Source organism: Mesocricetus auratus, unplaced genomic scaffold (genome assembly GCF_017639785.1).
Source record: "Mesocricetus auratus isolate SY011 unplaced genomic scaffold, BCM_Maur_2.0 Super-Scaffold_100021, whole genome shotgun sequence".
Lineage (NCBI taxonomy): Eukaryota > Metazoa > Chordata > Mammalia > Rodentia > Cricetidae > Mesocricetus > Mesocricetus auratus.
The window spans coordinates 8,349,722-8,487,746 of record NW_024429202.1 but is presented as its reverse complement, the minus strand read 5'-3'; the positions used below and the strand labels follow the sequence as shown (position 1 = coordinate 8,487,746).

At 51.6% G+C, this 138,025-nt stretch overlaps 5 protein-coding genes, 3 long non-coding RNA genes and 1 other non-coding gene across 23 annotated transcripts; 3 read left to right on the top strand and 6 right to left on the bottom strand.

Annotated features, from left to right (window-relative positions):
* Positions 1-184: 184 nt before the first annotated feature.
* LOC121133344 lies at positions 185-3,579 on the bottom strand. Its single transcript, XR_005870180.1, has 2 exons — positions 3,301-3,579; positions 185-1,739 (listed from the first exon to the last, which is right to left on the bottom strand). It is a non-coding gene; the product is annotated as an uncharacterized LOC121133344 (long non-coding RNA).
* Positions 3,580-6,463: 2,884 nt separating this feature from the next.
* On the bottom strand, positions 6,464-20,670 carry Slc29a1 (solute carrier family 29 member 1 (Augustine blood group)). Of its 8 annotated transcripts, none has more exons than XM_013115076.3 (15): positions 20,548-20,670; positions 15,124-15,263; positions 14,722-14,816; positions 13,582-13,661; positions 11,773-11,854; positions 11,456-11,658; positions 11,244-11,383; positions 10,968-11,102; positions 10,774-10,871; positions 10,564-10,642; positions 9,867-9,964; positions 8,902-9,010; positions 8,612-8,700; positions 7,324-7,523; positions 6,464-7,005 (listed from the first exon to the last, which is right to left on the bottom strand). In XM_013115076.3, the coding sequence occupies exons 4-15, from the start codon at positions 13,608-13,610 to the stop codon at positions 6,894-6,896; spliced, it is 1,374 nt and encodes a 457-aa protein (XP_012970530.1). In that variant the 5' UTR covers positions 13,611-13,661; positions 14,722-14,816; positions 15,124-15,263; positions 20,548-20,670; the 3' UTR covers positions 6,464-6,893. The 8 variants fall into 8 exon arrangements, with proteins under 8 accessions (XP_012970530.1, XP_021084222.1, XP_012970535.1 ...); XM_021228563.2 differs by lacking the exon at positions 20,548-20,670 and adding an exon at positions 17,473-17,618; XM_013115081.3 differs by lacking the exon at positions 20,548-20,670 and adding an exon at positions 16,836-16,960 and having other exon boundaries at positions 10,570-10,642.
* A 1,387-nt stretch (positions 20,671-22,057) lies between these two features.
* Mymx (myomixer, myoblast fusion factor) lies at positions 22,058-26,797 on the bottom strand. Of its 3 annotated transcripts, XM_040729319.1 has the most exons (4): positions 26,572-26,797; positions 25,295-25,350; positions 23,164-23,632; positions 22,058-22,776 (listed from the first exon to the last, which is right to left on the bottom strand). In XM_040729319.1, the coding sequence occupies exon 4, from the start codon at positions 22,760-22,762 to the stop codon at positions 22,508-22,510; it is 255 nt and encodes an 84-aa protein (XP_040585253.1). In that variant the 5' UTR covers positions 22,763-22,776; positions 23,164-23,632; positions 25,295-25,350; positions 26,572-26,797; the 3' UTR covers positions 22,058-22,507. The 3 variants fall into 3 exon arrangements, with proteins under 3 accessions (XP_040585253.1, XP_040585252.1, XP_021084144.1); XM_040729318.1 differs by lacking the exon at positions 26,572-26,797 and having other exon boundaries at positions 25,295-25,789; XM_021228485.2 differs by lacking the exons at positions 25,295-25,350; positions 26,572-26,797 and having other exon boundaries at positions 23,164-23,861.
* Positions 26,798-42,615: 15,818 nt separating this feature from the next.
* On the bottom strand, positions 42,616-42,688 carry Trnar-ccu. Its single transcript has one exon. It is a non-coding gene; the product is annotated as a tRNA-Arg (tRNA).
* Positions 42,689-50,414: 7,726 nt separating this feature from the next.
* LOC121133337 lies at positions 50,415-55,845 on the top strand. Its single transcript, XR_005870169.1, has 4 exons — positions 50,415-50,541; positions 51,044-51,140; positions 53,879-54,697; positions 54,948-55,845. It is a non-coding gene; the product is annotated as an uncharacterized LOC121133337 (long non-coding RNA).
* Capn11 (calpain 11) lies at positions 51,161-71,996 on the bottom strand. 3 transcript variants are annotated; one of them, XM_040729569.1, is made up of 22 exons: positions 71,916-71,996; positions 67,250-67,500; positions 66,945-67,014; positions 62,866-62,984; positions 61,203-61,336; positions 60,883-61,051; positions 58,135-58,218; positions 57,961-58,046; positions 57,496-57,570; positions 57,192-57,355; positions 56,865-57,055; positions 54,940-54,951; positions 54,421-54,632; positions 54,106-54,145; positions 53,959-54,024; positions 53,817-53,874; positions 53,647-53,711; positions 53,336-53,404; positions 52,879-52,957; positions 52,666-52,782; positions 51,682-51,740; positions 51,161-51,597 (listed from the first exon to the last, which is right to left on the bottom strand). In XM_040729569.1, the coding sequence occupies exons 1-22, from the start codon at positions 71,959-71,961 to the stop codon at positions 51,541-51,543; spliced, it is 2,223 nt and encodes a 740-aa protein (XP_040585503.1). In that variant the 5' UTR covers positions 71,962-71,996; the 3' UTR covers positions 51,161-51,540. The 3 variants fall into 3 exon arrangements, with proteins under 3 accessions (XP_040585503.1, XP_040585504.1, XP_040585505.1); XM_040729570.1 differs by having other exon boundaries at positions 51,161-51,567; XM_040729571.1 differs by having other exon boundaries at positions 67,280-67,500.
* Positions 71,997-72,073: 77 nt separating this feature from the next.
* On the top strand, positions 72,074-74,769 carry LOC121133336. Its single transcript, XR_005870168.1, has 3 exons — positions 72,074-72,431; positions 74,141-74,475; positions 74,618-74,769. It is a non-coding gene; the product is annotated as an uncharacterized LOC121133336 (long non-coding RNA).
* Tmem63b (transmembrane protein 63B) lies at positions 74,710-101,554 on the bottom strand. Of its 4 annotated transcripts, none has more exons than XM_040729567.1 (24): positions 101,537-101,554; positions 94,443-94,625; positions 94,133-94,212; positions 93,892-93,930; positions 92,892-92,982; positions 90,709-90,746; positions 89,637-89,779; positions 89,503-89,554; positions 89,286-89,394; positions 88,750-88,820; positions 84,791-84,871; positions 82,294-82,417; positions 81,129-81,262; positions 80,852-80,989; positions 80,574-80,727; positions 79,794-79,900; positions 79,519-79,605; positions 79,309-79,374; positions 78,015-78,177; positions 77,368-77,473; positions 76,272-76,439; positions 75,927-76,042; positions 75,705-75,785; positions 74,710-75,455 (listed from the first exon to the last, which is right to left on the bottom strand). In XM_040729567.1, the coding sequence occupies exons 2-24, from the start codon at positions 94,599-94,601 to the stop codon at positions 75,264-75,266; spliced, it is 2,499 nt and encodes an 832-aa protein (XP_040585501.1). In that variant the 5' UTR covers positions 94,602-94,625; positions 101,537-101,554; the 3' UTR covers positions 74,710-75,263. The 4 variants fall into 4 exon arrangements, with proteins under 4 accessions (XP_040585501.1, XP_040585498.1, XP_040585500.1 ...); XM_040729564.1 differs by lacking the exon at positions 101,537-101,554 and adding an exon at positions 100,974-101,094; XM_040729566.1 differs by lacking the exon at positions 101,537-101,554 and adding an exon at positions 100,754-100,883.
* Positions 101,204-114,635, top strand: Mrpl14 (mitochondrial ribosomal protein L14). The gene is made up of 3 exons (XM_005072326.4): positions 101,204-101,284; positions 111,107-111,197; positions 114,186-114,635. The coding sequence occupies exons 2-3, from the start codon at positions 111,127-111,129 to the stop codon at positions 114,550-114,552; spliced, it is 438 nt and encodes a 145-aa protein (XP_005072383.1). The 5' UTR covers positions 101,204-101,284; positions 111,107-111,126; the 3' UTR covers positions 114,553-114,635.
* The last annotated feature ends 23,390 nt before the right edge of the window (positions 114,636-138,025 follow it).

Here is a 138,025-nt window from a genome sequence, read left to right as displayed (position 1 = left end):
ATTAAAAAGAAAAAACGGTTGTCAAGGGTGGTGGTGCACGCCTTTAATCCCTGCACTCAGGAGGCAGAGGCAGGCGAATCTCTGTGAGTTCGAGGCCAGCCTGATCTACAGAGCAAGTTCCAGGACAGACTCCAAGGCTACAGAAAGCCTGCCTGGGGGAAAAAAAGTGTCTTGAGCCCGGTAGTAGTGGTGCACACCTTTAATCCCAGCACTTGAGAGGTTGAGACAGGCAGATCTTGTGAGTGTGGGTTACAGAGTGAATTTCCAAGACTGCCAGAGCTACACAGAGAAACCCTGTCTCAAAAAACTCTTAAAAAAAAAAAAAAGGAAGAAAGTGTGTCTTGATTACTGGAATAGTGGCATAATCAAAAAAAGTAACACATTTAGAAGACTTTTAAAATTAGTGACTATGAATCCAGGTGTGCTGGCACAAACCTGTCATACCAGCACCCAGGAGGCAGAAGCAGGCTTGAGGCTAGCATGCGTACACCCCTAGTTCCAGGACAGCCAGGGCTACACAGTGAGACCTTGTCTCAAATAACAAACAAAAACTAGAGACTTTAGCTGGGTGTCCTATTCTGGAATTGAGGAAGTAGATGCAAGGATAAAAGCCTGCCTTCCCTACAAAGGAAGTTTGAGCTTCCCAAGACACTGTCTCAACTAGAGAAAACAAAAGGAGGAACCAGAGGGCAAAAGGGGAGAGAGGGAGTGAGCACACTAAACCCAGCCTGGAGGTTTCGCAGGGAGAAATCTTGGAGAAGGTCAAGGTTACAGGCAGGAAGGTCCGCCTGCAACAGGGAGAGGCTAAGACCTTTCTAAGAGACAAAAGAGTAGGGGCTGAAGGCTGGGGGTGGTACATGCTCTTAATCCTAGCAACCAGAAAGTGGAAGCTGGAAGATCAGAGTTCCAAACCAGCCTAGGCTACATAGTGAGTCGGAGGCCAGCCTAAGCTACAACGGGGAAGTCATACCCTAAGCTACAGTAGTGAGTTCAAAGCTAGACTAAACTACATAGTGAAACCTTGTGGGGTTGTGGAGCTCCTGGGTTGAAGGGAGGTGGATTCTGGTTTTAGGCAGCTGTGGGCACCAAGAACAGCTGTCTGGTAGGAAAAGGGATTTGTGGGAGAGGCCTCATCATGCTGGTAGTTATGGGCACGACCGGAATTGCTAAGGGACGAGATCTGTAGCCTAACCTGACATTTAATTACCACGCCATGACCGCCCATCTCCGTTCCAAGGATCCATGTCCCTGAGGTGTGTGACTAGCCCGCCCCAACAGCCATCACCCTGCCTGCTCTCCTACCTGGCAGTCCTCTCAGACCTGAGCTCCTTGGTGCTCCCAACCCCTCCAAGGGCCAGTGAAAGGAATTTACGCTGGAGCTGACCAGTCAGGGTAGGGGCCAGGTATGTAACCTACTTAAGGTCTGCCTGCCACCTGTCTTGCCCCAGGCACTTCACCCCTTTCAGTACACAGGTCACAGCTGGCTGGGTTCTGAGCCATTCGCTGTGCTCTGTGCCTGCCTCTGCCCAGACATGGAACTGGGAGGGCGGCCGCAGCCATCCGGGGTGGCAGAGGCACATATCAAGCACTTGAACTTTGGCCCGGCGTGCTGGCTGAGTTCAGCGTGCCAGGCCTGGGACCCCTGGGCGTGTGGATGGGTGATTCTAGTGTTCCAGAAGGCGGGCGATCAGCGGAGCCTTTTCTTGTCTCTTCTCCTGAGAACTGCCCCGTCTGTGTCCCTGGTGAGTAGATAGATGTTAGGGGATTAGAGGATTTAGTAAGCTGCAGGTTACAGAATCTTCTCATCCATTGACCTGTCTGCTTTCATTCCTATAGTAAAACAGGCAGAGCAGGAAACAGTCCCGATCTGGAGCTATCGGGAGGACTGTGAGTCTGTGAGTGTACCTACGTGTTGGGTAGAGGGACAAACCATTTCTGTCACTCAGCTCAGTGACTTTCCAGGTGTTACCCTCCGTGGTTTACAGACTCTGAGACACAGTACCTGGACACAGGCGCAGTGGAGATCCCACAGTCTGACTTTCCCAAATGCCTGAGTTCACAAGCAAGTGGGGACAGTGCTCCCACCAAGGGACCTGTGATGTCACCTACCTTTCTCAGCCAGCGTCAACAGCCCCTCCCCCAACCCCAGCATGCATCCTGCCCCCCACGGACTTGATTCCTAGCTGCTGACTGCAAGAGGTAATAATACTCGCTGCGTAGTAATACACACTCCAAGTTCAGTAACTAGGCAAGGCTTGTTCTCAGGTTTCCAGAGCCTGGAGGGGTGGGGGAGGGGGGCAAGTAGCCTAGGTAGACCACTCCAGGTTGGGTAGACTCATTCTGGTTACTAATGCTCTTATCTTCTTACCCTGCACCTTATCCCTGGACAGATGGCTGTCATTCTCTCGGCAAGTCCTTATTGATACCGGCATGCCCTGGTGAGGAACCAGGGCCGAGGAGCTAGCTCGTCCAGGGTCCAGGTTTGAGCAGCTGGGGCCCAAGACAGACACTCTATGGATCTGAATTCAAGCCGTGCCAGCCCCATCCCCAGAAAAAGCCAAGAAAGAGAGGTTGCTACTGTCTTGGGCAGAGAGACTTTCACCCACAGCCCCCTGCTGACCCACACTTAGCGTTTCCCCATAGCCTGGAGCCGGAAAGCAGCTGGTTGTTTGAACTGCCACAGCTGTGGAGGACTGAATGGTCACACCTTGAAAGCACAGGGACCCCAGTGGCCTGCTAGGCTCTTAGAGCCTGGCTAGCACTGAGCCTCTGACGGGTTAAGGGAACCAGGATTCTGCTCATTCCCACCCTAGGAACCAGATGGTCCCCAGGGACCTGCACACTCTGCCAGCCTGGACCGGGCACCGGATCTTCTGGCCAGCCTCCTGAAGTCACCGCTCCTGTGTCTGCACTGACCAGACACACAGCTCTCCAGTGACTCTGCACTTCCCGGGCTCACATCCATTTTGAATTGCTCTCAACTTAACTCTAAGAAGGATTTAGTTTTTGTGAGAATCGGGGTTCTCCTGCCACCCCACCTCTCCTGTACCCCTCTTTTCACATTTCCTCCTTCCTGTGCCTAAGTCGGCCTTTTGTTGTTGTTTTCCAGGCAGCGTTTCTCTGTGTAGCTCTGGCTATCTAAGAACTCTGTAGACCAGGCCGGCCTCGAACCCCGAGCTCCGCCTGCCTCTACCTCCCAAGTGCTGGGATTAAAGGCATGTGCTGACCACCACCACCACCACCACCACCCTGCCCACCAGGCTAATTAGTTTTTGAAGAAAAAAAAAAGGTAGAATTTACCTGTCTTATAAACAGCGGAAAACCCAAACAGATCCTTGCAGTCTCCAGGCTGCTCTACTGCAGTATGATCACAAGTGGGCGCACTGAAGTCAGCACCACCTTGGCCGTAGCCATAGCAGTAAAGAGAATCATTTGTGTGTTGTTAGTGGCAGCCACCCAGGAGAGGACAGAAGCTTGATAGACTTCTTTGAACAGAAATGTCAGGAAGTGGAGCCCAGCACCGTGGCAGGAAGGATACCTGGCAGTTCTTTGTTCAACCCTCCCTCCCTCCCTCATAGGAAGCAGAAGTGAGCAGCAGTGTTTCAGGATGATCTTAACCTCCCCTCCCCCTCCCCAGCCTGCATGTGGTCAGCAGCCATTACTGGAGTTCCTCAGGCAGAAGGCTGTCTCAGAAGACCAGGGGATGAGATTATATTCCAGCTATTTTCCTCAACACTGATTCAGGTACAGAAAATAATAAAGTGACTGAGTCACATATGTCTGCCCGTCCCCTTCAGGTCAGTACTGGGGCAAGGACACGGGCAATGAATGCTGCCACTTAGCCGGGTGGTGCGGGAGATGGTGCAGTCGCACGGTCAGGAGCTAATGAAGTGGCCATCTTCAGAGAACCCCTAGGAGCCAGGTGCAGCACGGTCAGCTCAAAAAGTCAAACCCCAACCTCAAAAAGAGCACAACAGGAGGTAAGAAGTCAGGTCACCACAGCCTAGGGAGCCGGGCAGTGGTGGCACATGCCTTTAGTCCCGGCACTCGGGAGGCAGAGGCAGCTGAATCTCTGTGAGCCTGGTCTACAAAGCCTTCAAAACAAAATGCTACAGAAAAATCCTGTCTCAAAAAGACAAACAACAACCACCGAAGCACACACACACACACACACACACACACACACACCCTGGAGAGCAGAAGTGGAAGAAACTTGCACAGACTGGTGGCTGCTTTGGAGAAGTAGGTGCGCATGTTCCAGGGAGAAGTTCATTGTAACTTCTGCACAGAAGTCCCCTGTGATGAGGCCATGCCTACAATCCTAGCCCTAGGGGAGGCCAGAGCAGGATTTCCACCAGTTCAAGACTAGCCACAGGAACATACCAGGCCAGCTAGGAATGCACAGCAAGAACCATCTTGGCGAACGCTATTCTGAGAACTGAGACCTCCACCCCTAGCCAGTTCCCTGCAGCCACACTGGAGTGGGGATGGATTGGAGGAAACTCAGGAGTTAGCCTGCAGGAGCAGGTGTGTGGGAAGAAACACAGGTTCCCTGGGCACGTCCAGTGCTGAGGAAGAAAGCGGACAGAGGCCTGGGGCAAGAGGAAGTAAGTGGAGCTCAGGGAAAGAAGAGGCTTCAGCTTGTATTTCCAGCTTCCCTCACAGCCAGGGAATAGGCAGTCTGAACTAGACAGCAAAGAGAAGCCGTTTCTACCAGCTCAGGCATACGATGTTTTGACAAACTAGTCATAGACTCCAGTGCCCAGTACAATGGCACATTTAACTCCCAACCCACTATCTACCTTGATCTTATTAAGAACTGAAAACAAGCTGGGTGGTAGTAGCGCACTCAGGAGGCAGAGGCAGGAGGATCTCTGTGAGTTTGAGGCCAGCCTGGTCTACAGAGTGAGTTCCAGGACAGCCAGGGCTACATAAAGCAACCCTGTCTTGGGAGCATGCCTTTAATGCCAGCAGAGGCAGGTGGGTATTTGTATTTGAGGCCAAAGTTCCAGGACAGCCAGGGTTATACAGAGAAACAGTTGTCTCAAAAACCAAACCAAAGGGCTGGAGAGATGGCTCAGAGGTTAAGAGCCCTGATTTGCTCTTCCAGAGGTCCTGAGTTCAATTCCCAGCAAACCACATGGTGGCTCATAGCCATCTATAATGAGATCTGGTGTCCTCTTCTGGTGTGCAGACAGACATGGACTCAGGATGTTATATTCATAATAAATAAATCTTTAAAAAATTCACTACCAATGAAGGCCTGAAGTCTTCACTTAAATCAACAGTTCTCAACCTGTGGGTCTCAACCCCTTTGGAGATCAAACGACCCTTTTAAGGCTGTTGGAAAACATACTCATTTACATTATGATTCATAACAGTAGTAAAATTAGTTATGAAACTGCAGTGAAAATAACTTTATGGTTGGGGGTCACCACACGATGAGGAATTGTATTAAAGAGTCATTAGGAAGGTTGAGAACCACTGGCTTCAATGAATTTTTCTGTGAAAAAGGAAGTCCAAAAAGTAAGGCCAGGCCTGCAGTCATCAGTAGTCAAGGACCAGCAAGCAAACAGCCTGGGCCAGGAGGCCAGAGCGGCATTTCTGGGAAAAGCCGAGACACCTCCCAGGGCTGGGGCTGAGGGTGCTCACGGCCAGCACTGTCGTCTCTCACCTCCACTCACACAGCCAATCCTGAGCTGGAGTCACAGTGGTAATGTCCCCTCCACTGAGACAATCTCACATCCCCTACCAAGCCACCCTTCCTCCAACCACACTGTGGTTGGAAAAAGGGAAGGCCAGGCACCAACATGAGGACACATAGGTCCCTTGTTCTCCAGGAAGTCTGGCAGCCTGGGCTTTGGTGTCAGGGCCTGGAGCCAAGGTAAGGGAGAACTCAGGCCTCAGCCTTTTCCTGCCCAGGGATGCGGGAGGGCGGCCAGAAGCTGGGGGTGGTGTTGGCCAGTTTGGCAGAGTTCATTCCAGGGGCTGAGGACAGCATTGCGGGGGAGGGGAGCAGTGAAGACAGAGACCTGAAGCTGATTCCTTTCCCAGTCCTTTGATAAGAAAGATGGCTGGCTTGTAGCTCAGTTACAGTGCTTGCCTAGTGTGCAGAGCCCTGGATTCAGTCCCTAGATGCAGGACACGGCGGTCACACCTGCAGTACCAGCTTTTGAGGTAAGACAGGAGGAACAGTTCAAGGGAACATAAGGGACATTCGGTCAGCTTGAGCTTCATCTTGTCAAAAAGGAAGTGAGAAGAAAAACTTAGTCTTTTTAGATCTGGGCCACAGTCTGGGGTCTTGGCACCTCTGAGGCTAAAGGGCTCCTCCCCTCCTCCCCTGATACCCAGGTTCAACCTTGGGTCATGTTCAAGTCCTAGACTCAGGCTGCCAGCCCTCCTCTCCAAGGGGTGAAGCCCTGTGACGACACAGGGAGTTGTGGAGGAAAAACAAAACAAAACAAAAAAACCAAACGTTTATTTAATCAGAGAGCCTGTGAAGGCACCTGGCTTCTGTCAGTACAAAAAGGCAGTAAAATGACAAGGGATGGGGACAAGGAGAAGGAACATCAACAGATCACATGACACCAGCCAGCCTTCCGCCTCCACCCACCCTAGTGAGGCAGACACAGTCTCTCAGCCTAGGAGCTGTGCTGGTTTCAGCAGGGACAGCCAGAGCTTTCCGTAAGAGAACGTGCCTCCCTGCCATTCTGACTCCTCAATCCCAAGTCCATCCGAGGAGGCTCCCTCCCTGGGGCTGGACATCTGGGCCCAGCACAGGCCAGAAGAAAGCCAAGGTCAGCTAGAAGAGCAAACCTCAGGACCAGACTCATCCCAGGCAGGGATGAAAACGCACAGGAAGCAGGCAGGCAGTGCAGTCTGTCCCCACATGGTCACACAAGTGCCCGTAACAAGAAGGACAACACAGCTCCCAGAGCCAGGCCCAGGCAAAGAAAGAAAGACATGATGTTTCCCGCTGTCTCCGCCTCAGCTGGTTTGACTTTCCTAAAAGGAAGGCAGGGTGATTTTAGGATAGCCCAGGCCAGCCCTGCCTGCACCCCCCCTCCCGCATTCCATTCTAAATTCCCAATTCCTTGTCTTGGGGACCTCCACCCTCTCCCACAACGCAGCATGAGCACACTTGGAAGCCCTTACGTCCATGCCCCTCACCACCCCCAGGCTGGGCATTTTGCCACAACCAGCTCCTTGCAGCTTTGGGATGAAGGACTCTCCTACTGCCATCTCTGGGGACATCCTTGGAACTCTTAATTAATTAAATTAATCCCTCCTGATGCCACCAAATTCCCGGCTGGCTCCACTCACTTGGGCCCGAAGCACATGCAGAGGCTGGCAAGGTAGCCATTGGAGAAGGCAAAGGCAGCCATGAAGATGATGAACCAGGCATCGTGCGTGAAGACGGAAGGCAGGTAGTAGTGCTGCCTCACATTGCACAGCAACAGCAGGGGAATGAACACGATCCTGGAGACCACCAAAACCGGCAACCAGCGGCTGTCCTTACCAGGCTGCAGGGAACAGGCAGTGGTCCAGCCCATATCAGCACCCACTGTCTACTCAGGGGCCCGAGGGACTTGGCTAAAACCTCAAGGCCTGGTTACCTTTGGGGAATGCTAATTGTCAGAGGCACAGGGGAGCTTGTGGGGTACTGATCCCCCCTTTCTTTCTTTCTTTTTTTTTAAAGACAAATTCTCACTTATCCCAGGCTGGCCTCACTGTGGAGCCAAGAATGACCTGGAGCTTCTGATCCTCCGTTTCTAGCCCCCAAGTGCTGGGATTTCAGGCATGTACTACCATACTTGACATATGAGCTGTTCTGGATCAAACCCAGGGCTTCATGAAGTATGCTAGGCAAGCAGTCTTATCAACTGAGCAATACTACCAGTCCTAAATACTGGAAAGATCTTTTGGTCTGGGTGGATACATGTGCACGCACATACATGACCCTGCCAGGTTACACACCTAAGAACTGTACATGTGGGCTGGAGAGATGGCTCAGCAGTTAAGAGTGAATACTGCTCTTGCAGAAGACCCAGGTTCAGTTCTCAGCACCCACACCAAGCAGCTCACAACCTCTTGCAACTCTAGCTCCAGGGACTCTGACGCCCTCTTCTAGCCTCTGTGGGCACTGCACTCACATGCACACACCGCCACACACACACACACACACACACACACACTCCCAGCCGGACTGTGGCAGCACATCATGCACTTGGGAAGCAGAGGCAGATGGGTGCTGGAGGACAACCTGATCTAGAATAGCAAGTTCAAGGACAGCTAGGGCTATCTAGTGAGAGCCTGCCTAAAATAAATAAGTAAATAAATAAATGAAAAAGATTGTAGTAAGACTAATTTAAAAATAAGAACAGGAATTATACACATAAGTTACGTGTAGATTTGAGACAATTTCCTTCCCACTGTATCTTTTCCCCTTCCTACAGGGTTACAGATGGAACCCAGGGGTCATGGATGGTAGGCAAGCCTTCTACCAGAGAGCCGAACTCTCAGCGCCATCTACCATTATACAACAGGGGCCCTTCTCGGCCTCTGTTGGATGCTCTGAGCCTACAGGTCCCATAGCCCACATTCTACTTACCCACATGCAAACAGCTGTGAGGCTCCGGCCTAGCCAGTCAAAGACATTGAAATTTAAGAAACAAGCCACCGGAAGGAAGTAGTAGCTCTCTGGAAGAGGGAAAGAGAGACTTAGACACAATACCGACCTTCTCTGGGCCTCGGCCTCCTCACTCTACAACAAAGGAGATGTTTCCAGCCGACGGAGGGCGAATAGGCCCATGAAGAGTCATCTGGGCAGAAGGGTCCCCAGGCTGCCCATGCTCCACGCCCTAGACACTGGCTGAACCTGCCCGGAAGCTGGGGCCTTACTCCAGGCACTGGTGCCGGCAAGGCTGGATTCGACCTCAGCAGTCACAGCAGGGAACAGCCCGATGGTGACAGTGAAGATGAAGCAGACAGAGAAAGCCAGGACTGCAATCTGGAGAGAGAAAGGAGAGTCCATCCAGGTTCTTGGTTGCCATGGTGACTGTGTACAAAAGACCACAGAGCCAGACAGTGGTGGCCTTTAATCCTAGCACTCGCAGGTGGATCTAAGTTCAAGGCCAGCCTAGTCTGCTACATGACAGCCAGGGCGATCAACGCATACACACAGTATTCACAGGAAGGAAGACAGAAGAAAGCCCAGTCTTAGGTCAGAAAGGGAGGTGGTGTAGGGATGGACACAGCGTAAGGAGACAAGGGGGTGGCAGTAACACCCCAGCCCCACAGGGGTGAGGAGGGGGGCAGTTCACCCCAGCCCCACAGGGGTGAGGAGGGGAGGGCAGTAACACCCCAGCCCCACAGGGGTGAGGAGGGGGGGCAGTTCACCCCAGCCCCACAGGGGTGAGGAGGGAGGGCAGTAACACCCCAGCCCCACAAGGGTGAGGAGGGGAGGGCAGTTCACCCCAGCCCCACAGGGGTGAGGAGGGGGGCAGTTCACCCCAGCCCCACAAGGGTGAGGAGGGGAGGGCAGTTCACCCCAGCCCCACAGGGGTGAGGAGGGGAGGGCAGTAACACCCCAGCCCCACAAGGGTGAGGAGGGGAGGGCAGTTCACCCCAGCCCCACAGGGGTGAGGAGGGGAGGGCAGTAACACCCCAGCCCCACAGGGGTGAGGAGGGGGGGCAGTTCACCCCAGCCCCACAGGGGTGAGGAGGGGAGGGCAGTAACACCCCAGCCCCACAAGGGTGAGGAGGGGAGGGCAGTTCACCCCAGCCCCACAGGGGTGAGGAGGGGAGGGCAGTACACCCCAGCCCCACAGGGGCGAGGGGGGGCAGTACACCCCAGCCCCACATACGCTCTTAAGTATGGCCTTGATAGAGTGATCTTTGCTGGTGGGCGGAGAGCTGGGAGCTGGTACCCCGGATTCCTCTCTTCCTCGTCTTGGTTCCTCTCCTGTTGGGTGAAAGGTCAGAGAAAGGTCTTTTAAGTTTTGGGGCGGACAGACGATTGGAAAATTGAGCTGGAGGTAGACACCTTCCTTAACTGGTTGGTCAACAGTTATACCCTAACACCCAAGGACCTAAATGCCCTGACTCAAGCCCCTGGGGCTCCCCTTCCCCCAGGAGCTCTTGTTACTCTGTTCCCTCTGAAACTGCTACCTCAGTACAAATGCCTGAGACATCCAGGGTAATCCAAGTTCTCCTATTTTCCTTATTGAGACAAAGGTTTTATGTAGCTCTGGCTAGCCTTGAACTCACTGCATAGGCAAGGATGACCTTGAATTTCTGATCCTCCTGCCTCGACTTCGCAAATGTGGGGATTACATGTGTTCCACCTTGCCCAGAGCAGGAAATCAACTCAGGGCTTTGTGCAAACACCAACTCGGCCAAACTCTTAAGTCCCCTAAGGTCCCCACGTGTCTTTGCCAGCTCTTAGTCCTATGTTAGCCCGCCTCACTCGTGACCACTCTGTCTTCCTTTGGCTCATAGCTGCCAGTTAGTACATCGTACCCAAGCCTGCTCCCCCCCCCCACTTCCTTTAGTAATTAAGACCTTTACTGATAAGATCCAACTTGGTCTCCTGGTCCGAGGGCCCCTCAAGGTTCAGCTGAAGGTAATACCGATAGAATTCCTGTTCACAAGGGAGATGGGGAAGGAAGTAGAGTCAGGGGTGTCTCCAGGACCCCAGTTTGCCATGTTCCAATTTCAGGACACCCCTGGCCCTGCTTCACTCCCCGAAGCCGGCGTCCTCCATCCGCTCACCAGTCGAGGCAGAGCCAGGTAGCACACTATGGCCAGGACGACAACTGCGCAGGCTGTGATGAAGTAGCCAAAGGCACTTTCTGACAGCTTGGAGCCACCTGGGACAGACAGTGGGCAAGATGAGACATACTCCATCACTACAAATCACCCCGCCCCGCTTCCCCACAGCCACCAAGTGGGACAGTAGGACTCACTGGCAATGGCACAGATCATGGCCACAGAGGTGAAGAAACCAGCCAGGCCCTGGCCACTCATGATGGGGGTTGTGTAGTTGGCCGGCAGGACGCCAGCCAGACCAAAAAGACTAGCTTGCAAAACGGCACCAAATGCTGAGGAGCAGAGTAGACAGCTTGTCAGCAAGGATAAGGGGCTGGCGTTGGGGCTCCCAGGGAGCCTTAACCCGAACTGCCCTTATCTTTGCCCCAGCTCCCAACCCAGCCCCAGAGCTGCCCACACTGTCCGTCAATTACAATTAATGAGCACGATCTTGACCATGGTGATGGTGAAAAATGTCAGGGCGTCCACCTCCACCTTCACCAAGATGGCCGTGATGAGGAACACCAGCAGGATGGCCACCAGGCTGCCCAGGATCCGAACAGTCTGAGGGATCCTGTAGGAGGGGGGGGTCAGGAGGGACTGGATGGAGGCGGGCAGCCTGGGGCGTCGGGACGGGGAGGCTCACCTCCGGTGCAGGAAAGAGTTGAGGCAGGTAAAAAGCAGCAGGGGCAACATGGCGCACAAGGTCATGACATTGTTGAAGACGGCACTGAGAGAACTCCGCTCTGGAGAGGGCATCGTGGGCGCAGGCAAGGCCTCGGCGTCCTTGCTTGATTTGTCGGTGACTGAGGACACATTCTGGGACAGGTCCAGGCGGTTTGTGAAATACTGTGGGGTTTTCAGAGGTTGAGTGCTGGAACGTGTTCCCCTGAGCCCAGAGGCACAGTCAGGCTCTGAAAGCCTAGGGGACATGTCCTCTGGAACCTAGGGCCCCCCCCTCACCTGAGTTGCTGTCATGAAAAAATTCCAGGGGAGCAATGTCCCCAGGCCCAGCACGAAGAAAATGAGCCATACTGCCTTATACCTGGGTAGAAAGGAAAAAGGCAAAGTAACCTACCAGCCCACCTTCCCTCCCTCCCAGTCTTCCCGCTGTCCTAGCTGTGTCCATGGGCACGTGTCCTTCTATGAAGGTGCGGATGATGTGTGGTCCTAGGAGGGTAGATGGGTCAAGGGAGAAGGGCCAATGGCACAGTTCTGAATGACATGGGTGACAGAAGGCCTTCAGGCTGGGAAGCAGCGGGACCCTCACATCCAGCAACAGTTTTGGGACTTGGCTAAAGGGCTGGTGGTAGACAAAAGATTGAACACAACCTTCTCCCACCCACCATACAGGCTGCAAGTAATTAAGCGGCTAGGCCGGAACTCAACAGTTCTCTCAAGGACTGAGGTCAAGAAACGCTCAGACCATTCTGGACCCAGTGGGCAGATGGGCTGGGAGCCTGAGGGGACTGGGAAGTAGGGAGCTATAGATCTCTGCCCCCTCAGCAGACAGAACCAGTTTTGTAGGCCCAACTTCCCAGGGCAGGGCAGGCAGACTAAGGCCTACGGATGCCATCTGGTCCTGAGCTTGAGGGCACAGAGTCAGTGACTCTGGATAGTCCTTGCTTAGAAGCTTAGCAACCCCGGTCCCTGCCCTTAGCCAACGCCCATGTGCTTCAGGGATGGTGGCGAGGGGGCCCAACACAGTGAGACAGGTCTGGCCAGGGAAACAGGAGCTTAGCTCTTTGCAAGCCTTAAACAGGAATGCCAGAGTGAGTAACCCAAGTGGGCAGGTCTGAGCCATGACCACCACAGCCTTCAAACTCTCCCCTTGAGGTCAAGATGCTCAAAGCTTGATCCAGAGGTTCAGAGGAAGGCAAAATTCCAAGGGAAGGCTATGCAGGGCAGGAGGGCAGGAGGGATGAGGGGTCCAGCAGCAGTGTAATAAATGGGCAGAATGTTAAGGGGCTGGCCTGGGGCACCAGGCAGCCTGGGAAGGAAAGGAGGCAGGAAGCTGGGACCTACACTTAAAATCCCCACCTGCCCCCTGGGAAAGTCACAGAAGGCTGACACTCGCCAGATTTTACAGAAAGATGAAGCTAACCAGTCAGAATGGGCCTAGGTACATAGTCTTTGGCACAGGAGGGAAATGGTGGGCAGAGGAGCTGGGAGAGGTCAGAGACCCGGAGGACAAAGTGGGCATCTGGAAGGAGTGGTGGCATGGTTTCATCAACTCTCACAAGCCTCACAGCCCCTCTGGAGAACAGCTCAAGAGCCTCTCCCCTCATAACACACATTCCCGACCTAACTAGCTTGAGGAAGCTCACAGGCTCCAGAGACAGGAGGCTAGATGGGTCAGGCCAAAGAGCAGGGTGGGCTGAGGTCACACAAGGCAGAGGCCCCAAGGCAACCCCCAGGGACAGGGCAGTCCTACCAAATGTGTTCTGGAATGAGGGAGGCAGCCAAGTGTCTCCCCACAGTGGCGGTGGGAGGAGCCAGCAGCTGCTGCCTAGCTGCGGAGCCACAGTGGAATCACCAGCACAATCCGGCAGGGAACTGCTGCCCACCTAGCCCTGCAGGCACACTAGCCAGCTCCTGGCCAAGGTATGCAAGCCCCCCCTCCCCACCCGGATGCAGGCCTGACTCAGAATCACCAGCCCAGGAGCAGTTAGCAGTGAGATAACTTCAAGTCCCAAATATTGCACCTACCAACCCCTACCCTAGAGACCCATTCCCTAGATTCCCAGACCAGCTCCCCCCACCTCCAAATACCTGTCCTGAGGCTGGTGACTGGTTGTCATGGTTCCAGGGTTCTCGGCTGTGCCTGGTTGGCAGCTCCCTCCCTCTTCTTGCTGGGGGTAAAGGAATATTGAGGCCCTGTCTGGTTCTGCTTCCACACTGCCCTGGGCCCTTCTCAGACTCTTGGGGGTAGGACCGGGCACACAGTGCAGACAAGGGAAGGCCCCTTATGAGCCTCTGGAGGCTCAGGACCACTCAACCCATCCCCACCTGGCCTTTGGCCCCAGTAAGCCAGCTCTATGGTCTCTGCCTGATTGGGCCGCACCTGGCTGCCGGCCTGGCCGCTGCCACCGCTATTTTTATCCAGCAGCAGAAGCAGTTTATAAGCTGAAACCGAAGGGTGGGGATCAGGGGAGGAGGAGGCATGATTGAGAGGCGGGGAAAGACAAAGTCAGGAGATGAAAGCGGTCAGGGGCAGTGATGACAGTGGACAGTGGACGGACAGAGGCAAAGGGGAGGACCCAGAGAGAGGGAAAGGAAGGAGAGAAAGTGTGAAACAGATCTGCAGGAACTCAGATCCCCAGGGACTGCTGTAAGACCCCCACCCCCACCAATCAAGGCTGGGGGGGAGACAGGGAACGGACATGACGGACGGATGGAACTTAGTTCCCTAGAGTAACCAGGACTCGGAGATTCTGCTGGTAGCATCCGAGCTTTTCTTTCCAACCACTGCCCAGGGGCTTCCCGAATTCTCCACCAGTTTTCCAAGAGTGCGTTTCATAATGATGGGAGGGGACACAGCCTTTTCTACAGCCTAGCATGTATGTTCCTTTCTTTGACCTCAAGTCCTGGCCCCAGGGCCACCCCACCCCCTCTCGGTTCCTCTCCCAGTCCAGGCCACTATGCTCTTCTCCCTGTGACAGTGGCCTGGAAGGGAAAAGTGGCACACCGTCCCTAGGAGGGTGTTCCCGAGCTCCTGGCCACCCCCTCAGCATCCCTTTCCGTGACCGCTCACACAGAGCAGGCTGACACCCAGCAGCAGCAGGCTAAGCAGTTCTGCGGCGGCCGGGGAAGCAGGACCAGAATGTACAGGCACACCCTCACATGGACCCAGCTCAGACTGCTATTTCTTGCCTAGGGCAGGCTGCTCCTGTCCCAGGTCTCATCACTCACCGGATTAGTAGACTCGACGTGGGCAGTAGGGCTGGAGCCAAAGAAACCTGGATAGTCCCCAGGAGGGGGTCCTAGCTCAGGCGGAAGGCTGGGTCCTGGGCGAGGGTCCAGAGTGAAAAAGTGTCAAAGGCTTGTCAGGGGAGAATCCCTCAGGTCTCCAGGGGCCCCATTCGGCAGTCTCACAAGCTAAGTAGCTGCAGAAGTTGGAAGCACAGAAAAAGCTGGGAGAGATAAAGGGCCACCCTGTAGCAGCGAGATAAGACAGCAGAATCGAGAGAGTCAGAGGGGGAAGCTAAGCTTGTGGCAGCTAGGTCTGTGCTCAGGTGCAGCCAGCCCTTCAGGCCCCGCCCACCCAGACAAAGAGTCACAGCTGATCACCGGAGGCCTCGCAATAGTGCTTACCCTTCTATTGGTAAATCCCAGGCTGTCCAAAGGTCTTCTCAGTCCTAGGCAGCAAACCCACACACCTCCTGATGGAGGCAGAAGGCTCCTTCTAGTGGTTTCAAGAAGTAGTTCCTGAAGGTCTCTGTGTCAGCCAGGCACTGGGGCAAGGGGGCAGAGTGGTAAGCAGCAGTATTGCTACTTTTTTCTAGGACAAGAAGGCTCTGCTGCGACTGGGGAAAGTCTGAGAACTCGGGTCTCTGTTAGATTGGAAAGGGACGCCATGACATACAGGCAGTCCTCAACACAGCACGCTACCTCTCCATACACCAGCAGAGTGAGTGCAGCCTCAAGCCAGACAGGACGGGGGGGGGTGGGGGGGTGGGGGGGGGCGGGACACGCTGCCTTCAGAAACCTGGCATAGGCTTGGAGAACACACACACACACACACACACACACACACACACACACACAGCCCAGGTCTGTCTGTCTGTCTCTCTCTCTCTGTCTCCTGTCTCTCCTGGGCACCTCGGGTCCTGCCCACATCCTAACACTCTATTCTCCGGCTTTGTTTTTGTCTGTCCAGTGATCTGATAGCAGTTCAGGGATTCTGCTGTCATTTCAACCATGCCTTGACCCGCACAGGTGGTGGCCTGAAAGCAACCGCCAATGTGAGTCCTTCCGTGTCCAGGGTCCCAACACCGCTCACATATCTGTTTCTCCACGAAACTAGTGCTACATCAGTCTTTGGTTGCAATATGCAGATACCCCCTCTTCCAGTTGCCCAGAGGCTAATTCTAGAGAGGTTCTACGAGACGAGGCCAACAACTGAGTTTCAGAGAGGCTGCATCCCTTGACAAAAGCTGCAGAGATGGTGGGTGGGGGAAACAGCATTAATACTCAGTGCATATATTAGTCTAGATTTCTTCTGGGGTGGGGAAGGAGAAATTAAAACGGCTCCCCAGCACTGTAGATGTCAAGAAGGGGTACTCTGCTCCAACTAAATGGCTAAAATAAGTTGGGCGATTCAGGTCATTCTCGACCAAGGCACCTCACAGCCATCCCATGACACATACATTATCGCATGCAAAGGTCACAGAGGCAGGACAAGACGAACAGAATTGGGGGGCTGACTATGCGCACCAGGTTGGAAAGAGGGCCCTAGTGGGGTGGGGTGCAGGGGTGGAATAAGCCTTCATCCACCGGGAGCCTGGGTGTGCGCGTCCTCGTGGTGACACTCATTCACTCTCCGCGTTGAGTAAACGAGGACGCGCCCAGGAAAGGGAGGCCAAGGACAGGAGTTTAGCCGGTGAAGGAGCAGCACCCCCGCCTACATATGAGTACTCGAACCCCATCCTCCTTGCCTCGGGGCAGCAGGCAAAGCGGCCCCTCTCCGGTTCAGACAGGAGAGGGGTCACATTGAAGCGCTCGCTCACTTGCCGACCCTCTAAGGAGGTCAGTATAGTGACAGTGGCTTTCAGGCTCAGAAGCAGGCTGCCCTGGGCCCCGCTTCACCGGGGTCCCCACAGAAGGACCACCCCCAAGCCCAGAGCCAGACCCATGCGCGCCACGTGCTGCGCTGCTCCGCACGCGCCGCGTGGGGGCCGCACCCCGAGTCCCCGTCGCGGCCGAGGAGCTGGCAGGCCAGGCTTCCCCTTCCCCTCGTGGCAGGCCGGACAAGCCACTCCCTGCCCCGGAGTCCCCGGCGCGTCCCACCCGGACCCTCTGAGCACCTGCTGGAGAAGGACACCTCCCGCGCCGAAATCTGCGCGCTCGGCCCGCGCTTCCCGCGCCCGCCCGAGCGCTTTCTAACCCGCCCTCTGCTGGGCCCGCCCCGGGCCGTGCGGGCCACCTCCCCCGGCGACAGCCGCCGCCCTGGCCCCGCCCCCGGGTTCCCCGCCACCCCCCCTCGGCAGTTACGGGCTCCCAGCCCCAGAGACCCCGCGCCTAGGCCCGCCTGGGCCGCTTGCTCTGGTGGTGAGCACATCTTCGGACCCTTCCCAACCGTCACCCATACGTGAGAGCCTGGGAGGGGGCCCGGGCACCCCTAGTACACGCGAGCCTGGGAGGGGGCTCGGTCCCACTCTGGGTACCCCTAATTTCGGCGCTGAGCCTGTGTTCCTAACTCCTACACATTCCACGGCGGGACGCTTGCACAGACAAGCCCTCTGTTCACACAGGCCCGGACGCCCCCACTCCACCTCAGGTGCTCCGTTATCCCTCACCGAACCCCGCCCACGCCATCACTCGCTCTCCACCGGTTTTTACTTTTAGCACCCCCTCGCAGACGCCCTTCTAATCCCTCCTTCTTCCTCTCCGCCCCTCCTTTCCCTGTAAGAAGACTTTCCGCCCCCTGCCCTGGTGGGATACCTCAGACTTAATTGTTCTGGAACCCGGACGCAGGGGTGTGTTTGGTTTTCTCTCCAGCCTTCACAGACAGGCCCACAGGCCCACAAACAACATTCCCCCCACCCCCACTAACTTCGCCTTGAAGGCTGTGGGCTTAGGGGACAGTCCTGAGGCCGCGAGGAAACTGAAACACAGCTGGAGTCCCGGGAAGGGGGAGCCTGGAAAAGTCTGACATCCTGCATGTCCCTTTGTCCTAGCTGGTATCTCACTGTCCCAACCCAAGACGATAACCGTTAGGACTGGAAGCTTGCTGAGTCTCAAGTCATCCCAACCCTCCGATGGCTTGGGGGTGGGGTGGGGTAGGCCATCACGTGCCTCTAGGGGCAGGCTAGGATGTCTTCCTTATTTTCTGTAGGCAGCCAGGAGGAAAGGATTTATTCACTGTCCCTACAATAGCACTCCCTACTGTAGGGTGACCCAGAGGCCGGGAGGGTCCCGAGGAGAGATTATTCCATCCAGGCTGCCTGCCTCACCCTGCCTTCCCAAGAAGCATGTCCCCCAGAGAGGCTATTGGAACTATTTAACAATTACCAGTACTAAACATCACAGGGAAAAGGTGCGGTCATTCCCCCTAGAGAAAGACCTCTCTGAGGAGGTGGCTGACTCTACTTAGGGCCGCTGGCTGTCCCAAGATACTCTGGTGGGGTGTATCCAGCCTTCCAGCGCCCAGAAATGACACATCTCCCCTGTAGCACTAAGCAAACAAGGCAGGAAGTCGGGCTTGGGTGGTATTTTTCTGGGCACTATCCCACGACTTAAGAGCGGCCTCAAGTCTGTCCACAACCCCAGATTCCCGCCCTGTGTTTGTCTGGTCTCTGCCTCTCCCCTGCCTTTGCCTCCCCTCTTCCTTGCCCCCCTCCTCCCTAGGCCCGCCGCCTCACACCCACCATCCTTTCCCAGCTCTGGCCCTGTAGCAGTAGCTGGCTCCGTCACAGACAGATCCACTAGGCATGGCCAGGCCGGGGGCCAGGGCCTGTCCTTGTGTACAAAGGGGGCTGGAAGGGACAGGAAAGGAGGGAAGTGGTGAGGGTCTTGGCCAGACTGAGGAAGGCTGGTTCTTTTCCTCACGCCCACTGGGACCCGGCCATCTCTGCAGATGGCCACAGCCAGGCCTGTTATTGTTGGAGGACAGCCCATCTGGCAAGCTCCTTGCCTGGGTTCCATCCAGCACCCACACCCCGGGCAGCCTCAGCCAGCCACTGGTGCCAGGGCCCTCTGCCGGACAGCCCTGAGAACCCCGCTCACACAGGCCTGGGCCTGGACAGGTTCGTGGGTCCACCAGGCCTGTTTCGCCTTCTCATTTCATTGTTCTCTGTCCCTAAGGTTGGGTCAGGAGAGCTGGCCCACCTGGCCTGGTGTTCACTTTTGAGTCCCGTTCTCCACCCCAGTTGGGACTGCGGCCTGTCTGCACTCCGCCCCCATGCGCTTTAGAAGGTCGGTTGGCTTCACACCACACTCGCAGCCCTCTCCCCAGGCCTATGTTCACACCACACTCGCAGCCCTCTCCCCAGGCCTATGTTCTCTCTGCTGTTAGCAACAGCCATCTGTGTTTGCTGCAACAGTGTTTGCACGGGCCTGGGGAGGAGGGGGGGGGGCGGTTGTCACAAGCTGTGTCTCAAGTTCTCTGCTGTTTGTGATTAAATCTCTGTGGCCTTGTGGCAGAAAACGAACTAGGGAAAGCCCAGTGAGACACTTGCCCAACATTCTAAATTTAGGGGGATACCAAAAAGATTCAGCAATGAAGAGGAATTTTTTGTTTGTTCGGTTTTGTTTTGTTTTTCAAGACAGGGTTTCTCTATGTAACAGCCCTGGCTGTCCTGGAACACACTCTGTAGACCAGACTGGCCTTGAACTCAGAGATCCCCCTGCCTCTGCCTCCTGAGTGCTGGGATTACAGGTGTGGGCCGCCACCACCCGGCTAATGAAGAGGAATTTTGAGGCAATGCAGTTTTTGTTGTTTTGTGATTCTGGGGGGGGGGGGAGTTGAGTTCAGGACCTGAACCGTGCTAGTGACACACTCAGCCACTGAGCTAGCTCCGCCCTAATGCCACTGTTAAAACAAACCCTGAAGTTACTGGGAAGACAGCATAGTGAATACAACAGCAAACTGCAGTGTGTGGAGGCAGAGGACACCCCACCTGTCCCTCAGGGACCGCAACATTGGTTTGTTTTTTCAAGGTTATCACTTGTGTGTGTATTGCACATGTGTGCAAGTGCGTGTAGAGACCAGAAGTCTTTGGATCTCTGGGAGCAGGAGTTGCAGGCAGTGTGAGTCACCTGATAGTGGTATGGGAACCCTCCATAGGAACAGTAATCTTTCTTTAATCCTGAGTCATTTCTCCAGCCACCTGGTTTTGTGCTTTAGGGTCTCACTAAGTAGCTCTGGCTGGCCCCAAACATACAGAGATCTGCCTGCCTCTGCCCTAGTAGTGCTGGGACTAAAGGCCTGAACTACCAGCAGGACCACCTTGTTTTTTGACATAGCATTTCTAACCATAGGTCCTCCCCCTTGCCTCCCCAGAGCTGGGGTTACAAGTGACATCACAGCTTTGGAAAAAAAAACATTAAAAAAATTAGGTTCTGAGGGTTGAAACCATTGAGCAAGTCTCCCCATGCCCAATATCCAGTTTTCAAATAAAGACAGAGGTGTACACAGGGTGGATGCTAGGTCAGGGTTCAAGAAGGGACTTTGTTCATTCGTTCTGAACCTGGGCTTCTGGCCAAATTTCTCAAATGTGTCTCCTAACTCTGGCTTGGCAGGGGACAACTTTAGGTGGTCCGGAGCTTAAATAATCATTCAGTTGTGGACCTACAAATTCCCAGAAAAAAGATATCCTTCCTCAAGGGGCGGCAGATTTGGATTCTGCTCAAAGGGCCTGCGGGACGCGACAGGGACAGAACCATGCAGTTCTGTGCAGTCCGGGTCAGTGCTCCTCCTCCGGCCCCACCCCCGTGCACCTGCTGAGACTAGGGCACCCGCTCCCGGAAAGGTGGGGGGACAGGGCAGGGACCCCAGCCTCCTCCCTACCGCTTCACCTCGGGGTGGGCTCCGCTGCCAAGGCTGGAACTGGCCGGTCTCTGGAAAGAGAGGAGCGGTCACCGATGCTAGGCCAACCGCTCTGCAATCGCTGCCCGCCCCGCCAGGCCCCGCCCCGAGCCACTCTAGGTGTGGACATCCGAGGACACCAGGTGGCCCGGAGGAGGCCCAGTGGGAGGGGCCGTGGGGCTGAGAAGGGACGGGTTAGGGAAGGTGGGACTGCCCTTAATCCGCTTGTCCCCACAGGTCGCACGTGCTCTGGTTTCTGAATACTCTGGGAAGCAGCAGGGCCCCGGAAGGAGGGAAAGGGAGGAGGGAAAAGTTCGATAGGGCCTGGGAGAAAAGTGGGAGCGGTAAGTCGGAGAGCGGTTTAGATGTCACTCCTTTCCCAGCCTCAAGTTCCCATAGGAACCTGTAGGGGGACCCCCAACTTGATGAGGGGTCACGACAGAGGCCTGTACTCCTCACTATAGCCCTCTTCACCTAAGGCTCAAGATTATTGTGTGGGAATCCTAAACTATGCAGAGGACCTTGCTATGCAATGCCGGCCCTTGTAAGCACACATTCACAAGCACGCACACGCACGCGCGCGCGCGCACACACACACGCACACACACACACACACACACACAGAGGCTCCCAGGGCCTCTACTGGGGAGTGGGAAATAAAGTAAGTTTTTAAACATTATTTTATTTTATGTGACTGGGTGCCGTCTGGGCACCAGGTCTGTGCCTGTTGCCCTTAGAGGCCAGAAGACATTGCGGAACCGGGGTTATAGAGGGCCATGAGCTGCCACGTGCCACGCTGGGAACTGAGCTCAGGTCCTCTTAACTGCTGAGTCATCTCTGCAGCCCTAGGAAGTGAAACTCTTAGGTGACTTCCTGTGCCTTGCAGGGTAGTATGACCTCCGTCACGGGCAAGCATGCCCCCACTTCCCTGCCCACCGTCCAGCTGGTCTGCCTTCCTTTACCCTCACCTCTAGCTGAGATGTCTCCAAAACTTGCCAGGGATTGATTTTCCACCCCATCTGAGAATCCTGGGCCACAGTGGGACATTTTGAATGAAGTTACACAACTACAACTTGTAGCTTGCGCAGACAGATGGAACAAGTTATCAAAGGAAGTCTTGCCAATGTCTTCTCCACCCTGCCTCCAGCTTCCCACAGATAGGCAAGAGCGAGCGGGGATGGTGAGACTTTCTGATCACCCCGGTCATCCAGCACAGAGTGCCTGCCCAGCATACAAAACTCTGGGTTTAATCCCGATGTCACACAAACTGGGCTTGATGTGGGTGTGTGCCCAGAATGCCAGCATCTCAGGAGGCAGAGGCTAGCGGGTCTCTGGGTTCGAGGTCAGCCTGATCTACAGAGTGAGTCCAGGACAGCCTCCAAAGCTACACAGAGAAACCCTGTGTTGAAAAAAACCAAACCAAGCCAAACAAAACAGAAAGATCATCCTCAACAGTTTGCGGCCAGCCTGGTCTACATAAAATCAGGTCTCACAAACAACAACGTAGTCACTGCTGTTTATTGACTACTGGCTGCATGCTGAGCTTTGGGAATACATCTGTCTCAAAAGGGAACCAAGGTCCTAGTATTTTAAGGTAGATTTTACATCTGGAAGACATCTGAAAGACTGGACATTTGGGATTTAAATACCAGCTCTTTTCTAAATTACCTCGAGTCTAAGTAACACTTTGTCTCTTAACTGACCTTGATGCCCTCATTTGTAAGTCTGCCCTGGAGGCCAGAGGTGACTGGCAGAGGGAGCTGCAGGGAGGCAGGAGGGAAGAGCTGTGGTCTGCAAGATGGGGGTGGTGGTGCTCAGGCCAGAATCCTCTTGCATTCAGCCCCCACTGTCTTCTCCCATGGGCATTCCTCAGTCAGCGCAAATGCCAGAACTAACCCACTCCAAAAGTAAGTACTTCGATGGACATTGCTGCTCGCATGACACGTGGCCTCACTTCTGGGGGCCCAGTCTCTCCTTCCTCTGGGAGTGGTCCACTCTGGAGGCCTCTCCAGCATCCGGTGGCTGTTGCTGGCTGAGGACAAACAGCAGACAGCCCAGCAAAGCCTCTCTCATGTCCTGGGAGCTCAGTCGGCGGGCCAGTCGACGCAGCAGGGGCAGGAGGTGCTGGCGGGCCAGGCGGGCAACTGGCAGTAGCAGGCGGGATAGCAGCGACCGAAGCAGCAACGGGAGAAGCGGAGCGGGCATGGCAGAGCCTGGACCTGCAAAGGGAACCCGGGTTCTGGGCTACACCCGCCGCACCTGGCAAAGGCCACGGGTGGACGGGTCCTTCTCGCTTCAGCTATCCCCGCTCTGCTCCCTAACCATCGGCCCATGAATTAGTTTTGCTTTGGCGCAGGCAGCCCTGTCTCCTACCAAGACAGCTGACTTAGGGGGTTCACTCCCTGTTAGCTCAGATGGGAACTGAGCCCGGGTGGGGGTGGGGAGCTGGAGCTACAGCTTGCTGCTCTGGCCTCCACTGGCACCGCTACTGTCCAGAACCCACTTCCTTTAATTTCACTCCCCACCACCCTTGCCTACTCTTACCCGAGGCCTGCACTCCCAGCCCTCCCATCCACCACCTCTAACCGGTCCGCGGCGGCTCTCACCGGTCAGAACTGCTGCTCGGAATCAATTTCAGGATGCATTTGCCTGCGTTGGGTACAGCATCGCCGGACAGCATAAGGTAGCCCCACCCCCTCAGCCTCCACCCGGCTCAGTTCATTTGGGTGTGGAGGGGTACAAAGAGGGAACAGCTGGGTTCCAGCACCTGGCATTTTGAGTCCAGCTGCTCCCTCTCCCAGTCTGAGGAGAAGAAAGAAGGGAACACATGCAGAAATGCCCCTTGGGAGGACACGCCTCAGCAGGTGGGCTCTTGTGGGCTCCACAGAAGAGGATGGCTCCTCGCTGATACCTCGGATGTAGTAAAGCTCTGTGCAGACACACTCCCTAACCCCCGGCCATGCTACTCTGGTGGCTAAGCCATCGAGGTCCAGCAGGGTCTCTGGTAGGCCATCTTCAGGGGCACAGCTTCTGTCATAGCTGAAAACAGTTCCGTACAGCTGGGTGGCAGGTCAGCTGAAGGACAGAAGGAAGGACAGGCAATTCAAGACCTTCTCCAGTCATCTCCCTGCCTTAGACCTAACGAGATTCCATATATATTTCCAACTACATCTGGTTGGGTATATGGCCTGAGTCTTATGTGGTTTTACATTTTCTGTTTTTAAGAATTTAATTCTCAGATGGGCGTCAGTGGCGCACTCATTTAATCCCAGCACTTGGGAGGCAGAGGCAAGCAGATCTCTGAGTTCCAGGTCACCCTGGTCTACAGAGGGAGTGCCTGGACAAGCTCCAAAGCTACATAGAGAACTCCCTCCCCGCCCCCTCCGAAAAGAATTTCATCCTCCAGGCTGGAGAGATGGCTCAGCAGTTAAAAGTATTTTGGTGCGGGCTGGAGAGATGGCTCAGAGGTTAAGAGTACTGACTGTTCTTCCAGAGGTCCTGAGTTCAATTCCCAGCAACCACATGGTGGCTCACAACCATCTACAATTCAAACTGGTACCCTATTCCAGTATGTAGGTCGAACACTGTATATGTAATAAAGAAATAAAATCTTTTAAAAAAAGTATTTGGGTGCACTTCCCGAGGTCCTGAGTTCAATTCCCAGCAACCACACGGTGGCTCACAACCATCCATAATGAGATCTGGTGCCCTCTTCTGGCGTGCAGACATACATGGAGGCAGGATGTTGTATTCATAATAAATAAATAAATCTTAAAAACAACAACAACAAAAACAGAATTTCATTCTCCTTCAGAAAAAGCCGTACTTAAGGCTGGATTCAGTGAAGATAGTGGCTATTATGGTTGGTTTTAATGTCAAGTCGGCACAGATTAAAATCACCGAAGTAGGGAGCCTCCCCTGAAGAATGTCCCGATTGCCTTAATTGATGCAGGAAGAGCCATCTTGGTGGTGGGCAGCAGCTTCTAGAAGCAGACCAAATCAAAAGAACGTGGCAGAAGGAAAATGATCTGGCTTTTGCTGGGTTGGCGTCCCTCTTGCCCCTAATTTAATTAAATTGTTTAATTTAGGGGTTAGAGAGATGTCTCCGGGCTTAAGATCATTGGCTGTTCTTCCAGAAGACCCAGGGTCAATTCCCAGCACCCACATGGCAGCTCACAACTGTCTATAACTCCAGTTCCAGGGGATCTGACACCCTCACACAGACACACATGCAGGCAAAACAGCAGTCAATGTTCATAAAAAATTAAAATAAAAAATCTTTAATTTTGATATATTCATCCCATTGGTTCAGTTCTTCAAGGGAATGCAGAATAAGACAATAGCCATGAAGTGTTTTACAAACTTCAAAGCTGTGGGAATATGGTCACTTATCATCTGTCATTATTAACTGTCCCTATGAGCATCCAAGACTCTGGAGGAAGAAAATGTTTTAGGATTAAGAAGGAAAACATGGAAAGAGGGATGAATGTGGATCTACAGGGATGCGGTTTCTCTCCTACTTGCTGTGATCTGGTTCAGTAGTCTCAAGCTTGTCCCACCTTCCCCGCCCCTCCCACCTTCCCCGCCCCTCCCACCTTCCCCGCCCCTCCCACCTTCCCCGCCCCTCCCACCTTCCCCGCCCCTCCCACCTTCCCCGCCCCTCCCACCTTCCCCGCCCCTCCCACCCCTCCCATATATCCCCACCCCTGTCAGCCTGGTGCTGTGTGGTGTGGTTACCTGGCAAAAGCAGGTGAGTCTTGAGTCCGTGACCCTGTTCAGTTTCTCACCTCCGACTGCAGGGAAGCAACAGCTACAGCTATTTCAAAAGTGAGCGTCCTGGGGTGGAGGATCAGAATGCCCCCCTCACAGTCACACAGGGAGGACAGGCCTGCCCTTTCCCCAGGTTCCCCATCTGCTGTGACTGGAATCTGCATTTTTTTTTCAGTGATTTTCGGTGTTTTGCTTGCTTCCTGATGCTGTTTCCACTCAATAGCAAATCTACATGGCTTTATGTTCAAAATGGAATTGGGAGCACATAGAGCTCCCCCAGAGGACCTGAGTTTGGTTCCCGGCACTCATGTCAGGTGTCTCACAACCAGCGTAACTCCAGCTTCAGTGGATCTGACACCTTCTGTCTGACCTCCACTGACATTGCACTCACAATCAGACACACACACACACACCATACACAGTTTGTGTTAAATAATAATAACAAAAATCTCTATGTAGCCCTAGCTGTCCTGGAACTTACTATATAGAGCAGACTGACTCACAGAGATCTGTGTGCCTCTGCCTCCCAAGCGCTGAGATTAAAAGCATGTGCCGGGCTGGAGAGATGGCTCAGAGGTTAACATCACTGGCTGTTCTTCCTGAGGTCCTGAGTTCAATTCCCAGCAACCACGTGATGGCTCACAACCATCCAAAATGAGATCTGGTGCCCTCTTCTGTCTTGTAGGGATACATGTGAGCAGAACACTGCATACAGAATAATAAATCTTAAAAAAAAAGAAAGAAAAAGAAAAACCAAACAAACAAACTCGTGTGCCACTACACATTCCAATTAAAAAACATCACTGGATAGTGGTGGTGCATGCCTTTATTCCCAGTAGAGGCAGGTGGATCTCTGTGAATTTGAGACCAGCTTGGTCTACAAGAGCTAGTTCCAGGACAGCCTCCAAAGTTACAGAGAAACCCTGTCTCAAAAAAAAAAAAAAAGTTAAACTAGCAATAAATCAAACTTAATGCCTCACTTCATATGATTTTGGTTAGGGCCTCACTCTTCTCCCAGATATTTTGTGAGAGTCTTATAAACAAAACTATTCACATGTGTTCACAGTGAGGCTACCCTAATCTCCCACATCCCCACGTTCTAGTGTGATTTTGTTTTGTTTTCCAGACAGGATCTTGCATAGCCCAGGTTGATCTTTGTCTTGGTTAAGGTTTCTATTGCTGTTTTGAGACACCATGACCATGGCAACTCTTATAAAGGAAAACATGTAATTGTGGTGGCTTACAGTTTCAGAAGTTCAGTCCATCACGGAGAGAAGCATGGTGTTGTGTAGGCAGACATGCACCGGAGAAGGAGTGGAGAGTTCTACATCTTGATCCACAGGCAACAGGAAATGAACTGTCATATTGGGCATGGATTGGGCACATATGAGCCCTCAAAGCCCACCCACACAGTGACATGATAGGGAATGTTCTTCTGTATATATGTTTCTCTTATTGGTTAATGAATAAAACTCTGATTGGCCAGACACGAAGTGACATAGCTGGGCAGAATCAGGATATAAGCAAGGACAAACAGGAAATCATTCTCTTCTCTGCAGAGACACCAAGCAGTCATCATGTAGCAGGTGAAGGAGTTGCAGGTCCAGCATTCCTCAGTAAAATAAGACCATATGGAAATACATGGATTAATAGAAATGGGTAAATAATTAAGACAGAGCTAGCCAATAAGAAACCCTAGTCACCAGTCAACAGATTTATAACTAATATAGCGTCTGTGTGTTCATTTGGGGCTGACGCTGCTCTGGGTCCAGCTGGTGGAAAGAATGCCTGTAATAGTGACATACTTCCTTCAGCAAAGCCACACCTACTCCAACGAGGCCACACCTCCTAATAGTGCTACTCCCTATGGGCCACACATTCAAACACATGAGTCTGTGGGGGGGGGGGAGTCTATTCAAACCTCCACAATCTCGAACTTACTTTTAGCAAGGATGACTTTGAACTTTATCCTGCTGTCTCTACCTCCAGTGTGCTGCTGGGATCACAGAGGAGCACCTGTGTCCCTGGTTTATGTGGTGCTAGGGATCAAACCCAGGGATTCACTCTACCAAGTGAGCTATAGACTCAATCCTGACCTAGTGTTATCTTATGTTATCTGATCTTCCCTGCATATTTCAGAAATTGTCCTGGGATCTCATTTAAATCCTTTTCTTTTCTTAAAGATTTATTTCTTTATTATGTATACAGTGTTCTACCTGCATACCAGAAGAGGGCACCCGATCTCATTACAGATGGTTGTGAGCCACCATGTGGTTGTTGGGAATTGAACTCAGGTCCTCAGGAAGAGCAGACAGTGCTCTTAACCTCTGAGTCATCTCTCTAGCCCTCATTTAAATTCTTAGTAAGGGCCAGGTGTTGGTGGTACACACCTTTAATCCCAGCACTCGGGAGGCAATTAGGAGAATCTCTGTGAGTTCGAGGCCAGCCTGGTCTATAACCCCCCAAAAAAATCTTAGTAAGGATTTAAATATAAAAGCTTTAAAACCCACCAAAAGTGTGTGTGTGTGTGTGTGTGTGTGTGTGTGTATAACCTCCTTTGGGAAAATCATGCCTGTACCTATGTCTCACTTTTTCCCTGAGTAGCTTTCTACTAATCCCTGTTTTTCAATCTGCTAAAAAATGTTCTTTAGTAAACTCCAACTCTGCTTCATACTGATTGGTCCTGAAACTCTTCTGTGTGAAAGGCTTTGGAAGTCTAGACTCTGAGGCCTAGAGGATTAAGGGAACTCCTTAATGCCTACAATGAACAGTGAGCAGTGCCTCCACCTCTCTACTGACTGCTTTATCTAGCCTCTGGCAGTCCCTGATGCTACTGTAACTACTCTCATGAGATCCCCTTGGCTCTCTCTAGGATTACTGCTGTAGCCATTAGACCGATGTTTCCTATTTATCTTTTGTGATCCAAACGGCCTTTATAAAGCATGAATTGAATTTGCCCTTTTTCTGTCCAACTGCCCACGGTCCCCACCTTAACAGTTAAGGCCGTGACTTCAGGGCACGCAGCTCAGTAACAAAGCCTCTCACAGGCAAGCTCTGAGGCTCCAGGTTTCACTCCCAGCTCTGAAACAGGCAAACCAAAACCAAAATAGAAACAGAAACAAATACCACAAAAATACCCAAAGTGAAGCTGGGTGGTGGTGTGTGTCTTTAATCCCAGCACTTGTGAGGCAGAGGCAAGTGGATCTCAGTGAGTTCAGGGCCAGCCTGGTCTACAAAGCAAGTTCCAGGACAGTTAGAACTGTTACACAGAGACACCCTGTCTCGAAAAACCAAAAAACAACAGGGTCTAGCTATCACCCCCAAGGGCCCTGGGTAATATGAATTCCTTGGCTTCCTGATTTAGTTTCAAATTCCTTTAAAAATATTTTACAGATTTGTAAGTATATTCATAATTTCTTTTCCTTTAAATATGTATCATGTTATGTATATTCTGTTTATGTCTGCAAGTATGTTTGTAAACCACAGGAATGTCCATGGAGACCCAAAAAAAGGCACCAGATTCCCTGGGATTGGAATTTTGCAGACAGTTCTCTGGAAGAGCAGCCAGTGCTCTTAACCTCTGAGCCATTGCTGCAGGCCCTATTTATTTAATTTATTTATATGAGTATTTTGCCTACATCTGTATTTATGAACCACGCACAGGCTCAGCATGTGGATGCTGGGAACTGAACCTGGTTCCTCTGCAAGTTCAGAGTTCCTCTGAACTCTTGTCGGTTGTTTACTACTTACTCTTTGTTCTTTTGGGGCTCTGCCACCCAGTTCCCAAAAGTCACACATGGAGGCTTATTCTTTCTTATGATGCCTGGCCTTAGCTTGGCTTGTTTCTCGATAGCTCTCCTTAACTTAAATTATCCCAAGCAAAGAGGCAGGCGGATCTCTGTGAGTTAAAGACCAGCCTGGTCTACAAGTGCTAGTTCCAGGGCAGGCTCCAAAGCCGCAGAGAAACCCTGTCTGGAAAAACCACCAAAAAAAAAAAAAATCCCAGCCGAGTGTTGGTGGTGCTTGCCTTTAATCCCAGCACTCAGGAGCACTCAGGAGGCAGAGGCAGGCGGATCTCTGTGAGTTCGAGGCCAGCCTGGTCTACAGAGCTAGTTCCAGGATAGCCTCCAAAACAATACAAAGATACCTTGTCTTGAAAAACCAAAAAAAACAAAAAACAAAAAACAAAAAAAACCCAACCAAACAAACAACAACAAAAAGCCCTTCAATTATCCCATCTACCAGTTGCCTCAGGACTTTTTCCTTTTCTTACTTCTATCTTACTTTCACTCTCAGTCTGTAGCTGCCTGACTGCCTGGCTGGTCCCTAGCATCCTTCTTTCCTTGCTCTCTCGTTCCTTGATCTCTCCTCCCAGGTTTTTCCTTCTATTTATTCTCTCTGCCCGACAGCCCTGCCTATCCTTTCTCCTGCCTAGCTATTGGTCATTCAGCTCTTTTTTTTTTTTTTTTTTCGAGACAGGGTTTCTCTGTGGCTTTAGAGGCTGTCCTGGAACTCACTCTGTAGGCCAGGCTGGCCTCGAACTCACAGAGATCCACCTGCCTCTGCCTCCCGAGTGCTGGGATTAAAGGCGTGCGCCACCAATGCCCGGCTTCATTCAGCTCTTTATAAGACCAATCAGATGTTTTAGACAGGCAAAGTAACACAGCTTCACAGAGTTAAACAAATGCAACATAAAAGAACACAATACATCTTTGTATCATTAAACAAGTATTCCACAGCATAAACATAATTGTGTATGGACTAATGAGAGTTCTAAATGGTGTGCGTAAGCAACCATGGAGGCATATGTACCATCCTGAGCTACAGAAAGTGATAGCAGCACGAGGCTTCCTGGGGTGACAAACTAGGGAGGCTGAGACTCAGAAAGGCATTCTTGTCTTGTTATGTAGATAAATGTCTCAGGCTGAGGATGCAGCTCAGAGAAGGCTGCTGACCTTGCAGAAGACTTCTCTCACTGCAAAAAACGGGAAGAAAGAAACCTTTGTGGTAGAAGTTATTTTAGAACAGCTGTCTTCCTGGTATGGAAGACATTTCCTTTGTGGAAATCTCCCTCACAAAACAGCAGCTTTTCAGAGAGACCTCTGTGTCTAGTTTCTCAGAATAGCCAGTTGAAATAGTCAACATGCCAAAGAGGCAAGTTTTGGGGTAGCGAAGTCAGGTCTCCTGAGCCCCAACTTCTTCCCTATGCGAACTGCTGAGGAGGGAGAGTCATCAGTGGTCTTATTCAGAGGAGGATGCTGCATCCTAACTAACCTAGGCAGGATGGACCCATTGGTGCATCAGTGGTGTGAGCCTTACAGGAACAACCACCCACTTTCTCATTCAATTTGAGGATTGCTTCACAAGAGGAAATTCATGCTTGGTACTTCAAGTTTGGTCAAAAGCCCATGGTTCTGGAGGTCATAGGCCCTAGTTGGAAACTCACTATTATATTTTTGGGGGGTTCGAGACAGGGTTTCTCTGTGGCTTTGGAGGCTGTTCTGAAACTAGCTTTTGTAGACCAGATTGGTCTCCAACTCACAGATATCTGTCTGCCTCTGCCTCCCGAGTGCTGGGATTAAAGGCAACTTACTCTTGTTATTTAACTAAGGGGACATGCTGTCAGACCACCTTATAAACACTTATCTTTCTACCCATAGATTAGTGATTAATCCAAGAAGCACCCCCCACAACAGTTAACACAGGGACCCATAACTCATCAACATATTGAGGATAAGTGACAGCTCAGTGCTCAGCCTTAAGTGGGACTTTTTTTTTTTTTTTTTGGTTTTTTGAGACAGGGTTTCTCTGTAGCTTTGGAGGCTGTCCTGGAACTCACTCTGTAGACCAGGCTGGCCTCGAACTCACAGAGATCCACCTGCCTCTGCCTCCCGAGTGCTGGGATTAAAGGCGTGCGCCACCAACGCCCGGCTTTAAGTGGGACTTTTATATTTACCCCCTTCAAAACTCAGGGACCGTCACAGAAGAGGAGGCAGAAAGAATGTTAGAGCGAGGATGAGGAGGAGAGCTGGGAGATGCTATCTTCTGGACATGATGTAGCATTGCACTCATGAGCTCACAAGTTACGAGAGACCTGCACCAATCCAAGCTGATGAGATCCATCAATATTGCAGCAGGCAGCGTGGCAGCGCTACTTATACTCCTCTCTAGGTTACCAAAAAAATGGGGTGACATGAAGGTGGATGTGTTGAGGGTGTCTGGGAGAGCGGGAAGGAGTTGTTGCAGATATATATGATCAAAACACACCATATACATGTATGTATGAAATTGTTTTGTTTTTTAATTTTACATTTATTTATTTATGATGTAGACACATATCTGCCTGCATATATCTCTCCAGGACAGAAAAGGGCACCAGATCTCATTACAAATGGTTGTGAGCCACCATGTGATTGCTGGGAATTGAACTCAGGATCTCTGGAAGACCAGCTAGTGCTCTTAACTTCTGAGCCATCTCTCCGGCCCACATGTATGAATTTGCGAAATAATAATTTTTTTAAATTTCACATCCTGAAACTGGATCTGTAGATTGTATCATAACCCACTCACAAAACATTTCTGTCTATGGGAAGAAAAGCTGGAATCAGGTATAGCAACGGAAGTCTGTCATTTCTGCATTCCAGAGGTGAAGGCAGGAGGATCTGGGCTTAAAGCCTTCTGAGGTTATGTAGTGAGTTCATGAGTTCAGGACCAGCCTGGGTAATAAAATAAAATGTAAATTAAAATTTTTAAAGGGCCAGACGGTGGTGGCGCATGCTTTTAATCCCAGCATTCTGGGAGGCAGAGGCAGGTAGATCTCTGAGTTCGAGATTAGCCTGGTCTACAAGAGCTAGCTCCAGGACAGCCTCCAAAGCCACAGAGAAACCCTGTCTTTGAAGAAAAAAAATGTTTAAAGGTTCCCCAGACAGTGACACCACTGCCACCCCCTAAACAAACTGGAGAACCCCATGAGCAAGTTTCTAAGTCCAGGAGGCACAATCGGTGGAGGAGATTCTGGTTTCTAGGCTCAGAGAGCATTTCCCAAACTGCCTCTGATGAGAGCTTCGTGAATCACGTGGTACCAGGCTCAACAATGTGTGCTGTTATTTCTCCAGGACTGCTCTCAAGTGCCCCAGCTTCGTCTTGCAAGACTTCAGGGAGAGAAGTTCCTTGTTTGGGTGATGCAAGTCAGAAAGACAGGAAAGTTAGAAAGCTCCAAGTCCCCCATGGGAGCTCACAGATCATGGGGAGATTCTCATTTCTTTAGTAGTCTGGTAGATTGAGAGACACACGAATTCCTTCATGTCTGCCTGGTCAGTTGATAACCACAGCAGCACAGAGGGAAGAAAAGCAGGCTTGGATGGCTCCCTCTGGCAGCCTCCAAACTGCAGAAGCGCCCTGAAGGTCCCACCAAAGTCTAGTTTAATCTATGATTGCTGTGATACCGCCCTACACCCACACCTACCGGCGACCACACGGTATGTCACACTGCATCTTTTCCAGCTGGCTTCAGATACATCCCTTCCCTATTTCCATCTCAAGCAGCCAGGGAGCAGCTCAAGTACCTGAGCTAGGGAGACCGGGAGAGGAAATAGGCTATTGTGTGGGTAACAGTGAGGAAAGGAAGCAGTGGGGAGGGAAAGGAACGCCTATAATCTTCATCCTCTGTCCCTCTCCACCCCGTCCTGGCATTAATCCGCTGTCCACCTCCTTCCCATGCTGTCCTGGAATAACCCACGGGACCCGCTTAGCCGGCCTCGAGCATTTTCCTTGCTGGCAGCAATGCTGCCAGAGAGCAGTTTCTTCCTGGCTGAGCCTCATGCAATGGTGTAATCTTCCTGGCAGGAGAGAAGATATTCTAAAGAGACCCACCCTTTAACTATCAGGGTCATGATAAAGCTTGAGGGGGGACCTTGCGTGGGGGACCATGGCGGATTCCACGGCAGGCGAGGGTGACCGAGTCGGGGGACAAACACGCCAGGCAGACAATTTAAGTAAGAAGTTTTATTAGAAAGGGGAGGGAGGGGGAAGGAAAGAGAAAGGAGGTAAAGAGACAGAGAAAGGACAGGAGAGAAGAGGGAGACGGGAAAAGTCCGGTTTGCCCCAGGGGGACCTAGGGGAAGAGAAAGGGAAGGAAAGAGAGCTGGAAAAGAGAGTGGGAAGGCCGGGCGGTGGTGGCGCACGCCTTTAATCCCAGCACTCGGGAGGCAGAGGCAGGCGGATTTCTGTGAGTTCGAGGCCGGGCTGGACCGACAGCCTCCAAAACAATACAGAGAAATCCTCTCTCGTAAAACCAAAAAAAAAAAAAAAAAAAAAAAAAAAGAGAGAGAGAGAGAGAGAGAGTGGGAAGACAGTGTAAGTGGGTGGGGTCCTTTGCACCGGCGTGCAGACTAGTACTCACGCATGGAACCCTGGGCTGACCAGGGTACTGCCTGACTGCAGGTGACAGGGGCAGGCCAGCATAATGCCTGAATCCTTACAATCAGACTATCAAGACAATGGATCCCAAACAATTGGAATTTCCCCAGGAATCACTGATGCTTTCCAAACCGGGGTGAGGGGTGGGGAGGGCTCTTGTCTCACAAGAAGTTTCACCCAGTTCTGACGGTTCCTTGGACCACCCAGAGCGAAAGAATGGCAAAGATAGGTCGATGGTGCACCTAACCAGGGTGGCTTACTTGTGCGTACCCCTTGCTCTTCTGTGCTAACTGGTTTGGGTTTTGTTTGTTTGGTTTTTATTGTTTGTTTTTGTTTTTTGTTTTTCGAGACAGGGTTAGCTATCCTGGAACTCTCTCTGTAGACCAGGCTGGCCTCAAACTCACAGAGATCCTCCTGCTTCTGCCTCGTGAGTTCTGGTATTAAAGGCATGCACCACCAGTGCCCAGTCTGACTGGTTTTTGTTAATAACACAGATGTAGACGTATCTGAGAAGAGGGAACCTGTTGAGAGAATGCCTCTGTCACATTGATCTGTAGGCAAATCTGTGGGGCGTTTCCTTGATTAATGATTGATGGGAGGGCCCAGCTCACCGTGGGTGATAGCACTCCCAGGCAAGAACAGTGGATGGTGTTGAGCCTGAAGTAAACAGTGTTCCTCTATGGCTTCAACTTCTGCCTCCAGGTCCTACCCTGACTTCCTTCCCTGATGGACTAGAAGCTGTGAGATGAAATGACCTCCTCTGCAAGTTCCTTTTGGTCCTAGTGTTTATCACAGCAATAGAAAGCAAACGAGGGCACTTTCTGTTTAAACCTAAATTCGTGCCAAGATCACAGACTTGGCAACTAACTGGGACTCTGCACTCCTCTCGTTCAATGTGTGTTGTAATCCAAGCAAAGCTGGTCCAACCTCTCCCCCACCTGCAGGTGTATGTACCCTGGCTCTTTAAAAGCAAAAGTCCCCCCACTTCAGCCCCTCCCCTTCCCCTGGGGTAGACAGGACTTTCCCCTCCCTTTTCTCTTTCCTTCCCCCCTGCCTTCCCCTTCCTAATAAAACATCTCACTTAAGCTCTGCCTGCCTGGTGGGTTTGTCCCTTGCCTGCCATGGAATCCGCCACTCGCTTTATTGTAACAATGTGACCACAATGAAGGAAACCCTTCTTCACCCACCTTTCATTGTTTATCATTCTTGTCTTGATCTCTTGGAGACTGGTGTCTGAGGCTAGCTTGTTGGGGCTCCCAGAGCACAGGCTGTCACCCTAACAACATTTACAGTGGGTCTAGCCTGTACTCCCTGACCTGTGTTTCCCATAGTCTCGAGGAGATGGGGGACAGGGAGAGCAGGCTACTTTGAGGAGATCAATCTGACCTTCTGTTTCCTCAAGGTCATTTTTTAAAAAATGTCCTGCTCAGCACTCTGGAAACTCTTACAGCCTTCCATATACAAAGCATCAAGTTAATCAGGCCACTGTGTTGCAAACAAGTATTTGTGTGCATATTGCACCCCAGTTACAGGCAAGGTGTTGCAACAGATGGTAAAGTGGATGATACCCTGAGGGTCAAGGAGGGTCATGGGCACTATGCAAAGTGAGGATGCCTTGGTGAGAGTGTAACAGAGTTAGTGGGATTCTGGTCAGACTCGAGAGCACTGAGCCTCTTCCCACGTTTGTATTTCTCTACCCAGGGCTCCCGTGCACTCCATAGCATACGCTTCTACTAAGACCTCAATTCAAAATGTGTCTCTGGGCTGGGTTGTGGGTCTGTTGGCAGAGTGTTCAAAGCCTTGGGTCTCACCTCCTAACACAGTGGTTCTCAACCTTCCTAATGTTGGGACCTTTTAATACAGTTCCTCATGTTGTGGTCACCCCCAACCATAAAATTATATTCATCAATACTTCAGAACTGTAATTTTGCTACTGTTATGAATGTAAATATCTCACATGCAACCCCTATGAAACGGCCTTTCAACCTCCAAAGGGGTTGTAACTTGCCCTTAATCCCAGCACTTAGGAGGCAGAAGCAGGCAAATCTCTGTGAGTTCCAGGTCAACCTGGTCTACAGAGTGAGTTCCAGGCTACAAATAAATGATGTTTATCTCTAATATTTCCTTTTTTGTTTTTTTGTTTTTGTTTTTTTGAGACAGGGTTTCTCTGTGTAGTCCTGGCTGTCCTGGCACTGGCTCTGTAGACCAGCCCGGCCTCGAACTTACAGAGATCGCCTGCCTCTGCCTCCCAAGTGCGGCAGAAGGAAATTCTTTAAGAGAAGAAAAATAATCAGGGGCTAGAGCCAGCAATCTAGCCAAATGCTTATGCACCATGCATGAAGTTCTAGGTTTGTTTCCTAGCGCTTCATAAACCCCCGGTAGCACATGCCTGTAACCCCAGCATTCATAAGGCAGAAGCAGGATGATCACATTGGAGGCCAGCCTGGGCTACACGGAACTTGTCTAAAGAGAGTGGGGAATGAATATGTCGATCTTTAAACATTTATTAATTTTGGCAGGAAGTGGTGGCATATGCTTTAATCCCAGTACTCTCCAGCGCAGAGACAAGCAGATCTCTGTGAGTTCGAGGCCAGCCTGGTCTACAGAGTGAGTTCCAGGACATCCAGGGCTACACAGAGAAACCCTGTCTCAAAACTCAAAATGAAAAAAAATCAATCTTTAGACCTGCTGTAATTGCATTCATTGAGCATGTCACACAGAAGCCCGAGAATCATAGACGTAGGCCCTGTAAAGACATCTAAGTATGACTCTCTCTTGAGACTCCTGTACCCATATCTTGGGCACAGACTCCTTTTCCCTGTGTCTTTTCCTCTAGATGACTGTACCTAAATCTGTATAATAAACTCAAACGCTGCTGGGCAGTGGTGCTGCACACCATTAGTCCCAGCACTTGGGAAGCAGAGGCAGGGGGATCTCCGTGAGTTCCAGGCCAGCTTGCTGTACAGAGTGAGTGCCAGAACAACCAGGACTTTGTAGAGAGGCCCTATCTCAAAAAACAAAAGTAATGAATAGATAACCAAGCTCATGTGCTTTGCTTCCGATTTACCCTGAACACACTTCCTGCCGTGCAGCCCAGGATCAGACCTCACTCGAATGCAGGTCTCATGTCCAGCTTTGTTTCCATTTTTGAGATAGGGTCTCAAACTCAGCATGTAGATGAATGATGGCCTTGGACTTCCAATCCTCTTGCCTCTACCTGAGTGCCCGATGGCAAGCACGTGCCACCACGCTTGTTTATGTGACAGCGGGGACCAGACACAGGGTTTGGTGCATGGCAGGCAAGCACTCTGCCCACTGAGCAGTATCTCCAACCTTCACAGAAAAACGCTCTGAAAAACAGCCAGGGCAGCCTCCTCAAGGCCTGGGGTGTCAAAGGTACCATGACCAAGTCTAGGGACACACACAAGACTGAGTACTAGCCCTGTCCCTGAACACAGCCTAAGTCTGAATATGACAACTGAGTGGCTGCCCAGCAAACTGCGGTGAGAGACGTCTCCCGCCAGTTAATTTCAGACAACAGCCGCCGGTTAGGCAGAACATGCTACAAGTGCTGTAGGACATGAGTAAACAGGACCAAAGCAGGCAGAGGTTGCCGGAAGGGATGACTGGAGCCGACAGGTGGGGCTGGACTGTCACTGGAAACAGTTGCTCTGGTCCGGAGAAGGATGAGGCCAGGGAGTCGTGTACAGAATGCAGCCATTGTGTCCGCAGAGCCAGCTGCCATCCAGTCACACTCAGCTGACAGCCTAAGGATGAGGTGTGGGTCCTACACCCCACATCAGCTGCTCGGTCTAGACAGCTGCTTCTAGGACAGTGGGAGGGAGATGGTAGGAGTCAGAGTCTGTGAGAGGAGCTGAGGAAAGACATGTCAAATATATTCCATGAAGGGAGAGAAAACAGCGTAAACCACAAGGCCTCAGGGGGAAAATTTTTGAGAATGGTTGGGCAAGACTCTAATGGGGAATGCAAATATATTACTACAGAGACCAAAAGAGGGGACTTAAAAAACTAGGCGCATGTGCCCTGGAATGGTCAAGAAAGTGCCATTTTACAAGTGATACAAAGATGTTTGCTCTCCTCCATATTCATCTAGATATTCAAGACATTTTTTCAAATTACAATCACAAGAGGAAAAAAAATATGGCCACGTTAAAAAAAAAAAAGTAGATGCAATTCTAGCCAAGTACCAAGCAGTGACTTATGTTTTCTTTTCTTTCCGGATCTGAGTAAGCTGGTCATAAAAATGTGTTATGGAGGTCTGGGTGTGGTGGCGTAATGCTTGCAATCCCAGAATTAGGGAGGTAGAGGCAGGAGCATCGGGAGTTCAGGGTTATCCTCACTTACACAACTCAGTTACAGGAGACCCTGTTCCCAGAATGCAGAGAATGTCATGGGCTACGTGGCTCGGCAGTAAAGACACCACCAGGCCTGATGAACTGAGTGGGAGAACCAAGCCCCACAAGTTGTCCCCTGCCCTCCTGTCTTAGCTAGGTTTCCACTGTTGTGATAAACACCATGACCGAAAGCGTGGGGAGGACAGGGTTCATCACAGCTGATGGTTCTACGTCACAGTCCGCCACTGAGGGAAGTCAGGGCAAAAACTCAAGTCCAGAACCTGGAGGCAGGAGCTGAAGCAGAGGCCATAGAAGAATGCTTCTGTTTTTTTTTTTTTTTTTTTTTTTTTTTTGGTTTTTCGAGACAGGGTTTCTCTGTAGCTTTGGAGAGAAGACTGCTTCTTGCTGGCTCTCCCCCATGGCTAACTCAGGGCCACCTGACCAAGGATGGCACTACCCCCACCTGCCATGGGCTGTGCCCTCCCAAGTCAATCATCAGTGAAGAATATGAACCAGGCCAGGCAATGGTGGCGCATGGCCTTAATCCCAGCACTCAGGAGACAGAGGCAGGCGGATCTCTGAGTTCAAGGCCAGTCTGGTCTATGGAATGAGTTCCAGGACAGCCAGGGCACCACACAGAAACTCTTTCTTGAAATCACACGTTAAAAAAAGGGGGAGGAACCTAACAATGTACCCCCCCCCTCAGCAAATAGGTAGATAGGAACATTTGTGTGTGTGTGTGTGTGTGTGTGTGTGATATTTTTCAAGAAAGGGTTTCTCTATGCAGCCCTGGCTCTCCTGGAACTCACTCTGTAGAGTAGACCTAGGCTGGGATCAAACTCACAGAGATCTGCCTGCCTCTGCTTTCCAAGTGCTGGGATTAAACGTGTGCGTCACTACACCCAGCTAGGAGCATTCTTCTTATAATGGACCTAATGCATTTGGATAGGTGTGCTGTCAACACAAGCACCATAGCTCATTCCTGTTGCCCTATAATAACATCAAAATAAATTTAAAAATATGCCTTTGCCGGGAGGTGCCTTTAATCCCAGCACTCGGGAGGCAGAGGCAGGCGGATCTCTGTGAGTTTGAGGCCAGCTTGGTCAACAGATCTAGTTCTAGGACAGCCAGAGCTATACACACACACACACACACCCTGTCTGAAAAACAAACAAAGAAAACACTGTCCCTCTAGATAGTTTATCGAATTACTGTTTGCAGGAACAGGTACGTGGTGCTCTTTGCCTTTATAATTTTCCCCTCGGGGTTGTGTTTTCTTCTTTGACGAATTAATAAGTTCAGATGACAGAAGCGGTTGAGAGCAGGGCAGATGTGGTACAAAGGTTTGCACATCAACCTGGGTGGACCCTAGGGGCCCAGCCGGGGAGTTGGGACGTGCAGAACTATGCAACCATTCGTTGCTCTAGGCCACAGACTCATTCTGTAGTCACTGGGCACAGGCTCTGAATGCCAGTGAAGTGCACATGTCCATGAAAAGCGTGCTCTCAATACACAGTCAGGATGGGGGGCACCAGGGGAAACAGGAAGACAAGGCGAGGGAAGAACGGATGTAGGTGGTCTATGCAGGTCAGAGAAGGGAGGGCGGAGCACGGAAACGGAAACTGGGACGGAAAGGAGGCGTGGCCAGGGAAGGAGGCGGGCCTCAGAGAGGGGTCACAGGAGGAAGTAGGTGTGGCAATGCCTTGGGAACGGAGGGTGGGTGGCTAATATGTAAACAAAAGCCTCCCTCCCGTGCTCTAAGAGGGAGTTCAGGGGCGAAAGAATCATAACAAAGACAGGAAGCCAAGTAGTGAACAAACTGAATTCAAGAAGTGCCTAATGGACTCCAGGTCTGGGCCAGAAGCAAAGTCCGAGGGAGTCTTGGGCATCCTTCCCGGGAAGTGGCAGTCACAAAAAGAAGTGCCCCGGGGCCCTTGGGGGAGGTGGCAGATGAACTCATACCAGAAGGTGACTCTGAGGCCCCCTGAGACCCGGAGTCTGAAGGCCAGGCAGGGAGAGGTATCAAGGGGAGACGCTGGCACTGCAGTGGGGATGAGCCAGGCGGGATGAGCCACGTTGTCGCCTGCTCTGGGAGGCCCGAGAAGTAAATATGTGCACAGACACACAGAAGCACCCGGAAGATCGGAACAGGAAGTGGATTCCGTGGGAGACAGAGTACAAGGTAGTTTTCTGTGTTACCGAAAATAAGCTAGTTGCTTTCTTGTTTTGTGTAGGATTGGGGAAATCGGAACCGTGTGTAAACTAGACAAGCACTCCATCCTCTAATTATAATATGCAACTCCTGAAATCACAAGGGTGCAAAACACCAACCGGCCAAATGTCGTGAGGAAGAGAAAAGAACTATCGGGTCTTTGTGGTAGGTGCCTGGGAGAGAACAGATCGACCAGGGCGAAGGAGCCAAGTCTCTGCTACAGACACAGACGAACTAGTGGAAAGACACGCAAGCCTCGTGGCTGACAAACGTCTCATCTTCCTAAAATAGTTCACGGGGCTGTGGAGTGGCTCGCCCGTCGGGTGCTGAAGCGCTTGCTGCCCAGCATGGAGACTTGGGTTTGAGCCTAGCCCTCAAATGAAAAAGCCAGGCAATGTTTTCCTGAAATCTCGGTGCTGGGGAGGTAGAGACGCGTAGCGTTTGTTAGGTGGGTTAGATGGAATTAATACATGGCGTTTTCAGGAGAGGAGGCAGTGGCCTAAGAGCTGATCCCTAGATGTCATTTTACAGTTATGGCCAAAATGTTGTTTTCTTGATCCTCGACTCAATTCTGGTTCTATGACAGAGTTCCTACTGCTTGAGGGTGTGAATTAACTGTGAGAGGCATTTACTCCTGCTCCTGGGTGCAACTTTTCTGCTATCAGGTAACTGTCCTGCTCTGAGATGCCAAACTCTTCTTTCAAGAGCTAAGAAAATGACTTCTTTTAAAAATTTTGTTGTCAGTGTTTCTGGGTTTTTTTTTTTTTTTTGGTTTTTTTTTTTTTTTTTTTTTTTTTTTTTTGGTTTTTTGAGACAGGGTTTCTCTGTGGCTTTGGAGGCTGTCCTGGAACTAGCTCTTGTAGACCAGGCTGGCCTCGAACTCACAGAGATCCGCCTGCCTCTGCCTCCCAAGTGCTGGGATTAAAGGCCATTGTTTCTGTTTTTGTTATTTATTTATTTACTTATTTTGAGACAGAGTTTCTCTGTGTAGTCCTAGCTGTGCTAGAATTCACACTGTAGATCAGGCTGACCTCAGACTCAAGCCCAGCTGCATTTTAAGAAAAGTTGGATATAGATAGATAGATATAGATATATACTTTTATGTGAAATTGGTGTTTTGCCTGCATGTACATCAGTGAAGATGCCAGGTCCCAAGGTTGCAGTAACAGAGAGTTGTGAGCTGCCATGTGGATGCTGGGAATTGAACTTGGGTCACCTGGAAGAGCAGCCAGTGCTCTTAACTGCTGAGCCGTCTTTCTAGCCCTAAAGATATTTTTCCTCCTCCTGCTTCTTTAAAAAGCAAACAAGCCAAGGCTGGAGAGATGGCTCAGAGGTGAAGAGCTCTTGCTGCTCTTCCAGAGGTCCCTTGTCAGGCAGTTCATGGCCACCTATAACTTGAGCTCCAGAGGTCCCATGTCAGGCAGTTCATGGCCACCTGTAACTTGAGCTCCAGAGAATCCAACGCCACTCTCTTCTGGCCCCCACACATGGACATGGTGTCACACACAAGTAAATAAAACTTAGAATCTCAAAAAACAAAAACAAAGAAACCGCTTGGGCTGGAGAGATGGCTCAATGTTGAGAGCACTGGCAACTCCTCCAGAGGACCGGGGTTCAGCACATAGCAGCCACAGTGATCACAGTCACCCATAACTTCAGTCCAGGAGATCTGACATGGTCCTCTGGCCTCCAGAGACAAAGACTTGGTACACACACGTGCTTACAGGTAAAACACCCATACACATAAAATGCAAAATAATAAAAAAATTAAAACTAACCGTTGTGATAGTTTGTGTTCTGACAAAGCTTGCCTGGAGATCAGAGGGTGTGGCTAGTCACTAGTTAACCATAGAGGTCTGGAGGTCTGTACAGAGAGGAGACAGGAAGTGATAAGGTGGGGGCCTTGACCGAATCTCAGCCCCTTTGGTCTCAGATTTCATACAGGTAAGAATTCTAGTGGTTGGCTGCTCTGCTTCTCCCATCTTTCAGCTTTTACCTCCTAATGTCTGACTCCAGGTTTTTATTTAATAAGATCGATTAGGATCACTCTTCAACTAATTAAACCATATTTGTATTTTGCTAATAAGAAAGATATAGATGAGTCAGATAATGTGGTGCTCGTCTTTATTCCCAGCCCTTGGGAGGCAGAGGTAGACAGATCTCTGTGAGTTTGTGTGGTGATATCTTGCTTGATGAGGTAAAGGTGGCTGTGGCTTGCTCCTGCTTCTCTCTTAGCATTTTCCTCTATATCTGACTCCGGGTTTGTATTATTCATGCCAATTAGAACTACATTTACATCTTGGTGCCCAACGTGGGGCCTGAACCCACGACCCTGAGATTAGGAGTTTCATGTTTTACCGACTGAGCTAGCTGGGCTCCTGTCTGTGCAGACCTCCAGACCTCTATGGTGAGCTAGTGGCAAACTCCAGCCTCTGATCTCCAGACAGGCTTCATTTGTACAAGCAAGATATCACCACAAGTTTGAGGCCAGCCTGGTCTACAGAGTGAGTTCCAGGGTAGCCAGGGCTAAATGAAGAAACAGTGTCTCAAAAAGCAACCAGAAATACTTTATTTATGTGTCTGGGTGTTTTGCCTGCATGTGTGAGGGGACACAGCCTACTCAAAAGCACGTAGCTCTGGCAGGCCTTGCCCTTCTCCATTCCCTCTGCCTTGCTTAAAAAAAAAAAAAGTTATATTAAACATTCCTAAAGCTGCCACCAAGATCTATTCACTTAATTGGCCACTTCCTCCTCCTGAGGCTGACTACCAAAGTTCAGCTATTGAAGTATTAAAGCCCAGCAATCAGAAGCTCCCTTTGGCTCACCTAATTGACATGCCCAATTAAAATTAAACATCTCATGAAAACACGGGATTTCCCCTTCTACAAACTGCCATCTGCCCGCGTGGCACGTGTCTCCTCTATCTAGAGGCAGTCCTTTGTCCCTCAGGACAGACACCCCTCCTCCTCTCCCTTTTCCCAACCCCCTTCTCCCTCATCCTCTGTCTCCTCCACAGCACACCTAGCCCACTGCAACACAGACCTCCCCTTTCTCTTCCTGAAATCACACCTGCAAGGTCATTTGCTGCTGTTTTCTGCCTAAGTCAGAAAGCGGCCACTTTAACTTGTCACAGAAAGATAAAGGATCTTTCTGTGAAAACAGATGTCTGGGTGTGGTTTGTGCCTAATCTGGGGTCTGAGATGAGCCCCCGCCCCCTGTGTGGGAGTCCCCTTCAATGTGTGTGTCTGGTGGAACTGGAATTACAGACAGTTCTAAGCAGCCGTGTGGGTGCTGGGAATTGAACTCGGGTCCTCTGGAAGAGCAGCCAGTTCTCTTGACCTCTGAGCCATCTTTCCAGCCCCCACATTTCTTTGGCAACAAGTGGAACCCCAGATGAGAATCCCCAAGGTTTCTGGTGACATGTGGTGACCACAAAGGGACAGAACAAGTAACTGAACTCCAGGACCTTATGAGCCACCTAGAAAGGACCTTACACAATGAGTTCAGCCACTCCAATGGCTATCACAGGGCTAAAAGCAGATCCCAGTTTCATCACTCAAGTCTAGCCTTGGAGGCCAGAAGAACGACCCTGAGGAGAAGCCAAATAAACTAGATATTGGCTGGTGCTCCTGGAGACTGCTCAGGGCTCTAATGTCTATTTGGGGCTCCTGGAGCCTGCTCAGAGTTTATGTCTGTTAGGACCCCTGGAGCCTGCTCAGGGCTCTCACATCCTTTGTTAGGACTCCTGGAGCCTGCTCAGGAACTGTAATGTCTTTGTTAGGGCTCCTGGAGCCTGCTCAGGAACTGTAATGTCTTTGTTAGGGCTCCTGGAGCCTGCTCAGGAACTGTAATGTCTTTGTTAGGGCTCCTGGAGCCTGCTCAGGAACTGTAATGTCTTTGTTAGGACTCCTGGAGCCTGCTTAGGAACTGTAATGTCTTTGTTAGGACTCCTGGAGCCTGCTCAGGAACTGTAATGTTTTTGTTGGGGCTCCTGGAGCCTGCTCAGGGCTCTCACATCCTTTGTTAGGATTCCTTGTGGTAGTCTGTGTAGGGCTTGCAATGCTGAGCTGTTGTATAAACTCATGGATGCTCCCAGCTGGATGAAATCTTTAAAAGAAAAAGGAGAGAGAGAGACAGGGAAAACTAAATATTTGCATGGAAATGAAATAACATGGGTACAGTGTTGTATGTGTTGTGTCATATTTAGAATGTCAAAAGATGGGAAACACCTGTAATAAAGAACTTCTAAATGGCTGGGAGTGATTGCTCGTCCTGTGATACCAGCATCCAGGAAGCAAGGCTTGAGGACTGCCAGGGGTCTGAGGCAAATAAGCAAATTCAGGGAATTGGAGAGAGGGCACAGAGGTTGCAGGGGTCAGGGCGGAGGTCTCTGCATCCTAGCCTTTCTTCCCTGCTCAGAATCCAGTCCCTAGCACCATCATCAGGTAGCTTACAACTGCCTATGGGACAAACTCCAGGGCATCCGACTCTCTTCTGGACTCTGAGGGCACCTGCAACACACTTGGTATCTCACAAAGTGGCGCATACACATAAACAAAAGTCTTTAAAAAACAACGAAATAGCCAGGTGATGGTGGCGCACGCCTTTAATCGCAGCACTCAGGAGGCAGAAGCAGGCGGATCTCTGTGAGTTCAAAGCCAGCCTGGTCTACAGAGCGAGTTCCAAGATAGTCAAGCTACACAAACACACACACACACACAGAACTACACACAGACACACACACAGACACACACACAGACACACACACACACACAAAACAAAAAACAATTTGTTTTTTGTCTGGAAAACAACAACAAAAATCAATTACGTAAGATGGCCACTACTAGTCTACTACTGCTTTTAGGTCATCGGAGAATAAGGAAGTAGGTGTGAATATTACCCTGTGTATATATACAGATCTCTAACTATTCTTCTGTAATTACTCTTGTCTGTATAGGCACCACCAACCTAACTTATTAACATAGTTCCTTCTAGCCTCCTTCCCTTGCTTATGACACACACACACACACACACACACACACACACACACACACGCACATGCACACGCGCACACACACAGAGCAAGAAGGGAGGAAGAAAAGAAATGAGTTAAAGAACTTGGTGATTGTGAGTTTGAGGCCAACCAGTGCTTCAATTTGAGAACTGCAAATTGTTCAAGAAACAGAAAGAGGGCTGCTGCCTAGACCTCCCTGTTATGTGATGGACTGGAGCCCTTGAAGCCAGTCTCTTTATGTAGCCCGGGCTGTCTCCAAACTCTGCCTCCTTCTGCTCCTGCCTCCCAAACTGAAACAACTTTGGAGTCGATGTCACCAGCTTTTGTCTCCCAGGTCCGTGTGAGCAGCCTTGAAGCATCCCCAGGCCAGGGTAGGTGAGGCTGCAGAAGTGGAGATACTGAGATGGAACCCCACACTGTAGCACCCTGTGGTTCATGGGAAAGGAAACATCAGACAGAATTGTGATGGGACTCTCTGCCACCATCCAGATGACCACGCGAGTGTCATGCTTGCCTCTGCTGGGGAAGTCTCAGTCTTAGGATATATATGTTACGGGTTGGTCCGGCACTTAGGAAGTATTAAAATATTAGGAAATGGCTCAGGTGTAAAGGCTGATGACCTGAGTTCAATCCCTGAACTCACATACAGTACTGACTCCTGAAAGTTGTGCTCTCATGTGCACACACACACACACACACACACACATACACACACACACACACACACACAGAGTTTAAAGCTAAGGTGGCAATTTTTAATAAGATGGAAACCAATAATTTTAGATTGCATTTTTTAATTTTTTTATATGCATTGGTGTTTTGCTAGCATGTGTGTCTCTGTGAGGTGTCAGACGTCCTGGAACTGGAGTTACAGACAGTTGCGAGCCGCCATGTGAGTGCAGCGGCCAATGCTCTTAACCACTAAACCAACTCTCCAGCCCCTGCTAGGCTGCATTTCTTTATGTGCGTGCACCCAATACCTTAGTGCTCTGATGGACATCAGAGGACAACTTTGGGGACTCAGGTGTCTCCTTCCATCGTAAGAGTTCCAGGGATCAAACTTAGGTTCTCAGGCTTGACAGCACCTGCCTTCAACCCGCTGAGCCCATCCTGCTGGCTTATGAAACAATAAACTTTGTCTTCTATGCATTTTACCACATTACAGTATAAATAAAATTTCAATTTAATGAGCCCATTCTCTTTGTTTTGTTACGCCGTGTGTGTTTCTGTATTGGGTGACGTTTTAGTTCATTGCTTCTAACTATTGTGTAGTATTATGTGGTTTTCCATAACATTTCAGACCCTGCTTTCTCAGAGACCAAAAGAGCAAGCAAGGAGATACTCTGAGTGAGCTGAGAGGTGGGACTGTTTCTCCGACATCAAAGGCTTTGCAGTCAGGGAAAGGGCTTGGGGGAGGGGCAGCATCTGTGGAAAAGGGCATCAAGAGATGAAATCCAGATTGCCAGGGAGTCAGTGGAAGGCGGGTCACACGTCTGGGAGCAGACATTTCTGTGCCCTGGACTAAGGGGGGAGAGCAGAAGTGTAGGCTACCTATCTTTGGGAACACATCCTTGGGAGGACACAGTGGGAACGGCCTCCCAGGGCTGTGAGGTGCATAAGGCAGCGTGGGAAATCCAGTGGGTTGCAGTCAGCGGGGCTGGGAGAGCAGTGTGTGTCGTTTTCTGTGTTCTAACACACATCGCACACAGCCATTGTTTACACAGTGAATACTTGCTGATGTCGGGTCGAGTATTCTAAGTTTATAAACATCGTGTTTAAATTTATAACTACAGACCTCATGCTGTCTGTGATGTTGAGTCCAAAGGCTTAATATTTCTTTGTGTGCCACATCTATTATATTTATAATCTAATGTTTTGTGTTTTCCCTTTTTAAAAGATTTATTTTAGCTGGGCTGTGGTGGCACACACCTTTAATCCCAACACTGGGGAGGCAGAGGCAGGAGTGTATCTGTGAGTTTAAGGTTATCCTGGTCTACAGAGTGAGTTCCAGAACAGCCAGGCTACACATAGAACCTTGTCTGGAAAAACAAAACAAAAATTTATTTTTTTATTTTAGAAATTATTTGTATATATCTGTGTGTAGTTTTGTACAGATCCCCTGGAACTAGTTACAGGTGGCTGTGTGAGCTGTCTGGGATAGGTGCAGGAACTCAATCTCAGACCCTTTTTGAGAGAGGTACACTTTATAACTGCTGAGCGAGTCTCAGCCCTGGGTTTTTTCTTCTTTGTAAAAGATTTTACTTTTTTTTTTTTTTTTTTTTTTTTTTTTTGGTTTTTCGAGACAGGGTTTCTCTGTGGCTTTGGAGGCTGTCCTGGAACTCACTTTGTAGACCAGGCTGGCTTCGAACTCACAGAGATCCACCTGCCTCTGTCTCCCGAAAAGATTTTACTTTTAAGTGTATGTATGTGTGTGTGTGTGTGTGAGAGAGAGACAGAGAGACAGAGACAGCAAGCGCCCCCAAAGGTCAGAAGAGGGTGTTGGAACTGGGGTTATAAGTGGTTGTGAGCACCCCAAAGTGGATCCTGGGAACTGAATTTGGTTCCTCTACAAGAGCAATGTGACTTTTAAATACGGAATCGATCTTTCTTTCTGTTACAGGTGTGTGTGTGTGTGTGTGTGTGTGTGTGTGTGTGTGTGTGTGTGTGTATTATTGAGGAAATAGTCAGGTACACAGGGTCTCTAGCCCAGGCTGGCTTTCAGCTTACCATGGAGTCTGGGCTGGTCTTGATCCTCCTGCCTCTGCCTCCCTCGTACTGGGATGATCACAGATGTACAGCTTCGTTTTCACAGCTTCGGCTGTTAGTCGACGTTCTTTTAAGACAGGCGCTGTGACGCCCGACTGAAAGGAGACAGTGAGAGAGAGAAGTGACGGTCGCGCCCAAGACAGAGCCCGCCAGTGCCCTGCAGCCTGTGTCAGCTGCTGCTCTCACTGCTGTGGCAAAATGATGCACAAAGACAGCTTTCTTTGGGAGGCTTCCTTTGACTCACAGTTGGAGGCTGAATGGATGAGTCCTAACGGTAAGGTAAGCTCAAGAGGACGAGCGGCTGACAGCGATCACGCTCGATCACGCTCAGGAAGCAGAGGGCTCGATCACGCTCAGGATGCAGGGCTCACCTCTTCTTACTCCTTCTAGGATCCATGGGGATGGTGCCGTCCACATTCAGGGTGTGTCTCCCCACCTCAGCTGGCCCAATCCAGGAATGCACTCAAAGATCTGTCTCCTTGGAGACTCCAGGTCCCATCAAGTTGGTACTCACGATGAACAGTCTCGGAGCCCTTATTTGAAGTACATTTATGAGTCTCTTCAGTTTTGCTCCAAGCCAGAAATGATAGTCCTAGTTCACAACAGTTAAGAGAATATCTCAAAACAGCTAGTAGAGAAGATTTGAAATGTTCCCAGAAAAAGAGTGTCTGAAAAAGTGCGTACTCCAGTGATGAGGGAAGTCCTGTACATTTGTTAATAAAGCACTGTTGAGCCAATAGGAATCTAGATAGGTGGGACTAGGAGTCCAGGAGGACTCTGGGAAAGAGAAACACAGAGTTCGACATGTAACGCCATGGGGTAGGAAGCCCGGAACTATTCTCCGGTAAGAGAAATACTTAGATTAACAATTATGGGGTAATTACTTAAGTCAGAGCAAGCCAGTAAGAAACAAGCAAAGGCCAACAGCTTCATAATTAATATAGCCTCCTGTGTGTTTATTTGGGGACTACAAAGCGGCAGAGCCCAGGCAAGTGGTGGGGGATAACCCTAAGCGGCTCCTCACAAAGAAAAAGCTTCTCTTAACACTCCAGTGATCCTAATTTAATATTATACACATATATTGGCATGCCACACAGTACCCCAAAACACATACAATCCCTGTGTTAATAAAAATATATTTAGGAACATAGAGATGGCTCAGTAGATATTTCCTGCCTCTACCTCTCAAGTGTTGGGCTTGTGGAAGTATCCCACCATGCCTGACTTATGTGGTGCTGGGGGTGGAACCCAGGGCTTTCATGCATTTTAGCTAAGTGCTCTACCCGCTATGCTACATCTCTAGCCACTTCCGATTGAAAAAAAAAGTTAGGAGGTGGTGGCAAGTGCCTTTGATTTCAGCACTTCTGAGGCAGAGGCACTTGGAGCTTTGTGAGTTCGAGGCCAGCCCGGTCTACAGAGCTAGTTCCAGGACAGCCAGGCCTACACAGGGAAACCCCGTCTCGAAAAACAAACAAACAAACAAAAAATCACTAGTTCCAGTCCTGCTTTGGGGTTCTCTGCTTTCCCTTCCAGTAGGACTTAAAGTTTAGCAGTTTTTCACCCCAGGGAGAGGGACACAGGGTGGGTGTCAGCATCTTCTGGGTTCTGAGATAGTTGGGACATTTGCTTTGTTTTTTTGTTTGTTTGGTTTCTTTTTGTTTTTGTTTTTTTTTGTTTTTTTTTTTGGTTTTTATGAGACAGGGTTTCTCTGTATTGTTTCGGAGGCTGTCGGTCCAGCCTGGCCTCGAACTCACAAAGATCCGCCTGCCTCTGCCTCCCGAGTGCTGGGATTAAAAGCATGTGCCACCACCGCCCGGCTTGTTTGTTTGTTTTTTGAAACAGGGTTTCTTTGTGTAGTCCTGGCTGTCCTGGAACTCACTCTGTAGAACTGGCTGGTTTCAAACTCACAGCGATCCAACTGTCTCTGCCTCCCACGTGCTCAGATTAAAGGGGTACGCAGCCATTCCCTGCTTTGATGGGGTCCTCTCGAAAGTTCAGATGACCTGCTAGCGTTAGAAGGTCCCTGAGCCGCCTGCTGTCCTGACATCCCCCGGGAGATGAGCTCTTTAGGGAGAGAGCCTTGCAGAGAGCAGGCAGAGGGAAGGTAGGCCCGGTGATCCAGGGCCTTCAGAGGCTCCCTCGAGGGAATGACCTGTCACATGGGAAAGGACCCCGAGAGGAAGAGAGGGGATGGCAGCACAGGAAGCAAATCCTCAGGAGACAGTCGGGTGTGGCCTAGATGGAGGGAAGAGGAAGCTCTTTGCAGGCTGACTAAATGTGGTCTTTGAAGTGACAGGAGCAGGGGTAGGGCTGGAAAGCCAGGAGGAGCGCTAAAAGGATGGGATCTCCTGTTGTCCCCACAGCACAGCAGGGTGGGCCTGGTCAACACCAGTCAGCCCCGCTGCGGGAGGGAACTGGAACGTGTAAATGGACAACGTGACTGCTCCACGGTATGGCTGAGGGGATGGCTTTTATTGCAGATACCAGGGAGAGAGCAATTAGAGGCATCTGAGCAGCCCAGAGCTGAGAGAGAAAGTAGCAGATTGAACATGGCCAGCAGAGAGAGGCAGAGGAGGGAGATGGGAGAGAGAGAGAGAGACAGAGAGAGGGAGACCGAGAGGAAGACCAAGAGAGTGTGGGCAAAAGAGAGGGGGAGAGGGGAAGGGGGGATGGGAGGTGGGGACAACAGAAGCAGCAGCTGCTTACAGGCCAGCCAGCCTAGAGTGTCCTGTGCGGTAGCAGGAAGAGAGATCTCCCTTCTCACACCAGAAGGGACCCCTCCTTGTGTGGCTGGCTCTTGCCCTGCGGTGCCATCTTTGGAAGGAGGGGAGGACAGAGGCGGCTCAGGGCCTTGTAGCCTCTGGCCCAAGTTCAGGCTTCACCGGCAGCTGGTCCAGGGGTGTGCCCCTTATCCCACAATGCTCAACCCATCTAATAGTTCCTTTCCCATAGGCGTGGGACTGGGGTGAGCGGTTAGTATCCTGGAACAGTACCACGGCCCCTAGAGGCGCTTCCCAGACACACAGTGGATCCCCCTCTTTGGTGTTGAGTAAGTGACAAACCATGTCCTGTTTATTAGAACAATTTTATTAGAATAAAATCCATGGCGGTGGGGGGGGAAGGGGAGGGGAGCAATGGAATTTCTGGCAGAAGGACTCTGGCTGGTGTGAGTTGACAGCATGGGGGGACACTAAGCTGGCTGCAAGGCTGCCTTCCCCACAGAAAACTGGAGAAGAGTCCACCTAATTTTCAGTCGAAACACTCAGGACATGAGAATGCTCAGGGGTGGGGTGGGGTGGGGTGGGGGGGGTTAGAGCTTCCGTGAGGCCGGGAGTTGGGCACAGAATAAACACTGTGCCTAGGGCCCTGGAGAGCCAGGGTAACAAGCAGCACCAGCCGTCATGTCCAGAGCCCCGCCGGCAGGAGGGAGCCCCAGGCTTGGCATCTCCCTACCCCCACATGGTTATCTGCAGCCACTGCAAAGACAGCAGAAAGCAGAAGGCCGTCTGCAGTGGATGGAAAGTGAACGAGACTAGAGGGGAGGGGACCATTTGTGGCCCGGACCAACCTCCCTCTTCCTTCCCGCATACCTGCTCCATATTCAAGCAAATAAAACCAGTATTCTTGGGGTCCATGGATAGGAAGAACCCTGTTTTAAGGAGAATGTGGGATGGGGGTTAGTGTGGAGATGATGGGCTAAAGAGCCCAGGCCCCCAAAAAGGAGAAACTTGCCCATCACAACTGGTTAGGAGCCAGGCGGGGTTATGAGCACTTGCCGAAGACTCATTTGCTCTGTACAAGAGTACCGCGGGATGGGGTCAGTACTGACCTCTTGTTAATGGTTTTACATTGATTGATCGATTGATTGGGTATGAGAGGGGTATGCGAGTGCACACATGTCACAGCTTGCACCTGTGGAGGTCAGAGGACAACTTGTGGTCCTTGGTTCATTGCTTCCTCTGTGTGAGCCCTGGGAATTGAACTCGGGTCTTCAGGCTCAGTAGCTATTTTGCTCTCCCTGTTGTTTTAACTCAAAAAGTCTCACTAAGTTTCAGGGTTTCCTCAAACTTGTGATCCTCCTGTCTCAGGTCTCAGCTTCCCAAATTTCAAGTACTTATAAATATGGGCTACCATGATCCATCCTTGGGACAATATTTTATTGATTTATTTTTGGGGGACAGGGTCTTTTGGCTGACCTGGGCTGACCTGAAACCCACTCTGTAGCTGAGGATGACCTTGAACGCCTGATTTTTCTGCCCCCATCTCCGGAGTGTTTGGATTAAAGGTGTGCATCACCACGCCAGGGCTTGGAGCCAGCTGAGCAAACACTCTACCAACTGAATGACAACCCCAGCCCCTGGCGCAGAACTGTCACCATCTGTACTGTGTCTTCTAGAGAAAGGGATCGAGGGACAGACAACAGGCACAGCCCCAGCAAGTTGTAGATTTGAACTTGGGTCAAGTGTGTTTTCTGTGTGGGAGTGGTTCTGCAGAAAGGACTCAGGGTGAGCAGTATGGGAACATGCCACTCTTCTTGGTCTGATCTGGAGGTAGGGGGCAGGTGCCTCACTCACCAAACATGGCCTTTAGCCTTAGGAAACAGTTGATGAAGCTGTCAAAGTCCACGATCATGTTATCGTCTGCATACCTAGCCACTACTGCCTCAGTTACCTTATTGTTCATCTTAATGCCTAGGAGACAGATGGGGCGGAGGGTAGGGAGCATTCAGGCTCTAGACCCAACTTCCCAGCCCCCTGCCTCTGGACAGCCTCCTGATGCCTGGCCACCTGCTTTCTCTATTGCCAAGCGCATCTCGTAGGAGTTCAAGGTCCCAGAGCGGTCCTCGTCACACTCCTTGAAGATGTCCTAAAGACAGACAGATGTCATCAGGCCATGTATGTAGCATAGTGGTTGACATAACAGAATACTGCAGCATGACTGACTTACAATAGCTGCCCAAGACCCTGGGGCCCCACCACTCAGACCAACCACTGAATCTCTAATGTGCCTGTTATCTGGTAGTTGAAGGGTTAATTCCAAACATAGCGAGGGAATGTTGGCACCCTGCCCAGTGTGTGTGTGTGTGTGTGTGTGTGTGTGTGTGTGTGTGTGTGTGTGTGTGTCTGTGTCTGTCTGTCTGTCTGTCTGTGTCTGTCTGTCTGTCTGTGTCTGTGTTGTGTGTCTCTGTGTGTTTTCGGTTCTAATAGCTTCTTTGCTAGTTCCCATCCTTGGCTGTCTCTTAACCATCCACTTCTTGAGCTTTTTCCACAGGATCTGGAACTCCAGGTAACCAAGCTTGCCAGTACCATCTTTCTAGGGGATTAGTTAAGGATAAGAGTGAAGAGGGCATCCTAGGGATGAGGGGACAGGGGGCCCTGGCACAGGCTTGGGGTTCCTGAATGCTAACAGCCAGAACTGGGATCTTTAGCTGCCCCCAAGGCTAATTCCTATCACAAAGGAGTGTACTGAGGCTGGCTAGAGAGATGGCCACCCTGAATCAGCCTTGGAGGGCATGGGGAAACGCTGGTTCGGATTGCCACAGGGCAGAAAGATACATCCATGAGGTTGACCATACGACGACAAACATCCAAGCTAAAGCCCTTAGTCTTGAAGATCTTGACTGTGAGGGAGGCAAGGCAGGAAGAAGAGACAGGTGACTTCTGTGCGGGACAAGATGGGGTAGCCTTTGCAGGCCTGAGCTGTGGGGGGGGGGTGGCCCACTCACATTTACTTGACATCTTGTTGAGGAGTTTGTGTAGCTCATACATATCTACTTCCTTGTCCTAGGAGGAGAGACCGTGATCATCTGCTCTGCTCCTTTGGCCCAGCGGTCACCTCCCTTCAGCCTCTGCCTCTGGCCTTCTTACCCCATTTGCCACTATCTCGAACAAGTGCACGGAATCCTGGTCCAAATCCTTCTCAGAGACGGTCTCCTGGGGGAAAGAAGCCAGGAGGGAGGGAGCCAGTCTTAAAAACATCCATCATGCCCCAAGAACCTCCAAGTTTTCTATTACCTCTTCTAGATGCTCAGCCCAGTTGACTTCATCCAGCAACCTGGGCATAAGAGAGTGAAGGTTTAGGGATAACTAGGGGCCAGAGAGATGAGGTTCTCCATGGGGTGATCTTGGAAAGGTCCTGTCATTGTATATGGGACAGTATAGAACAATCCATCGAATCTCAGCTCTAGTTTTACTGTTTCTATTACCAGCTTAGACCTCATGCCTCAGTTTCCATGAGCATAAATTAGGACTGACGTGGGGGAGGGCCAGAGTCCGACCTCCTGTAGCTCTTGGGCAGGGAACCTTGCTGCGGTGAGGTTGGCCCCTCACCAGGTCTCACTGTGTTTCTCCGTGAAGATCCGAAGCAAGAAGTCAGCATCTTTATGGGGTTCAAAGGTGGAGGGGATAATGATGTATTCCCCTGGAGGCAGCCGAAGATGGCTGTTCACTTCCCGTGAGTTGGTGAAGATCTCTGAAAAGCCATGGTCCCGATATTTCGTAAAGAACTCTTTCTTCAGATGGATGTCCTGGAGGTTCTGAAACTGTATGTACCCTGGAGGTGGGTACAGGACTAGCCCAGGAGAGCCAGGAGAGTGGATCTCCTAGGGTGAGTCATCTTTTGGGCAGGATTGGTGGTGGGGACCAATACCACTGCTGTGGCCTGGACCCCTCCCATGTGATCAAAACCCCCAGTGTGGTCTCACCCCTCCCTGATTCTCACCGTTGGGTCACAGCAGTTGGACTCCTAACTCAGGGTTCCCCAGACCTTTCTTCCAGATCCCTCCCCTTGCCAACCCACATGCAGCCAGGGGTGAGCTGGACGCCGGCCCAGGAATCAGCCTTTTGTACCTCCTTAGGGACCTGAAAAGAAAAGAGAGAAGAGATTCAGATCTTCAGGGCAGTGAAGGGGCTCTGACCTTCAACTGGGTGAGTGTGTACCGTGCGTGTGAGCACAAGGGTGAGCCTGGGTCGGGGCATTGGTACAACGGGGTGGGTAGGGTGTAGGCTGTTGGCATTAAGAATTTGTTTTCAATATCAAAGTCCAGTTTGCACAAAGTTTGCAAAGGCCGCTTTTTGTCGCTCGGGGTTAAGGACAGGAGACTGAGTTCTGGAGAGACAGGGATGATTTGCTGGAAGGGAAAGAGAACTGGATGCCACCCAAGAGTGTGCTCCTAGCGTGCTCCCCTGCAAGGTAACCTGCAGCACTAGACAGGTGGCCATGGAAACGGGGGATGGACAGCAAATGCGTTTCACGTTCGCCTTTCCCCCTCCCTGGCAGCCCAGGCTTTGATTTTGCCATGTAGTTGAGGATGGTCTTGAACTTTTCATCCTCCGGCATCCACCTCCCAAATGCTGGGATAACGGACACGTGCCACTGTGCCCAGTTTTATGCGTTTCTGGGCATAGAGCCCAGGGCTTCTTGTTTTGTTTTGATCTCTGGAGACAGGGTATCGTGTAGGCCAGGCTGGCCTCTAACTATGTAGCTGAAGCTGGCTTTGAACTCCTGATCCTCCTGGCTTCTGCAGGCACCTTCATTTGTGTGCACATTGCCACACAGAGACACACACATAATTAAAAGTTAAAAACCTTGCATGTGTGGTGGAGCATACCTTTGATCCCTTCATATGAGAGGTCCAGGCAGGAGGATCTCTGTGAGTTTGAGGCCATCTAGGTCTACATAGACAGTTCCAGGCCATCTAGGGCTACATAAAGAGACTGTCTCAAAAAAAATTTTTTAAATAAAAAAAATAGTATTTTCCCTGGTCTACAAGAGCTAGTTCCAGGACAGCCTCCAAAGCCACAGAGAAACCCTGTCTCGAAAAACCAAAAAAAAAAAAAAATAGTATTTTCAAATAAGTTTGCACAAGATGAATTAAATCAGATCAAACAAAATAGGTGGTTGCCAAGGTTTGGGTGTCTGTCACTCCAAAGCTTACATAGACACTTAATACCAAGGTTCGCATTTTGTGAGTGTGTGCTTGCTGTGACACACATGTTGGGTCAGAGGACAGTCTGAGGGAACAGGCCTTCTCCTTGTACCGTGTGGGGCTGGGGGAGTCAGGACAAATGCCTTCACTCACTGAGCCTTCTGGCTGGCGCCGAACCCTTGCCCCCGCTGACTTTCTAGCCTCCCCTTGGCGTGGAGCCCAGGCTGTCACACACACCGGGCAAGCACTGGTTCTGCTCACTACTGAGAGCCCGGACACTCGCCAGGGACTGGGCATACAGTAGGATATTGTAGAGTGTCCCATGCTTGCTGACTATATAAGTGAAAGACTAAATGGACATTTCTGGGTCCTTGCCAACCGTGGGAAACGCAGACTGGGAACGCCTTCTGGCTTCTGCGGTGAGCAGTTGTGATGGAGTGGCTGGGGCCACATTTGCGTGGGGTGCTGCTGAAGTCTTTATTGCTCCAGCAATCAGGACAGAGTGTCTACCCCTGCCCCTTCAGTGTGTGAGCTCCTAGAGTCACCTCCTCCCTCCTGTCATAGAGGAAATGGTAGTTGGTGTGGTAGGTTAAAAAAAAGTCTAGCCAGGCGCCTTTAATCCCAGCACTGGGGAAGCAAAGACAGATGGATGTCTGTCAGCTCGAGGCCAGCCTGGTCTACAGAGCAAGTTCCAGGACAGTCTCCAAAACAATACAGAGAAACCCTGTCTCAAAAACAAAAAACAAACAAAAAAGAGGTGAGGCGCTGGGGAGGCAGGGGCAGGTGGAGCTCTGAGTTTGCGCCCCGCACGGGGAAGCACAGGTGGTGGGGCCCCCAGGGGCACACCGAGAAGATGACGAAGCCTATGGTGAGCAGCTGGGCCCCCACGGGCCGGGCGTGCCTCCAATTCTTCTGCATGAGGGCCACCAGGCAGGTACAGACCACCTCGCTTTGCGCAGAGCCGTTCTCCGGGTCGTCTTCCGGGTCGTCCTCCTCCGGGAGAATGATCTTAAACAGGGGGTTGCTCCAGAATGTCTCTGTGGAAGACGCAGGTCGAGGTGGTTGTGCTGGGGCAGGCCCTTCGTACCGCCGCTGTCCCCTTTCCGGGTGCACTGACACCCCAGCCTGAAGGCCCTGGCATCCAGCTGACTCTGCGCTCGAGCTCACACCCACCGGGGTTGTTCCTGCAGCCTCCGGCTGTGCTCCCCTTTCTCCAGCTGCCCTCGTAGAAGGTTGCGTGCCAGCAGCTCTTGTATTCCTGGGGCCACAGGGCATCCGGGGTGAGGTTGCAGATATCCAGGAGGGTAAAGTTGCTCATGAAGTCGTCATAGGACATCCTGGGGCGGGGGTGCACACAGCTCTGTGAGTCTCCCGCACACCTACAGGGGTCTCCTGTGGAGGGACCTCCCCATTCCAAGTACAGCGAGGGGGGGGTGATGTACATGGCCAGCCCGATGCTCCCCCAAGCCACACTGACCAGAACTCCCCATCTTCCTTCTTCCGTAGCAGCTTTATCTGGACGTCCACACCCACCTCTTCCCACTCCCTGGCTCTGCAGAGAGAAAACCGCGGGAGGTGAGGACAGCCATGCTTCCTCTCGATGGGACTTTCTGAAGGCCACCTCCAGAGTTCTGGCTGTTGTTTTTTTTTTTGTTTGTTTGTTTTTTGGTATTTGTTTTGTCTTTTCGAGAGAGGGTTTCTCTGTGGCTTTGGAGCCCATCCTGGAACTAGCTCTTGTAGACTAGGCTGGTCTCGAACTCAGAGAGATCACCTGCCTCTGCCTCCCGAGTGCTGGGATTAAAGGCGTGCGCCACCACTGCCCCGCTAGAGTTCTTGTTAAATGGAGCAGCACTGGGGACAAGGGTAGGCCCCACCGTGACGTCGGTTTCCTCACGGGTCCTGATGTATGTCTTTGTTCCCCTCCCCCGGTCAGGGCGTCTACCTGTCACTCCAGGCTCCATTCCATTCAATCCGGCCCCAGGGGTTCTGGACCCGAATCAGGGTTTCCATCTTGCCTCTGTAGGAGACCTGGGGAGGGGCACAGAAGTTCAGCGTGTGGCGGGGGGTGGCTCTCACTTACCGGTGGTTCTTAGAGGGTGCCATGAGCTGCACTCACATCCTCAAGGCCGGTGACTGCATACGCATGTCCCCTCACCAGCATGTTTTGGGTCATCGTTTCCAAGTCACTACTGCTGGTGACCTACAGAAAAGGAAGAGGGGTAGGCATTTGAGGTCTGACCTGGAGATCCCAAGAAAAACACTGTTGTATGTGACTCATAATACACATTGTAACATACATATGGAGGGTATTAAATACTGCATTGAGGCTCTCAAATTCCCTATGTAGCCATGACTATCCAACTATCCTTAAACTCCTGATCCTCCTGCCTCAGTCTCTGGAGGGATTATAGACATGAGTCAGCACATGTTGCTTATACTTTACAGATGTCTGTACACACACACACACACCAGTGCAGTCACCTATTTGTGTGTATGGTGTATGCGCACACATGGGATGGCCAGAGAAAATCAGGGTTTCTCTGTGCAGCTTTGGAACTCTTGTAGACCAGGCTGGTCTGGAACTCACAGAGATGCGCCTGCCTGTGCCTACGGAGTGCTGGGATTAAAGGTGTGTGCCACCGCCTGGATCTTACTGTTTTTACAATAAGATATTTATCTTTTACCTTGTGTGTTTTGAGTGTTTTACTTGCAGGCTTGTCTGTGTATTACACGTGTCCCTGAAGCCCTAGGAGACCAGAAGCCATTGGATCCTCTGGAACTGAGTTCGGTGTGGTGAGACACCAGGTGGGTGCTGGGAACTGAACCCACACTCTTGGCAAGAGCAGCCAGGGCTCTCAACTGCTGAGCCCTCCAGCTCCTTTCCTCACCCTTTGAGACTTAACCTCTTTTTGCACCTGAAACCACTGCTTTGGGCTCCTGGCCAGCAAGTTCCCAGGATCCACCTGTCTTTACTCCCAGCACTTGGGCTATAGGCACACATATGACCACATGTGGCTTTTTTTTTTTAAAAAACATGGGTTCAGGGGGGAATTTGAACTCAGGTCTTCTGATGTTGACAGTGAACACTCTTACCTACTAAGCTAACTCCCCAGCTCCCTTACTTTTGAAGCAACTGTAGATTCACAAACAGTGGAACAGGGAGAGCCTATGCTCCCTAAATGCATTCCCTCTGTACATTCTGCAAAATACACCACAAACAGTGTTGTGGGGCATGCCCGCAATCCCAGCACTTGGGGGGCAGAGGCAGGTGGATCTCTGTGAGTCTGAGGACACCAGACTTACATAGTGAGAGCCTGTCTCAAAACAAAGCAAAAAACAAAACAAAACAACCAAAATCTAAACTAAAAGAACTGAAAAGAGGACAAAATAAAGCAGAACTATAACACAAAGTCAGAGCCAGGACATTGCTTTTGATGCAACTGTACATCTCACCCTAACTTTAAAAATTCTTGCCAGGTGGTGGTGGCATGCACCTTTAATCCCAGCACTTGGGAGGCAGAGGCAAGAGGATCTCTGTGAGTTCCAGGCCAGCCTGATCTACAGAGAGAGTTCCAGAACAGCCAAGGCTAATAATGCACAGAGAATCCCTGTCTTGAACTACTCCCCCCAATGTAATGGTGTTGTTGTGTGTATGGGTGTTGTTGTGTGCATGGGTGTTGTATGCATGGGTGTTGTTGTATGCATGGATGTTGTTGCTGACAAAGGTCTGTGCACTACATGTATGCAGTGCTCATAGAAGCCAGAAGAGGGCATTGGATTCTCTGAGACTAGAGTTACAGATGGTTGTGAGCTGCCATGTGGGTGCTGGGAACTGAACCCTGCTCCTCTGGAAGAACAGCCAATGCTCTTAACCACTGAGCCACCTCTCCAATCCCTTCTTCTTAGCTTAATCATTTGTGGTTGGTTGTGCGATTTTATCACCAAAGTCAAAATGAGGAATGTGTTCTTTGCTACAGACGGCCTCTGCAGCCAGGCTCCTCTCTCCTCCTGCCTTTCCCTCCTCCCTTGGTCACTAATCTGTCCAGGACAATGCTGCCATCACCTCAAGGTCATAGAGAGGCAGATTACAATTTATTGGGGCTGCTGCTGTTTGTATCCTGTGATGTGTGACAATCAGTTTCTTTTGAACAAGACAATTCTTGTGATTCACCTACAGAAAGACAACTAGGTTGCTGTTCCCACTGTTATGAGTAGAGCGGCCGCAAGCATTTGTGTCCAGGCCTTGCGGGGAACTAAGTCCTTCTTCCTCTCCTCTTCTTTCCAACCCCGTCCCCCATGTAACTGCTGCTGCATGGAAGTGTTGTGGGTACGTTTATTTATTTTCTGAATAAGTATTTGTTGGGTGCTTATTGCATGCTGGGTGTCCTCTAGAGTGCCAGGGTCCAGTGGTAAATGAACCAAGTAAAGGTCTCTGCCCCCTGGAACCTTCTCCCTTCTCTCTGGGTCACAGAAAATACTGTGGAGAAAGTCACACAAAGCAGAAGATATACCAGGTGGCGACAGGCGCTCTGGACCAGAGAGAGGCAGACAGACATTTGTTCAAGAAAGGGATGGTGGCCAGCACACCTTTAACCCCAGCACTCGGGAGGCAGAGGCAGGTGGATCTCTGTGAGTTCAAGGCCAGCCTGGTCTACAGAGTGAGTTCCAGGACAGCCTCCAAAACTACAGGGAAATCCTGTCTTGAAAAACAAAAAAACCCAAACAAACAAAAACAAAAATAAACAAAAAGAAAAAGAAAGAAGAAAGGGGTAGCGAGTGAGGGAATGTTTGGGGATGGATCCTTGGGGTAGGGTCGAGGACCAACAGGCTGGAAGGCCCTGGGACCAGACCCAGCTCGGCTTACTTCAATGGAACAGCCCATAAGGGAAGACTTCTCCACGGCTTTTCTGAGGAGCCTTAGAGTGTTCTGAGGGGGCTTCCGGAGCCGAATGCTCTGGGCCACACCGCCTGTGAAGTCCTCGAAAGCCTCCATAGTGCTGCCTCCCGCCAGGGCTTCGTAGGAGCCATTCAGCCTGCAGGCAGACAGTTGAGAGCGAGGGAAGGAGACTTGCCTTGTCGTGTCCTGTCTCCTCCCCTGGTTCAGTTAGTGGCCCGGCCCGAGGTCCTTGGGGGCCAAGGCCAGGCTCCAGAAGGCCAGTTTGGCTCCTGGCCTGGCCGACTTACTTGGCATAGGCCTTCTCCAGCAGGGCGCTCCAGAATTCCTGGCGCTTGGCGGAGTGCACGAACACCAGCTTGTTATTCTTAGTGGGCAGCCGGTCGTCCACGACCACGTTTACCCACTGCCCAAACTGCCAAAACTGTGGGTGGCAAGGGGACATTTGTCTGCATACAGGTGAACTCCGTCCTTAGCGCGCCCCCTGGTGGCCACGCCAAGAACATACCAGCAATAGTCTCTCATACTGGGATTTTTGTTAAAAAAAAATTGTTGTGTGTGTGTGGGGGGCTTGGGATAAGTGCACTTATTTCCTAAGTCACTTAGACCAAGACCCAGTCACTCCTTAGAACACGTGAGAGGAAATCGAGAAACGCCCTAAAATCTCTCACTGTTTCCCCACCTCCATCCCAAACCAGGGTCTTTCTCAGCCTCAAGAAAACCCTACCCATGGGGCTGAAGATTTGGCTCAGAGGTTAAGAACACTGACTACTCTTCCAAAAGACCAAGAAGGTTCAATTCCCAGGACCCACATGGCAGCTCGCAACTGTCTGTAACTCCATCTACAGCAGGTTCAACACCCTAACACAGACATACATGCAGATAAAACACTAATTCATGTAAAATGAAAAATAAATCATTGGGAGAAAGGAAGCCCCACCCACCTTTAGACTGGGGCCTATTCTGAAAAAAAGACAGCCGGGGGTTGAGCTTTTGGGTCTTAAAATCCTCTCCCTATTTTATGACATTCAGAATTGATCCTACATCAGTTAAAGGGCCAGGTCACATAAATCATATGGTGGAGATTTTCAGTGTTGCAATACCTATGTGCATTCCTGGGCATGGGCACACGCATATGCACACAAACACACACAGACACACATATACACACACACAGACAGACACAGACACACAGACAGATACACACATAGACAGACACACATGGACACACACAGAGACACACAGACACACATACACACACACACACAGACAGATACACACACAGACAGATACACAGACACACAGACACACAGACACTGAGAATGGGAAGAGAGCCACAGCAGATAATTATTTTCTTTGGAACTTTAAAAGAATTAGCTTACATAATGTCTTTCATAAGCAGGTATTTCTCTGAAAATTAGTTGAAAAGTCATCTCAATCAGTGTTGTATTTGAAAACAAAGTGAGTACATACATTCTCTCTCTCTCTCTCTCTCTCTCTCTCTCGTAGTTTGAATAAGAATGGCCTCCATAGGCTCCTATATTTGAATGTTAGTCACCAGGGAGTGCAACTATTTGAAAAGATTAGAAGGATTAGGAGGTGTGGCCTTGCTGGAGGAAGTGTGTCATTGGGGTGGGCTTTGAGGTTTCAAAAGGCCCAGTAGTTCTCTCTCCCTACTTCCTGTGGATCAGGCTATCACTCTCAGCTATTTCTTCCGTCCCATGCTTGCCTGCGTGCTGTCATGTTCCCTGCCGTGATGCTAATGGACTAACCTCTGAAACCCTAAGCCAGCTCCCAGTTAAATGCTTTCTCTCATGAGCTACCATGGTCATGGTGTCTTTTTACAGCAATAGAACACTGACTCAGTCCCTCTCTGTGTTTCTCTCCCCACTCCCTCCCCCTCCCCCTCTCCCCGCCCTCCCCCCTTGCCCTTCCTCCCCCTGTTCCTTTCACCTGGAAATGGAAGATGCCAGCATAGTTTTTCTTGAAGTTCTGACCCTTGGGCACCACACGGTACAGCAGTTTGGGGCAAGTGGTAAGGGAGCCTATAGCAGCCAGCAGCCAGCAGTCCCCTTAAAGGCAGACAGGCAGGGGTTGTCACTGAGCAGCTCACACGTGTGGGGGCCCAGATCCCCATCAGAGGAGCAGCACCACAGATGTCCCCGGTACAGGTCCCTCCGCCTTTTCACTGAGAAATGTTGGGAAGGGGGCAGAGAGTGACTCTGGGACAGTGAACTCATGCATTTGTTCAGTCTCGAGGGAGTCACAAAAACGGGTAACACTGGGGAATTTGGGAAGACTGCATAGCATCCTGGTTTCTCGCAGGCAAGCTTCCCATCTGTTGAACACATCCAGTCACCTTCTCTGTGGCATCCCCACCTACTCCCATGCTGGAGCAGTGGCCAAAGGCCCAAGATGTGTCTCTAGAAAACTTCTGTCATCTCGGCATTTGGGTGGTGAAGGATAAGAGGGTTTTAAGTTCATTTGTTACCACCCTGGTCTACAAAGGGAAACCTTGTCTCAAAACAACTCAGCAGCTAAAAGTGCTTCCTGCTCTCTCAGAGGACTTGAGTTTAGCCCAGCATCCACATCAGGGAGCTGTGCAACCACATGTGTTCTAGCTTCAGGGAAGCCTACAACGCCCTCTTCTGGCCTCTACAGACATTGCACTCACACACACAAACCCATATACAGTAACACATATATACAAAATTAAAAAGAATCAACCAACCAAAAAATGATGCCTTGGAATTGGAGAGACGTCTCAGGAATTAAGAACACTTGCTACTCTACCATGAGGACCAGAGTTCAGGTCCCAGCATCCATATCAGATATCACACATCTCACAAACACTTGTAATTCCATTTCCAAGGGATTGGACATCCTTGTCAGGCCTCTGAGGGCACCAGGCACACATGTGTGCATGCTGTGACACACACACACACACACACACACACACACACACTAATATTTTTTAAAAATATGGGTTGGAGAGATCAGCAGTTAAGAGCACTGGCTGTTCTTCCAGAGGTCCTAAGTTCAATTCCCAGAGGCCACATAGAAGTTTGGGCAGTGGTGGCAAATACCTTTAATCCCAGAACTCAGGAGACAGAGGTAGATGGAGCTCTCTGTGAGTCCAAGGCCACCCAGATCTATGCAAAACTGAATCAGTCTAAAAGAGAATTAGAGCTCATGCTTTTAATCCCAGCCCTAGAGATATATAAAAGAGGCATATAAAAGACAGGAACCCAGTGTCTCAGGTTGATTCTGAGATTTAGTCTCCAGCCAGCTGAGGAGAGGCAGCTGTCTGGGATTGGAATCTGAGGCTTGGTGGAGGCAGGATTGCCGTTTTGGCCTGAGGTAGAGTAAGAGCTAGTGGCTGGCTGCTTTGCTTCTCTGATCTTCAGCCTGAAGCTTGAACCCCAGTATCATTCTCTGAGTCCTTTAGCTCTTGTGCTACCCCCTGGAGCTAGCTGAAGATGGAGCACAGGACAGTGTCCCTGTCCAGAGGCATGGGAACATGCCATGCATCAGCCATCCACCGCCACCTGTCTCCTGGGGTCGGCCCTCAGGCATTAGTCAGGTAGCAGGTGGTGCGGTGTGAGCTCCAGGGTCAGGCCAAACTTTCTGGCACTGGAAGTTTCTCCGATGGCTGCTGGCCTCTGGGCTTTGGAGGGAGGGTGCAAGCAGGAGGGAACAGTAAAGACTACACAGTTATCATCCACACAAGGGCACAACACTGATTTTCTCCGCCAGTTCGCAGCAGCCCTCGGGCCCACTGAGTCAGAGGCAAGTGTGGTCCTGGGGTTCCCTGACTTCTTGCTATACTTATTTCTGCCCTAACCCTGCCACAAATACAAAGTGAGGTGGTCCTGCTGCCTGCCCTGGCACCGAAGGGGCAGGAGACTGTGAGGCAGGACTAGCTCAGGGGGCAGGAGGTAACCCCATGCCTGGACCAGTGTCATGTGACCCCATCCCTCCTTATTTGATGGCCCAGACTAAAGAAATCCCACCACCTGTGACAGGCGACAAACATGTGAGTTTTATCTCCTCAAAAGATAGGACCCAATCCCTGTGCTTTTTTTTTTTCTTTAAAGACAGGGTCTCCTATACCCATGTTAGCTGTGAACTCATTGTATAACCTTACACTTCCCACCCTCTTTTTTGGCAAGGTCTCTAGGCTCTTGGCTAGCCTGGAACTCACTATGTAGACTAACCTGGCCTTGAATTTGTGAATAATTCTCTTGTCACTTTTAGATTTCAGGATTACAGGCACATGCCACCATACCCAGTTTTTTGTTTTTTAAGTTAAAAGGTTTATTTATTATTTATTTATTGTGTATAAAGTGCTCTGCCTGCATACCAGAAAGGGGTACTAGATCTCACTATTAATGGTTGTGAGTTACCATGTGACTGCTGGGAATTGAACTCAGGACCTCTGGGAGAGGAGTCAGTGCTCTCAACCTCTGAGCCATCTCTCCAGTGCTCCCATATCCAGCTTTCTGTGATGCTAAGGGTTGAAGCAAGGGATCCATGCATGCTGGCTGAGCAACCTGCCAACTGACCTACACCCAGCCCCGTAACCCTTTGCCTGTTGAGGATGTGTCACATTTAGGGCTCGTTCCTATTAAAACATGGAGATTACTGTGTGTAGTGATGCCTGAGATCAGGTGGGCCCCAGGGGTGTGGAGTATAACCCAGTGGGCAATGCTTGCCTAGCTGAAGGCCCTGGGTTCCATCCTAAGTAAAAAATAAATATATGAGCCAGCTATGGTGGCATAGACCCTTAATCCCAGTACTTGGGAGGCAGAGGCAGATGGGTCTCTATGAGTTCAAGGCCAGCCTGGTCTATATCGTTAGTTTGTGGCTAGTTAAAGCTACATAGTGAGACCTTGTCTCAGTATATAAATAAAAAATAAGCAAAAGAAACAAATAAATGAAAAGCCCCTGTTTTCTCTTGGGCTACTCAGTAGGAGTCAGCTACCATGCTGTGTGGACATGAAGCAACCCTGTAGACAGGCTTCCAGGAAGGGGCTCAGCCTCTGCCAACAGCCAGCTAGCCACTGAGATTCCATCCACATGACCCATGCATCTCAGCCAAGACTGTAACCCCCATCCAGCCAAGACTTCAGAGAACCAGGGTCCCACAGTGCAGGTGACCTCAGGAGACATGAGACACTCTGGGCCAGCCCTGCCCCTCGGTTTCTGAGGCTCCCCAACAGAGCTTGGGAGGTGAGCATTACTTGCTGGTTGTTTGGGATAGTCTCATGTGACCTCAGGTTGACCTTGAACTCCTGATCCTTTTGCCCCTTTTTCCTTAGTGCTGAAATTGTAGGTAAATACCATCATGGCTGGTTTGACGCTTAAAAAAAAAGATTTTGTCTCTGTGTGTGTCTGTCTGTGTGTGCACATGTGGTGGCATGTGAGGGGGGCGCTCCTGTACACATGGAGGCCAGCATGGGGTGTTCCTGTGCATATGGAGGCCAGCAGGGGGTGCTCCTGTGCACATGGAGGCCAGCAGGGGGCGCTCCTGTGCACATGGAGGCCAGCAGGGGGCGCTCCTGTGCACATGGAGGCCAGCAGGGGGCGCTCCTGTGCACATGGAAGCTAGCAGGGGGCGCTGAATTCCTTGGAGCTGGAGCTTCAGGTGTTTCGGATGATGGACTTCGTATTTGAGTGCTGGGGTCTGAACTCTGATCTTCATTATTCTGTACCAAGTGCTCTAAGCCGCCGGGCCAGCTCTCCAACCGCCTCCAATTGCTAAGCCTTGGGTAATGTATTATGCGGCAACATGTATCTGCTTTATCACCCCAGTCCAAACCAGACTGCAGTAGGCACAGAAGGGACATAGAGGACACACAGGACACTTCTCCTGACTGGCATCTCTTGGCAGGGGAGGAATAGGGAAACAGAGGTAGGTTGAGTCTAGGGAGTTCCAGTTCTCCAGGCTTGAGAGCCATTCCTTAGCCCCCGCCCCGCTCTCTCTTGCCCCTACTTCCCCCATAGAGGCCAGCTCCCTGTCCCCCACTCACCGAGGACCCCTTGGCAGATGTCTGTGGGAGAGAGCTCATTCGTAATGAATTGGGGGTTACTCGTGATATCCTGTGATGAAGGAATAACAGTGTCAAGGGGCGAGGGACCCAGCCTGCTTCCCTCGCACCTCTCGGCTCCAGGTGAGCAGTAGGGGGCGCACTGAGCCATCTGACCACAGTTTTGCTGTGATAGCCAGACTTGGGTGCCAGCCCAGGATTAAACTAACGGAGCCTGTTCAGAACTATCCCCAGCTCTGACGGCATCGGGCCCAGCGCCAGGGCCCTCCCCGTTTCCCAGTGCCCACCTTGGGCCGCTGCCAGTAGATGTTCTGCACCTGTTTGGAGCTGGGGCCAAGATCCTTGAAGCCTATAGACTTGGGTTCAGCAGGGAAGAGAGGGTCCTCAAACAGTTCCCCCTTCTTTAGACACGTTGCTTGAAGCTCCTCAAAGTTCTGATTCTTGAAGTTGCAGGCATTTTGGTGTTGGCCCACGCCCCCGGCCTTGAGCCGACTACTGTTTATGGAAGCCACCATTCCCTTGTCAGTAGAGATGGGCTCTGTTCGGTACAAAAAGACAAACAACCCAATTTAAGTTGGTGCTGCAGCTGGGCGGGCGGGGACAGCAGCTGCTTGGGAGGCGGGAGCAGGAGGCTCAGGAGCTGATCACCTTCAGCTACAGAAGTTTTAGTTTTTAATACTGTGCCTCCATGGCCTCTGCTTCAGATCCTGCCTCCAGAATCCTGCTCTGTTTGAGTTCCTGCCCTGACTTCCTTCAGTGATGAACAGCAATTTGGAAGTGGAAGCCAAATGAACTCTTTCCTCCTCAACTTGCATTTTTGGTCATGGCGTTTTGTTGCAGCAATAGAAACCCTAAGACAGTATTTTCTGTTTTTGTTTTTGTTTTTTGGTTTTTTGAGACAGGGTTTCTCTGTATTGTTTTTGGAACCTGTCCTGGAACTCGCTCTGTAGACCAGGCTGGCCTTGAACTCACAGAGATCCTCCTGCCTCTGCCTCCCGAGTGCTGGGATTAAAGGCGTGCGCCACCAATGCCTGGCTCTGTTTTTGTTTTTTTTTAAAGATTTATTTATTTATTTACTTACTTATTTATTATGTATACAGTGTTCCGTCTGCATATATGTCTGCCGGCCAGGAGAGGGCCCCAGATCTTGTTACAGATAGTTGTAAGCCACCATGTGGTTGCTGGGAACTGAACTCAGGACCTTTGGAAGAACAGCCAGTGTTCTTAACCTCTGAGCCATTTCTCCAGCCCTGTTTTTGTTTTTTGAGACAGGCTTTCTCTGTAGCTTTGGAGCCTGTCCTGGGAATTTGTTCTGTAGACCAGGTTGGCATCAAACTGAGAAATCCGCCTGCCTCTGCCTCCTGAGTGCTGGGATTAAAGGTGTGCACCAGCACCGCCCGGCTGACAATGCTTGCTTTAATGTGCATTTATTTGCATGTGTGCCTGAAAGTATGTCTGTGCACCACGTGCTTGCAGGAGCTCACAGAGGTCGGAAGAGCATCAGATCCTCTGGAACTGCAGCTACAGAAGGTTGTGAGCTGCTGTGTGAGTGCTGGGATTCAAACCCAGGTCTTCTGCAAGAGCAGCAGGTGTTCTTAACCACTGAGACACCTCCAAGCCCCCCCCTTTCCTCTGTCTATCAGCCCTGGCTATCCTAGAACTTGCTTTGTAGACCAGTCTGACTGTGAACTCACGGAGATCCACTTGTCTCTGCCTCCCAAGTGCTGGGATTAAAGGTGTGCACCACCACTGACTGGTGTCCCCATTTTTAAAAGATTTATTTATTTAGTTATTTATGGGGCCTTACTATATCTAAACAGGTCTGGCTAGCTTGGAACTCACTGTGTAGACCAACCTGACCTCAAACTCACAGAAATCTGCCTGCCTCTGCCTCCCAAGTTCTGGAATTAAAGTTGTGTGCCATCATGTCCAGCCTAAAAAATTGTGTACAGGTGTCTTTCCCGACAGGTACGCTGAGGCCAAAAGAGGACATCAGGTTCCCTGGGGCTGGAATCAGTGATGGTTGTGAGCTGCCTAATGTGGGTGCTGGGAACTGAACCAGAGTCCTCTGGAAGTTCAGCCAGTGCCCTTAACTGCTGAGCCATCTCTCCAGCTCCATAGATCTAAAAAACTTACTTATATGTGCACCTGTCTGTGTTGGTACGCATGTATGTGTATGTCGGGGGAGCAGAAGGTGTCAGATTCCTGGGAGCCAGAGTTACAGACATTTGCAGAATGTTCGGCTTCTCGCCTGGGTGCTGGGATCCAATCTGGGCCTCATTATTGTGCAGTGAGTGCGCTTGACCGTGGAGTTGTCTCTCCAGGACCCAACAAAGTGCAAACCATCATGTTTGCAGAGAGCCTTGGCCAAGTGACACCCTGCCTCAGAAAATGAATAAAAATGGCATGGATATTTTTCAGAAGGTCAAGACCATCAAGAGATGCCCCTTCCTACCCACAGAGGGGAGGAACGACAAGGCTGTGTAAGGCGTAGTGAAGACACTGGAGCCCTGGAGCATGGCCGGGGACATGGGAAATGATGGGGTCCCTTTGGAGAGCATCGTTTGGCCGCAGGGTCTTAAATAATGAGACACAGGGACTAGAGAGATGGGTCAGTAGTTAAGAGTGCTTGCTGTTCTATCCAGGACCCAGGCTTGGTTCCCAGCACCCACATGGGAGCTTATGAATCACCTGTAACTCCAGTTTCAGATAACCTAAACCCACTGTGGCCTTCTTGAGTACCTGCACGCATGCACACACCCACACATAGACACATGCAGCACATGGGTTGGTGGGAGGGGCGAAGCTGAGACGGACGAGGCAGGCAGAAGCTCAGGCAGATGGCTATGGGAGAATGGTAAGAGACATGCCTGTGCTGGGAGTGTGGCGAACGCCTTTAATCCCAGAACTTGGGAGGCAGAGGCAGGCAGATCTCTGAGTTGAGGCCAGCCTGGTCTACAGAGAGAGTTCCAGGACAGCCAGATACAGAGAAACCCTGTCTTGAAAAGCTACTTCTCCCCCACCACCCCCCCCAAAAAAGAAAGAAAGGTACATCATGACATATGAAACTGCTGCCTCCATCAGACTAAAAGTCAAGGTGGAGTGGCGCCCCCATCAGACTAGGGACCTGTAGTTTTTTTCTTTTCTTTTCTTTTCTTTCTTTTTTTTTTTTTTTTTGGTTTTTCGAGACAGGGTTTCTCTGTATTGTTTTGGAGGCTGTCCTGGAACTTGCTCTGTAGACCAAGCTGGCCTCGAACTCACAGAGATCCGCCTGCCTCTGCCTCCCCAGTGCTGGGATTAAAGTCGTGTAGCACCGACGACCGGCTATTTACTTATTTGCTTGTTTATTTTCTATGTGGCATACATGTGCCAGAGCATATATATCTGGAGGTCAGAGGACAACCTGTAGGTTCTCTCCCTCCACCTTGTGCGTCTTGGGGATTGAACTCGGGTTCATCAAGCTTTGTGGTTAGCACCTTCACCTGCTAAGCCATCTTGCTGTCAAGGACCCTGCTTCTGGGGCCTAAGTCACACAGTGACACCCAGTTTCTGAAGTTAAAACAAGAGTACTGCCTCCCAACCCCCTACGTCTATTGATTAATATATGATGCACTAAGTCACATATCTCGCACACTTTTTGTTGTGGTAAGAACACTAAATATGAATACTGGTTTTGTTTTGTTTTCTGACAGGGTCTTACATAGACCCTGGTTGGCATCAAACTCCCCATGTAGCTGGGACCTTGAACTCCAGACCCTCCCACTTCTACCTCGGGCAGATGCCAGGTCAGTGTCTTCAGGCTGGGTTTTCTATGATCCGGGGAGGGATCTCAGGCTTCAGGCATGTGAGCAGTCTACCACCTTAACTACATCCCAATCCCTCCTGTCAGTAATAAAAAAAAAAAAGACTTTTGAGACAGGGTTTCTCTGTAGGCTTTGGAGGTTGTCCTGGAACTCTCTCTGTAGACCAGGCTGGCCTCGAACTCACAGAGATCCGCCCGCCTCTGCCTCCCGAGTGCTGGGATTGAAGGTGTGTGCCACCACGGCCCGGCAAAAACCTTACGTGTGTACATGAATGCACATGCACACAGGGGTAGGGGTGTTGCGTCTCCTGTGAGCTGTAGTTACGGGTGATTGTTGATCACCCAGAACAGGTGCTGGGAACCAAACCTGGGTCCTCTGCAAGACCAGCATAGGCTCTTAAGCACTGAGCCATCCCTCAGCCCCGCTCCCAGGGAGTTTTAAAAGGATTACATCACAACCAGGGAACCAATGGTTTTTAAGGATTGTTTGCTCTCCAGAGCTTGGAGGAGATGCAGACATTGCTTTAGAAAACTGTAGCGGTTTACGGTCTCCTTCAAGTCTATACATCACTAGCCTGTCGCAGAAGCAGAGTCCAAGAGCCTTTGTCCCCAGTGTGACCCAGCTCCCTTCCTGCTCACAGGCTGAGGGGGAGGGGCAGAGCCTCGACTCTCCCCTCTGCTGCTGGTAGGGCTGGATTCCCAAAGGAACACCTTCTCAGCCTCCCCTTCCTGCACTGTTACTGGCCGGCCCGGCCTGCCCTGGCTCTGAGGGGAGGACTCAGGCTCCATCCAAGCGGCTTGCTCCTGCTGCGTCTTAGAACCTCAGGTTTCTGGACTAAGAAGGGCTTGTAGGCTTGGGAGGGATTTTCTCTCTTCCCTAGGGTTTATTGTATCTCTAATGGCTGATGAGGGCCCTCTTACACAAACCCCTTTGCAGACAGTCATGACTGAGGGATATGGGACATAGCCAACGCACCAGGGAAAGGAAGGAGACCTGCGTACCCTTCCCCTAAGCCAGAGGCAGAAGAAGCAGGCTGGCTTTTTACCCTCTGAGCATCCAGCCTGATAGAGTCTGAGGTCTCAGAGAGCGCAGCCCCGTTTCTGTAGGAAAGCCTTAGCACACAGAAGGGACAGGCCCCGTGAGTGCCTACCTGGGGAGCACAGCATGCTGAAGGGTATTGGGTGAGCATCTAGCATTGCCAGCACCTGGCACAGAGCTTGACAGTTGAGGGTTCTTGGTGGCGGTGGGGGGGGGGGAGGAGCAGAGAGCACCCCTCCCCCACCCAGAATTCTCCAGTGCAGGTGGGCGCCTTGTCAGGGGCACTGGTCTAACTGTTGCCTTCCTCGCCCTTCCTACTGGGCCCCTTTACCCTGACCCGCCTGGTCTGCCAGGTCCAAGGCCTGTCCCTGGTAGGACAGAGAACGAGCACCTAACTGGGGCGGCCACCCTTAGGCAAGTCCCTCTTGTCAATGCTCCTCACCTACAAAAAGCCTTGACCTCATGTCTTCCCGTCTTACTACCTCACCTATTTCTTTTTTTTAAGATATGTAGCCAGGGCTGGCTTCAAACCTGCTTCAGAGCTAAGACCTCAAACCCTGGGTCCTCCCTGTCTCTGTCTCCCAAGTGCTGAGATTGTGGACATGTGCTACCTTCCAGCCCGTGCCAGGTGAATATCAGAGGACAGCTTTGACAGCCATTCTCTTCCTCTGTGGGCTCCAGGACTTCAACTCAGGTCGTTATGACCAATGCTTTTACTGCTGAACCATCTCCCGGCCCCTGCCCTGACCTCGAGTGCCTGTGCTTCCCGAGTTCTGGGATCGAAGGTGTGCACCACACTCCTAGTTCGAGCCTTGCTGGGGTCCAAGCCCATCCTTGTGCTAGGCAAACCCTCCATCAACTGAGCAGCATCCCAGCTCCCATTCCCATTTTATAGGTGAGGTCTAGGATGTGACACTATTTGCTCAGGGTTACTCAGCAGGTAAGAGGCTGGGCCAGGATTTGAACCTATTATCCCACAGAAGGAGGGGACTGGGAAGGCTCCTCAGAGTCACTTCCTCCCTTGTCCCATACCTGTAAGCAGACGGAGGATAATAGGTCATGGAGACTCTTGGGTACCTTGAAGAACCCAGAGCCAAGCATTGTTTGCCAAATACTACTACCGGCTCTTCCCAGCTGACCTGAGCTCCGCTTGATTCCAGGAGCAAGGAGTAGGTGGGCTTGTACCTTCCCCATCACTCTTGCATCCTGAGGCTCTCCTCAGTACCCTTGCTGAGAGCTGTTTGAGTCTTACCTCATTTCCCATCCCTAAGCACTTGAGTTTGGCTTAGAACTTGAGGCTCGCCAGGAGACTCCCCACGGTAGAACCAAGAGAACCCCATCCCCACCCCCCAACTCAGGGCAGGGAGGTTCACTATATGGGTGAGCAAGGTCTGTCCGGGACACTCGGTAGACAATAGGATTTTCCAGGTAAGATGTGGTATGCCTATGTATCCACACAGACTATGCTTAGGGTACTGTAGCCTCCTGCCACCAAGATGCTGCTTCAGAGTCCTTGGTTTCTGTCCATCTAGCAGCTGGCACCCTGCCTGCAGCCCTTTGAGGGACTCCAGCTGGGAGTTTATTCTTCACGAAGGCTGCAGACTATGACAAGGCCACTCCTTTTATCATGGTAGCTGGCCTGGTCCTGCACTATGTGTGTGTGTGTGTGAGTGTGTGTGAGTGTGTGTGAGTGTGTGTGAGTGCGTGTGTGTGTGTGTGTGTGTGTGTGTTGGTGGTGCAGATGGCATCACCAACTACCAGGGAGAGGCTTAACTCCTGTTCCTGACGCCATTTCCACCAGGGTCTTTGCACTCGTCACTGCCTGCCTGTTGCCTCTGCAGGCTTTTGGTCCCTGTTTCCCCTCCTCTCCTGGACCTCTTCTCTCTGAGCAGACCTCAGCTCACTTTCTCATTTTCTGCCGAAGGATGGAAAATTCACCAGGCAGTGGTGGCGCACACCTTTAATCCCAGCACTCGGCAGGTGGATCTCTGAGTTCAAGATCAGCCTGGTCTACACAGTGAATTCCAGGACAGTCAGGGCTACACAAACCCTGTTTTTTTCTTTTTGGGGGGGGGTTCAAGGCAGGGTTTCTCTGTGACTTTGGAGGCTGTCCTGGAACTTGCTCTTGTAGACCAGGCTGGTCTCAAACTCACAGAGATCCTCCTGCCTCTGCCTGGGATTAAAGGGTGCCCCATTACTGCCAGGAGAGAAACGCTGTTCCTTTTTTTCTTTTTTTTCAGGGTTTCTCTGTATTGTTTTGGGGGCTGTCCTGGAACTCACTCTGTAGACCAGGCTGGCCTCGAACTCACAGAGATCCGCCTGCTTTTGCCTCCCCAGTGCTGGGATTAAAGGCGTGTGTCACCAACGCCCGGCTGAGAAACCCTGCTTCTATAAAAACAAGATGGAAAACTCCAGTCAATGGAGGCAGAGGCTGGAGAATGGCTCCTGAGGTTGGCTTTACAGTTTACCTGACTGTACATCTTGATTTGACTGAGAAAACAAGACCAGAGAGCAGCGTAGCCTTTCTCAGAGACACACAGCCAAGCCAGCTGCTGAGCTGACAAAACCAGCCTGGGACAGAGGCTCTCTGGCTCTTGATGCACACAATGCATTGTGGGTATACACATGGATGTCCCCTTGTTGAGTGGCCTGAAGAAAAGCCCTTAGAGAAGGTGAGTTGGGGGTCTTGGGAAAAGATGGCTTGAGAATGGGGAGTCCTGGGGACAGCTGGGGTTGAGGCAGGCCACCCTGAGGTGCTGGAGATGGCTGGTGTGAGGTGACCTGAGCCCAGACAGTCCCTCTTTAACAATGCAGGAGAGGCAGGAGTTCATCCCAGGACTGCAAGGAGGACCTCCCAGGAGGCCAGAGGATGAGCTTCCAGGGCTACACCCCAATCAGACACAAGCTTGGAGCTTTTGTTTTTATTTTAAAGGAAAACAAAAACAAAAAACAAACCCAGTGCAAAACCCCATTTTCCAGTGTCAGTCATGCCTTGGGCCACCCCCTGGCTCAGACCCGAATCTGCCTCCCACTCTGCACCCCTCCCTTCTCCTGCATCCTGGACCCAGGGGCGGGGAAGGGGGAGGAAAGAGCCAGGGCAGCCAGGCTCTCCCCAGGCCTCCAGCCATGGCACCAGGCCCCCACCTTGGCTCTCATTAACCCTTTCCTGGTCACACTACCGGGTGGTGAGGCAGATCTGGGGGGACTCCCTCCACACCCCTCTTTGCCCCGGGGCCTGCTCGGGGCTGTCCTCACTGAGGTTGGGGGGGAATCCCTCCCTCCCTCCATGGTGGGGGAGAGCAGTGAAATCCCCAGGTTTAAATACCTTAATGAAAGCAGGGGACAGGGGAGGAGGAGGGGCTTTAGTTCTAATAAATTATTAGCGTTTTTGTTTTTTTTAGTGTCCGTGGGGGGGGATGGGTGGAGGGGCAGGGTGTGGCCTCCAGGGCCCTCCCTCCCCTTACTGGTGAATCTCGTTCTCTATGAGGCTGTCCTCACACGACTGGAAATCTGTGTCCGTGAGGCCATCAGGCGGCATCAGCAGCTCCTCATCTTGCGAGGAGGATGACGGGGGCTCGTCTCCTGAGCTCCCAGGAGCCCCATCCCCGTCCCCGTCCCCCTCTGAGTCCTGCAGCACCTGAGCAATGTATTTCTGAAGAGAAAAGGAATGGGGGTTAAGGCGGGTAGGAGGGGGTGGCGTCTGAGGGTCTGTGGGCAGCACAGTGGACAGTGCCGTAGGTGACTGACTGGGGAGGGTGAAGGTCTTTCTCACGCTGGTGTCCACTGTCATTAGGTCTGGTTCAGGCTGACTTTTGTGGGGACTAATGGTCCACCCGGATTTGGGACTGAGTTCTGCAACGGCCCCCCCAAAGCACCCATGGCTGCGGAGTAGGGCACTCACCGCAGATTTAGGGACAGCGGCGGCGGTAGGCGGCCGTCCGTTACTCCTGGAGCTCACGGCATCTGTCTCTGTGTGTTCAATCTTAAGGGGGGGGGAGGAAACATCCTGGTTTTTAGTCGCAGTCACACCTAACACCCTCAGCACCCTCTGACCCCCTGTGCCACCGCCACAGGAAACTTTTGCCCCCAGGCGCGCCCCGCCACGTCTTTTCCCGCCCCACACCTTGTAGTTGTGGGCACTGAGGTATTTGAAGTGTCCGAAGCAGACGTGGCAGAGACAGATGACGATGGTGATGACCAGAACGACGAAGGTGAACATGGACGTGGGGGCGAGGAACCCTGGGGTTGGGGAGGACAAAGGGACTACTGCCTGGCCTGCCGTCTGGACCCTCTTCTAAGAGACCCACAACAGCAGCCTCTGACTCCCTCACCCCCATCCACACGGGCTCACCGGGGCCCGCCACTCTCCACCATGATATGTGGCAGGCCCTGTCTTCAAAGTCCCTTCTGTCTTTGACGCCCCCCTCTGCCCTTGCCACCCCCATCCCCATGGGATGCCGGCCCTCACCGGTGCGCATGGTAGAGAAAAAGAGTAGCCAGAAGAGGCAGAGGATGGGTGCCGCCACCACCTGGTTCACGGCCCCCGAGTGGATCTTCTTGTCCAGCTTGGCCGGCAGGTAGGCGTAGTAGAGATTGTATCTGTCTACCAGGTGCTTCAACAGCATGTACATGAGCCCTGAGGAAAGCCAACGGCCCTGACCTCGGAACCAGCGCCCACGGACCTGGCGTGATGGCCACAGGCGGTCCTGGCCTCCTGAGATGGCTGAGGGGCTGGTCTCCGCTCAGCCCCCTTCCCTCAGCTCCAGGACACAAACTGAAGCTGCAGCTTAACCCCGCTCATCCTGTGCAGCCTCCCCACCCTCCCCGCGTGACAACCGGCAGAGAGTCCTTTGTTTACACAACAGGAAGCCTGAGACCCTCCTTATTCTTTCTACCCTTGACAGTTGAATGTAAACTAAGGACTGGTTCTACTTCCAGAAGCCCAGGGACCATTCAACAGGGGCTAGGAGGTTAACTGGAGACTCTGGAGCCTTCAATAGCCACAGAGAGCGGGGAGGGAGTTGGGGTGTTATGGGGGAGGTAGAGGTTATTGGTGGGGTCATGGTCAATGAGAAACTTAGCTAGAAACCTTCAAAGAGGAAGAGGGACCTGCCCAAGTTACAAGGCTCGCCTCCATCAGGACATGTCCAGAGGTACAAGGACCTAGCCCAGTCTGGAATCCGAGGGGCGTTCTTGAATTCTGAGGTCTGTGTGTAAGTGTGGATGTTGGTAATAGGGATATATGTATGTGTGCAGCAGCTCAGAGGGAAGTATGTCCATGTATACCCAATGGGAGGCCTCGGTGCGTACCAGTAAGTGTGCTGAGGTGCATGGCTTAACCAGGAACTGGGCATGCCAGGTGGGCCAAGCCCCAGTAGAACTTCTCTCCCCCTCTTCCCCAAGGCCCGGCCCCAGACTGAGCCAGGAACCAGGCGGGAGGCCGGAGGGGCCAGTCTCCCAGCCGGGGCCCTGTCCAGTCAGGGTGGCCTGCCTTACTAGAGTGGAGCAGGCGAGGCCCTGGGTTCCCCCGAGCAGGGCCCAGGTCCCGGCGCGGCGGTGCCTACCGAAGGGCACGATGATGGGGCAGGTGATACTGTAGGTCATGACCACCGTGAAGACACACATCATCCAAGCGTAGGCTGCGCCAAACTGGAACTCGTAGGCCTGATGCTGGGGGGGACATGGGCAGGAGGATGGCTCAGAGTGGAGGGGACAGGTCATAGGGGGGCAGGCAGGTAGGAGGCGGCCAGGAACTGGGAATAAAGCCGTGGGTAGTGAGGGACCTAATGTGGGGGCGGTGCAGGGGACAGCAAAGCAGGTGGGAGGCGGGGGGGGGGGCTGTGGCTGAGAGGGAGGCCAGGCGGGGGGGGGGCAGTGATGGGGCATGGGCAGGTAGGAGCAAAAGTTGAGGACTAGGGGACGAGCTATCCAGCGCCCTCTTGTGGAATGAGGGCAAAGGGACCCTAGACCAAGCGGGCTAGACCTCTCCCAACTACAAACACAAAACACTATACTCTCAGAACTCAGGGACTACCTGGGATCATCCATGCCCACCCATAGCTATATGTGTGGGGAAACTGAGGCTTTGTATGGGAACTAAGGTCCCTAAAGTCCCAGCATCCTTGTGCCCACCACCCGAGCCTGACTTGCTGTTTCTGGCTGGGCCACCAGAGGGCGCTGTGCACGCTGCCGCTGCCCTAGGCGGCCGTACCCGCTTCACGTTGCGTCTTTCTGCGGCGGAGCGCGCCAGGCAGAGCCGGATCATGTACATGAGTAGGCCTGGGATGCGCAGCAGGTCCATGGCGTTACCGATAAACGCTGAGGCAATGACGTAGTTCACGAAGAAAGCGCCGTTGTCCGGCAGGAACACACACCTGCAGGTAGCAGGTGCTCTCCAGCACTGCACCCTCGGGGTGACCTGGTGGCTGTCTGCCTACCGCTAGCACGACAGCACACCATGCCCTCACCCTCAGTTGCTTCCTGTACATGGACACCCCCATCCTAGACCCATAATACCTGTGCTCCAGCCTTTCCGCGGTATGAGCCCCAGAATGTCAAAACACCAAAGCAAGCCCAGATGCACCCTGAAAACCAGCCCAGAGACCTACCTAGGTGGTGTGCCCTGTAAGCATCCGAGGAGAGGGTAGTTCACCACCACACAAGGTCACCAGCACGTGTGGGATGTAACTGCTGAGACCGCCACAAAACTCTCAGTGGCCCCCTCAGAGACCTCCAAGGGTGTGAGCCCCAGAGCCCAGAAAGTTTTCCCGATGCTGGTATTCCCACAGTAGACCCTAGACTCCTTCACTAATCCGCTTCAGAGCCCTCCCTCAGATGGCTTTGGTGTGTGTGTGGGGTGACAAAAACCAGAAAGTCCCTAAGTCCAAGATGGCCACAGAAGACTCCAGCAAGTTCCTGGGTTTGTGCCTACGAGAGCCACGGTATGCATCCAAGATAAGGCCTGATGGGGATACTCGGAGATGAAAACCCCACAGTCACTTTGAGACACAGACATGCTGCACAAGCACCCTCAGCTCTGTGCCCCAGAGCCAGACACACTGAGCTGTGAATCTAAGAGACAGATAGAGGTATGGGTTCTAGGGACGCTCATGGATACTCTAGGGGCCCCCAAGCCACCCCAGATTATGACCAAGTTCCCACTACAGACACCTCCCCAACGTCCTTGGTGAAATCCAAGACTCCTACAGCAGTCTTAGAATAAGAACCCGAGTCCCCACAGAACCCCCTAAATGTGAACTCGGAGAGACTTAAATCCACCTTGAGCATGCGCTCAGCCATTCAGGTGCCTTCCTGAGCACGCGCCCCAACATACTCCGTCCAAGTACATACCCAACACCCTGTGGGTGCCTTCTTTCAGACAACCCAGTAGATTCATGTTAGTTAATCCCACCCCTTATAGCTGGGAGCTTGGTGACTCCCTCCTACAAAGGCTACAAGTGTCTCTCAGCCACCTCTCTCCCCAAGTGCTCTGCCCGCCCACTCACTCAAACCGTATAGCCGCCTCGGCCAGGAACTTCTTGTCAAAGAGCCAGCGGAAGAAGAGGTCTAGGCTGCCGGGAGGAGAGAAGGAGACGGGAGCTGGGATGGCTCAGAGCTCGGGGCAGAAGGTGCCCCAGCAGCCCCGGGGATGCTTCTCCCTGCAGCTCTCTCCCGATGGCGCAGGCGCTGCAGCCCAGCTCCCCTCCGACACTCACCTGCTCAATCCCAGGGAGGGCAGGAGCAGCACCATGAAGATGAGGAAGGTGTAACACTTGTGCATTGTGGTCCTGTTCTCCCCGGAGCTAGTAGGGCAGGGGGCGGCAGGGCACGCGCCAAGGTCAGGCCAGCCCGGCCCACACCGGGCCGGTGTCTCAGGAGGCTCCCTTGGTGGCGGGGCTTCCTTAGGTGGAGGTACAGGGCCCAGGACAGGGAGCCCTCGGGGCACGCGGCTGGCTGCCCAGAGACGTGCAGGCGGGGCGTGGCGGCTCACCGAGTCCAGTGTGCTTCGAAGAAGGCGGAGTAGTAGACAATGGTGGGGAGCAGGGCTGAGAAACACCACAGCAGCAGCGTCGGGAAGAACTGAGTGATGATGGGGTTCTGTGGGGGAGGCAGGGGTGTCAGGCGGGAGGCCTGGGTGGCGGGGTGAGGGCAGAGGCTAGGGTGTGAGAGCGCCTCTAGGGTGAACGTTGTTAACGGCGTGCCAAGCACCTGTGCATGCTCCGCACATTAAACCACATGACCACGAAACCCGCTCATTTTCCCAGTGAGCCAGCCTAGGCTACAAGGGACTGGACGGCTTGGCCAGCTAGCGAGCAGTGGGGAGTGGGTTTGGACTGGGGCCTGCATCTCATCTGGCGAGCCTCTGAGCGCTGAGTTTCTTTCAAGGAGGCACACTCTACATGGCGGGAGGAGGTCAGACAGCCATGGGTGGGCCTTGAACCGCATCCTGACAAGGTCGTCTGAACGTGCGCAAGAACGCCAAGCGGCCGGTCTAAACCTCCCACTTCTCAGAGGGGAGAAAAGGGGCCTTGCCCAAGGTCATGTGCCTTCCTGGGGGGCTTCTCCTGGAGGTGTAAACTCAAGGGTGGCCCCTCCTGAGGGCAGGGCGTACTGGAACCCAAGGGCAGGTATGGTGGGGAGGGGGTAGCAGCCCTCGTGGCAGGGCTAGGTTAGGACAACCGGAGCCAGAAGTACACTAGGGATGGGGGCGTGCCGCCCGGCACTGATGCTCACGGCACACCACGGAGGGCTGGGTGGGCATGGGCCTCACATTGAGGTACTCCACGGGCTTGGTGACGTTGAATTTGTCCATGGTGGTGATGATGATGGCCGGCGTGGTGAGGAAGAAGAGCAGGATGAAGAGGACCACATTGATAACGAGGCAGCGCAGCCACCAGATGAAGCCTCGGATGGAGAGGTGCTCCCTGGGAAGGGGGCGGGGCCACTTTGAGGACGCTGGACTGATTGGCCTCTGGCAACATTTACCCCCTGCCCATCCTCCTCCTGCTGGGAAACAAGCCCCATTCCGCCCCACCCACTATGGCTCACCAGTAGATGTTCTGGGGGTCAGGAGCATAGGTCACGGTCCAGTTGGAGATATGCAGAGCCTCACTACAGGAAGAGGCTCGCGGCTCCCCACGGCAGGCACAGCCCTGGCATTTGCAGACGTTGAAGTCCTTTAGGATGCTGGGGGGACGGATACTAGTTATGATAGCCGAGACGGGGGATCACGGTAGTGAGTGGCGGGCCCTGTGGCAATGAGAGGGCCAGGGGCAACAGGCAGCGTGGGCGGGGGCCGCGGGTGACGGTGATGACAATGACTCACATGGCTGTGATGGTCTCATTGTGGAAGGTGACAAAGGCCATGCCAAGGGGCTTCTCGTTCACCTTCTCCTTCTCACGCCTGTAGTCCTCCTTCAGCCTCTGCTCCAGCTTTGTGTAATACTCAATGGCCTCCACCTACAGGCGGGGGCCAGGGGCTCTGTCACAGTTGGGAGGTACCCACAGCAACCGCCGGCACCACCCCACGCCCCCCCAGGCTCTCTGGTATGTCTGGGCTCACTCTGTCCTTGCCCTAACCTTGTAAGGTGGGCACAATGAACCCAGTCTAAGGGGGAAACCAAGGAATGGGGAAATTAAGGAACTTGTTAAAAACAGTTTTCGTTTCCTTCCTCTTCTTGCATCATTCCGCTTGTCATTTTTGGAAACTGCTGTGCAGTTAAGATTGGCCTTAAACCTGAGATCCTCCTGCCTCAGCCTCCCAAGTGCTGGGATTACATTAGACTATTTTACTAGCTTTTCGACTGACTAGTTTAAAAAAGAAACAGGGTCTCCCAGGCTGGCCTCAAGCTCTTGTATGTAGCCGAGCATGACCCTGAACTTCTGACACTCCTGCCTGGACCCCCTGGATGCTGGGGTCACAGGCACGTGCCACACCTGATCTATGTGACCCTAGGGATCAAGCCCATGACCTGTGTATGCTAGGCCAGAACTGAAAGACACCCCCAGCGCCTTGCTACGCTTGCTTACTCTATGGTTTTAAAAGTTAACAACAAACAGGACAAACCCAACAGAACAGGGGCTTCAAGGGCCGGCAAGACGGCTCAGTGAGAACAAGGAGCTTGCCACCAAGCCCGAGGACCAGAGCTTGAGCTGTGGAATCCATACGGCGTAGAGAACAGACTCTCACAAACTGTCCTATGGTTGCCACACATGCACCATGGTTTACCCTCCCCAGATAAGTAGATAACTAAATAAGTAAGAATCGGGGATTTCATGAACTCCAGAGGGCGGTGGAGGCTTGTCTGGGGTGGCCCAGGTCCTCTTCCTCTGGACACCTGTTTACCTTTGGGTCTTACTGCTCACCACACCCGTTTGTCCTGCCGTGGTGGGCTGGGTCTACCTGCGGGCATCCATGTCTACTGAGACCTGTCTGGCTCTCCCCAGCCTGGCCAGGGACCCTGGGCACCTCGAGGCGGCCCACACAGTACCTGCTCGCAGCCTCGAACCACACAGCAGCAGAGGTGGCCGCACGGTTTGGGGTTGATCATGGTAGGCACATTTTCCTTGCTCTGCAGGTTCGTGAAGTAGAGTTTTCCCCGCTCAGCCTTCTTCCTGTGGGACCCGGGGCCAGTCACTACCGCTTAGTATCTGGGAATGGCTGGGAGGTGGGGCGGGGAGCTGAACTTGGGGTCACCAAGAAACTCAAAGGTTTTTTTCAGTTTGGTTTTTGTCTAGCCCTGACTATCCTAGAACTTGCTCTGTAGACCAGGCTAGCCTCGAACTCAGAGATCTGTCTGCCTCTGCCTCCCAAGTGATGGGATTAAAGGTGTGCGCCACCACTGCCTGGCAAAATCCAAAGCTTTGTAAACTGTGGGTCCTGATGTGGGGGTCACATAACTGAACTTGAGGGTTATGAGAAAATCAGACAGCAGTCAAAGGTTTCTGAAAATGCAACCACCACAGATGAATTTAAAATGAACACAGCCTGTGTCTGAGGTGTTTGTGGCAGCACTCGCCTGTGTTGCAGCCTTGGTTCTGAACACACAGCCTGCAGTTTGTGTGGCTTCTGCCGCCACGTGTGTGACTTCTCCAAAACATTCTGGTGCAGGCTGTGCTAATGAGTTTTAGTGATTTCACGGTACACACAAAGCTTTTTGCTTTAATTACGGAAAACAAAGAGTTAATGTATCCTGCATTATTCTTTTTTAGCCCTCTTTTTTTTTTTTTTTTTTTTTGGTTTTTCGAGACAGGGTTTCTCTGTAGCTTTGGAGGCTGTCCTGGAACTCACTTTGTAGACCAGGCTGGCCTCGAACTCACAGAGATCCGCCTGCCTCTGCCTCCCGAGTGCTGGGAGTATCCTGCATTATTCATTGTGTCTCTGGTACTGCATTAGATGCACCAGCAGTCATCTTGGGAATGTGTTTCCTCTTGTTGTGCTGTGTGTGTGTGTGTGTGTGTGTGAAGGGGTATGCATGTTCACATGTGTATATGCATGTATGTACACACAGAAACAAGACACTGACGCTGGGTGTATTCCTCCTTTGTTCTACCACTTAATGTTTTTTTTTTTTTGAGACAGGGTCTCTCTATGATATAGCCTCGACTGTCCTGGAACTCACTACATAGACCAGGCTGACCTTGAACTCAGAGCCATCTGCCTCCGTCTCCTGAGTGTGCTACCATGGTGCACACTTGCAGCTTAGATTTTTTTTTTTTTGAGACAGGGTTTCTGTGTAGCTTTGGAGGTTATCCTGGCATTCTCTCTCTAGACCAGGCTGGCCTCGAACTCGCAGAGATCCACCTGCCTCTGCCTCCCAAGTGCTGGGATTTAAGGCGTGCGCCACCAACACCCTGCTGGCAGCTTAGTTTTTGAGGCAAGAGCTCTTACTGGATTTGGAGCTCATAAGTTTTGTCAGGCTGGATGGCCAATGAGTTTCAGGGATTGCCTGTCTTCGACCCTTACAGTACCAGTGCCTAGGGCTTGGATTTTACATGAGTGGTGGGGATCCTGACACACAGGTCCCACTCATGCGTGACAAGTGCTTACCCACTGACCCATCTTCCCAGCCCAGTCTTTTCATCAAATAATAAATAATATGATTATATAAGGACCAAGGAATCATTTTAATGAGTGTGTATGCACCACTCAGACACACACACATGTGGAGGTCAGAGGATAACTCAGGCACCATCGTCACCATCCATCTCCTTTCAGGGAGGGTCTCTTGTCTTTACCTCACCAACACTGGGGTTACAAGTGTGTGCTGTGACACATGACATTTTTACATGGGTTCTGGGGAGTCAACCTCTTGCCAGGCAAGTTCTTTGCCAATTGAGTTAGTACTCCAGCTCTCCAAATTGTCTTAAAACAATCCTTCCTTCCTTCCTTCCTTCCTTCCTTCCTTCCTTCCTTCCTTCTTCTTTTCTAAAACAGGGTTTCTCTGTGCAGCCCTGGATGTCATAGAACTTGCTCTGTGTAGATTAGGCTGGCCTCAGACTCAGAGACCCACCTGCCTCTGCCTCCCAAGTGCTGGGATTAAAGGTGTGTGCCACCACTACCAGCTAAAATAAACTTCATTATGACTTATTCTTAGTGAATGTCTGACTTCTATTCCTATTAATATCCCTACAAATCTGAGGTCATGTAACCTCTTCTCAGATGGAAAGGGATTGGGAGTGGACAAGATTCAGGTCCCCAAGGGCAGGGGCTGTCCTGTTCTTGGGCTTGCACAGTCCACAAGGCTCAGCAGTAGTCCCAGCCAAGGGCCTCCCTGTCCATCTCTGGAGGGTCAATTCTTCTACTAGTCTGCCATGAATTTCTCATGCTGTAGCTGAAAAGGGTGAGTCCCTCTGGTGACACACTCTGGGGGAGTTAACAGAGACTGCCAAAGTTAAGCCATATTCAAATGTATAAGGAAACACCTGGAAAGGGAGCCAGGTTCCCACAAGGTGGCCAAGATTCCCTCCCTGACCCCAACCCGGTACCTCTCAGCATCAAGGAACATAAGACGAGCCACGTTGTAACACGGCCGGGCTTCCAGAACTGTGCAGTTGGGGTAGGCCTCCCTGCAACACAGTCCAGGTGTCACGCTACAGGTCCCCCGCCACTGCCACCCTTGCTGCCACCCAGGGTGCCAGCACATCAGCACACCCCCAGCTTACCCCCATCTCAGTCAACAACAGAACTTTGGAAAGAAGAAAAGAAATCGCAGGGCGAAGGCGGCGCCCACCTTTAATCTCAGCGCTCAGAAGGCAGAGGCAGGGGGTTCTCTGAGTCTACAGAGGGAGTTCCAGGACAGCCAGGGCTACACAGAGAAACCCTGTCTTGAAAAACAAACAAACCAAAGAAGAAAACTTTGAAGTCCTTCCTCATGCTGTATGTATGGGGACTGGGTTCGGGTATGCATTCACTCTGGGAAGGCAGCAGTGAAGGACACTACCCTGTGAGCTGGGATTGGGGGCGGGGCAGGGCTGTAGGCCTGAGGTTCAGAGAAACTGTTTCTAGTTGTTACAGGCTGTTCTCTGAGCCCATTCCCGGAAGACCTGGTCCTGGTCCAACAGTTGGCCTTGACTTTGGATTTACTCCAACCAATCTTGGCCCAAGACCAACAAGAAACTGATCCTGAATCTGATCTCTAACCCTGGCCATGACCCAGGCCCAGGGCTGACCCCTCCACAGCCTGATGGAATGACAGGGCTTGTTGCCCTGACTTACAGGCACGTGGGTCCGGAGAGCATTCCCAAAACACTTGCTGGTCCACCAAGCAGTGTCCTTCCCACTTGACTGCAAACTGATCCTGTCCTTAATCTTGACTGTTTACATCTTTTTGATGTCTTATTAAAATTAAATGAAGGGCCACCAAGTATTCGAGACTTGTGATAAAGTTCCACAATAGCAAGATGAACTTCATAAACTCGTGAGTATAGCTTGGGTCTTTGAAAATGAGCTTGCCATGTGGGCAGAGCTGTCTCCTTCAGAGCTCTGAGCTGCTGCAGGCTTCCTCTTTGGGAGAGCAAGCGCTCACCCTTGCCAGGCAAACTAACTACACAGGCATGGTGATTCCACACAAGGGATGTTGTCAACTTTTTTGGGGGCAGTCCCCTTATCCACAGTCCTAGGACCTGGGCCATGAGCCGCAGGGAACACCAATGACCACTCAGAAGCTCAGTGTTTTCCTAAGCATCATCGCATGCAGAATTCCACCCAGCAGCTGCCCCCCAGTAAGCGCTCAACAAAGCAGGCTGAAAGCCCCAGAGTCCAATAGACCAGGTTCTCCTCACCCCTCCTTTGTGAATGAATGTGAGCTTTAACCACAGGCTGTTACAAACAAAATTAGAGACTGCAGCAGCACAGTCAGGACACATCAGCCTCCCACAGCACATAGTAGGACAGCAGAGAGTTGACCAGGAGGGTAAACTCCTTTGCTGTGCTTAGGTGTCTGCTCAAATGCCACTCCGTGAAGGTCACTTTCACACGCCCCCTCCCCTGCTCAAGGGTGGCACCTTAACACCCTCACCATGTGACAGCATCTAGACAAGTTCATCTCCACTGACTCCCAGAACTAATGAAAGGAAAATGTCAAGTTTTGTTTCTTGCTATATACTCAGTCCTCACACCCAGGGCAGGCCCATGGTCACTCACTAGTAGTCTACATCAGGACGTATCAATGTAAGCTGACAATTGTCCAACTGGACAAAATGTCACTTGATACTGAGCACACATTAGCTCCTATGCTGGTAAAAGCTTGCACACAGATGTTCAATAGATGGATGTCACATGCATCAGCGTCTAGCTCTGGATCCCTGCACTCAGGCTCTGGAATGTGGCGCCTGAGCAGATGCTGCCTCCAATTCTGCTCAGATAGCACTGCTAATGAGATGACAAACTGACCGGCTCAGGACAATGGCTGCGCTTAGATTTGGACCAACAACAGCAGACCTGGACCTCAAGAAAACCCTGGATGGAGGGGAGGGATGGCTAGGCCTTCAGGGCACTGGTGCTCTTCCAGGGACCAGAGTGCATCCCCAGCACCCACACAAAACCATCTTTAACTCTAGTCCCAGGGGATCTGTTTCCCTCTCTGGCCTCCACGGGCACAGTGCCCATGTGATACACAGACATACACAGTCAAAACACCCATACACATAAAATAAAAATAAGTAAAATTTAAAAAAGACAAGAAAGAATAAGCCCTGAATCTGCCTGAAGCACGAGATAGAACCCTGGCCAGTTATATCCCTCGTCACGGTCACCGGCCAGCTCCTAATCTAGGTCACAGACTGACTGTCCTTCGTCACAGTCACTGGGTGACTCCTAATCTGGGTCACAGACTGACTGTCCCTTGTCACGGTCACTGGGTGACTCCTAATCTGGGTCACAGACTGACTGCCCCTTGTCACGGCCACTGGGCAGCTCCTAATCTGGGTCATAGATTGACTGTCCCTTGTCACAGTCACTGGGTGACTCCTACTCTGGGTCACAGACTGACTGTCCCTTGTCACGGTCACTGGGCAGCTCCTAATCTGGGTCACAGACTGACTGTCCCTTGTCACAGTCACTGGGCAGCTCCTAATCTGGGTCACAGACTGGCTGTCCCTTGTCACGGTCACACCTGGGTCACAGACTGACTGTCCCTTGTCACAGTCTTTGGGCGGCTCCTAATCTGGGTCACAGACTGACTGTCCCTTGTCACGGTCACACCTGGGTCACAGACTGACTGTCCCTTGTCACAGTCACTGGGTGACTCCTAATCTGGGTCACAGACTGACTGTCCCTTGTCACAGTCACTGGGTGGCTCCCAATCTGGGTCACAGACTGACTGTCCTTTGTCACGGCCACTGGGCGGCTCCCAATCTGGGTCACAGACTGACTGTCCCTTGTCATGGTCACACCTGGGTCACAGACTGACTGTCCCTTGTCATGGCCGGCACCTAATTTCGGTTGACTTGGACCAAACTCAGTTCACACCTTTGACTAACCCCTACAGTGATCTCCATGGTGTGACTCTTGAGCTGGGTGACTTTTCATTCATCTTCTGCTATGGTAACTGGTGAATGAAAGTGTGACATTAACTCTAATCCTATATGCACACTGTCCCTACAGCTGGGCTCTTAACTCTTTTTTGTTTGTTTTTTGGGACAGGTTTTCTCTGTGCAGCCTTGCCTGCCCTGGAACTCTCTTGTAGACCAGGCTGGCCTTGAACTCACAGAGATCCTCGTGCCTCTGCCTCCCGAGTGCTGGGATTAAAAGTGTGTGCCACCGAGACTGGCAACCCCTGACTCTCTACACCTGTCCAGGTACCTGAACTGAAGAGCCAGAGAAGCTAAGGGGACACAGGCCACCCTCCTTGACTCCTTCAGAAGCCACCCACAGCCACGAGCCTTTCCACAACGTCTGACTATGTACCAGGTAAATGGGGCTAATAATTTTGAGGAAGCCACCACCTCAGGACCCTGGACCAACCACCTGTGACCCAGTCTGAGCCAGGAGGTGGGGGGTGGAGGAAACAAATGTCACATCCTATTTCTCTCATTCACTAGTTTTTTTTTTGAAGGGCTGGAAATCAAATCCAAGACCGTGGATGACGCTGAGTCCACGTCCAGTTCTGAAGGGGCTGTCGTTCAGGAAAGTGGGAGACCAGCCCCAGCTCGGGATGTGAGGTCTGCCCCTGGTCTGTTCCACTCAGCCTGGGCTGCAGACTGCAGAGTAGAGTCCATGGGAGCAAAGATGCTCTTGGGGGCGGGCTATGGGCAAGCAAGGGCCTGCATGCCTGAGGTGGGGTGGGCTGCTTACTGCATGCCTGAGGTGGGTAGGCTGCTTACTGCATGCCTGAGGTGGGTGGGCTGCTTACTGCATGCCTGAGGTGGGTGGGCTGCTTACTGCATGCCTGAGGTGGGGTGGGCTGCTTACTGCATGCCTGAGGTGGGGTGGGCTGCTTACTCACTCAAAATGCTTCTTGATTTTTTCTGACTCAGCATATTTAGAGATTCCATTGATGAAGAGAGTCCGCTTGACCTGTGGAAGAGGACGGCAGGCCTGTCTTCCTGCAGGCGGGCTCCAGGAGAGCCAGAGGATGCAGGGAGGGTTTTTGGGTGTGGTGAACAGAGGGGCAGGTGGGTGAGAGTAGGCCTTAGGAATCTGTCGGGTCTCAGAGCCCAGATGGAAGAGCCATGAGGTGCCTTCTCCTGTGAGGGTTACAGGCTATCGGACGGTGGACGTTCAGACCCCCGAGGACCCAGCACAAAGAGCAAACATGCGGTCCGGGCTGGGTGAGCACCTGTAGAAGGTGACGCGGTATCCCACCCTCCGCACCAAGCAAGACGGCCACACAGCCATCTGATAGCACTGCAGCTGAGGTGTTTCCCAGGGGCCAGGCTCAGCTGGGGAGGCCTAGGTGTTGCCTTCCTAGGGCCCTGGAGGGCTGCCTTATCCCAAGTGGGGGAGGGGCCCCAGGCAGCCGAGCCGGCCGCACTTCCTCACCAGGTCGTCCTCCTTGTAGCGCATCTTAGAGGTGTGTCTCCGCATGCTGTAGACTGTGAGCAGCAGGTATAGGAAGGCAAAGGAGGTGTGCAGCCAGAGGAGGTTATTCCTGTGTGTGGGGTGTCGCACGGGGTCAGCAGGGTCCACCTGCCGTGTCCACCATCTCCGAAGCCTCCCGCCCTAGACCCCACCCCACTGCGGAGTTCCCTCGTCTCACCCTGATTTCAAGTTGGCAATGGTGGTTCTCCCGAAGCTGTAGGCATTGTTCTCTGGAAGGCAGGAGGGGATGGAAGTGGGGTCAGACAGACGCCCTCCCGCCCTGTCCACTCCAGCCACCTGGCCCTCACTGACCTAGCAGGTCCCCTGAGAAGTTGACAGGCAGCACGATGCCTACGGACAGGACGCCCACGACGACCAGCAGCCCGATGATGTGCCTCTGGAAGGACAGGTAGTGCACAGCGTCGCCCCCACACTTGTCGCGGATCTCATCGTCCCTGCGGGCCGCAGGAGGCAGACAGAGTGGCCCCGTTAGGAGCAGCAAGGGGAGGCTGGAACCCGCTGGCCCCACCCCCACCCCAGCCACCCCTGCTGATGGGGCAGCAATAGGGTTAAGAGGAATTTCTCATTCCCATTTCCTGGGAGGGAAGGAAGGAGATGAGGAGGGGGAGGAGGGAGAGGAGGGGGAGGAGGGGGAGGAAGGAGGAGGGAGAGGGAGGGGGAGGAGAGGGAGGAGGAGAGGGAGGAGGGATGTACAGAGCCTGGAAGTGGCTAGGAAAAGAGAAGCAAGGCCAGGAATGGAGAGGCAAAGACAAGAAGGGGAGAAGGAATGTGAGGAAGGAGGGGTGTGGTGGGAGGGAGGGCTGGGAAGCGGGCGGCAGCAGCTCCTTCTAGGGCCTTAGGGTACCAGGGCTGAGCTCCCACGGCCAAGGGCCACACTAGGGGAGGGGCCCAGAGCATGGTGTGGGGCCCAGTGCTGACCTGTCCCAGCTTCCTGCCTTTCTCAGCGCTCACTGCCTGCCTGTGGACTCTGGCTGGATCTGCTGAGTTCTGCCTGCTGGCTGGCTGCTGGCTCCTGCCTGCGGCTGGCTGCTGGCTGCTTCCAGCCTGCCTGCTGCCCCTACCCGCTGGCTGCAGAGAGCTTGAAGTGGGGCTCCAGCCCCTGCTCTCAAGCTGTGGCCAGGGCTGGTAGATCAGGGCATGGCTGACCTCGTGCAGAGTGCCACAGAGGAGATGGTGGGTCAGAGTAAGCACTCAGGGTCAGCTCAGGTCGGGCCCCCACTGCCTGGCCTCTTGGAGTGGGGTGCATGGCACTGCGATGGCTAGGGCCCTAAACCCTCAAAGCTGCTGGCCTTGGATTTGGAGGGAGATGACAGGCTCTGAGGTCTCTCTGTTTCTCTTTAGAGTGCGCAGAGCACTCACTTACTTTATCCTGAAGATGGCTGTCAGCCAGGAACAGAAGCCCTGGGGGAACACAGAGAACACACTGGAGATCCCAGTTTACCAACGCACTTCCCTTCCCTTAAGCTCCACCCAGGAAACAGCTCCTACGCCCACCCCTGCACCTGAAGGAAACCCCATCCACACAGGACGTAAGTCTGGCAGAGTCTGCCTAGTGAGTGAGGCCCTGGTTCCTATCTCTAGTATTGAAAAAAAGGAAAATATTTAAGTGGGGGTGAAGGAGATGGATCAGTCAGTAAAGAGCTCACTGTGCAAGCACAAGGATCTGGGTTCAATCCCCGGACCCTACAGAAAAAAAGCAGGGCATGGTCATGGTGGTTCACACTGGGGAGGCACAGACAGGAGGATCTCTGGGGTTCATTGCTCAGACAGGTTGGCCTAATAGGGAGCTCTTGGTCCCAGTTAGAGACCCTGTCTCAGAAAAAAACAGATGGGCCTGGCAAGATGGCTTGTTTGATCTCTGGAGCCCCACATGGTAGAAGAGAACTGACTTCCCCAAGCTGTATGTGCTGTGTGTGTGCATGTGTGTGTGCATGGTGGATAAGTAAATGCAACCCCTTCAAAAACAAAAACAAAAAATAAACCACGGTTGACAGCACCCAAGGAACAATGGTTAAGGTTAACTGCTAGCTTCCCCATGTACCTGTATAGATGCGCAAACACTCATGACAGACAGACAGACAGACTGACACACACACACACACACAGCGTATACAAGAAAAACCCCACAAAGAGCTGGGAAGGTCTGCCCTCAAGGAACAAAAGGCCCAACAGTTTACTGTTGGACCCCAGGTCCAGAAGTGCTAATAACTGCAAACCTTAGGGCTCAGTGGGCCAGAATGGGGATGGGTGTACTTTGGGGTTCAAGAAAGGTAGTAGGATCCCCTGATCTCTAGATACTAAGAAGAGCTTGCAAGCTGGCGAAATAACTCAGAAGGTAAAGGCGCTTGCTGCCAAACCTGACGATCTGAGTTCAATCCTAAGGACCCACATGGTGGAAGGAGAGAACCAATTTCTAGAAGTCACCCTCTGACCTCCATACATACAATGTACATAGTGGTAAACACACCCATAAACTTATACAAACGAATGAATTAAATTAAAAAAAGGTAGGCCTGGAAGATGGTTCGCTGAGCCAAGGAAAAGGCATTTGCTGCCAAGGCTGATGACCAGATCCAATACGGTGGAGGACATAAGTTGTCCTTTGATCTCCCACCCATCCTCCCCCACGTCTCTTGCCCTCATATGCACACACAATGCAAAAACATCTCCATGGCAACCAAAAGCAGAGGGGCGTGCCACACTGCCCGAGCTCCTGCCTCTACCTCCCAGTCCTCAAAGGGATAAAAGTCTAGGTTAGCAAGGCTGCATTATCTCCCTCTCTGTTTCAGTCCTGCCTTCAGGTAGACAGTGGACGACAGAAAGAGAGCCCCGCCCCCACTTCTACCAAGAGTAGGTCCATGTCTGGTGCAGGATGGGCAGAGTGTGCCTTCCGGCCAAAACGCAGGTCTGGTTACCTGAGCTCCATTCACGTCTGGGGACTATCTGGACACCTCTGACTAGCAGGGGTGACCCCAGTAGCTTGCCACTTACCCTGTTTCACTTCTGGAAGCTGAAATCTCAGCTGAGGCTGCTGTAAGAGCCTCAGCCCAAGTGCGACTGACCAGGCCCATCCTAGAGATTCTGCTATCAAAATGACAAGAGGACCAGGCAGGGAACAGCTGCGCACCCCATCTGGTGTGACGAGGTCTGGGGACTGCCGTAACCTGTCAGGGTCTGAAGGCGCTGCTCAGTCAGCACCAACACCCCGAGAGACAGTCAGGCCCCGCGGCCGGGGCCACCAGCCCACCACTGCTGTGAAACGTGATGGCGTCAAGGCTCATTTGGTTTCTAAAGCCTTGTTCAACGAAAAAAGGGGTTTTCATCGGTAGTGGAGGCGGGCATCAAATTCTACTGTGGCGAACAGAGTTCGGAACAGACAAATGTCAGGGGTGCCACTCAGAGGACCTCATCCTGTGTCATAGCAGCTCTGGGCCAGCTGTTGTCCTCTGAATATTAGCCTGTCACGTCCACTACTGATAAAAGGCCGTACTGGAGCCCCTGAACTTACAGCAGTGCACTCAAGGGAGTCGGGAGGAGGGCACTCACGTTGTCCCTTTGGTCAAAGTCGACGGAGCTGGAGACGGAGGTGAGACGCTCATACCGGTCATGACTGTCCCCATGCATAGCTGATGCCACACTGGGGTGGGAGATAGAGCAGAGGGAGGGGAGGGGAGGGGGCATGAGTCTCAGAGGGGCAGATGTGAGCACCCAAAGAAGGTACAGGAAGTGCAGAGGCTGAAGCAAGAGTGACCTCCCCCTACCCTGCCTCCCTCAGGGGTCACTGGTGACGGACAGCAAGTGGGCCTATGGGAAACGGTGTCTTCATTATTGACCAGAATGGAGGTTGAAGTTCCACCCTGCTGTTCCAGAGGTGACCAGCAGGGGGAGCGGGAGGTAGGCAACAGAGCTGGTGTTACCCCAAAAAGCAAAGGTGGGGTGACCCAAAGGGGTGGCGAGACCGGAATGTCTCTTGGGCAGGGCCCAACCCTCCCTGTCCCTGAGCCATCAGCTGCCACAGCTCCAAATCAGTCCTATGGACAGAGACCACAAGGAGACGGAAAGGCCACAGCGGGAGCTCCCGGGCAGGGCCCATCCTAGGCCTCCAGAGGAGCAGGGGACCCTGGAATATGAAGAACTAGCTGTTAGGGGCTGGGAGCTGCTGGTGGCACCCAATCCTGTCTCTGCACGATTGTGCTGGGGACTCTCCTGGGGAGTTCCCAGAGGATGCTCTCGCCCTGGCCAGTGAAGGCTAAGAATGCAGGGGTTCACTCAGAGGGGGTTTTCTTAGGCAGGAAACCTAAGAGGAGGAACAACACCAATAAGGGCAGAGACAAGCTGAGGAGGCCCCCGTCCTGCAAAGCACACCGCCAGCGTTAATCTGAAACATGAGCCTGCAGAGGAGAAAGCTGCAAAACAAAAAAAAAAAAAAGAAGAAGAAGAAGAAGAAGAAGAGAGAGCCAGCGACTGGCGCGGAGAGGAGAGGAACGCAGAAAGGAGAGAAGGAAAGCTGGGTTAGTGCGGATGAGGGGGCTGGTGCCCCACATACTATTCCTGCTCCACTCGCTCCCTCTCCTGCCGGCGAAGCCTGGGGACAGAGAACAGACAGGGTTAGCAGGGGTGGAGGAGAGTCCCTGGGACTGGGGAGGGTCCTCAGGCCATCCCATGCTGGCCCAGGGACGAGTCCCTTTCTATGCCCCGACAGAGAGAAGGCCTGCTCTTCCCTACTCCCAAGCAACACGGAACATGATGTTTGCGAGCAGTGGAGAGGCAGTCCCGGGCTTTCTTACCTGTCTGCATCTGTCACCAAGGCCAGCCGCCCATAGTCCCAGGCCACCTTCCGGAGGATAGAGAATAAGAACAACAGGGCCTGGGGGCAGAGGGGAGGCAAGTGAATGGCTGTCGAGAGTCGGGGGGGGGGTCAGAACCCTAACTTGAAGGGAGGCCCCTGGCTTGGGTGAACGCGCAGAAGTTGGTCAGTGGGAACCTCTTTTTCCTGGTTACGAGTGGGAAGACGGGACGTGGGTCAGAGACGGAAGACGTCTGCAGGGGATGCCCTGGACCCAGGTGTCAAGGTGGGGACGGTATGAAGACACTCACGAGGAAGCACATGAAGTCCAGAGCCAGCACGGTGGGGACGCCCCCAAAGGGCAAGCCCTGTAGGACGGTGCTGCGGATCCGGGCACTGTAGCAGTAGTCCTTGGAGTTGCTGCTGTTGAGGGCCGCGGTGCCCAGTGTGGCCAGCAGAAAAGGCAGCATGGCTGCTACTGCCGCATGGTCCTCCTGAGCAGGGGACAAGCCAGTCAGCTGGGTTCATCCCCTAGCCACCCTGGCCTTGCAAGGTGGGTACGGGGAGAGTTGACCAGGTGGCTCAGTGGGCGGAAACCTCTGCTCATGAGAAATAAGGGCCCAGGGAAGGGAGGTATGTATCACACAGATTTATTTCACGGCCCGCTGGCTATGATCCTACCCTGGGTCTAGGCAGCGCACCCTGGTCCTAACGAGGGCAGGGACGGCTGGTTTCACGGCAAATGCAGAAGAATCTGTGAGCTCAGTGTCTGTTTCCCACCTACCCCCAGCTCATACAGCATCTCTCCTAGGCAGGAATGACGAGGAGGGTGTAGACTGCAGATGTTTCAGCGGCTCTCCCAGAGGTGCTGGGTTCGGTTCCCGGCACCACACAGAGGCTCACAACCATCATAACTTTAGTTCTAGGGGATAAGATGCCCTCTTCTGACCTCTGCAGGCATCAGGGGTGTATGTGGTACACACACACACACACACACACACACACACACACCACTCATACATATAAAGCAACACAAATAAAAAGATTTAGAGATGGGCAGAGGCCCGTCTCTGTGCTAGGGAGTAAGAGTCCAGAGTCAACGGCTTCATTCTGATCTCAGAACCTCTAAGTTCCATCTTTAGGATCACAATAAATAAATGAAGAATTAAAAAGGAGTTCTTCTCGGCCTTTTGGCTAAGATCAAGTGAAAAGCGAAAAGAAAAAACAGAATGTTCAAGTGTGCTTAGTTTTTAATTCTGTTAACCTCCTCCATATAACCACCTTCAAAACAGATGTTCAGCCTTAGAGCTGTCCCTGTGTCCTCGGCGCAGAGCACTGGGCTGGAGTGCAGGTAAAAGCGCCAGACTTCAGAGTCCGTGACACCCGCTCTTCTCCACGCCTGCTTCCCTCCCCTCCCTCCAACTAGCTGTACAGGGGGAAAACAGAGGGGACTGAGGACTACAACTCCCAGAATGCTGTGCTTCTGCCTCCGGAGCAGAGCAGGCTGGGAATGCTGTGCCCTCCAGCCAGCTTTTCCATTGGCAAAAGAGGGGAAGAGTGGGCGGAGGCCTCTAAAGGCCCCCAGCAACCACTGTACTCCTGTCTTGCCTGGTGCCTGCCTGGTGCCCTGCCACAGTCCTTTGTGCTCTAAGTGGATGAAGAGCGGAGGGGAGAGATGGGGAAGCCAATTGGAGCCCTGGACTCTGGAAATGCTTGGGGACAAAGCTGAGCAGGGCCCTGGGGAGGTTCCCAGGCTGGAGAAGTGTGGCTGCAGCAGAGGCGGCTACCACAGCAGCACAGCCCCACCCGGTCCTACTCAGGGGCCCCTGGGGGCCCCTTCTGCTGACAACATGGAAGGTCTGCTTAGAGGAGGGTCCCGAGGGAAGAAAGGCAACCAGACAAAGAGAGAATAACAAATCTAGAAGAGGTGACTGGCAACTTGGAAGGAACTGTCTGTCCCTTACAACCCCCCCCCCCCAGCAGCTCTGGGGTCTCCCCTTTCCCCTTCAAACACGCAACCACACAGGGCAGGAGCCAGCAGCTCTTAAGGACCAGAACATGAGCGATGCTATGTGTTTCTCTTGGTCCAAGGGAATCTTTGCAAAGCCTGGGTCAGGATGGAGCAGGGAATAGCTGTCCCGCATGTGCTATACTGGCTCCTTTTGGGACCCAAGCTGCCTTTAAAAACACATGAGTTTAATCATTGCAGCAAGTACTATTTATCTAGTGCCCACTGTTTCAAGAATAACAATATATGGGACTCCAGAGATGGCTCCAGATGAGAGCACTGGCTGCTCTTTCAGATAAGGATTCAATACCCACATGGCTGCTAACAACTGTCTGTAGCTCTAGTTCCAGGAGATCTGACACCCCCTTCTGGCCTCTGCTGGTACTGCACCCACACGGTGCACAGACATGTAGACAAACACCCCACGCATAATAAATCTTTTTAAAACAAAAGAATAATAGCATACATGACTGCATTTATTCTTCAGACACCTTGTGAGTTGTATCACTGACATTTGAAGTTGTCAGTAGAGGGCACAGAAAAGTTCAGTACTTTCCCACTAGGTCTCACTGCAAATAAAATGCTGGAAGCTCGAAATTCAAACCAAGTCTGTTTCTACCCAAAGCTGGGCCCTTCTCAGAACACGGTGCTATGTTGACAGGTCTAGGGCAGGTGAGGGTAGACCTGGGTCTCACCCTTCCAATCTGTAACAAAGATGTATCAGCAAGGCTCTCACAGAAGGGTCAAAATGTATCCACCGTCTGGGGTGGGGGTGGGGCAGCATTCTGTCTCCAGCTCTTACCAAGGTCTCTATGTAGCCCAGGCTCATCTCCTACTTACGATCCTCTGCATAGCCGGGCGTTGGTGGCGCACACCTTTAATCCCAGCACTTGGAGGGGGGGGCAGAGGCAGGCGGATCTCTGTGAGTTCGAGGCCATCCTGGTCTACAAAGCGAGTTCCAGGAAAGCCTCCAAAACAATACAGAGAAACCCTGACTCGAAAAACCAAAAAAAAAAAAAAAAAAAAAAAAAAGAGCCTCTGCATATATGGATACTTCATAAATAACAACGTTAATTATTTGTTCTTAGGTGAGAGACTACAAGGGCAGTCGAGGTATATGTTCAGATGTGTAAACGTGCTCATACATGTGTCTGTTTGCGGAAGTAAAGGGACACATGGCCTCTGAGTGGAAGAGTATGTGTGGGCGCGTTGGGAGCCTGGGTCTGCAAATATAAGATGCACAGATGCCGAGGCCACAGGACAGGCTAAAGGTGGGTACAGGTACTTTGGGGAGGGAGGCCCTGGCTAGCCCCCCTTCTTTTATTTGAGACAGGCTGATGGCCTCAAATTCCTGATCCTCCTGCCTCCACTTCCTAAGTACTGGGAATCAAGCCTAGGCTTCATTCATGTTAAGCAAGTGCTCTACCAACCATACACTACATGCCCGGTCCTGACCCCTCTGAACTCCAGGAAGCCTATCCTCATCCCTTGTTTCTAAACTGTTCAGACCCTTTTCCTGCCATTCTCCCATCCCCATCTTCTCTACTCTGAAGGAAGATTGGACATTCTGGAAGCTTCTACATGAGGTGGCTCCATTACGGTGGGTGAGAGCTGAAGTTACCAGATCTTTCCATTGCCAGTCTTTTTACTGTCTTAGAGCACCTCTGCTCCCCAACTACACAGATCCTCCTCCCACACCCAAGGCAAGCAGGGCACACCCAGATCACCCATCCATAGGTGACCAGGGAAGGGACTGGAGCCAGGCGAGGTCACAGGGTAGGTAAGGGGTGGAGTTGGGCTGGTGGCTTTACCAGTTGACAGGGTGACTCCGAGCTCTTAACTGTAGGGGTGGGGCTGTTGGGCTGTGTCATCCAGAGCAACTGCTTTCAAATCCAGTCTAGGGCTGGGAAGCTGAGGGGACAGAATACTACTTGGGGACAGTAGTTGGAGTCAAAGCCTCTCCCAACCCAGACGTGCCCTGCCAGCTGTGAGCCCATTTCTCTAGTCGGATACTGAAGCTGGTTTTGTAGGAGGGGATTTTAGACTAAGTCAAGATTGTCATTTCACTAATACAAACTGTATGTCACAAGGTAGAAGTTACTTTTTTGTTTTGTTTTTTTCCTTGTAGAGTTTCTGGAAAAGACTTAATTTGGGGCTTGGGAGTCTTATACAGCCACGGAGAAGAAATTAACTCTTAATGTGAAATGTGGGCCTCACTCTTCCAGTCTGTAATGAAGTAGTATTAACGGCCTTGGCTGGCCTGAGTGGAACTCAGACAGGCAAAAGTTTTATCTATTCACAGGTGAGCCACTCCACTCCCCATCTCTCTCCAGAGTCTAGCTATACAGTTTAGGCTTTTCTCCAAGTCAAGATCCTCCTGATACAAGCTACCACACTGGCTTATTTTTATTTTGTGCAAGGCATTACTACTCTAAGCACTTTGTAAATGTTACTATTTGCAACTCCAACAAGCCACCGAGGCACATAGACAGCAAATAACTTGGGGAAGTCACACAGCCAGTCTGTGACAGACCCAGAGATGGGCCCAGGCTAGGGGAGGCCACTAGCAGGGGCTCTGAGGCTGAGGGTTGTTAGCACCAACTCTGGAACGCCACACCCTAGATCTGCAGGCCTGCCTTTCCTCTTGCTTATAGCTCCTGATCCTTGACTCAGGAGTGTGTGGGCTCAGGCTCTGAGACAGGGGTACAGGACAAGGGCTCTAGGATGGAATGCACTCTGCTTCTATTCTGGAAAAAGTGCTTAACCAGCTCGGGTCTCAGGTCCTTCACCTGTAAAGTGGGGACAACAACTCAGCCATGTGGCTGCTTCGGAGATGAAATAAGATTAAAAACAAAAGAGTTCAAAGTTCTAAAAACAAAACAAAACAAAACCAAAAAAAACAAAAACTCAACCAAACAAAAGAAATCACCACAAGAAAAGACTAGCTGTTGAAGTCAAGCACATTGGTGTACACCTGGGAGATCAGGCGTTCAAGGCCAGCCTGGGCTAAATGACGTCACATCTCAAAACAAAACAGCTGTTATTAATGAGATATAGACTCCAGGAGATTGCTTTTAATGGAGGAAGGCTGGTTAAGACCAAAATAAAACATGTAATTTCACGATAGGAATAGAACTAGTCAGTGGGGGGGCGGGTGCTTCCCCTAGGTTAGGGACTCTGTCACCAAGTTCCAGGATGTACCCCATCCACCTGCATTAGGCAAGGTGGGGCACCAGAGGTGATTGGTAGATCAGGAAGTTCAGAGAAGTGAACCCATTACTACTGATCAACTCTCAGGCAAGGCGCCAGGCTCTTTACCTGCATTACACTATTGGATCCCGAAGATCCACCTCGGAAGGAGGCAGTAGTAACTAATCACACTTTTAAGTAGAAACAGAGGTTAAGATGGTTAACTAATTTGTCAAGGTCACGCGGCTCAACAACAGCAGAGTTAGGATTTGAACCCAGGTTTCTGTTACTCTGTTGTACTTGAAAGGAACTTGTATGATGTCCAGAAAGGGGTTCTTAGTTACTTATCACCCATCTTCTGCCTCAAAACATCCCCACCCACCTACTCACTCACTCATTGGCCAAGCCTGCACTGCTGAACTAACAGCAGGTCCCAGCATGTGCTACCTGGGGCATGCCAAGGCGTAGACCCTCTGGTACCCCGGGGGACAAAGGTGCTGCCAGGAATACCCCCCGACGTGAGCCTGGCAGCCACTCCCCTTCCCCCTTCTCACGAATCTGGAAGACAGAGGGCTGTGGGCCCCTCTTCAGGAGATGTTGGGCACAGTGTCATTCACCCGGGCGTACTGCAGACCCGGGAGGAGGCTACGGGGTCAGGGAGCGGTACTGGGGAGGAAGCAGAGACCCAAGCCCCCCTGGGCTGTGGGCCGCCAGACCTCTGACCAGGGGACCAAGGCAGCACAAAGTCCCAAGGGCAGCCAGCCCCTCTGACCTCTCTTTCCCACTTCCCAGGCGTCCTTATTTTTCCTGGGTAACACAACGACAATCTTTGGGACAGTCCGCACCAGGCGGTAAAGACAGCCGGCAGGGACAAAGCGCGCCCCCTCCCCCTCAACAGGGCCTTTGCCTCCTCGGGATTCGCGTCTGAATCGTCTCCCCACCGCACCCTCCAACGCAGGCCCGGGCGGCTCATGAATGAACTGCTCTGTGTGGGGCGCAGGAGAGGACATGCTCCCAGGGCCGGCCGCCCTCTTCCAGCCGGCAGACCAGTCCCCACCGGGGCCGGGGACAGCTACCCGTCTGGTGCCAGCACCCTCGAGCCCTGCCCTTTGCCCAAGCCTGGACCCCTTGTTCGCGGCCAGTTTCGTCCCCAGCAACAAGAGACCGAGGGCAGTGGACTCGGCGACCCCAGAATGCAAAACTCGGGGGCGGAGGCGGGTGGTTCCCTTCAGCGCCAGTGGCTGGGAAGCAGCGGGGACCCGAGGAGGGCCGCGCAGGGGCCGCGCACCTGGACGGGGCAGGTGGGGATAGAGTAGCACTCAAGGGTCGGGACAGAGGGGGGGTCCCACCCCTTTGGATAACCCAGCGGGGCGGGGGCAGAGGACGGCGCACATCTGGAGCCCCGGCAGGGGTGGAAGGACTCACATCTGGCCAGGGACGCAGCGGGTTTGGGGACAAAGCGTGCCTCCGTTGGGTCCCGCGGGGCCCGGGCACCTCTGGGTCCCGCAGAAGGTGGAAGGGAGGGGACGCGCAGCTGAGTCCTGGTGGTTTTTTTGTTGTTGTTATTTTTTTTTTCCTTCCTTGGGGTGGTAGTGGGATCCTGTGATCCAAGTAAGGGGTGCTGGGGAGGGGTCCGCGTACTCACCCCCAGGCGCAGACTCGGCTCCGACTCGGGAGCCCCGGCTCCGGGCGGGGCGGGGCTGGGGAGGGGGAGGGGGAGTCGCCGGGCGGCTTGAGCTCTGGGCTCCTGCGGCGGCCGCGGCAGCGCGTGGGGGAGGGGGAGCCGAAGGAGGGAGGGGAGCCGGGGGCGGGGCTCCAGCAGGAGCCCGCCCCCCACGCCGCACACGTAGAAAGTGCGCGCGCACTCACGGAGCACCACCGGCGCGCAGGCGCAGGGGGCGGGGCGGGGCCTGGCCAGCGGGGCTCGTGGCGGGAGATTCCCTGGGAGCCAACTCGGTAGGATGGGGGCTCAGGGGTCGCCTTGCTCTCCTCGCGCTGCCTCTCCTCCCCCTTTCGTCTCTGCAGTAGGGGGGTGCGCTCTCAGGGAGGGGTGAAGACAGGCCTTACGGGGCCCAGGGTTAATGAGGGGGGTCTCCACCCTTCGCGAGGCCTCGGCTCTGCACCCCGTAGCCTCCTGTTTGCCCAGGGCTGCGTGGTCCACGCCGCCTCCGCGCCTCCCACGCCACCTCGATGCGCTCCCTTGCTTACCCCGGTCTGGGAAGTGGAGCCTCGGGGAATGGGGCCTGCGGTCTTGCCTGGGCCAAGCAATTTAGGCAGGTTGCTCTGGCGCGTCTCCTGTAGTTTATCTGCTCCTCCTCCCACTGGGTCTGGAGATGAATTTGCTAGAACCTTCTTCGATGTAAAGAGGGAGGAGTCCTTGCTTTCGCTTCTGTCAGGCTGAATGACTCCCGGTCCAGGGGATTCCCTGCTTTCTCAGTTCACCGAAGACCTCACCTAGCAGGGGTTAAGGCAGGGGCGGTGGGAGGCGGACCGCCTCTTTTCTGTATGTCACCACACAGGTCACGATCGCAAAGACAGGGCAGACACCACCTGTTTAATTTCGGGTTCTTAAAGGGGACAGAAGGAAATACTGCTTTCCACTGTGCGCAGTAAGTGAGCCTTGCCACGCTGAGACGTTAAGGGACTGATCGTGTAGCGGTCACAGGAGCTGGGACGAGTCACCTTGGGCTGCTTGGGAAATACTGGCACCCAGGACCTTGCAGTCACAGTTGGACACTGGTCAGTGTATTTGGTTATTCAGCCACCGGTTTGGTCTGTTGAAGTGTCTTTCAAACACTCCCCATGAGTGACTTGAAAATCAGTTTAGTAGATCATGGCCATCATATATATATATATATATATATATATATATATATATATATATATATATATATACCCACTCCCTGCAGCAATGGACTTGATGCACGTGCTCCCTACCAATGAGGCCCAGCTAATTATTATGTATGATTTTATATATAGGCGTTGCACTTACGTTAGGTATTGTGTCTTAGGACACAAGTGCACGGGAGTGTATTAGGTGTCTTCCACTCTTTCTGTGTGTCATAGAACGGTTTGGAAAGGCATTGTTCTCTCGTATGCCTCCCGGTTTCCTTGGCTTGAGCTTTTCAGTCACTCTAAATCTTGTGAAGTTGCAGTTGGTGAGTGGACTAGCAGTGGGTTTGCCGGTAATCCTAGACGCAGGCACACGTTCACGGTCATCCTCTGCTGCTTTGGGGGTTTAAGGCCAGCTTAAGACGGCCTGAGATCCTGTCTCAACAAAACCAAACCTGCATACAAAAACCAAGCCTCCCAAACTGAGGATCGTGTTGGAGGTAGGGGAAGGGAGATGGAGGTTGTCACTGTAGACAGCTTGGGTCTGGGTCCTGAGAAGCGGCTGAAAACAGTTCTTGATGAGGAAGGTCTGTTGTGATGCTTTTGGGTTATCCATTTTACCCACAGGGCTCCTCAGATGTGTATTTCCTGGGGGACATTTTACATATGATACTGGTGTGTGTGTGTGTGTGTGTGTGTGTGTGTGTGTGTGTGTGTAAAACTAGCCTGACTCACTCCCTGGAATGATAAAATTCGCTTTGAGGCCAGATATCACTGATAGTAGGTATCTAGAAGATGGGAATGGAGGTCATGCTAACCTGGTTTGGGAACTTCTGGAGATCACTGGAAGATGATGTTTTTAAAAAACATAGTGCAAGTGTGAATCTGAACCTCTGGACCTGGCTCCCGTTTCTCAAGTGGCTATTATCTGAACACAGCCTAGAATCTTACATGTAAAAATCCATCCCTCCACCCCTGTTCCCCACAGGGTTTCTCTGTAGCCCTGGCTGTGCTGAAACTCGATTTATAGACCAGGCTGGCCTTGAACTCTGAGATCCACCTGCCTCTGCCTCCAGAGTGCTGGGATTAAAGCAAAAGTCTTGACCTGCTGGACAATGGTGGTACACGCCTTTAATCCCAGCACTCAGGAGGCAGAGGGAGGTGGATCTCTGAGTTCAAGGCCAGCCTGGTTTATAGAGTGAGTGCCAGGACAGGCTTCAAAGCTTCACAGAGAAACCCTGTCTGGAAAACAAAAAAAAAAAAGAAGAAGAAGAAGAAGAAGAAAATGATCTTGATCTGCTCTCTTGTTTGACTGTCACATGTGAATCTGCCCAAATGTGTTTTCACATTACTCATGTTACTTGGTTCTGTGGGAACTTGGGAAGGCCTCAAGAAGTCAGGTTATAGTTTAACCTCTTTTTGTTTGTCTGTTTATGTGAAACCTTGGCTCTCATGGTCCAGTCTGGTCTCAGACTCATGATTACCTCTGCCTCCAAAGTACTGGGATTAAATGGATGCACTGCCACACCCCACTTCAGTCTTCCAAGTTAGAGGTTGATATAATTTTACAGGTATGTTAACAATGATAGTCAGTGTTCAAGAGAGGACTGTGGTGTTGTTCTGGGTCACAAAATGTGCTGACCTAGAAGGAGAGGTCAGTAGCTTATTAGGGAATCAGGGTGGGAGGTTCCCCATCAAAAAAACTCTTAAAAATCATGTCTGTCCTTGGAAAGTCAGGAAGCACTTTTCTGTGTTTCCCCTATGCTGGGAAGCACTTTGAGGACTGATCTGAGATGGAGGAATGGACGCTGCCTTATGATGGAGGAGTGAGGCCAGGAAACAAGCTGCCTACTGTGTAGACCAGAAGAATATCCCAGTTGAAGTGGTCCCTCACCTAAGTGAAGCTAGAGCACTTTCAGATCCATGGGCTCCTCTCTACCCAATGGCCCCCGATTGTCCACAATTACTGAGACCTGGGGACGTGATTTAAAGGTCACAGACATATCAGAGATGAGCCCTGCCAGTAGCATTTCCTCTTTGTTGTAACCTTGCTGTCCCACATTCCTCTGGCTGCCTGACTTCTTAGCCCTGGCTCCTTGCCACTGGCTCAGTTAAGTCCTCATAGAAAGTTAGACATAAGATAAAAACTGTGGACCAAATTGAGGAATGGGTTGCTCAGTGGCCGCTGTAGTTGAAATACATCTTCATTTATTGTTGAAGGGTGCTGTGCTCATTGGTAAGTAATGCTGTGAAAACTCACACCTGGGCAGGTGAGTCAAATCTGCTTCTGTCTTGCCCTGGACTGTGCTGGGTGTGGTGTGTTACTGTTGTTGTTGACAGGATCTTACTATGTAGCCGGGGCTAGCTTGGACTTCAGTATGTAGACCAGGCTGGTCTTGAATTCGCAGAGATCCACTTGTCTCTGCCGCCTAAGTGCTGGGATTACAGGCATGTACCACCATGCCTGGCCTTGGTGGTTTTATTTGTTTTCTTTTTGGGATAGTCTAACTCAGGCTGGCCTTGAACTTCTATGTAGCTAATGTTGGCCTTGAACTCTTGATCTACCCGCCCCACCTCCCCAGTATTGAAATCATAGGTATGTACACCACAACAAAGGCAACTTTTTATTTCTTGAGTTTTAAGAATGTGTACTGCTGGGCGGTGGTGGTGCATGGCTTTAATCCCAGAACTCAGGAGGCAGAGGCAGGTGGATCTCTGAGAGTTAGTTCCAGGACAGCCTCCAAGCCATAGAGAAATCCTGTCTTGAAAACAAACAAACAAAACACACAGTGTTGTATTTATTTTTGGTGAAGTATTTTAGTGGGTAAAACTGCATCTGAGCCATATCCCTGTCCTGCTGGGTGTACTTAGTAGCAGCAGCTTTGAGCTCTGGTCTGGATTTGGTTGCCTTATAACCTGGGAGGAGTGACAAGTAGTAGTACCATTTCTGACTGAATTCCTCCACTTGCAAAATGATGCAAGTCCTCAACTGGTCCAGCCTCTCACAGTTGCCTGTTTTGATTTGTTTTTCTGTTTCCATTGGGTGCCTAGGAATGAAATCATCAATAAAAGCACTGTGGTGTGGATACTTGAGAATTGCAACATATTAGACTTGTGTGAGGTTAAACTGTATACACAAAATAAACTTCCTGAAAGAGCATGAGGATAGGGAAACAGTAACAGGTGTTGAAGCCCCAAATACAAGCATTTGTTGGTCCAGAATGATGGGAAGGGTCTTTTTGTGATTCTTCAAAGTGCCAGCCCTTGCTTTTTCCTGCTTAACATTTGATTTGTTTTGTTTTTGGAGACAGGGTCTCTGTAGGTGAAGCTGGCCTGGAATTCCCAGGCTGGCCTTGATCTAAATGTGGTTCCTGTGTATTGGTCCTCCTGCCCCTAGTACTAGAGACTGAACCCAGGACATCATCCAGGTCAGGCAAGTGCCTGTCCCTCCAGAGTTCTGGGATTAAAGGTGCCAGCCACCAGGCCTGGCTTGGAAACAATGTATAGGTCTCTGGTACTCAGTATACTGGCCTACTTATATAGAGAGCATCTTTGCTGGTTACTTTGTACTGAAATTCAACACCTAAGTGATACCTGGGAAAAGAAGGCTCTGCAAGGCAGCATCGGCTTGTGCACAAGTCTGAGAAGCTAAGCCTGCTACTCAGAACCCAAGTAAAGGGGGAAGGAGAGATCTGACCCCATAGTTGCCCTCTGACCTCTGCACTGTGACACACGCAGTAATAGATAAATATCCTCAAATAGTGGTGATTTTTTTTCACAACGCATACCAAGTGTTATTCTTAATTGTTCTTCTAGTCCTTAGTATGAAAACTAGCTAACCGCCCCCGAAAGAAAAACTAGCTAAAAATGAACCCTCTAAATCAGTGGTTCTCAACATTCCTAATACTGTGACCCTTTAATAATAAAATTATTATTTTTTAAAGATTTGTTTATTATACATACTGTGTTCTGCCTATACATATGCCTGCAGGCCAGCAGAGGGCACCAGATCTCATTATAGATGGTTGTGAGCCACCATGTGGTTGCTGGGAATTGAACTTGGGACTTCTGGGAGAGCAGGCAGTGCTCTTGGAACCTCTGAGTCATCTCTCCAGCCCAGTAATGAAGTTATTTTTGTTTTGCTACTTCACAACTACAATTCTGCTACTGTAAATATCTGTTTTTCCAATGGTCTTAGGTGATCCAGTGAAAAGGTTATTCATTCCCTTCCCCCCCAGGGGTTGAAACCCTTAGGTTGGGAACTATTGCTCTTAAACATCAGAAGTCTGGATGGGTGCAGGAGAAAAGACCTAACACACAGAAGCGCACAGAACAGGGAAACTCTGGGATCCACGTGTCAGTAACTGCTCTCAACCCTAGAGCAGTAAGCGGGCAGGTGCTGGGCTCTGACTCCGTGGAGCTTGCATTCTAGGGGGGGCTGCATGTGATAAGGCTAGCAGACACCACCGGGTGTCTCTACGCTCCCCTCTGTGCTTCTGCAGCGCAGTGGGGAGTTTGACCAAGCTGGGAAAGGGGCGTGCCTCTCCAGACATTAAATCATCTCCACCCTACCCTGTGAAGGAGAGGTTGTGATTCACACTCTGAAATGGGAGGATAGTGCTGTGAGTTGACCAGGAAATCACGTGAAAAGCCACCTCCGGCACTGGAATCTTCCAAATACCCCAGCTCCATCTGAATGAGAGTGTCGTAAAGGAAGAAATACTGAGGTCTGGGCAAACACAAGACATGTTGTTCTGTGTGCCCAGGTCTGCCAAGCCTCAGGTCCCGTGTCTGCAGGGCGGACTTGTGCTAGCAGAGAATGTAAAGGCCTATCAAGAGTTTCCTTGAGCCGGGCGGTGGTGGCACACGCCTTTAATCCCAGCACTCGGGAGGCAGAGGCAGGCGGATCTCTGTGAGTTCGAGGCCATGCTGGACCGACAGCCTCCAAAACAATACAGAGAAACCCTGTCTCGAAAAACCAAAAAAAAAAAAAAAAGAGTTTCCTTGATGTCCACTGCTGTCCCATAGCTGTGGAGCGGTTTTTTGCTGATGTGGGCATTGCCCATACTAGACAGGGAGCTGCTTCCAGGGGTCTGTAGACAAAGCATGAACTTCCCCCACTGCTAGCACCATGCTGGCACTAGGGAACTCCTGGAGGGGACTGCCTGTGAGGTTCCAGTGTCAGATGGGGGGGGGTGACACCTAATTTATTTATTGCACTCCTATTTTGGGGGGACCTGAGATCTTTTCCAAGAGAAGCAGTTGTCTTTTGAGGAATAAGGCACATAGGTGAGGTCTGTGACTGTGCTTTAGGGCCATGGAAAACTGCTGGGTCAACTGGGGTTGAGGTCAGAGGTTACAGTCACTGTCAGATCCATTAGAAACAGTGAGAGTAACATTGGCCTTTTAGGAAAGTTGAAGTCTTTCCTGGAGGCATGACCCTTGTGCTTGAAGGTAGGGTGCAGAGTCCTTGCCCTAAAAGTTCCTGTGGCCATTTGAGGAGTCCTAGTAAGTTTCTGAATGGGGGGAGTAAGTAGCAAGGAGTAGAACGTGAAGGGACTTCCGGAATTACCAGAAACCGGACCTAATGGCCTGGTGTCACAGGCCTACTGTGATCTCAGCGACCTGAGAGGTTCAAGGCATGTCTGGGCGCTGGGAGAGGCTGTATCTCCGTGGTAGAGGGCTTGCCTGGCATTTTTGAGACCCTAGGTTCAGTTTCTAGCTTGGCAAGATCCATGTAGGGCTGATGTGTGGCTCGGCAGATTGCTGTCCTAGCATGTGCAAGGTTCAATCCCACAGCACACTGTACATTGCCTCAGTGACATTTCCACCGGCACAGGGTGCAGGGCTGCCCCGTGTAGATCGGGCTGCCCCTCACTTGAAGAAATGGTTCAGACTCAGTAGGTAGAGAGGGACGTGGGCCACAGGGCCAGCTGAAAGCAGGCACTAAGTGGAGGCCTGGGAGCGTTCTTTAGCGGTTAGAGGGTTCCTGGAGCACTGGGATTTGTGGCGGTAACCCTACCAGGAGCTTCCAGGAACCCCTCAGCACTTCTATAGTTCTTGGTCTAGCATTCTAGGAGCCAAGTGCCGAGATGAGGTTCCTGTGACCCCAGGATGAGCCATGTGGGCTGCATTCAATTAATTTTGGATATCCAAGGAGTCCCTTTCCTCCGGGAGCAATCCTGAAGGCTGGCTGGCATCAGATGGCACAACTTGGCTGGGGCTGGGGGTGCAGGTGGCTGCCCTCCAGAGCTGTGGTGGTTTTCTGCCATTTTCAGTTATGCTTAGAGCGTGAGCCCTTCTTGCTACCTGCACTACAGACTGCCTCAGAGCTTAAATATAGGGGCTGGGATGTCACTCGGCTGTGGAGTACAATAAAGTGGCCATGAAGTCTTTGTTTTGTTTTCTAGATGAAGGCCTATCTATATTGCCCTGGCTGTCTGGAACTTGCTGTGTATACCAGGCTGGTCTCAAGCCTGCCTCTGCCTCCTGAGTGCTGGGATTAAGGCGTCACCACCACACCTGGCAAATGCCAGCGTTCTTGATGGAACTAGAGTGTGTTAGCAGTTGGAGAAATACTTCAGGTTGCATAAGCGGACTACTGCGGTTCAAATTTCAGCCCTGCTACTCCTCACTGTCTCACCTTGGTCAAGTTACGTGTGTGTGTGTGTGTGTGAGTGTGTGTGTGAGAACAGTGGGGTCTGTAGAAGTATGCTCAGGGGTGTCTGACTTAAGTGAGGTGACAGTGCACAGCGTGCAGCTTTAACCACCACAGCAAAGGTCCATCAGGAAAACGGACCCGGCAACGCAGAGCCTGGGGGGTGCCGAGGGAGGTCCCCAGGCTGAGGCTCTGTGTAACTCAGTTTCCTCACCTGGGAAGGGAGATGGGAAGAAGAAAAGAGCCGATAAGCACGGGGTGCCCAGCCTGTTCTGGGCGCTCTCCGTAGCCACTGGGCCAGGATCTTCGGTTAGTAAAGCTGGGCTGCTGTTGGCCTCTGTGTGTCCGGTGCTCAGGATTGCCTGGATTAGTTGCCATCTGCTGCAAGTTTTCTGAGTGGGCCAGCACTTCACAGGAGCCCCAAGGAGAACACTGGGTGATGGGGTTTGAGGCAAGGTGCTAAGTGACAGGCACTTGTGGAATGCCCAGGTATTTCTGGAAGTGACTAGCGACTTCTCTCCCACCCTTATTAAATAGTATTATCTGAGGCAGGCATGTTGAGGCCTCGCTAGGCAAAGCTGTGTGTAAATACTCCAGTGCTTAGGTACAGCTCTAGAGCTCTCCAGCAGTGCCCTCTGTGGCCCGGTGTCTGGGGGGAAGAGCTGGCTTGCTTACAGCTGGGATCCCCATCTGGCTTTTCCTTGCCATGGCGCAGCAAGGCTCATGCCCTAAAGGACTTTTTGACGTCTGTGTTTATGTGTCCAGGTTCTGTGACCTAGGTGCTGAATCTCTGTCTACTGTCTGTGGAAGTTTTCCATGCCACAGTGCTGTGGGGGAGACTCACCCACATATAGACTGTGGTCAGTGCCTTGGCAAGGGTGGCTTTGGCTCTTCTCTGCCGACCTTGGACTCTACAGGTGTCCTGGCATTCACGTTTGGGAAGGGTGATATGTGACAGGTGACTTTGGAAGCTGCTTAGATCGTCTCATTTGCACCCTGCTTCCGCAGTGGGGATTGGATCCAGGGTGTGCAAACACATTACCGTCACTGAGCTGTATTCTCAACCCTTTTTAACTTTTTTTTTGTTTCATGTATACCAGTGTTTGTGTGCCTGGTACCCAAGAAGGCCAGAAGGGATGCCTGACCCCTGGAACTGGAGTCACAGATGGTTGTGAGCCACCATGTGGGTGCTGGAAACTGAACTCAGATCCTCTGCAAGATCCGCCAGTACTCTTAACCATTGAGCCATCTCTCCGGCTCCATATTTTGTTTTGTCTTTTTGTTTGCTTGTTTTGTTTTATTTTTCCAATCAGGGTCTCACTATGTAGCTGGCTGTCTTGGAGCTCACTCTGTAGAATAAGTTGCCCTTGAACTCATAGAGATCCGTCTGCCTCTGCCTCCTGAGTGCTGCGACTAGAGGTGTGCGCCACCATTGCCTGGCTTGTTTTGTGTTTTAATAATTTCTTTCAGGTAGGGTCTCATGTAACCCAGGCTGGCCAGAGCTCGCTACATAGCACAGGTCTTGAACTTTTCATCCTCCAGCCTCGCTGCAGCCTTCAGTGTGCTAGAATTACTGGTGTGAGCCACCACAACTGGCTTAATCGGTTTTAATACAGGATCTTGATGAGTTACCCAGACCAGCTTAGAACTCACTCTGTAGTCCGGCCAGGTGTGGAGTGTGCACCCTCCTACCCAGAAGATCTGGGATTGCAGCCCTGTGCTACCGGCCTGGCTGATCTACTTTCTTCCAGGATGCTGATGGTTTCAGAGGGCACACAGGTGACAAGAAGGTGTTCAGGGGAGCCAGGTGGTGTGGTACACGCCTTTAATCCCAGCACTTGGGAGGCAGAGGCAGATGGATCTCTGTGAGTCTGAGGCCAGCCTGATCTACAGAGTGAGTACCAGGCTCCAAAGCTACAGAGAAACTCTGTCTTGAAAACAAAAAACAAAAAAAAGTGTTCGGGGACTGGAGAGATGGCTCGGTGGTTAAGGGCATTGGCTGCTCTTCTCTTCCAAAGGCCCAGGGTTCAAGTCTCAGCACCCACATGGCAGCTCACAACTGTCTGTAACTCCTTCTCCAGATGCTAAAGGACTCCTGTTTTCTGTTGCTTGGAGAAGCTGTAGGGCTGGCAGCTTTGACTCATCAGGATTGGGAGCTGGAGTTCTGTCTAATCATTGTGTGTCATTCACACACTAAGATGCTTATTTAGTGACTAATGAACTTGTGCTGCAGTGTCCTCTCCCATACAAGGCCCCATGTAAAGCAGGCTCTGTCCCCTTTCCTGCAGGTTTGCCGTCTTGGGATCCCATGGCTGTTCTCGCTGAGCTCTGGGGCCCCTTTGCCCACATCGGCAGAGCATTCGGCCAGCGCTGCTTCAGGTAATGCTTGACATCTTGTTCTTCAGAAGTGTCCCTGGCTAAGCCTGCCACCCTGGTTGGATCCTGTGGTGACTAGAATGGGAGAGGAAACTCAGGGAGGTGTCAGGGGCCGGTGGGAGCTAGGATTTAGTCAGCATGGGGGAGGGATAGGACAAATGTGCACGTCATGTCTTGGGTCCAGGAAAGTGTGGCCTGTGATGGACGCTGTTCTGCAGTCCCTGCCACATACTTATTGTCACAGCTCTGATCCTGTCATTCCCAGGATATAAACCCCTTACATTAAAAAAAAAATTCTCAGCCGGGCGTTGGTGGCACACACCTTTAATCCCAGCACTCGGGAGGCAGAGGCAGGCGGATCTCTGTGAGTTCGAGACCAGCCAGGACTACCAAGCGAGTTCCAGGACAGCCTCCAAAGCCACAGAGAAACCCTGTCTCGAAAAACCAAAAAAAAAAAAAATTCTCAGGATGTAAACCCCTTGCATTCACTCTGTGTGTGTGTGTGTGTGTGTGTGTGTGTGAGAGAGAGAGAGAGAGAGAGAGAGAGAGAGAGAGAGAGAGAGAGAGAGAGAGAGAGAGAGAGAGAGAGAGATTGAGATTGATTCCGGCATGCAGGTGTATCATGATGTCATGGTACACATTTGGAAGTCAGAGGACAGCTTGCAGAAGTTGTTTCTCTGCATTATGGGTCTTGGGGATCAAACTCAGGTTGTTGGGCTTGGCGGCAAGCACCTTTATCTGCTGAGCCATCTTGCTGACCCCAAAGTTTTGTTTTTTGAAACAGGGTTTCTCAGTGTAGCCCTGGCTGTCCTAGAACTAGCTCTGTAGACCAGGCTGTCCTTGAACTCACAGAGATCCACCTGCCTTTGCCTCCTGAGTGCTGGAATTAAAGGCTTGTACCACCCTAAACTTTTTTAAGAATGAATTTCTTTTTTCAAGACTGGATTGAATCTAGAGTTTCCGACCAACCGTCTTTTTACATTTATTTTGATTTCTGTTGTTTTCGTTTGCTTTATACAATAGGGTTTCACTAGAGGGCTGTAGCAGGTGTGAATATTTCCCCGTAGGTCAGGCTGGCCGTCTTCCCACTTCTGCTTCCTGAGCGAGCGCCAGGGTTACAAGTGTGAGCTACCAGTCATCTGCTTTACCTTTTATTTTGAGAGAAGCTCTGGCTAAGTTTCCCAAGCTGACGTTGAGCTCACTCTGTAGCTCACGCTGACTTTGAACTTGCCATCGTCCTGCCTGGTCTCCTACGTAGTCAGGATTGTTTCCATGCACCAGGAAGCCCAGCAGAATTGTCCTTCAATTACAGAATTGTACAGTTCTTGTCCGCACGTGCTTCCCTACCAAGCCAGGCTGGCCCCGCCCAGCCACATTGCCTTCTGCCTTGACCCCGTGCCGCCGTCTCTGCTGCTTCCTGCAGACATGAGTGAGAGTTGCTTCTAGTGCAGGCCAGTCCTCAAGGCAGGCCTCAGAAACCAGCTGTGAGGCGGCTGAGAAGCCGGGTGAGAGTGGGGGAAAGTGGCTCGGCAATGGTGTTGGCTGCCACCACGCCTGGTGACCTGAGTGAGCTCCATCCGCAGGACCCTCACGGTGGAAGGAGCGTACCAGCTCCTCTAAGTTGTCCTCTCACCTCCAGTCATGTGTACGTGCGCGCACACACACATAGTAAGTTAAAGTAGTTTTTAAAACCCGTTTTTTGCCGGGCGGTGGTGGCGCACGCCTTTAATCCCAGCACTCAGAGGCAGAGGCAGGCGGATCTCTGTGAGTTGGAGGCTGGGCTGGACCGATAGCCTCCAAAACAATACAGAGAAACCCTGTCTCGTAAAAACCAAAAACAAAAAACAAAAACCAAAAAAACCCGTTTTTTAAAGAAGAACATGATGAGTATATAGTAGAGCAGAGAGGTTTGGGGAGTGTTTGTCAGGTCTGAGTAGAGCTGTCCGAGGAAGGAGGTGAGTGGGTGCACCTAGAAAGAAGTTTCTGGGAAGCCTTTCACAGCAGCAGCAGTGGATGGGAGTAGGTTGCAAACTTGGGACCTCCCGACTTTTCAGTGTGTGTTGCGTATTTTGGAGGGAGCTCTGTAGTGGAAAGGCAAGGCTACCCAAAGGAGCAGTGTGGCCCCGAGGTGGAGTCACTAGCTGGAGGCCATGGGGAAAGGCGAGTGGAGAAACGGTTCCAGGAGACCCTGGGATTGAGCTAGAGAAAAATCACACTTTTTTGGGGGTGAGCATCGGGAGACAGAAACTCCACCTGGATCTGCCAGTAATAGTGTCTGAAAAGGATTGGATCTGGGGGCTAGTGTGCTGCAGTTGCTTCTTCCCACCTTTGGAGGCTGAAGCAGGAGGATCACTGCTCCCAGGACACTGGACAATCTGGAAGACCCATCTCCAAAAGCCAAGCCAAGCAAGTCCCTTTGGAAGCAATAAGAAGTTGTTCTGCTGTGTTGTGCCAGGGCTCCTTCAGGAAAGTCTCCAGGTTCCCAGGTTCTATGAGAGCAGGGATGGGCTGCACCGGGGAAGCAGGTTCTGCAGGATTGGCAGGGGTGAGGCTGCCTGGAGAGATTCTTTAGCCCTCCTCGACTTTCAGAAACCAAAGGCTGAATATGACGTATGCCATGAAGTTTGTTGTCCCAGAAAAACCGGAATCTCGACACTCAGTAGAAGCTTTTGGTTTTGTGAGAGGGTCTTACTGAGGAACACAGGCTGGCCAAGCCCATGATCCTCCTGCCTCAGCTTCTCAAGTGTGGGATTACAGCCAACACACTGGTGGTCTAAGAAGTGCTCGAATATAAGGAAATGGGTAGTTGAGGCCTCACAAACTCCCTTTTTGTTGGTTTCTGGGTCATACTCTGCTCAGCATGTACATATATGTATATGCATGTGGCTGACATGTACATGTATGTCTATGCGTGTGGCTGTCATGCACCTTCTGGCTTTCTGGGACCTGTGCCTTGTGGTCCTCGTCACAGACTTCTTTCTCTCCCACCAGCACCTCTGGGAGCCTCGATGCAATCCAGAAGATGACTCGGGTGCGTGTGGTGGACAACAGTGCCCTGGGGAACACCCCATACCATCGGCCGCCTCGATGCATCCATGTCTATAACAAGAGCGGGGTGGGCAAGGTCGGCGACCGGATTCTGCTGGCCATCAGGGGACAGAAGAAGAAAGCACTCATTGTGGGGCATCGCATGCCTGGCTCCCGAATGACCCCAAGGTTTGACTCCAACAACGTGGTCCTCATTGAGGACAATGGGAACCCTGTGGGGACTCGAATCAAAACACCTATCCCAACCAGCCTTCGCAAGAGGGAAGGCGAGTATTCCAAGGTGCTGGCCATAGCTCAGAACTTTGTGTGAGCAGAGCAGCTGTGAGCTATTCAGCCGTTCCCTTCACGCTGGTGACAGTGTCCGAAACAGAATAAATGTTTGGTGTGTGTTTCCTCCCTGTGCTGTCTGAGCTGTGGTTGTGAGGTGGGCAACAGCTTTTGAACACTGGCTTCCTCCATAGACCCCAGGAGTGGCCTGACCCTTACAGCTCACAACCTTGGGTCCAGGCAGTGACTCAACAACCGTTTCTCTTCTCCACTTATTAGTCTCCTTGTGGGGAATAAGGACTCCCTTAGCTTCTTTAATAGAATCTTACCAACTCACAAAGTCTTTTGTTAAAGATACTGTGGGGTTGAAGAGATGGCTGCTCTTCTAGAGGGCCAGGTTCTGTTCCCAGCACCCCTGTGAAGGCTCACAGCCTTCTGTAACTGCAGTTCTGGTGGATCTGATGCCCCCTGCTGGCCCCCGTGGGGCCTGCATTCATGTGGTACACAGACACACGTGCTGGTGGAACACTCCTGCACATAAAATTAAAAACAATTAAAAGATACTATAGCCGCTTATTAAGTATCTTCTTGGCCCCTGAGAGGCCAGTGATGGGGTTCACAGGCTGTGGGTCCAGGCTGCTGGATTTGAGTCACAGCTCTACCCTTTAACCACATTTTGGTGTTGGGCAAGTTGGTTTATTTTTCTGAGCCGCCGTCCCCACGAGATGCATGATAATGGTGCCCACTCGATGCCACTGATAGGAAGATTAAAGGAGCCTGTGCCTGTGAGTGCTCAAGCAGTCCCTGGCAGCAGGAAGCACTCGATACTGACTGTTTCCTGTATTGTGGCTGCCTGTGTCAGTCCAGGAGCACAAAGGTGAGTGGAAGGCGTGGTTCTCGTCCTCCTGGCTCTCAAGAGTGTTGCAAAGGGAGTCCTCGGGCACCCAGTAATTCCTCTAACGAGTGCAATGCCCAAGAGCCTATCACGGAGGGTCGGACCTCCAGTATAGTTGGTGCTGTTCTGGAGAAAGGGTTGCCTCAGCTGCATCTAAATCGGCATTGTGATCCAAGCCCAAATAAGGGTTACTTGAGGGGATGGGTGGGTGTGGTGTGTACTGGGAAGGGGCAGGAAGGAGCCTGTGAGCATTGGGTTGGGCTAGATTTAGCGGTTGATGAGTGTTTATATATGTGAATAATTAATGAGCTATACACTTACGTCCTTTCAAAGGAGTGGGAATGAGTGTTTATATCTGTGAATAATTAATGAGCTACACACTATGTCCTTTCAAAGGAGTGGGAATACCAGGTCTTTAGCATGTGAGTCTTGGGGGCCACTTCAGGCCAGGAGAGGAGTGGACCCCCATTTACTCCTGTGGGAAGGAGGCTTTTCTTAGCAGCTACATTGAGATGTATGTGACGGGTACTTGGGGAAGGAGGTGAGGTGGGTAGGCTTGGGGAAGAGGGTTTGAAGAGGACAGACTGCAGTGGTGTCTTGTAAGATGCTACCACGAACCGGGGTGCAGACAGAAGCAGATGCCTTGAATAGGTAAGTCTGCCAATGGGCTAATGATGGTAGAGAAGGCCAAGATGAGTCTGGGGTTTCTGGATTCCACTCATGAAGAACACTTGAGCTAGGGTGCTACTGGAGAGGCCTGAGGGTCCGAGAAGGAAGTGGAGGTAGGCGGGTAGGTGGCTGTGCCTCCGAGGTGCCAAGCAGATCGGTGGGTATAGTCTTAAGTTACATCAGGAGTGCACTATGGAGGCATCCAGGTGTGCACATGTTAGTGCTTGTCATAGCTCTTGGGTTTGCAAGCATTGGTCCCATTGCAGGTGAGGAGTTTCAGAGGCCAGATGGGTCTATGACTTCTCAGCTCTCATTTTTACTGTTGCTGAGGTCTCTGCGATCCTATAGGCTGCCTTTCTGATTCTGATGCTTACCTCAGGGCAGACCTTGGTGGTGGTGGTGGGGGCACTGCCTGCCCGAATGTGAGGAGGTAGAAACTCAGCTTGTGTCTTCCAGCCCAGGTGTGCCCTGCTCGCAGAGCTCCTCTGGCTAAGTTTGCTCGAAGGGATCCTGGGTATTTTGGGAGCATACCCGTCCCTCCTAATCTGTCCCTTTCCACGAACGAGCTGTGTGGCTGCTGTGGTGAGCCTCTGGGCCAGGGCACTCACCAACACCTTGCCGGTCCGTTTGCAGCCTGGCAGCTGGGACTTAGTGGGCTCTTAATTCCCTGCTGTCTCTGCAGCTTGGAAGGTAGACTGGCGGGGTGGGGGTGGGGTGGATGAGGCCAAGGAAAGCAGTGATTGTCCTCAGCCTGACTGCACAGCCTGCGTTCACCTGGACCTTTGCTCTGGCCACTTGCTGAGCTGGAGTTGGGCCCGCCCCTCCCTCTGCCCTGTCATGTGTTTTCAGGGTTCTGGCTGCTCTTCTGCGCCCCCTCACCTGCGTCCTGGCTGCTGAGGCTCACCGGTGTCCCCGAGCGGCTCTATCCTTGCTGTCCCCTCTGGACTTAAGCGCTCTCCCAAGGTGTTTTGTGATGACCACTAGAAGCCTGTGGTTTCAGCACAGCCGGGTGGCCGGTGCCTGTGACGCAGGCCCTGGTAGCACACTGCCCAGAATAGCCCAGCCTCGTTGTCCTTCCAGATGTCCTATCACTTTGCAAAGGGAGATCTAATTTGTTGCCTCCCCCGCCCCCATGCCCACAGGCAGTACTTTCTTTGCCCATGAAATATTTATAGTCACAGATTGTGTTTCCTCGGGAGTATAAACTCACTCTTGTTTACCCCCCCTCTGCGCCCCTGAGAAGCCACCCCTGTTGGATTGCAGTTTCACTCACCCTTCAGAGTCACCGTGGACGACACTGCAGTGACCTTTGCTGGTGTCCTGCCCACCCACTGTGTGACCCCGCTCCCCTGCTCCAGAAGGACTGGTGGGAAAGGCTCCTAGATGGGCATCTGCGGTTGGGAACCTGTCACAACCCAGTTGCGTGTCTCTGGGCCAGCCACAGGCTCAGGCTGGAGGAGAGGTGCAGCTTAGGTGATGGCTCGGTGCTCAGGAGGCCTGGATGGTGCCTTCACATCACAGATCCAGCCTGACTGTTAGCCCTCACCACACCCACCTCGAAGGGTGTGCCCAAGGCTGCAGACAGGGACCTGCGGAAGCACGTGCAGAGGCTGCCTTAGCCTAATATTTACGTCTGTCTCTGGCAGGAGCGTCAGGTGGTCTTTCCCGAAACCCCCTGTGTCACCAACCCTGCCTCCTGCATGGCTCCAGCTTCCCACTTAGCCTCTCTTGGCTTTCCTCTCCTCTCACGTTCCCTCATGGTCCTTGGTCAGAGAACTTTAGAGTGTCTCTCGCTGTAGTACAGGCTGCCCTGGAGCTCCCTGTGTAGACCAGGCTGTCCTGGAGCTCCCTGTGTAGACCAGGCTGCCCTGGAGCTCCCTGTGTAGACCAGGCTGTCCTGGAGCTCCCTGTGTAGACCAGGCTGTCCTGGAGCTCCCTGTGTAGACCAGGCTGTCCTGGAGCTCCCTGTGTAGCTGGCCTTGATCTCATGGTAGAGAGAACTCCCAGGTGCCAAGATTATAGACATGTGGTCTATGCCCGACTCAGACGGAGAACAGCTTTTGGTGGAGATTTCACTACATTGGAGTCAAATGCATAGCTGAAATTGTACTTATCGCTGAAATTTGTAGTTCAGTCTTAAAGAAACTGGCATTTTGTTTTATTCTTTTTTACCTGTTCGACTGTGTTCCAGTGTGTCTGGCCTTCCTGAGGTGAAAGTGATCATGGGTTTGCTTAACACATTCAGGGCAGTGATGACCCCTTGCTGTTTGCTTGACAGTATGGCAGGCCTCTCTGTCTCCTTGTGAAGATGGAAAACTGATTTTAGAATTTCACAAGAGCTCTTGCATAATTGGGATACCCTCGGGTATTATGAAACCTAGAGTGGGTGAGGCCCAATATTTACATGCCAAATAGAGACAGCCCTTGCTCACCCAGGATGCGGGGTCCAGCTGGCCGTTTATTACCTGTGTCCTGCCCACTCCTGCTGCAGGCTTCCTGTTGATTTCACCTTGCTTCCCCCAAGCTGTCTGGCATAGGAAAAGAAGGGGAGCTTCTCTCTCACGCTGGCTTGCACGCTGGCTGCCACATCTGGCCCCCGGTGGAATTGCAGCCTGGGAGTGGACTCCACTGCTCTTTCTGAATTAACCTAGAGCATTCTAGGCTAATCACAGCCCATGTCCAGAAGGGGTGGGCACATCGGAGCCAGGGAGCTGAGCATTCATTCATCTGTCCTAAACATCACCGGTGTCATGCTCCTAACAAACAATAACAGAATTTGCTGCCAGCTCTGGTTCCGGGATGTGCTTAAATGAAGGTGTTAGGGTTCTTTGTAGAACCTCTTTCTTCAGGACAGGTCCCTGTAATTATAGATAGTCTTGTGGTTCCTCGGTTATCCCAGACAGCCTTTGCTGCTGGCCGACCTCCCAGCAACGGGCAGAGTTTGTGTGTGCATGTATTTATTCTGTTATGCATAAAAATTAATTTTTACCTTATTCATGGGGTTATGTGCTTGTGTTTTTAAAATTTTTTAAAAAGATTTATTTATTACATATACAGTGTTCTGCCTATATGCCAGAAGAGGACACCGGATTGAATTGTAGATGGTCGTGAGCCACCATGTGGTTGCTGGGAATTGAACTCAGGACCTCTGGAAGAGCAGTCAGTGCTCTTAACTTCTGAGCCATCTCTCCAGCCCCCCCTTTAAAAATTTTTTTTAAAAAAAGATTTATTTAGTGCTTGTGGTTTTAAAGACTTATTTTTACTTTTTGTTTATTGGAGACCAAAAGAGGTATCTGATCCCTTGGAGCTGGAGTTACAGGTGGTTGTAAGCCATGGTGTTGTGAACGGAACCTGGGTCCTTTGTGAGATCCCTTCACTGACAAAATACCCGAGAGAGACAGCTTAAAGCGAGGACAGACATCTTTTGGTTTCAGGCCATGGTCAGATGCTCTGCTGCTTCGAGGCCTGTGACGAGGCACCGCAGGGGTGTGTGGAGGCGGCTGCTCCTCCACAGTGGCAGAGAGGAAGGGGTTAGCTTCAAGCACATGCCTCCCACGTGACTCCCTCACACTAGACCCTCCCAAACACGCCAACAGCTGGGGACCAAGCTCTTACAGGAGCGGCTAGTCTGTGAGGATTGGAGTTCTCCTTCTCAAGGTTCCATGTTTGGGGCCCGGGATGGGCAGAGAGCTTGCCTAGCATGCATGAAGTCCTGGGCTTGCCCCCCAGCACTGTGTAAACCAAGTGTGGTGCTGCTTGCCTATAACCCTGGCTCCCAGGAGGTGGAGGCAAGAGTTCAAGAGTTTAAGGTCATCTTTGGTGAGTTTAAGGCCAGCTTGGGCTACATGAGACCCTGCCTGAATTTTTTTTTTCCATTTAAATCCAATGCTCAGATGCAAAGGGGACCTTTGTCCAAGTCAAGGTTTTGTTATAGTTATCTGACCTGTAGACCTTAAGGACAGTTTATTTCAGAACAGAACTGAAGTCTCAAGACAACAAAAAACTCTCCCAAAACAAGTAACAAAACCCTGTGGATGGGACTAGCCTAAGAAGCCGAACTGGTTAAAAACCAAGCAAACCCAGGCTGCTCATGAGGTGGTGAGAGCCGGGGCCACAGTGAGGCCGGCTAGTGTCACGGAGGCAGGGTGTTTGGGATGCTGTGTGGCCACCCCTCTGCACCTCAGCCTGGGACAGAACAGGGGCCTCCTCACTGCTGTTCCTTCCACTTAGTCCCAAGTCCTTCCTCACCTAACATGGCGGTTAGCAGCCTTGCAGGTCCTGCCTCCACCGTCCACATCCCACAGTGCCTTTGTCTAGGGGCTGTAATGATTAATCTCACGTGTCAACTTGTTGCGATCTGGACTCACCTGGGAGACAGGCGGCTTGGGCATGCCTGGTGTAGGAGACTGTTTTAATTAGGTTAGTTGAAGTGAGAAGACTGCCCTCTGGAGGTGAAACTGTTTCTGGGTCTGGGAACCTAGACTGTAGACAGCTCTTTCTTCCTTTCTTTCTTTCTTTCTTTCTTCCTTTCTCTCTTTCTTTCTTCCCTTTCTTTCTTTCCTCCTCCTCCTCTTCTTCTCCTTTTCTTTTCAGTTTTTCGAGACAAGGTTTCTTTGTGTAGTCCTGGCTGTCCTGGAACTCTCTCTGTAGACCAAGCTGTCCTCAGACTCAGAGATCTGCCTGCCTCTGCCTCCTGAGTGCTGGGATCAAAGGTGTGTGTCACTTCGCTTGACTGAAGTCCCAGTTTTAAAGATAGTAAACCGGGGCTGATGAGATGACTCAGTGTGTAATGGCATTGGCCATTGAACCCGACAACCTGCGGATGGGTCCCTGGAAGCTGCATGGGAGGAGAAGTTGTCCTTTAACACACACACACATGCACACAATAAGTAAATATAAGTGTGAAAGAATTAAAGAGGGCTAGGGAGATGATTACATCAGTTAAGGCTCTTGTTGCTTTCCCCGAGATCCCGAGTTCAGCTCCCAGCACCCAGGTTGTGTGGTTCACAACCAGCTATTTTTCTGGTTCCAAGAGATCCCTTGGTCCTTCTTGCCTTACTGCGCAATGCTTCTTATACCCTGTGGAGTTTGGCAAGTGCCCTCAGTGCAAGCTCAGTCTGTCCTGCTCACTACTGCTCTGTCAGTAGATAGTCAAAGCACCAAGAGCTCCGTGTTAAGGTTAGGGCTCCATCTCTCAGCTGGAGAGGTGGCCAGTGTCTAAGAGCATTTGCTGCTCTTGTAAAAGACACAGTTTCTGTTCCTAACACTTACAGGGTAACTCCAGTTCCAGAGGATCCAATACACTCACAAACTCTGAGAGCACCAGGAGTCTATGTGGTATGCACATTTGCAAGCAAAGCACTCATACACGCAAAATAAAACAAATCTTAAAATCAGGCCCACACCTTTAATCCCAGCACTCGGGAGGCAGAGGCAGGCAGATTTCTGTGAGTTCAAGGCCAGCCTGGTCTCCAGAGTTCCAGGACAACCTCCAAAGCCACAGAGAAACCCTGTCTCGAAATAACAACAACAACAACAGATTCAGTTCAAACAAAGAAAGAAAAAAGATTAGGGCTCTGAACGTGTATGGATTTTATTTATTTTTCTGTTGTTTATTGAGACTTGGTCTTGTGTAGCCCGGGGGGCCCCAAACACCCTCTGCAGGCCAGGGTGACCTTGAACATCTGACCCTCTTGTTTCCAGTTCCCAAGGGCTGGGGTCATAGGTTTGTATCACTACAGCTGGCTCTTGGACTCCCAGTTCAGGAGTCTTCATACAAGGGTCCAGCATAGGGTTGGCATTTAGACATTTGCAGAGTGCTAACAAGTACCTGTGCTAGGCAGGGCTCCCGCTTCCAGACACATCTTAGCCCCACAGAATTTGCCCACACTGGCTGGATGCCTCGGGCTTCCTACTCACAGGGTGGCTTCCTGTGCCAAGTCTAGATTGATAACCCAGTTAAACCGAGTCTGCATTTATATACAGAGAATCGATGTGTTTCTTGGAGAGAACCTTTGATAATGTGATATTTTGGCTTTAACTTTGATGTCTATTCCGGGACAAGGTACATAAAAGCATTAACTGAAAGAGCTACTCTCAGCCGGGCGGTGGTAGCTCACGCCTTTAATTCCAGCACTCGGGAGGCAGAGGCAGGCAGATCTCTGTGAGTTCGAGACTAGCCTGGTCTACAAGATCGAGTTCCAGGACAGCCTCCAAAGCCACAGAGAAACCCTGTCTCAAAGAACAAAAGCAAACAAACAAACAAAAAAGCTACTCTTCCTTCGCCCTTCTCTTTTTTAAAAAAATTTTTTAAACTGATGAAGCTATGGGATGGTGAACATGCCATCCTAGCCCTTGGGAAGGATCAGGGATTTTTTTTTAAGATTTATTTATTTATTATGCATACAGTATTCTGCCTCCATGTATGCCTGCAGGCCAGAAGAGGGCACCAGATCTCATTATAGATGGTTGTGAGCCACCATGTGGTTGCTGGGAATTGAACTCAGGGCCTTTGAAAGAGCAGCCCATGCTCTTAACCTCTGAGCCATCTCTCCCTCCCTCCTCCCCCTGCCCCTCCCCCCTAGCTCATGTGGAACTCATTTAGTAGGCCAGGCTGACCTTGAACTTACAGAAGCCTTCCTGATGTGCACTTGAGTCCTGGGATTAAAAGTGTGCACCACTAGCTTATACTGTCTTAAAAAATTATGTGAATGCCAGGACATCCCACCACAGGTGTCAAGAGGACAAGTTTTAGGAGTCGGTTCTCTCTGTTCACCATGCGTGTCCAGGGATTGAACTCAAGTCATCAGGCTGTCAGACAAGCGCCTGTTTCCCTGAGTCATCTTCCTGGCCCTGCCTTGGTCCTTAGAGACAGGGTCTCAGGTAGCCCAAAACCTTGTTATGTAGCCTGTGATGATCTTGAACTCCTGGTCCTCTGCATCTCCCTCCTAAGTGCTGGACCACAGGGGTGCACCACTACACCCTGCTGTACCTGGTTACTTCTCCAAATTTAAATATTGTTCCTGCCTCTCCTGCTTCTAATTACACTTACGTTACTGTGGTCAAGTGTTCACAGTGAGCGGAAGAAGGTAACAAGACAGCCGGCCCATGGGGCACTTGCTTCGGGGAGAGTGGTGAGGACAGCCATCACCTCAGGCTGGGTGAGGCTCTGTGTCTCAAGTGGATGGAAGGCGGGGGACCTCAAACTGACTGCGTTTGTTTATATGTGCCTTGGATGTTAATCAACAGTGCCAGGCTCAGGCAGGGGGCATATAGGAAACGGAAATAAAGAAGAGTTACACTGAAGGGAAATGACATCATGCTACCACAAATGGATTCAGTGTTCTTCAGTTCCAAGAAAGATAGATGCATGTATGCATGTATGTATATATGCAGGTATGTATGTATGTATGCATGCATGCATGCATGCGTGCGTGCGTGCGTGTGTGTGTGTGTGTGTGTGTGTGTGTGTGTGTGTGTGTGTGTTTTCACTGGCAACAGGGTCTTGATAAATAGCTCTGGCTGGCCTGGGACTCCATATATAGAGCAAACTGGCCTTGAAATCCCTCTCAGCTTCCTGCCTCCGGTACCCTGGTCCCATGCCACGATGCTTGGCTGTCGGATGTTGCATACTGACAAGGATTCTCACCGCCCTTGCTTTCCCCCTTGTCTCCACCCAGAAGGCTGTGGAATAAACAAGTTTTTCTTTTTAAAATTTATGTGCATTGGTGTTTTGCCTGCATGTTTGTCTGTGTGAGAGAGAGTGTTGGATCCCCTGGAACTGAAGTTACAGACAGTTGTGAGCAGCCATGTGAGCGGGGATTTGAACCGGGGTCCTCCAAAGGAGCTGCCAGTGCCATCTGCCTCTCTAGCCCCCATAAACAAGTTTTCCGACAGACTAAAGTTGGCTTTTTTTCATCTTTTAAAAAGGCCAGGCGGTGATACACGCCTTTAATCCTAGCACTCGGGCTGCAGAGACAGGCAGATCTCTGTGAGTTGGAGGCCAGCCTGATCTACAAAGCAAATTCCAGGACAGCCAGAGAAACCCTCTCTCAAAAACCAACAAAAAGTGATGAATGCCTTTAATCCAAGCACTTGGAAGGCAAAGGCAGTTGAATTTCTGAGTTCAAAGCCAGCCTGGTCTGCAAAGTGAGTTTCATGGCAGCCAGAAATTCACAGTGAGACCCTGTCTTTAAAAAAAATGAATGAATGAATGAATGAATGAAAGAGAAATTGGGACAGGGTCTCATGTATACTAGGCTGGCCTTAAACTTGGCTGTGTAGCCTATAATAACCTTCAACTTCTGATCACCCTGCCTCTAACCCCCAAGTGCTGGGGTTACACCCCATGCCTGGTTTCTGGGGTGCTGGGGATAGAACCCAGCGTTTCATACATGCTAGGCAAGCACACTGAGAACCAACTTCAGTCACACACTCTGCCCTTTTGTGGAGGAGCTACTCCTCCTCCTACAACTCCACACACATGTTCTTCCTCCAGCCCAGGGCTGCCCCCATCTTTGCATGCTATAAGTTTTTATAAGAATCTCACAGCGGCCGGGCGTTGATAGCGCACGCCTTTAATCCCAGCACTCTGGAGGCAGAGGCAGGCGGATCTCTGTGAGTTCGAGGCCAGCCTGGTCTATGGAGCGAGTTCCAGGATAGGCTCCAAAGCTACAGAGAAACCCTGTCTTGAACCCCACCAAAAAAAAAAAAAAAAAAAAAGAATCTAGCAGCATCCTGTACTACCAGTTCTTGGGACTGGAAGCCACGCCTCTTTCACCCTGACTCTGTAGTATACACTACTGATATATACTAAGCACATACTAGCACATGCATAAGATACATATATATATATATACATATTAGCATATATGGTAAGGTTCCTCGCAGCTATTAAAATTGTTTTGCAGACGAACCCTTTGTTTGACCACCAAGGTATTGGCGATTCTTCGGTTGCCTCTTAGATTATCTCCTAGTCCAAGCTGAAGACCATGCTTCCCGCTGGAGGTGGCCTGTCCCCTCGCCAACTCTTTTTGTCGTCTCTCACTTGGTCATCCACCGGGGTCAAGGAGACAGGCGCTCTGCCTCCTTGGACCCTGTGCCCCTGTGTGCTTACCACAGTGCTCTCAGGACCCAGCAAGGAGAGACTCTCCATGTTTGTTGAATAAATAACCAGGTGAAGAGTGGGAGCCTTCCCCCACACCAGGTTGTCTCTGCCTCCCCAAGCCCCATCCTCCTCTGTGAACCCCAGGCCTGGAAGCCAGTTAGATGCTGGTGATGAGTGACTCCACACAGTGGTCCCTGCAGCACTGGGGTGGCAGTCAGCCCTACTCAGGAACCTCTTATTTATCCCTTCTCCTGCTCCATCCCTAGGATTTCTGCCTCTAATTCCCAGCATACGTTCAGCATAAGCTCACAGGTGGCCCGTGTCCCTTCCTGTCTGAAGAGGTGACCGATTACCATATGGAGTCCTCAGATTTCTCATCAATGGAGCTCTGTCCAACAGACACTTACGAAGTCTGGGCTGGGTGTCTTTTTTTTTTTTTTTTTTTTTTTTTTTGGTTTTACGAGACAGGGTTTCTCTGTTTTGGAGGCTGTCGGTCTAGCCTGGCCTCGAACTCACAGAGATCCGCCTGCCTCTGCCTCCCGAGTGCTGGGATTAAAGGCGTGCACCACCAACGCCCGGCCTAGGCTGGGTGTCTTAAATAGCCCCTCAGGACCAGTCCCATCCCTTTCCACACTTCTGCACTGGGGAGGCTGAGCAGGAGCTTGGAGGACAAGAGGAGAGAAGGTTGGGTATTTGCTACCAGCTTCTGTTCCCCTTCAGGGCTGGCCACAGTACTCTACAGACTAACCTAGGTTGCCCAGAGGCTGGGCCCCTGCGCCACACACTAGGAACACCGGCCACCCCTTTGAAAACACTCCCTTTTTAAACTACCCACAGATGCTCCAAGTTTGTCCCAGAGGGCTCCACATGGTGCCTGCTCTGCTCTTGCCTGATTCCAACGTTCCCTATGTGCTCCCAGTGGGCAGGACATAGCTCCTCCTCTAAAGAGGCTCCTGGGAGGGGCTTCCCTGTCCCCAGGAACATTACATTCTGTGATGATGTCAAGACACCTGTGTGTGCAGCAGCCGTCAAGCTGCAAGGACAATGAGGACTTCTGGAGAGGACGACCAGGGCCGGGTAGACTAGTTAGATTTAGTCAAGTGACAGTATCCTCTGTCCCAGCCAAGGCGCAGACGTGACAGCAGGTGTGTAGACTGTATTGCGCAGATGTGACAGCAGGTGTGTGGATTGTATTGCGCAGATGTGACAGCAGGTGTGTAGACTGTATTGCACAGATGTGACAGCAGGTGTGTGGACTGTATTGCTCAGATGTGACAGCAGGTGTGTGGACTGTATTGCGCAGATGTGACAGCAGGTGTGTGGACTGTATTGCGCAGATGTGACAGCAGGTGTGTGGACTGTATTGCGCAGATGTGACAGCAGGTGTGTGGACTGTATTGCGCAGATGTGACAGCAGGTGTGTGGACTGTATTGCGCAGATGTGACAGCAGGTGTGTGGACTGTATTGAGACTCACTGTAGTCTGTGGCTCAGAGTGGTGGTGCTGAGCTGGCGGACGCCGGCCTGCCGGCTATGTGAGAGCCACAGCTTTGACCCACCGTTGCCCGGCCATGTGATCGTGGCTCCTTAGCATGGCACACACCTGTGGATCCCAGCACTCCAGAGGTGGAGGCAAGAAGACCAGAGTTCAATGTCATCCTCTGTCACATAGGATGTCCAAGGACAGCCTGGACTACGGGAGACCTTGTCTCAAAGTAAGATGGGCCAGGCAGTGGTGGCACATGCCTTTAATCCCAGCACTCAGGAGGCAGAACTCAGGTGGCCTGAGTTTGGAGCACTACACAGAGAAACCCTGTCTCGAAAAACCAAGGCAGGGGGGAAACGATGGGGGCTGGAGTGGGTGTTTAGCGGTTTGAGGAAACTTGTCATTGCGGAGTCACGCGAGGTAAAACGATGAAGGCAACGCAGGCTAGTGAGGAGCTGAGTTTGTGTCCGGAGAATGTGAGGGACATCACCAGAGCGGAGCTGTTGGGGAAGTGTGGCCAGCTCGGCAAATGACGGGGAGGTAGACAGGCTGTCTCTGGCTGCTCTTCTGCTCTGCCGTCTGTGGAGAGGTCTGGTCTCTTGCTGTGAGCCCTGGGCTGTGCTCTTCTGCTCTGCCGTCTGTGGAGAGGTCTGGTCTCTTGCTGTGAGCCCTGGGCTGTGGAGCTGGCTGCCTGCTGGGACCCTTCCACTGAGAAGCGTCCCCTCCTTTGGGCTGTGGCCTCTAAGTCAAGTACACCCGTGTGCCTGTCCACACTGCAGCCTTCAACTCCCAGGGCTTCTTGAGTTCCCAAGGCTGGAGTGGGCAGGAGGTAGCTGTAGAGACAGCTCAGTGGTCTAGAGCTCGGGCTGCCCTTGCAGAGGACCCAGGGTCGATTCTCAGCACCCACATGGTGGCTCACAACCACCTATAACTTCAGTTCCAGGGGACCTGGTGCTCAATTCTGGTCTCCATGGGCATCAAGGATGCACATGATGCAACATACATACATACAGGCAAAATAATCACATAAAATATATAAATCTAATTTTTAAAAAATGGCTATGGGGCCGGGCGTTGGTGGCGCACACCTTTAATCCCAGCACTTGGGAGGCAGAGGCAGGCAGATCTCTGTGAGTTCGAGGCCAGCCTGGTCTACAGAATGAGTTCCAGGACAGCCTCCAAAGCCACAGAGAAACCCTGTCTTGAAAAACCAAAAAAAAATGGCTATGAGTAGAAGTTAGTAAGGATCTACTTGGCCCTGCTTGGGGGCTAGGGACAGATTCCCCACAGAGTCTAGGATTCTGGGTGGAGAGAGATGGAGGAAGGGAGTCGTAACTGGTACTGGTTTGAGAATCAGGAGCAGTGAGGTCTGCTTCATCGGAGGCCTGAGAGACGTGAGTGAGAGATTTCTGAGACGTCAGGATGCAGGTGGTACTTCAAGGAAGAAGGGAAAGAGAGAGGAGCAGTGAGGACCAGTCAGGAAGGAGGAGAGGGCTGAGGAAGCGGAGTCCTGGCAGCAGGAAGGTGAGGTTTTAAGAGGAAGTGGCTGGAACTGGAGAGAGGATGGCTCAGTGGTTAAGGACATTAACTGCTCTCCTAGAGGACCTGGGCTTAATTCCCAGCACCCACATGACAGCTCACAATGAACTGTCTGTTACTCCAGTTCCAGGGGATCTGTCACCCTCACAAAAGCATGGGTGCAGATAAAACCCCAATAAAGGCACATAATAAAAATAATGACTCATTAGGAAACAAAAAAAGAGGAAGTGGGCAACCGCACCAGACCCAGGGAAGCCTGCAGAGGGACAGAGAAGAGTTGTCACTGGTGAGTGCTGGGTCAAGGCGGCTGTGGTAGTGTGGGGGGGGTGGGGTCAGTGACGTCTCCACACACGTCTGAGATTGGGTACGGAGCTCGGCTGAGAAGGGCAGGAAAGATGAGCTGTGTGGAGAAGTCCACAAAGGAGGGTTGTGGAGAGGAGAGCAGCTTCCTGTGGGTGGGTGGGCTCTCCTGAGGCATTGCTGGCTGGTAGCTGACTTCGTAAAGGACTTGCCTTAGTGCACCTGACGCTGATCCTGGCACCCATTTACAAAGCCTGGCCTGGTGTCACGTGCCTGAGCTGCAGTCAGGGACAGGCGAATCCCTGGGGCTCACAGGCCATAGTCTAGCCCTAGCCAGAGTTCCAGGTACCAGTGAGAAACCTTGTTTCAAAAAAACAAGGTGGATGAATGTCATCTGGAGAATGACACCAGACGTTGCCCTTTGTCCCCATCTAAGTATCACAGACACACATAGACACACAACATACCATACGCACACACATATGCACACACAGAGACACATACATATACACAGAAAGAGAGACAGACATAGACACACACAGACACACACAAATGAACACAGACAGACACACATACAGACATTCTGAGGGCCCCTTGGTAATTGGTTAAACACAGAAAGTACTAAAAATCTGCATATTTAGACAGGCAATGCTGGGTGGTGGTGGCACACACCTTTAATCCCAGCACTCGGGAGGCAGAGGCAGGCGGATCTCTGTGAGTTTGAGACCAGCCTGGTCTACAGAGTGAGTTCCAGGACAGCCTCCAAAGTCACAGAGAAACCCTGTCTCGAAAAACAAAAAACAAACAAAGACGGAGAAGTGTTTCATTCCCAACTTCAAGACAGGGTTTCTCTGTGTATCTCTGGCTGTCCTGGAACTCGATCTGTAGACCAGGCTGGTCTCAAAGTCACAGAGATCTACCTGCCTCTGCCTTCTGAGTGCTGAGATCAAAGCTGTGTGCCACCACCAGCACATTCCTAATACTTTGGGGGTGAAATCTCCACGTTGCTGGGTATGTCTGTAATCACAGAACACAGGGAGCTGAGGCAGGAGGATTGAAATGAATTTGAGGCCAGTCTGGACTTCATTGTCAACTCCGGACTAACCTGGGCTGCATAGCAAGACTCTATCTCAAAACAAAAACAAACAAACAAAAACAAACAAACAAAAGCCCAGGAGGCTGGAGAGATGGTTCAGCAGTTAAGAGCACTGGCTGCTCTTCCAGAGAACCTGTGCTTGATTTCAGCATTCATACAGTGGCTCACAACTGTCTGTAGCTCCAGTTCCAGGGAATACAATGCCCTTGTCTCCCCCCCACATGGACACCAGGACTGCAAGTGCTACACAGACACACATGCAGGCAAAACACCTATACACGTTTAGAAGAGAAATACGTATGTGGGCAGGGGTTCAGGGTGCTGGAGCTGTAGAGGTGGAGGAGGGGTGGGAGAGATGAGGACCAGCTGCCAAAGGGGAAGACGTGGAGACAGGCAGACCTCTGTGACTTCCCATCCACTAGAACAAGATGTGGTCTAGTGGGCTCTGTGACCGTGTGTGGGACAGAATTGGAGAGCAGGCAGCCGGGGCCGTGTTGGGTGTGTACTGCAGCAGGGGTTACATTTCATCTGTCCAGGACTGAGTCGTAGCCCGGGTTGGCCTTGAACTCACTGTGTGTAGGAGGATGGTCTTGAACTGGTCCTCCTGCTTTGCCTTTCTTGTAGTGGTGGTCATACCATGTTTGGTTCTTGCGATGCTGGGACTCTAACCCAGGGTTTTGTACATGCTAAGCAAGCTCTCTACCAACTGAGCTACATGGCTTTCTGGGTCTTAAACATACTTCTGTCCCTGGGTGCCACACACGGGGTTACACTGAACTGCATGCCTGACTCAAGAGGGCAGGAAGCGTGTCTTTTGGTGTCCATGGCATTTAGAACGAATGTCAGTGCTTGCATCTCCGACTTGGATGAGGCTGTCCTGTTTTTTTTTTTTTTTTTTTTTTTTTTGTCCCCTGTGAGCTCCTCCAGGACTGGCAAAGTGAGCATGTAGCATTGACCAAACAATGCCCACCCGCCTGGAAATGCCCCATGGGGAGGGATTGATGCCTCTCTGACCACTCCGCCCTCCTGTGTGTCTGCCTCTGGTGTTCACACACACACATATCAGCACACACGGCTACAGTGCAGACTATGACCCTCTCCCGGTGCACACATGTGGTACCCACACACACTGCTCCGGTCAGAGCTGTTCCTGAAAGCCTGTCCAGGCCCAGGTGGGCTCTGCAGTCACACACTGTTGTGACTCAACCGGAGTCAGGTCAGTAGTTTGCCTGGTGTCATTGTTCCTAAGTCGTTTTTCTGTCTGATCTCTCTTTCTCTCTCTCTCTTTCGCTCTTCCTTTCATCTTTAGACAGAGTGTCATGTAGTGCAGGCTGGCGTGGAACTCATTATATAGCCAAAGATGGCCTTGAAGCCCTGATGTTCCTGCTTCCTCCTCCTAAATGTTGGGATTGCAGATGTGCACAACTACTGTAGATTTATATGGTTCTGGGGAGCAAACTTAGGGCTTCCTGTACTCTGCCAACTGAGCTAAAATCCCACCTCACCATTTTTTTTTGAGCCAGAGTCTCAGGTAGCATAGAGACTTGAACTCTTAATCCTCCTGTTTTTCCTCCCAAGAGCTGGGGTGTCGCGCCCACCTCAACCAGCAAGGAAGACGCAACAGCCAGACTCTCTTTAAGCAGTTTATTCAGGAACCTTGAACAATCTTCTTCTCCCGGGGAGCGCCAACCCCACAGCTTAAAAGCCCTTGGGCAGCCAATCCCAGTGTGCCACGTGGAACATGCAGATAGGTCCACGTACGCAGAAGCAAGCCTGATATCCAGCCTTAACCAAATACAGGTGTTGTTTATCACAGAGAGCACCTGCTGTCGTGCTAGCAGAAGGCGGAGGCCAGCGCCATCTTAAGGGTGCAGCATTTTGCAGCTCTCTACACCGGGGTTTTAGGTATGTGTCACCAATACTTGACTTCACTTCTTCTAATTAGTCCATGACAGATTTTGGCCCAGGCTGCCCTTTCAACAGTTGCCTACCTATGTCTGAGCTCAGGTAATGCAAACAGTGCGTGATGGAATTAGCACCAGTTTGACAGTTCTACACAACGGCTCCATGTCATTTCATAGAAACCAAGGCTCCAGTGTCAATTGCTTGTCCAAAGGTTTCGCTGGAGGAGCCGAGTCTCCCCAGTGGAGAGAGACCCCTCCAGTCCTTTCTATACTTCTCTACCATGCCTTTCTGTCACCGTGAGTGTGCACCACAGTCCAGTTGGAACAGGAGGGGACGGGGGCCAGCACAGGTCCTATCTCTTGGCTTCCATGAGGCCACCAAGAACTTGAAACCTGGGATGGCTATGGGCACTACCCCCAGCATAGTTAATACTTGCTGAGCACACATAGGTAACATTAGGTGTGATGTCAGCGGCTAGGAAACGCCCCACCCCCAGGCCTCCAGAGGCTCCCAGATGGAAAACAACTGTGAGAGATGCCTGTTAGCATGATGGGTGATGGGAAGTGGTAGTAACATTAGAACACACATCACAGCACCCCCTGCCTGCATCTGTGTTTGTTTTTGATACAGGGTTTGTCTGTGTAGCCCTGGCTGTTCTGGAACTCACTCTGTAGACCAGGCTGGCCTTGAACTCAGAGATCACCTGCCTCTGCCTCAAACTGGAATTAGTGGTATGTGCCGCCACCTCTCAGCATTATTTATTTTATTATTTTTTCATCAGATATATTTTGATATTATTTCTTTCCTTCCCCAGATCTTCTCTCTCAGTCATGTGTTGTCGTATCCCCCCTCCCCCACGAGCCTTTTGTTTTTAAGACAGGGTTTCTCTGTGTATCCCTGGCTGTCCTGGAACTTACTTTGTAGACCAGGCTGGCCTCTAACTCACAGAGATCCGCCTGCCTCTGCCTCCTGAGTTCTGGGATTAAAAGCGTGCATCACTACACCTGGCTTTTTAGCCCCATTTTTTTGGTTTTGTTTTGTTTTTTGTTTTTTCCAGACAGGGTTTCTCTGTATTGTTTGGGAGGCTGTCCTGGAACTCACTCTGTAGGCCAGGCTGGACTTGAACAGAGATTCACCTGCTTCTGCCTCCCGACTGCAGGGATTAAGGGCCTGTGTCACCAACGCCCGGCCAGCCCCATTTTTAATAGTGAGAATTAGGAATGTGTTAAGGGGCCATCAATAGGAGGCTGGGTAAACAGGTCAGGTCCTCTTGTTTCATGGAATACTGTGCAGCTCTTAAGAAAGGATGGCATAAGCATACAGGGACATAACTTCCAAGACATCTGACTGAGGGATTTACTTAGAATCAACACATCATTTACACATAGAATGAACCAAAGTAAAACCACTCAGCAGTATTACTTAATTCCTTTTTTTTTTTCAAGCAGGGTTTCTCTATGTAGCCCTGGCTTGTCCTGGAATTCACTCTGGCCTTTGTAGTCCAGTCTGGCCTTGAACTCACAGAAATCTACCTGCCTCTGCCTCCCCAGTGTGGGGATTAAAGTCATGGGCCATCATTGCCTGGCTTACTTAATTTTTTAGCATGATTTTTATTGATTCTTTGGTCTTAGATAAGATAGTCATGTCAATAGCATTATCTGTGTCTGTCTTTACATGTCTTTATTTATTTTTTGGTTTTTTCGAGACAGGGTTTCTCTGTGGCTTTGGAGGCTGTCCTGGAACTCGCTTGGTAGTCCAGGCTGGTCTCGAATTTACAGAGATCCGCCTGCCTCTGCCTCCCGAGTGCTGGGATTAAAGGCGTGCGCCACCAACGCCCAGCTGTCTTTACATGTCTTTATGTGGTTCTAGAGATGCACATTCTAGGCAAATACTATACTGAGCCGCTTCCCAAGTCCTTATTTTTTATTTAATTTTAATTTTTATAAACAGGGTCTCACTGTGTAGCCCTGGCTGGTCTAGAACTTACTGTATAGATTAGTGTGACCTCCAACTCACACACGGAGATCTGCCTGCTTCTGCCTCCTGAGTGTTGGAAATGCACTACTATGTTTCACTAAATCTTATGGTCTGTCTATCTATCTATCTGTCTGTCTGTTTATTTATTTATTTATTTGAGTCAGGGTCTCACTATGTAGCTTTGATTGTTCTAGAACTCACTGTGTAGACCAGGCTGGCCTTGAACTCACAGAAACCCACCTGCCTCTGCTTCCTGATTGCTGGAATTCCATGTCTGGCCTCTTATTATTATTTTTAAAAATTGACTTATTTGGGCCAGGAAGTGGTGACACATGCCTTTAGTCCTAGCATTTATGAGGCAGAGGCAGGCACATCTCTATGAGTTTGAGGCCAGCCTGGTCTACAGAGTGAGTTCCAGGACAGCCAGGGTCACACAGAAAAACCCTGTTTTGAACAACCCCCCCCCAAAACCAATATGTATTGGCACACACACACACATATGCCAAGTTGTTTTGCCTGCATATATGTCTATGTGAGCGCATCAGATCCCCTTGAACTGGAGTTACAGACAGTTGTGAGCTGCCATGTGGGTGTTGGGAATCGAACCCAGGTTTTCGGGAAGAGCAGATGGTGCTCTTAGCTGCTGAGCCATCTCTCAGGCCCCTGGGTATTTTAAGTTTTTAAGGAGAATTTAATCCAGGTGTTGGTGGCACATGCCTTTAATCCCAGCACTCGGGAGGCAGAGGCAGGTGGATCTCTGTGACTTCGAGGCCAGCCTGGTCTACACAAAGCAAGTGCCAGGACAGGCTCCAAAGCAGTACAGAGAAACCCAGTCTGGAAAACCAAAGAAAAAAAAGAAAAAGAAAAAGAAAAGAAAGAAAGAAAAAGAAAAAGGAGAATGTATTCCTGTATTATTTATGAGCTTACAACAGATTCAAAAGACCCGATGTTCACCCAGGGCCTTGAGAGAAGGAAGGGGACAGGATTCGGAGGGGAATGGTGTGGAGTGGAAGGCAGCTTTTCTCTTCCACAAGCCTGTGTTCAAGATCTGGCCTTGACAATTGATCCACTGACAACCCCAGGCAAGCCCATGAGTTCTCGGAGCCCCTGGTCGAGATGGCAATGATCGCGAGGGCCCTGGGGACGAGGCAGGCTAGAACAAAGTGCAAGCACAAGTGGGTGTTTAATCTGTCATGCCCACTGTTGCTCCTTCAGCTCTTACCCCCCCAAATATTTGAGCTCTCCTTGAATGACAAGGACTTTGAGACTGTGTCTGGTTCCAGCCAAGGACTTGCAGGGAAGTTGGGCTGACTTAAATGAGAGAGCCTGTTGGGGGTGCTACCTACTTCACTGTTATACCCAAGGATTAGGGGGCTATTTAGCCTGTCCCCAGACAGAACTGGGGAGCACAGATCACTTGAAAAGGGTGGGCTGAGGGAGAGCTGTGGGGGCATTCAGAAGGCTGGGGTAGCTCTGTAGAAGAAGAAAGGGCCATCTGGGTTTTGCAGTAGGAAAGCCCCCTCCTGAGGCCTGTGGAGTTCACTGGCCAGCACTGGTTTGGAGAGTACTCAACTGCTGTGTACTAGAAGGCCCATGAGAGGGCAGGGGTCTGCTTTACAGTGTAAGACGATCTTAGCAGAGCCCTCAGGGCCGGGCCCTCTGCGTCTCCCTAGGGCTTGAGCTAAGCGGATGTGAGCCAGATGGAAAGAGGGATGCCAAAGGAGAGCAGCCCGTGGAGACCAGGGGCCCTTCAAGAATCAGGGAGTGGAAGAGTCGCTGGCCATCCTGGGTAGTTAATGAATGTCTGCAACCCAGCAGTTAGCTCTTCATCCTAGTCAAACTGTGCGATGAGGGGTGCGTGAAGATGCTGGGCTGGAGGGCGCCTGGGTACCAGTTAGAGAGTGTGCACAAATGTGAGGCGCCTACCAGGGACTAAATATGCCCTTCACAGTGTGAACGTGCCTTAAAAGCAAGGGTGGAAAAGGAAGCACCATGGTGTCCCGTCTTAGCTTCTTTCCCTGCTGTGACACAATCCTCAGACAGAAGCGACTTAAGGGAGCAAGGGTGTATTTTAGCTTGCAGTCAGGACGCCGGGAGCATTGAATGTGAGCTGCTGGCCAGCTCAGGTCCCTACATTACACAGTTAGTAATCCTCTGCCTAGGGAATGAGTCCACCCACAGTGGAGGTTGGTCTGGGCCTGCCTGCTTCCATAACCTAATCAAGATAACCCCCAGAGGTGTGCCCTGGCATGTCCCCCAGGCGATTCTAGATTTTGTCAGGTGGACAACACTCACCATTACAAATTACTAGAAAAGAGAGACAGGTGTGGTAGCAGCTCTTGGGAGGCTGAGGCCGAGGCCGAGGCCAAGGCAGGCCAGTCTCTATGAGTTTGTGGGCAGCATGTCTGCATAGTGAGTTCCAAACTAGCCAGGGTTATATAGTGAAGAAAAAAGTACTTAGTGAGTTCCAGGACAGCCAGGGCTATCCAGAGAAATCCTGACTCGAAAGCAAAACAAAACAAATCAAAAAGTACTAAGAATAAAAATTTTAAAATGCGTGCATGCACTTGACTTACAGGAATATATATGATGGTCGAGTAGGTGGGGGTGAGGAACTGGGATAAAAGAGAAGAATGAACCGGTCCTCTTCCAGGCGGGAGGGGAGGGTGAGCCGGCAGCCAAATTTCTGTGCACATTTCGCCCTCTACCGGCTGTACGGGTTCCCGGCAAGCTCCCACCGAGGTCTTGGAACTCAGTGCATCCTTAGGTGTGCACCCTGACATAGCGGGTGAGTGGGCTGCCACGCCCACACCCCTATTTTCTCAGTAGAGGGTCCAGAGCGAGAGCCAGAGCAGGGTGCGGGGAACAGGGCAGTTTGAGGTGACCTGACCATCGGGGCTGCGGCTGCCTCTTACACAGAGTCTCGGAGGGTTCTACAGGTTAACCTGATTGATCCCCACAGTGGGCAGCTGAAGCCTGGGCCGCTGGCATAGGGCTCCGAGGGGAAGGAAGCTGGGACCCAGATTCCACAGCTCCACACGCAGCCCTCAATTCTGGCAGGAAACAAAACACCTGGCAGAATCTTTGAAGGAGAAAGCAAGAAAAAGGAGGGAGAAGGCCCCAGGGCATGGATGTAACCCCGAGGAGACCATGGATCCTGATGCCAGACTACCAGGGTCCAAAGTGGCCAAGTCTGTCATGCCTCAGTTTCCCTCCTTGGAACACAGGAGCTCCTTTGAGGGATGCTGTAAAAGTAACACACTTTTGATGTGACACACTTGGCAGAGTTCTGTCCTAGCATGCATGAGGGCCTGGGTTAGAGCAACTACCACATAAACCCAGCACAGTGGTGCATGCCTGTGATCCCAGCATTTAAAGAGAGTCAGGAGATTCCCAGGTTCAAAGTCATCCTTGGCTATGTAGTGACTTTGAAGTCAGCCTGGACTATAGGAAATCCACTCTAAGAAAATAAAAGATCCAGGCTAGAGAGCTGGCTTAGCCCACATGGCAGCTCACAACTGTTTGTAACTCCAGTTCCAGGGATCTAACACCCTCCCTTTACACAGACAGACATGCAGGCAAAACACCAGTGCACATAAAATAATAAAAGAAATCCCCCTTTGAGATGCAAGGCCGTCTAAGTGGGCAGTGGTAATGCACTCTTTAATCCCAGCACTTGGGGAGGCAGAGGTAGGCAGATCTCTGAGTTTAAGCCCAACCTGGTCTGCAGAGTGAGTTCCAGGACAGCCAGGGCTACGCAGAGAACCCCTGTCTCAAAAAAACCGAACAAACAAATGGGCAAATGGGGGGGTGTCTGTCAGTCTGTGAGTTACCACCCCTCAAGTTCCTCCAGAAAATGCGGGAGAGGACAGTGGTTATGGGGCTGTGGCTATGATCAGAAGTCAGGACTGCTGGGGTCCAGGAAAAGACTTGGACGAGTAGGAATGGACTCTGCCCACAGACCCCGGTGAGGTTGCAGAAGGGTGAGGACCAATGCTGGGGCCACCCCACTCTTCCAGTGTGAGCTTGGGTTCTGTAAGAAAGCCGGCAAGCAAGCCGTAAAGCCAGGGAGCAGCGCCCACCCGTGGCCTGGGCATCAGCTCCTGCCTCCAGGTTCCTGCTCTGCTTGAGTTCTTTTTTTTTTTTTTTTTTCGAGACAGGGTTTCTCTGTATTGTTTTGGAGGCTGTCCTGGAACTCGCTCTGTAGACCAGGCTGGCCTCGAACTCACAGAGATCCACCTGCCTCTGCCTCCCGAGTGCTGGGATTAAAGGCGTGCACCACCAACGCCTGGCTTCTGCTTGAGTTCTTCCAGTGATGGACTATGGTGCGGGAGTGTGAGCCTAACGAACCTTTTCCTCTTCAACTTGCTTTTGGTCACTGTGTTTCATCACGGTGTGGCAATCCTAAGTAAGGCACCGCTTTACTTCAAATTCTGCCCCCTCACCTGTTACAGCCCTTTTCTCTTGTCCCCAGCCACTCAGATTCTTGCAACAGAATCTTCTTTCTAAAATAAAAAGATTACGTGTGTGTGTGTGTGTGTGTG

Excerpts from the sequence above, each read along its gene's own strand:
- Mrpl14 (XM_005072326.4), top strand. The coding sequence starts at position 111,127 with ATGGCTGTTCTCGCTGAGCTCTGGGGCCCCTTTGCCCACATCGGCAGA. Across the intron at positions 111,198-114,185 it reads TTCGGCCAGCGCTGCTTCAG|CACCTCTGGGAGCCTCGATG; the intron begins GTAATGCTTGAC and ends CTCTCCCACCAG.
- Mymx (XM_040729319.1), bottom strand. The coding sequence starts at position 22,762 with ATGCCCGCTCCGCTTCTCCCGTTGCTGCTTCGGTCGCTGCTATCCCGC.
- Tmem63b (XM_040729567.1), bottom strand. The coding sequence starts at position 94,601 with ATGCTGCCTTTTCTGCTGGCCACACTGGGCACCGCGGCCCTCAACAGC. Across the intron at positions 89,780-90,708 it reads ACAGCCATCTTCAGGATAAA|GGACGATGAGATCCGCGACA; the intron begins GTAAGTGAGTGC and ends TGCGGCCCGCAG. Across the intron at positions 80,728-80,851 it reads GACCCCCAGAACATCTACTG|GGAGCACCTCTCCATCCGAG; the intron begins GTGAGCCATAGT and ends CCCCCTTCCCAG.
- Capn11 (XM_040729569.1), bottom strand. The coding sequence starts at position 71,961 with ATGCTAGATGCTCACCCAATACCCTTCAGCATGCTGTGCTCCCCAG. Across the intron at positions 57,571-57,960 it reads AATGGAGCCTGGAGTGACAG|AGCCAGGGAGTGGGAAGAGG; the intron begins GTAGACGCCCTG and ends TTCTCTCTGCAG. Across the intron at positions 52,783-52,878 it reads CTTGGCAATAGAGAAAGCAG|GCATTAAGATGAACAATAAG; the intron begins GTGGCCAGGCAT and ends TCTGTCTCCTAG.
- Slc29a1 (XM_013115076.3), bottom strand. The coding sequence starts at position 13,610 with ATGACAACCAGTCACCAGCCTCAGGACAG. Across the intron at positions 10,872-10,967 it reads CATGATCTGTGCCATTGCCA|GTGGCTCCAAGCTGTCAGAA; the intron begins GTGAGTCCTACT and ends TGTCTGTCCCAG. Across the intron at positions 10,643-10,773 it reads ACCTGGCTCTGCCTCGACTG|GAATTCTATCGGTATTACCT; the intron begins GTGAGCGGATGG and ends CCTTGTGAACAG.